This window comes from Labrus mixtus, chromosome 21 (genome assembly GCF_963584025.1).
Source record: "Labrus mixtus chromosome 21, fLabMix1.1, whole genome shotgun sequence".
NCBI classification, from domain to species: Eukaryota; Metazoa; Chordata; class Actinopteri; order Labriformes; family Labridae; genus Labrus; species Labrus mixtus.
In genome coordinates, this window is record NC_083632.1 from 12376355 (window position 1) to 12481804 (window position 105450).

The following is a 105450-nucleotide window of genomic DNA, read 5'->3' on the forward strand; positions in this document are numbered from 1 at the left end:
GAATGGTGAAATGTTCAATTCATCATAGACTTAGCTGTTATCTTTATGTTGTATCTATTTTTTTGTTTGTTTGTTTACAACATTTTATTTTAAATTGTAAAAGAAAGAGAAAATGTTTCTTACCATGTTTCTAAATGCTTGTCTATGTCTCAGCATGTCGTGTTTGTTCAACTAATGATCAAAAACTTCTAGATGATGAAATTACTACAAAGCAAGGGAAAGGTCATTAGGCAGATTTTGGCCGATATGGCTTTTTGAAATCACAATAACAGCAGGATTGATAGCCAGGGTCTTTGATCCAGACATAAATTGTTCAAAGAGGATTGGAGGAGTGTGACTTTTGTTAGATTTTGGCTTTTCAAGAGCCTCACCTGTTTGCAAATTTTTGATTGTAGGCCTTCCTTTTTTCTAGATTTATTTTTGGGCTTTTTGTTCCTTTATTGTATAGATAGGAGAGTGGAAAGAGTCGGATATCAGTGAGAGCGAGAGAGAGAGAGAGAGAGAGAGAGAGAGAGCGGGAGAGAGACAGAGAGTGGGAGAGAGAGACAGACAGACAGAGAGAGAGAGTGGGAGAGAGAGACAGACAGAGAAACAGACAGACAGAGAGAGAGAGAGAGAGAGAGAGAGTGGGGATTGGCAAAAAAAATATAGGCCTATTTATATTATTGAGATAATAACAAATTATTCATCCTCTAACAACAGTTTAGCTAACCTGAATCTTTAATACAACTTTATAATTTGTTATGAATTGGTGCTAAAGGCCTAAATAAAGATTGAATGATGGATTGAGTTGCCAATCCTAAGTGTTTTCATTCCTTCACTGTCAGTATTAAAAAAATACTAATATATGTTTTATATCATATTTACAGACTTCTCATTTTCACGGTTCTTGGTGATATTGCTGAATGTTTGTCTTTGACTTGGTTGAGGTTATCTGGAGCTTTAGCTGCTGATTATTCAGTGTGTATATATTCTTGGCTGAGTACAGTTCCTTGGCTTCTTACAGCGTATTGCTCTTCCTGCTGTCATCACTTCACTGCCCACCAACAGTGTGCGTTTCAAATCCCTGCAGCTTACACTCTATCACTGAACGAACAACTACAGTACGTTAATACTTTCCTGGGGTTTTTTTTTCCTTCTTCTTTTGGCTCTGCAAATCTCTCTACAGTTTTCCTAAAGCTCTCAGGATCACTTTCCCTTCTGACAATCATTCTCTCTCACGAAAAAAACCCAACTCTCTTTAATCTCCCCTGCTGCTCTTTGATCACTTTAAAACAACAATGAAAACAGTTTGCATGCATTGTGTCTTTATTATGAATGTGCTGCAGAAGTATAATATTCCAAGTGCCAGCCTATCTTTGTCATTTTCAATTTGTATCATTTTACATGAATAAAAAACCCACAACATGCCAATAACCACAAAGATTATAGAAGCCCCATGGTAATACAACGACTGTCTGGAGGACAGCTTGTGTGCCTATGTTAGATCCAAACTACTTGATGCTGACTCATACCAACTAGAGAGTTATCACAATAATAAGATCTATATCTGCAGAACACATCAAATGCTGATTACAATTAAATGTACATATTAAGTACTAACAGAGGGAGAGAAATGCCACATTCATCTTTACAAAATTGTCTGCAGGTGTGACAAGACTTTGAGGTTGTGGTGTTTCTGTACATGATTTAAAATCCAGTATAAAGCAGATAAATAGCATTTGATCCATTCTTGATGTTTCAGTTCACAGTGAGCATGACAGGTAGATAAAGATTAGAGGTTAGTTAAGGATACACAGGAAGTAGAACAATAGATAGAAACCAGATTGAAACCCATGAAAGCATTTTACCTTTAACCTGTGGTTTACAGATTCACCTTGTAGAGAAGGAATCCTCCTTTGGATGGCAACTAAACAGGCATATTTAGAGTGGTGGCTGCTTTATATTTAAGGGGTTGGTATGGGGGGGGGGGGGGGGGGGGGGGGGGGGGGGGGCACACTGTCTGCTTTGAAAGCTCAGGCCAGTGAGACTCTGAGGCTACAGCCACAACTCTGTTTGCAATCACAAAGCTATTAAATTTGTTAACCAAATATGATCTCCCTGTACATACAATACTTCCACCACCTGTCATCTGCAGGGCAGCCTTTCAAAAGCATCCTGTTTCATAACCCTCCTAGTTTCAAAATGTTTTACAAATATTATCAAAAGTTTATATATGACGTAGCATAACTAGCTTCTTTGTAAAAACAATGATGTTTTTTTTTTTTTGCTACAGAGGTTTTTTTTTTGGTGAACCTGTACCCTTCCCCCCGGCTCACAGTGGTCACATAGAAAGTAAAAGGTGCAGCAGAGCAAAAAAAAAACAGGTTTTGATGTTCCTCTCTGCAACAGCAATTCTGTGGTTAGAGTTGGGTCTTCTTTACAAAGCAAGAACATTTCCCTCTAAATGATTTTTTTTGGCACATGTTCTTCCTTACAGTGATGACTGTGACATGTGTGTGAGACTTTTCATAATCCCTTTCGTTTTAGCACTCACTGCTAGTCCTTGGTAAGCCTCTATTTCATGCTCTTTTACCAACCGTACGCCCGCTCTCAAACACAAGAAGACATGGGATTTAGAGAAGTGAGTCTCAAACAAAGTGATGCAGAGTGACTTTTTTTTTTTTTTCCCATGTGAGGGATGAATTTCTTGCTCTGTAATTCCAATGAGGCCCCAAATTTCCAGAGCCTCTCCACGTATCCGAGGAGATTTAACAGGAAGCTGACACTCTGATAGGTCCAGTCCAGGAGGATATTTGGTTGGTACTTCTATGCGGAGCTGAAGTTGGGAAGGCCATCCTGCCTTTTTGTACACTTTGTACCCCATCCGTTGGTCTTTTAGCTTTCTAGTCCACCTCTCTCTGAGTGCCTTCTGACTGATGAAAGAATTCTCAAAGAGTTTTTTTTTTTCTGTGTCTTTCTCGAGAATCGTTCTGAATGTGTTGACCAGAATACAAAGGGACTGATTAGACTGTCTTCTCCCTTCTCACCAGACAGACAACCCCCTTTCCCCACCCTTCCCCACCCCACCCCACCCGGCCAACTCAGAGCAGCAGCATTTGCATATTTTATTTTCCTCCATTAACAAAAGGGATTTATATAGATTACAGAGATATAAGTAAGCACTGTATATCGGGTGCATATTTGTCACACATCCAGGTAATGACTAGGCGGTAAAGACGGTGGTGCAGGTGCGGGCCGGATGGTCAGTTTTCAGCCTTATCCAGTTTCATCCTGGGATGAAACTCAGGTTTTCACATTTACTAAAAACAGAAAAGGAAGCGTATTAGATGAAGAGCTATACATTCTGCAACTTAATATGGATGTATAAACTTTCATAGACCACAGAGGACAGTTATATAACGAGAAAAAAACAAAACAAGGATTGTTAAGTCCCAGAGCCTCTAAACTCAACTTTAATGTGTGCACAAATGCTCTTCTAGTCATTAAGTGAATTAGTCCATCACTTGGCTTAATGAGACCCAACAGGCTGTCACTGTGTGCATTCAAGTCACAACAGCTTAAAGAATCATTTAACTGACTGACCCTTGATTCATGTGTTTGAATAAACTGTAAGAGTAATGCAAAACACACATACTATTCCCTTTCTTTAAAAGTTCTGTAATCAGAACCCTTTTATTTGCCAGGTACAATAAATCATTAGTGAGCAGATCAATAACTCACACGCTGACATACACTTTATGTAGGTATACATATCATACAGGGACAACAATTACTTTTTTTTTTCTTTTCTTTTTTTTTACAAGCAAACAGAGCAAGGCATACAACAGACACGGACTACACATATTTCACTCTACAGTTACACAAACAGCGGTCTGAGGCATGCATTCAGTTACAGCTGGAGGCCACCCTGTGGGAACGGAGAAACATGTCAGAAAATGTAGATTTGACCGGTGCAAATGTGATTAATGTGTTCTGATCTTTGTGCAGCGTTAGTTCCTGAAGGCTAAAGTGCTGCAGTGTAAAAAAGACTCGTGCAGTGCTTGGGAACTGGTGGAAAAATTGTGCAAACAGTGACGTTAATAATATCATTGGTTACAGTCAGACTGTGCTAACACAGCTACATGTCATGTTGTGATGATATAAACAGTGACAGTAGTAGGTTGGAGCAGCTGGATCAGGATTGAGGACACAAAAAAAAAAAAAAAAAAAAGGAGAGTTCAAGAGGACGTTTGAGCTGTGCAACAACTACACAGAAGGTAAAAGAGTTGAGGTTACGGTTTAAAGGTCAGATTTGGGACACTCACTGGCCAGGTTGACAATGCAGGCGATGATAATGACCGTCCCTCCTACTAGTGACACCATGGAGAGCATCTTAGCCACTCGTCCGAGGCGCACGGCTCCATCCAGGTTCCCCTGCTCCAGACTGTTCTTGGACTGAAGTAGAGGATTCAACCGTTAGCATGATTACAGTGTTTTGGTTTTCTCAAAGTCATTTACCAAAACTCAAGAGCACAGCACGACTGATACACTACACAGTAGACATTATTGGGCCAATGTGACAGATGTATCATAAAACACCATTAATAACAGTTAGAAAACAATGCTATGGAGTAATTATGGAGCTTGTCAAACCAATTAGGTCCCAACTTTATGGTTTACAATACTCTAAGCATGTGCTGCACTGGTCTGCACTGCAATGTATTATAATGTTACATATTTCATACTTTTTTTATATGTCATATTAATGCAAAATCCCCATACAAGCTGTATAGGACTCCATATAGGATTTAATATGAGTGTTGATTGATTTAACAACAAAAACAAAAACATGGACGGTCAGTCTCCCTGGACAGCAGGCTGAAGGTCCTGTTCTTACCATGATGGAGTAGACAAATCCCACGATGTTGATGGGCCATACGGGGCAGAAGCAGGCCAGCACAGACAGAAGGAGGTAGTCTTTGACTTTGGTGCGGTCCAGAGGTGGGTTGGTGGCGATGCTGGAGTGTCGGGAGAGTGACGGCCTGGGTGAGAAGGCGGTGTAGCCGATCGAACTCGCCCTGCTCCCCTTCCTAGTCTTGCCATGATGGGGGTAGGAGATGGAGTGCTGTCTTCTGGGAGGGGAGGAGATGACTGGAGAGGAGCTCTCAGTAGGTGTTTGGTGGATCCCATTACCTACACATGAGGGACGAAAAAAAGGACGGGGGACTGTTTGAAACGCTGCAGGAGCTTAATGTGCATTTGCTATCCCAGGAGCGTTTTCATGCAGTGCAGTTTGACTTGCCCGCTGTGAGCTGACTAAGCAGATGTACGACCCCCCACCAACCCAGTATCTTATTATAAGGTCAAACTCAGTCACTTACTGTTCTTCAGCTTCTCGTTGATCACTATCACTAGCTCTCCTTTGGATTTGCTGCGTGGGGGTCTTGTGCTGGCTGGGCTGCTGTGGATGAGCTGGTCACCGCTGACTGGTTGGCCCTGCAACGAGGCGGGGGCTTGGCTCGACAGAGAGCCCTCCTGGTCCAGCAGAGATGGCTGTTCTTCCCCTGGCCATATGTCAGGGCCTGGCATCATGTTTACAGCCATGCTGAGAGCAAAATCAAGCCTCTGTTTGTGGTCTGGTCCTGTGTGTGCTGCCTGTAGTTACACCTGGGGGACCAGAAGTGGGTTTAGCCATTTTAAACACAAGCTCTTCCCTCCAAGCTGCTTAGAGACTTCATTTAAATGAGTGAGGTGGGAATAGGAATGTGAAAAGAAGTAAATAGTGACTTATTTATCATTTATAAAAGGGTCATGTTTTTCTCATTGCAAAGTTAGATAACATTTCTCTGAAGAAAAAAAACAACTTCAAAATTTTAAAACATTATTTTTGTATGCAAAACGTATCATAAGGAGTGTATTTTCAATATATTGTGTCTACATCAGGGGCTATTTGTCCTAATTCAAATCAGGTTGAGGCTACTGTGACATTATCTACATTTTGAGGAGCGGCCCAGACTTTGCAAATACAAAATGAGATCACCGTTAATTACAAAGAGCTGAATGTTTTTTCACTCGCCTCATGTAGTTCTTGTTAACACTCGGGTTTAAAATCGCTTTGACGGTTTCAATATATTGTTTTGTTAATTCTCGCCCCATTCCTGTTGATTGATTTGGCTGCTGTGTAAAAGATATATTATTATTAAGGGCACAATGTGTCATTTCAGCAACGAGGTCTCCCAAACAAAAAACAACAAAAGACGCAGTTTGGCGACTTTGGAAGTGCTGGATCAAGGACATTGTTGTCATTGTCAACGACCATTATTGCTAATAAATCTATGTGATATTACTTTGTGCAGTCTTATGTTGAGTATAGTCATCTATATCCAGGTTTTTTTCATTAATTCTAAACAATAGATGCAAGTTTTGACAATAACTTAAAAAGTATGATAACTAACGCCCTCATCTGTTTCCCGGGAAACTAAATGAACGTGCCGTTACCTCAGATTAACAGATATATAAGATAGGAACATTCTTGGAAGGATTTCAGATTTCAAAGTCTCTTGGGGAGCCGTTTAACTCATTTAAAAACATTGTAGAGAGCCTCTAGAGTGAACTGTGACAAATGTAAATTAGAAAACACAGCCACTACTATCAGCAGAATCTCTAGTGATTGTGTTGCATCGTGGGTAATTTAGGTGCCAGGTATTGATTATAAGATTAAATGGAATAAATAAGGCATACGTCTTGCTTACATTTGGGCAAAAGCAGGAATTCTGGAAATGATTTCATAATGTCAGTATAGTATCATAGTGGCATGTATATTTTATTGAGGCATGGGGAGGAGGGGGAGGGTTGCATTTGTTATTCTAAGACAATGTGAGGTCCAAGGAAAATGGAGGGCCACACTTGATGTGAACCTTTCAGCACACTACTCTCACAATGATAAACCTGAAAGTAGTCTTCTTAAACCCTGTTCAGGCTCAATGTCACGATAATCCTCTTTTATAATCCACTTCCATTATTTGTTAAATAACTCCTTACGTCATGTTTATCAGTAAATAAAGTGACTGAGGGTAAACAGATGGAGTCCACACATGTTCTAGTGTAAACCAGTCCTCCATTGTGCTCACAGCAGATATTAAAACAGCAAACGAGCAAGAGAAAGGTCAGAACAAAAAGCGGGTCACAATGACTCGAGGAGTACAAAGGCATGGCAGATGGAGGCAGGGTCCTTTGAAGCGATGCTCTCCGTGCAGGTGTGTACATACCATTATTTCATCGTGTGGACACAGGCTCATTATGGCATATGGAGGCCGTGATGGGCCCAGAACAAAAGGTAAAAGGGGACGGACAAGAAGGGTGATTACAAAGGGGAGCTTGTCAGATAGACGGGTGAAGGAAGAGGACGGAGAGGAGCATTAATTAGCTGCTGGGGGTTTGAATTCAGTGTCTGTGGGCTGCCACCAAAAAAAAAAACAACAACATGCTTTTAAATGAAAACAAAACCACACAATAGGAGTACACATACGCGATGGTTAGTTGTGTATTTAAGGGCATCAAATAAAGGTAAAGAAAAAGAGATCATAAAGATAAATCACACTGACCTTTTTTTTAATTCCGTGCCTGTTTCAATTCAGCCGGAGCGTCCCTGGTTTTTGCATCGTGGTAACGTTATTCTCAAAACCCCCCAGAATCAGGCAGCATCTCTAAAGCCACGATGTATTTGCAAACAATGTCTAAAAATAAAAAATAAAAAAAAATCCGTGAAAATCCCGTTGCTTTGTCGTAATGGAGCCGGAGAGTGAGTGTTTGTGGCGCCGTGTTGCAGCGCAAAGTGCTGAGAAGGAGAGATGGATGGTGGGGGGAGGCTCCTGGGTGTCAGGGTGGATCAGAGAGGAGGGGGTGTGTGAAATGGAAAGTGAAATCCACAAGACTACGTGATGTGGGAGGAGGAGGAGGGAAGGAAGGAGACAGTGGATTGAAGCATCCTCCTTCCTTCACCCCGAAACATGCATGCTCCAATGTTCTTATTTCTGTCCTCTGATGCTGCCGGGGATTAAAAGGACATCCCCTTCTCCTCCATGGAGAAGGACACGAGTTCATAAATGAACATAATTAGGGTTTCAACACAGAAATGGGCTGTTACCTCTCTGACTGAGCGTTTATGGTTAAGGGTAACTGTTATGAAGGGCCATAAGACGTGATATTGACCATATGTATGCATGACCATGAAATAAACAGTCAAATATGCAATGTCATTTGAAAAATTTATTAAAAGCAATGGTACGCCACCAGCTGGAGCAGTGTGGTAACTACAAAAACAAAATAAAACCAAGCATAAAATAACAAATAATAGTCTTTGAGTAAGAATTTATATACATAACACAGGGTATAGCTGAAGTAAAACAATATCATTTCCCCATGGCACTCAGGATGTTTGTCTGGAAAAGAAAAGAAACTAACATTAGAACCAAGTGAACACAAGACTAATCCAAACGCTTCATAATATGGTTTTACATCCAGCCAGGACACAGGGAAGCTTTGAGCTAATGCTAACATTTGCTAATAAACATAAAAGTCTTAATTATTGGAAATAACAATGTCAATTGATTCCCCGTCATGTTTTCTCTTTGAAGAAGACGACATCATGTTTTTGTCAATATAGAGCTCCAGAAAATGTGTTGGAGACCGCTTCAAAAATATGTTTTTCTCTGGTTCCACTTGTTATAGGTTTATGTTTACAATATTTAACCCTACTCCCAGACCGCCAAGTAAAATATTTTCATATTAAGTAGGTATTGTATTGGAGCAGGTTAAGAAAAAAAAAAGATATAGTATTTTCAGCCAATACTGCAACAAAGTTCCTATTAAATTTTAAGAACAAAAAAGTATTTTTTTTAAAAGAAGTGAGACTTCAGAAATCATATTTGGTGTAATAACCCTGATTATAAACTTAAATTTTATCTTTTATTTTAGCATGCTTACTGTTATGCAACAACTCCAGCAGCGAGGCTTCGTTCAATGGCTTGTCAGTTGAATCAGTACCTTTTGAAGTAGAATGAGATGTGCCTCCATTTGATTTGATCAACATTAGTAGTAGTCTCTTCATTTATTATGAAAGCACCTCCCAGAATAAATCTAAATAAGTTGGTCTGAACTCTTCCCGGGTAATAACATTATTATTCTTTTGTTTTAAAAACAAACAAAATCAAAAGAAAAATGTTTTGGATTCATTGTTTGCAAAATGAAAAATACTGCTGTTTCACAGCTGGGAAAATATTTTGTCTGGAAGCTGGGAAAATGTTGCATATAGTAAGACATGAAATGCTCACTTTATTTAAAATAAACCTTTAAAAAGTTTTTCAGGAGCTATAGCTTGATAGATGGCTGGCTACAGTAGCTAACAGCACTAAATGTCACAACTTTCAAACTGCTAATTTCTAGGCACTAGGCATCATGGGGAGGGTCATGGACGATGAGTCAGCAACATTTTTATAACAAGGAAAAACGGTAAAATTGCTGAAGGAATAAATATCCAAATGACTTTGTTTGACCACTAACTGACTATTTTTGGTGCAAAAAACAGGTGAAAAAAGAAAAAGGTAAACATTTATTCCATGGGAACCTATACAATAGCTGAGTTTATTGCATTCACGCGCAATTATTAAAACTAATACATTATTATTATTCCAAATCAAGTCTCACTTAGCGCTCCCCTGAAGCCTATTGCACCTTGGTGTGATAACTGGAGAGGATGTTTTTTTTCTGTTGCTTACCTTCATGAAGGAGGAATATCGCTTTTCTGTCATACCCTCAACTTTTCCCAGATCTTCCAACTGCAAAATACATCATTTATAGAGTCAGCATGAGTTACTTAAAATCTACACATATCACATTTTTAAGATTGAGAAGTCCCTTAAGAAAAAGGGATTGTTCTGATTACACAATAAAACAAGATCTATACTCATGCATTTCTCAACCAACCTTTGTGAAGTGACCGTGGATCTCCCTCCAGCCCAGTATGAGCTTTGCCTTCTTGTCACCGATCTGCTGCAGACCCTTCAGGTCTTTGAGGGAGCCGGTGTTAAGAACCTGCAGGATCTTCTGTCTTGACTGCTCCAGCACCGATGTGTCGAGCTGAGACTCCCAGCCGTGCTCCATGATGTTTTCTTTACCATCCGGGCCCTGAGAAAGGTGAAGAAACAAATCAAACGTTATGAAAACTAGATTTAATTTACACACTATCCAGACACATTTACTAATGATTTGAATATATAAACACTCTTTTAGACATTTGTACGAAATGTTAAGTATCGGTACATGAATATCTAGTTTATGTGTCAACTTGTTTTTGTCCACATTGGTCGAGAAAAGAGGTTAATTTTGTCACAACAAATTGAGATCCTGCAGCTCCTGTCTAGTCCAACAACAAATTAAATGTAATGCACCACGTCAGCTTGTTTGTGATGCCTGCAACTCTGCAGATGTGTCAAGCTAAGCACAGCCGAGGCTCGGATGCTGACCTCAACCTGGTCTGAAAGCTTCCTCTCTTTCTTCTTGACGCAGACGGACTGTTTTTTGACGACTGCAAGCTGCTGAAGAGGCTGGAGCTGAGACACTGGTGGAAGAAAAAACACAATAGATTATTAGATGTATTTATGTTCTCAGAAGTGGAATTAAAAATGACAATATTGTGATGAAGAGCAGTCAAAAGTTCTATTTTAGTTTTGGGTGTTCTGTTTTGGCTCACAGCCAAATGCATAAGACATTCACCCAGTCAGTGATCTCGCTTACTCTCCAAGCAGCTTATGGTTGTAAAAATAACTCCTCCTCATCGTCATTTGATATATTCCCCACCTGCAGTATCACAATGCAGCTCATCAATAGCTTCTCTTATTCAACATGACTGATCTGGCCAGTGACAACTTTTTGTTAAGTCTGAGCTGCAGAGATTTCTACCTTAGGAAAAAAACATTCTGGTCATTTAACTTCATGCCGCAAAAGGTATTATTATCTAATGTCATACGTTTTCATATGACGGTTCTTTGCATTGTTTTGCCGTTGAACATTGGAGTCAGTGTTCAAACACTTAACTCATCTCTACAGACATCCATTTATATATATATATATATTTTTTTATTTAGTTTGATAGTCAGAGGTAACTAAAGGGAACATATATGCAAGGAAATCTTTGACTGAATGACCAGTTTTTTTTAGTCTCTTGAATTTGGCACTGAAGGCTTTCAGAACATTTTAAGATACACGTATATATATATATATATATATTGCAGTGTTTCCCCTACCATTATATTAGGGGGGAAGCCCGCCCCACCCGCCCCCCCTTGAAGGTCAAGGGTAAACCTAGGGGAAACACTGTATTGCTTACATTGTGTTAGCTCAGACTACAGTTAGACTCTTTTAGCACCACACTGTTACTGTTGATCATACGTCATCATCAATCTTACTGCTATCATTAGGAGTTCTACTTTGCTGCTCTTGAACAGCAGCAGTCTCTGGCAGGCAGTATTCATCCATGGTAAGGACTAGATTTGAAGACTGTCGTAGGGGGATTATAAATAATGGAATCAAATTAGTTTATAGGCTTTTACTCATACTGCAAATAAGGCAGTATGAAACTTTGTTGTACTTTCCTACAACTTGAATAGATCAAGATAATAATTTCACTTTTATAAAATTAGTGAAGTTAGTCTCAGCTGTCAAACGGACCTTTAAGGGGTTGAACCACAGCCTTCTGCTTATTGGCTGTGGTTGCAGTTGACGGTTTTCTCTGCAGAGGAGCTGTGTTGTTCTTGAAGATGGACTCCTTGGTGGCACCAGACTTTTCTCCTGCCAGGCGACTGAACAGCAAGGCCTTGGTCTCCAACTCCTTCTGCTTCTCTTTGAGCACCTGCCAAAACAAAAACAGCAGTGTGGTTGGATATCAAATATCCATGAATGAGTTGATAGAGATCATGCAGCATCAGCATCTGGTACATTTCACACAGACAGAAGGGACTGAGGTTGAGCCAGGAGTTCCTATCAAACTCCCAGGAGGATAAACTTGACTTTTGTGTGTGTCATCACCTGGATCTCCTTGCGAGACTGGGCTACATCTTTAAGCTGCTTGTCTTTGTCCTGGCAGCTCATCATCAGCTTCTCCAGAGCGAGTAGTCTGTCCATCACCGACGGACTGAAAGAGAAAAACACACAAATAATAAATTGTGAAAGTGTAGTCAGACAACAAGGGGGGCGGCTGCATAATCAGGCGCTTTGAAATGTACTCAAAAGTAAGTATGTCGACCACGTTGAAGTTGATCAGATTGAAGGCCCAGACACACTTTTACACCTGGTAACAGATGGCATGAAATCAGTGCCTGAATGTTTTTCCAAAAGGGATCCCAGTGGGCACAGCAGCTGCAGCCAATCAGAGCACAGCATACAGTTGCTTTGAGGCTATGGCCTGTTTGAGGTGCAGCTGTACAGCCTGGATTTGATGCAGTAGCTTGGGGCAGATGTGGTCTCTAGACAGTTAAACATCAGAGTTGCCAAGTCTGATAAAACAGCCAAACAGTTAGCCTCAGTTGATGTGAGTGAGAGAGTGTGTGTGTGCTGATGTTAACCTGTGAATTTGTGCAGAGGGGGAGGAACCATCTTGTTCTGTTTTCCGCTCCTCTTTCAGTCTCTTCTTCTGTGGCTCGGTTACAGACCCCCGTACCCCGTGGTCCTCTCTGGTCCGCTTCACTGGAGATGAAGGCAAAGGGGAAATGAACAGTTTAGTATTCAGTGCAGTCATGCAACGTCGTTGTGGGGGGTTCTCTAGAGTGTAAAACGACTCAGATAAGGATGATACCGTATCAGTCGAAGCTGGCACGCAATGCCTCGATTAAAACAACAGAGGAACTGTGTCTGGGATGTTTTTAAGGCAATTTTTTTAGGTTAAGAAGTGGATTGAAAAAGCTAATTTTAGAGGTGTTAAAAGTATATAAACGATGTCAATCACATCCAGGCTGGCTGGATGATTACACTTTAAGGCCTCTTTAATATGACACTGGCACCCTCTATTGGTCTTGCATCGAACTGTCAGAACGTCTTGTCTGCCTGTTTAATTTCATTAATACAAAATGAATGAATTAATAAAAGTTCTCAACATAAAAATGTAGTTTCACTCACCTGACAGCACAGGCGCGGCCACTGTTTCACGTGTGAAGGGCTTGTTCACAATGAGCTTGGATTTGGCTGCAAAGTTCAGTGCATTGAAGGTATCAAAATAGTATTCGTACTCGGGTGAAATGTTGGTGATCATGACCGAGTGCGCCGAGCCGCCCAGAGAGTCTTGTAGCAGCCGTGTCAGTTTACTGTCTCTGTACGGCACACGGACGGCGGTGCCCGAGTTAAGAGAGTCTACCACTTTGCTGAGTGTGAAGAGAGACAGGTTGATGGCACCGCTCTCCTTCAGACGGATGCCCTGGTTGCCGGTGCGGCGGTTGTCCTCTGAGCCGGCCAGATCGACCAGGTAAAGCTTTCCTGTCTGTTGTCTGTGGGGCAGGTCACGCTGAGTCCGCACGACCTGGATCATTGAAAAGATAACGGTTTAGCCGTGACACAGAGGTGAGAAATGATGGAAGCAGAGAGAAGAGAGGTAAGTGTAGACAGCAAAAGAGACTGGCATTTTATGATATTTATAACATAATAAATACATTGCATTAGCATTTTGCTATAAACACTAAAAGCAGTGTGTCAGGTTTTTAATGCATGGTTAAATGTTAAAGCACCAATGTTACTGTATGTCCATGTTAGATAAACATTAGGGGAAGTAAAATATTAGTAAAAAAGGATTGAATGACACCAGTTTGTTTCTCTCCCAGTAAAGTCCCAGAAAGAAACCAGTAGCTAGCAGGAGTGTTGCGTGAGAGAATTGATGTTAGCACCAGCTACCAAATCCTGGCCTACTGCTCAGAGGCCACGACCTGTTTAAGATGCATTTGACAGAGGCTTTAAAAGATTATAGATCAATAATAATCTCTTCTTCAGACCTTGAGGAGGAGGACAGCATGGCTGCGGCTGGATCGCTGGTTCAGTTTTGTAGAAGCTGTGGTGCGGTTGAGGCTGGCAGGGATAAAGTGTTTGTCAAAATCAGAGAAGGAGGAGATTGTTGTGAGGGTGAGGCCGGGGATAAGGATGTTTTTGTCTTTGTCCTCTCTGATTGGTAAATCCTGGGAACCTGGTGATAGCAGATCGAGTACCTGAGAAAAAAAAATAAAGGAAGCATTGATGGGTTGTGCAAACATATCTACAAATTATGCTTCAAACTGCAAACAAAGGATGCATATTATTTGGTCAATCAATAATCACACTATCAAAGGGCTGGATCCAAACAAAAAAATATATTTATGTTATAAATAAAAAGTTTAATTTATAGAGGGGAGAGGTTATGATAATCGTATGATTTTATTAAAATGTGGGGACTGGATATATATTTTAGAAGAGAATTAGGTGTTCTTAAGACATGAGGAGTTGAGTTAAGAAACAGTGTACAGACGATTTTTAATGGATTATATTACTAGTTTGAAACTTAATGTGGAAATTGGTTTCCATTATTTTCTAATTTAAAGGATTAGGGACAATAGAACAGAACATGGCCATTTTTTGGTGTGTACACATAAGTGACATTTGGCAACCTTTCTTACCTTCTCGTTGTAAATTTCTAAATAAGACATGCCAATGCTATAGTCCCATCCTCCATCCTCTTCTTTGGCTTTGACCAAATTGAAGACCTCACGCACGGCGCGGGGAATCACGCCAGGCTGCTCTTGACTGCCCAACATGGTGTGGGTCTTACCTGTGAAATAGGATGGAGACATTTAGACACACACATGAAAGTTACGCAGGTCTAATACCAAACTGTTGATTTGAAAAACAATAAAAGACAAAAGTATTAAAGACAAGTCAGTCATGAAATAGGGGTGGGTTCACCATGAATACCCTCTCTATTACATCAAGTTAACATCAGTGTATCATACCAGCTCCTGTTGGTCCATATGCAAAGACACTGGCATTTTGTCCGGTCAGTATATGTTGGAGGATGGGCTTCACTGATGAGCGGAAAACCTCTTGCTGTGTTGTTTGCTCCGCATGGAAAACATCAAACCTGTAAAACATCCACAGGAGTCTCAGCATTTACTCTTCAAAGGTGATTACAAGAAATAAAAAAAGGAGCTTAGCTGTGGACACTGACTGGTATTTGACTGTTTCTGTGGCGTTCCTCCAGTTGACTATCTCCAGGTTCTGGGAGTCCAGGCCTCTTACACATGGTCCTTCGTCCTTCTCATCTGAATTCCCCACACAGGGTCTCAGACGAACAGCTACACGAACTCTTGATGTCTTCTTGTTTCCTCCTTCTGCCAACGCCACGCGCTGAGCCATGTTTGAGCTCTTAAAAACAAAAAGTCACAGATAAATGTTTAAACAGTAGAGATATGTTTCACTTCTGCTAGATTTAAAGCAATGAGAACGAGAATAGTGGAGATTACCCCCCAAACAAAACATCGAAAATGCGCAACGTTTGGATTAACGGCCTTTAAACAGCTAATGCTAACAACAAGCTAAGAAAAGTTTGGCCACGTAAGCTTTAAAATGTCATCCGTTCACAACAATGTTTCGGTCAGAAATACAACTATCGACTGAAATTCATACAATTCTTACCGGTATTATGTGCAGACTCCGTATTCGAAACTTTTGCTTACTCTCCCAGTTTTACTTTAAGCAACATAACGAACTCCGACTGTCAACAAAAGCGACGGAGGTAGAGCCTTCGCTGCTAACCGAACATTTTCAAATGTAGAGCGCTTAAACCGGAAACGACCATTAACCAATCAGAGGCACTGGCGCCTGTTTGACGTCTGCGGTGCTTATTTATAATCAAAATGTATCGAATATACAAATATATGTTGCGATATATAAACATATATCTACCCCTTTAAATAAGCTATTATCTAAATGGCAAAGCAAAATAGGTTTATCAGGAACAACTTAAAGGCATTTAGACCTTTATGCGCTTGCGCACTGAGCAGGAGGCCATATCACTAGATCTCTATAACATTAAGCGAAACTGATGTCGCTGAGTCGTGGTGTCGATCAACTATCCACATGATTTTTAATCAGTTGGAGTGCGCAGGCTAGCAAAACCAGGCAGTCACACCGTTCTTGGAGCCAAAATGGCGCTATGTTTACGTCTCTACACAAACGTTTATTATCCTTAGCAAGTCCCGTGGAGAGCTATGGTGTTTTTTCTCATTGGAAAAGATAGCTTAACAATTAGCAAAAGCCCAAGGGATCCAGGATCAGCCGGACATTAGGTAATTGTGATTTTAAGTCTTGTATGTGGTCTAATTGTATTTTACTGTTTATAAATACTGGACGGTCAGGCCTGACGTTAGCTAGCTAGTTAAGAATGAGCACACTGTTACAATAAAGTTGTGTGTTTGTTTGTCCGAAATCAAAGCTAAGAGCTATCGAGAGGGTTTTATGAATGAATCTTCTGGCTTTCTAAAAAATAAAACCTGTTCTCACGGGTCTCTAGATGTGTATTAAGTTTAACAGTACTCTTTTAAAATCATCTTTCTTTACATTTTTTTTTTTTGTACAGATTTGCAGCAATAAAGTTAAGCAGCAGCTGGGAAGGCTACAGGCTGAAAGGATGCAGGCAGAGGCCAAAGACTCTTCGTTGACAGAGGGCGTAGAGGCTCTGGGTGTGAAGGACACAGAAAAACCTGCAGCAAGAAAAGAAGAAGAAGAAGAAGAGGGCAACACAGAGACACAGGACGCGGAGATGACTACCGCAACAGAAGATGGCACAACTACAAAGGAAGAAACGGGCAAGTCCAATAATAAAAACAAGATAAGATATACTGTATTCATCCCAGCAGGGAAATGTAGGTGTTCCAGCAGCTAGCATACATACAAACACACAACACAACACATATATATCCCACCTATACAAAAAACATGAGCCCACAATACATAGCCAGGATAAAAAAAAGTGGTATGGATGGTCCATGTGCATAAGTAGCTGTTACTCATAGATACAAAAATACTAGCTCTGCCAGTGCATAGTATGATAGATTAATAAAGAATTATGATTAAAAAAAAGCAGTCAAGTGCGCAAAATACAGTTTGATATATGCAGCTCAGGCTAAAGTTTAAAGTTTAAATGTCTTCTGTCCTTACTTAAAGGGGAGTCGTTATAAAGTGCAATTGCAGTAGGTAAAAAAGTATTTTTAAATCTGTCCTTTTTGCAGCTTAGCCTCGATAGCGTCCCACTAAAAACACTCTTTTGTTCACACACGAGATTGTGTAAGGGATGCATGTTATTGTCCATAATGTTAAACAGTTTCTGTATCATCCTTCTCCCCATCACCACCTCCAGGGGCTCCACAGCGAGTCCCCAGTACAGAGCCAGCCCTCCTAATCAGCTTGTGAAGCTTTTTAGAGTCACAAGCCCCGATGCTGCTGCCCCAACAGACGGCTGCGAAGAAAATGGCACTTGTCACAACAGTCTGATAAAACATGGATAACATTTTGCTACACACATTAAAAGACCTAAGCTTCCTCAAGAAGTAGAGTCTGCTGTGACCCTTCTTGTAGACAGACTCTGTGTGATGCTTCCAGTCCAGTTTTAGTTTATAAAATATAAAATAATAATAATGAGAGAGGGGAATCTAGTATGTGCAGCTTAACATTGCAAAAACAAGGGATAATTTTAATGAAAATGACTGCACTGATTCTGCTGAAGTTATTAATTGTACTGATTAATTGCACATCTGACAAAAATGCTTTTAATTGTAAGGGATTAAAGGTACCGGGTAAATAGAAATTAAGTAAAATAATAAAAGTTCCTGAAAACCCTCAAGACTGCAAAACAGTCGTTCTGTAGAAAGCAACTGTACTCTCCCAATTTAAAAAGGACCAGTAAGTCTGTTGAGTAAGTCTAATTTATCCACCTATATGTATACATATGGATTTGATGTATAACACAAGGTTGTACAGCAGCTTTAGCTAAAGTGGCTTTCTGTGTATTTATCTTTCTTCTCAGATGGAGACATGGATGTGTCGGAAGGAGAGGAGCACAAAGATGACGCTCAGTCAGATGCTGGATTGGAAGGTGACAAGGGAAAGCAGGCTGCAGTAACAAATGGCGAATGGGAAATTGCATACAGCGACGAAGAAATGGAGGACCCCAAAAACTGGATGCCACCCCCCGCTGAGATTAAAAGACTCTATGAGCTCCTTGCTAAAGGGGAGATGCTGGAACTGAACTTTGTGCCCCTTCCCAGAAGGCCACCTACACCTGAACGCACCCCGTCACCGGAGAGAGATGATGAAGACGAGGCAGCGAAGGAAAGGGAGAGGGAGGAGAGAGACCACAAGTCAGTATTTTATTTTTCAAGGTATGTTTGATTGTGTACAGGTCAGGTGTATGTGAAGCCTCATGACCTTCTCTCTTTCAGGCCTGTAACTCCGACTGAGTTTGACTTTGACGAGAAAGAGATGCAAGCAACTCCCAAAAACTCCTTCATCAACAGACGCAGAACACCAGGTTAGTCAGTCAAGAACTCATGATTTACAGCAAAGTGTTGGGTTGGTTATTTTATGGATATCCCGTTGATTTCTTTTTCATCTCCCAGGATCTTCAGCACGCTCCTCAGTGAAAAGGGAAGCTCGGTTGGACAAGGTTCTTTCAGACATGCAACGCCACCGCAAAATCGAGGAGCACATCATGCGTACGGGTCGGGACCTCTTCAAGACTGAGAAGAAGCGGGAGGAGGCTCTGTCACCAAACAGCCAGAAGGAGCGAGAGAAAGAGAGGGAGCGAGACAGCAACCCCAACACCATTTTCTCCCCGAGACAGAGAAGATACTGAAGTATTAAGAGATGATCGAGGACTTGCTGAGGACTTCTCAAAACTTGAATTTTTTTAATGTAATGAATTTTCTATGTTTTCTATGTGTGTTTTGTATATTGGCAATAAACATTTTAAACCTAGACGATGTTAACTGATCTATTGAGAGTGTCATCTTGCATGACTGTAAACTTACTCTGGAGCCTCCTAGTGGCTACATATAGTGGAGCAGAGCATTTCAATAGATAAACATATTTCAACAGAGCAGAAAAAAGACAACACTGGAGGCAGACTCAGGACAGAGAAGTATATTTTAGCTAAGTTTGAGTAACAATACAGCCTTCACATACGGCTCAGAAGCATATAGTAGAATATGTATGCATAAATATGCATTCAAAACCACAAACCAAATAAATAAATAAATAAATACTTACAAATAAATAACAAGCATTTTGTGGAATATACAGTACATCAGTTGAAATGTTCTAGTAATGTCAAGAAGCAGTACATTGAGTTCATGAAACAGGGGAATGCATACTCTGTGTTCAACATGCCCACAGATGGTTTTTTGGCACACGCTGCGCCCTGTCTTTATGGTTTTTGGACTCTATTTGTATAGACCCATTAGGATAGTGAATCTGCTTAAAAGAAAACATCAAATGATTAAAAACTCAGCAGTTTGTTCATAATAGTCCATAGAACCAGAGGCTTAAATGAAAACAGCTGGATGACTGAAGCAAACTATATAATGTAAAAGGCTTTAACAAGTCAAACATAACTCAAGAAAAGTTTAAAAAAAAATTAAAACTAAATCAGAAATTATAATGGACATGCTGCATGTCAGTCACAAGGGAATGCTTCCCTAGATTACGTTTGTTTCCCTTCAAATTGCATCATCAGGAGGCCCCTAACAAAGCTAAAACATACTCCAATCTCATGGATCCCTTTGTGAAACCAATAACAGAATATTTGGAGATTTACAACAGCTAAAACAAAAAAGACAAGTCAATTTAAAAAAAAAAAAAAAAAATGAGTGGATGTGCATCACTTCCATGAAAGCAAAATGCAAAACACACTTTGTGATAGCAGTAAATGGAATGAAGTCGTATCTACACTGAAACAAGAAGCACAGCCAGAAGGTTTGGGGAAGAGTTTGTGTTCACAGAGTTTTAAAACTGAAATGTTTGTTTTTATGCTGAAATGTCATTGTTGAAAAAATTGCGCAAAAAAAAGAAAAAAACAAATCAACATCGACCTAATACTGACGTGGAAATGAGGACAATTTTACATCAGCTATGTACACATGTCACATTAGTCTGTCCAAGGGAGCCTATTTCTTCTCTGAGAATCAAAGTAAAGTAAAATGTAAAGAACGTGTGAAGAATGGGAGGAAAGGGATAAGGCAGCAGAATACAGTCTTAGAAGATTAACTCCCTTCTATAAAGGGTGAGTCAGTCTGCAGGTTGGTTACATTTTGTTAGAGTGACAGTGACTACATAGAGGATACAGATAATAAACACTAACAAGTCAAAATACTGCTTAGCCGGGATTTTTTTCTTTTTTGAAGGTCTTCTTCATTACTAAGCTGAATCAGGCCTTCCGTCTACAGCAAATGTACTAACATACAATATAATACATTCCTATTTTCCTACTCTTCCTGTACGGTGAGGCAGAGAGGACTGAATTTGATCTACATGAGGGAAATAGCCACCTATGCTTGCTATTCATCCAGGCAAATTCCTCTCAGGTCAGTGCATGTTCCTATCTATCACAGTGCCTGATGACATCTTTAAATACTGAGTGCACTAACACTTCACTTGTTTCCTACAAACTGAGAAGCTGAAGTCCTTGAAGGCCAGCAAGCAAACATTTGGCGTTTACAGTTTGACTGCTGGCCGCAAAGACTTTGGCGCAGTTTGAGGCCATAGTCTGTAGCTTTCTTCATATTGCTACTTGTTTCAAGTCTCCCTCGTAGCTTTCCTTTCTTTACATACTCATTGGTACATTCGCCTTCGTTCCCTCCCCCCCTCCACCCTTCTCAGTGAGCGGCCAGCTCAGGCTCTGTGGAGCACGCACTGTAGCCGTTTGAGGGCTGTGACTGTGCGTTGCTATCCGTCTGCTGCTCCTTGGATGTAGCTATGCTGGAGCGCGGTCTCTGAGAGCGGGAAGAGCCCGTGAAGAGTCGCAGGGCGCCCCTGCAAATTAAGGAGAACCAATAGAGCTGGGGGGCCATAAGCAGAGCAGCGCCAAGGTTACAGTGCCACGGCACAGACAGGGGAACCATGTAGAAGGGAATGGACGCGTACCTGGATCCAAACGCAGGGAGACACTCAGGATTAGAAAACACACGTTTTATGTCTCATTTCCAGAATCCATTCAGTAAGAGATCATGTGTAAGTTGCTGACCAAAGCTCAGCGAGACAGCAGAGCATGAGAAAAAACGGAAACGGAAAGACAGACATACCTTCCATAGACGTAGTAGAGGTAAGGGAAGAGGAGGACTCGACAGATGAAAAAAGTGATCAGCATAAGAGCCCCATTCACTTTGTGCAGGAGAGTGTGTTGCTGTTTGTACTGAGAGCGGAAAAAAAACAGAGGGAGAGGTCGAGAGTGAGGGAGGAAGAAAAGCAAGCAGTACAGTTTGGTGAGAGCTGATGGAGGTTAACTTATTTGCCATTTTTATACTGTTAATTACAACATTGTTATATTTATCAATAATATCCTCATTGACTAAGGAAGTGGTGATGGCATAGGTTGTATGAAAACAGGACAACCCTCCCAGGGGGGACACCAAAACACCTGAGCTCACCCTACTAATTGGCTGCACTAAAGGTCATAAGCTCCACCTCTTTCATGTGAACAGATGGGACAAGAGTCAAACTATAAAATCAATATACACTCAATAACATTTTCCTCAATGTTTTTTTCTGTCCTTATCTTTACTTTAAATCATGTTGATTTGTGTCCAGTTGCTAATTTTTCTGAGAAGTGGGGTTTAAATTATTTATTTGATGCTATAAAAAGGATTCAACAGCATGACTGACAGAGCTGTTGACAAATGTGGCTCCTGTGGGACTGTGTGCACCAGGTAAGGAAAACAGTGGAGGAACGGTGAGAGAAAACGTGATGAACACCGACACAAGAGTCACCGACCTTTCCTCAATCGTGAGAGTCTTCATTCAAACTCACACAAGAATCTGTTTCGCTCCGACCATCGACCATCAGAGGGATTTTTTGCCGTTTTATCAGTCAATTAAATTTGTGTTTTGGTTACCAAAAGGTGCAGGACATCAGAAACACGGCAGAGTCCTGGCACAACTTTGCATCCAAATGGCATCACCAGTGTCAAGGCCCGTCATGGGCGGTTACTTATATGTTGTAGAACCCCCTAACACAGGGCGACGAGACATTGGCTGCGTTTACATGGACACAAATAATCGGAAAATAAAAGCCTGAGTAAAAATGTTTCATGTAAACATGTCAATCAGAACAGACTGATCTGATCAGACTCATTCGGAAAGAAATTTCATTCCGATTGAGAGGGGTGGTTTATGCCGATCGTTGTTCAGATCAGGATCCATGTACATGCTCGATCTGATCGTGTCTGCCTGACTGGGGTAAAATGATCCTTACTGCGCATGTCTGCCCCACATAAAGTGACGTGTTTCCCTTTTTGTCATACCAGAATTGAAAAACAAACATGGCGAGAGCAAAACGAAAGTGGTTGGTAGCCGAAACCACTGTTTTGCTTGAAACTTTAAAGGAACTGAGGATTATAGAAAGGCTCGAACGGTCCAAAGGCCAGAAATAATGAAGTATTGGTTAGATTGTTTTCAAACACAGGCGGAAATGTCAGCTTCTTCTTCTGATGTTTCCAGCAGATAAGACAGGTGGGACCAGTCTGTGCATGTCTGAATGGTTTTATTCTGATTAAATACCGATGCATGAACATGCACGGCATAATCCGATCTTTTTATTTAGCGTCCACGTAAACAGTGAAATCAGAATCCCCAATCGGAACGATTTCATTAAGAAATTGTGCACGTGTAAACGTAGCCACTGTCCATCTTTGAAGACAGTCAATGGGCGACGGAGGGCACACTATGTCAAGCAGCTGGCTGAGACCCTTGTGTTTAGCAGTTTTATGTATTTACAGCAAATGACTAAACTTTTATTTCCTCCTGTCGACCTGCTTCAGTGAGATAACAATTCAGTGAGGTAAGCTTGTATGCATTGCTCTAAACAGGTTTTCCTTATTCCCATTCAATACCCTATAATGACATGTCATCTCGTCAATGATTACTATTGTTTTTGATATACATTCATTGTCTTCTATTCTACAGGTACAAGAGGCCACATCTATTAGCCCATTGTTTATCAAACGACCACATGCACTGTTGTCAGGGACAGGCGGGGCTGGGTGCTGAGTGATAAGTGATAGAGGGAGGGAGGGAGGGAGGGAGGACAAGCTGATACTGTATCTGCTGAATATCCCATCTAAATACTAGTGGCTATATTCAGAGACTAACAGCTGTGGGAGCCTCACACAGGGGACAAGCAGTTAGCAACGGAGGGACGGCCTTCATCCTGACACTCCGTATACACACCAACACATGCCTACAACAAACACTGGGGTGGGTGCAGCTTCTCTTTTTCAAGCATTCAGTGTTACCAATTTAATGATAGATGTTTTCTGACGGTGCTGCTCGCGTAGGAAACAGCCAATCGGCATGAACAAGCTGCATGCTGGGAATGACCAAGAACATATTTCCCATTGAATGAAAAGGTGAGGGGGGAAAAAAAGATGTGGAGAATGCAGAAGAACTTTAGTGTGACAGACGCACATGCAGCAACTCACTCCAATCTTCCCTGAGGACGAAGTGATGCACTCACCTGGATGAGTATTTTTCCTAAGCAGACAGATGGAGTGCTGAGCTCAGCCATGAACATTACACCCTGGAAATAATCTCCCCGTCCTTGCCGCCAAAACTAGGGAGAAGAAGGAGGTTGATTAATTGTCTAGAATGTAATTACAGCATTGTTCCTTTGTGGATATTATCAATAAATACTTTGATATGATTAAAAATCGAACCAAAGCCGACAAGAAGAACATTTGAAGTCTTAAATCCTACTTCCCCAAAGACCGATAATCTTGTACATGGCTTTTTTGTGACACACAAAGCAACTTTTCTCCAACACAGAGTGGTATACTGCTTTATTTTTAGGTATAATGAAGATTATATCAAAGTTTAATCCACAGCTATTGTTGCACTACCAAGATGGAAAAAATATCTATACAATTTTAAGACGCAACAATAAGTTGATGAACAGGAAACATGTAATCTACTAAGAGATATATTGATAAATCATTTCAATCATTTACTAAGCACTAAGAACTTAAAATTCACTGAATTTACTTTTTCTCAAATATGACATTCATTCTGCTATTTAGTTTCCCAACAGCAAAGGAAAGGGAATTCCTTGTCTGTTTTTTTCCTGACATGGTGTAGACAAAATGTGTAATAAAAGAGGAAAACTGGGAGAAGAGTTAGAAGAAATAATTAAAGCTGTCATGTTGAAAATGAGTTTTAAGAAATATTTCAAAGGAAACTGTAAATAATGGGCCAATATGCCAAAGTGTTCATTTTCCACAGAGTAGATGTTCAAATGCAGCACTTGGTATGAAGATTGAAACACGTGTGACAGTTACCACAGAGACGGGGAAGCAGACGGTGACCATGACAACGTGGTGCAGCACCATGAGGAATTCACGACGCAAGTAGCTCGTCATGGCTGAGCTCATGCGCTGGGGTGCTGCCGAAGCCTCCTCGTGACCTTTGACCCGTAGCTTGTACCAGTAGCACATGAACATTGCGTAGATGTCGTAGACGAAGTAGGGGACAGCAAACAAGATATAACTGCTAGTCAGCCAGTGCCTGGGTAGACAGGAAGAGAAGCAGACGATGACAAAGAAGGTAAGAAATAACTACCATTCAATCAACAGCATGGACTAAAAATTCTCAGAGATTTCTTATCATGTTACTTAAATGAAACCTTCATTCAGAAAAGTGCTGCTTCTACACTTTTACACTAAGAATTGCTTTTCTCCTTTGCATTCCAGTAAAACTATTAAACCAATGTTAAAACCCCAGTGATAGCTAAACTAAAAATGACCTATATACACCTCACATATACACCTCAAATTTGCAGTTACTTTTCAAGGGATGAAAATCCATTTACACTTTTGGCTTACATTTCATAGCTGATGTATGACCAGAGGTCCAAAATCCCTTCCTATTCCTGTTTGCTGGGCATCTTAAACCCTCAGAAATTACAAATCCTGACAGCTGACTCACAGGAAAAGCTGGGTCAATGATATAAAACCCATTCTTATGTGAATTTCTTGACTTACTGGTCCTCAATGATGTCCTTGCAGGAAGAAGAAATGATGTAGCCAGCTGAGGAGGCCATGACTGCCTGAACTGATGACACCAACCTGGGAGCATGGAATGGCAGGTGAATGACAAAAATGTATTTCTAGATAGCACATGTGGTTAAGAGTGTTTAAACATCTACTTCAAAAATGGCAATGAAGAATTGCCTTAGTGCTTTTGTGCAGGAACAATACAGCTAAAAGTACAGGGTAAAAAACACCTAACTGCAGCTGCAACAAGCTTCAATTCCTGAGTCATGCAAAAAACTGCATGTGAGCTTAAGTCCAAAACAACTTGGATGGTACTTGATTTTTTGGAGGCAAACTGTGATCGAAGAAGTACAAGTACCAAGAACCCTGACACATAATATGCCAACATGTCAGACCACACAGAAAAATCCCCACACAAGTTTTCAGAAGGCCTCACCTGGCAGATACGATGACTGCATCTCCTTCGCTCCACCTCAGCGCTGGGATCGCCTTCAGGCATTGTTTGGACAGTAGGAAAAGGCCCGGAAAGAACACAGACCCAGCAGCTAGGATGGTCAGCATGGTCCCTGGCAATTTGTCAGCGAGGCGAAAAGTTCAGTTGGCAATCTGGTCCTTGAGATCCGTCGCTCTTTTCCCCTCTCTAAAAAAAAAAAACCGCAAAGCAACTATCACTGAATAAGTTTGTATTGATCTCTTTGACTTGCGGCAACTCCATAATGTAAGCATTTGGCTGCATTAACTTATATATCAAACAGAGCTGACTATCACAGTCCAGTCTGTACTGCTTATTGGAGGTCTTACCAGATTCCCAATAAGATAAACATGATGGTGATAATGGGAGGAGGAGGGGGGGGGGGGGGGGGGGGGGGGGGGGGGCATGTTTGTAATAAAAAGGGTTTTTGCAGGGGACCTCTAAAGCCGAGTACAGTGACAGAACATCACACAGAAGACCCCTTTGTGCAGCATGCTGCAATGTTCATCTGATGACATTGAATGCGTTATTCACATTGATTCCCGGGGGCTACCATGTGCTAGGTCCATGTGGTTTAGCAGTTTGATAGACTAGCTGACTCATTAAAAAGTTCAGGTCCATTAGTAAAATACGCATTGCGCCTTTTTTTTTTTTTTTTTTTGAAATCCTGAACTATTGATATAAACATGAACTGCTGAAATAAACCTGAACTAATGTTACCTGTATTGACAAGATGAACCAAATATTCACAAGTAGACCGGCTGTGGGTTGACAAACAAGTTTACACTATTGGATATCAAATCTTGTATTGATAAACTGTGATTAATGTTTTCCATGTCGACTGAGTCCAATGTCTCACATGTTAATGAACTAAAGCTAACGATGCTTTTAACGATGTTACAAGTGCTAGTTAAGATATATTTAACTCCAATCACCTAGCTTTACATGTTTGGTTGTAAATGCATAAGTAACTAGGTCACCCAGTGTGAAGACAATGTTGCTACAGCTCGTCTTGGGGAGCATGACCGACCGTCTGCAGCGTTAACACACCGGCTAACAATGACGCTAACGTTAGCATCTCTCCGCTAGCTTTAGATAACGGTGTCGCTGAGACCTAATTTAGATAACGACCATTACCAAGATGGTGACCCCTTACACAAACAAGTACCTGCACACACAATTGCCCACGCTTTGCCTGTCATTCGCGGTCACATTACGTGCAAGTCGAACTGTTTTGTTAGCTTGTTATTTGTTTGTAGCCGCTGAGCAGGGCTAGCCGACATCGTGAACGCTAGCCAAAAATGCTAACCCGACTGGACTGGGAGTTTACACACACATGTGTTGGAATAAATTGATATTTTTAAGCAGCATTTACACAAGTCTTTGCAGATTCCGGTCAGCGGCCACTCGAATCTCGTGTCCTACAGGAAGAGTTTAAGGTGAGAGATGTCCCGGGGGTCTGCGCCTCGATGACCCGCATGTTTATGTGGCCACTTCAATGTCTGAAGGGTAGTAGCATCGAGCTAACGCTTAGCTTGCAGCAGGTTAGATCTACATGTATGAGAGGCAGCTCAGCGAGAGCGTTGGGGACCACCCAGCGAAACAAAACACGGCGAACTAGCGGGGTAAAAAAATCACATCCGGGTGTCTACACAGCGTTAGTTGTCATCTCTTATGTCTCCCCACAGCAGTGATGCCTCAGCTTCACAGATGCATCCTCCGTTGACTCAACACTGTGGTCTGCTGCGCCAGCTGGTTCCTACAGGTCCAGGCGGCACCTCATGACATGACGAGAAATTTGCACCAGTCACTGCACTGCATTTTGTAACCTGGATTTTTTTTTTTTTTTTTTTTTTTTTTTTCCATTTGTCGTCAATGCAGGGGGGAAACGTTGAATGGATACCTTCGTACGGAGCATTCACAATTATTTGCAGTATCCAGTCTGCCAGATATTTAACAACAAAGGAGCTTTGCTTTAATGTAGTTTAAATCTGCTTGAATAATTAAGGAAGCAAGCAAATTGTGTCTAATATAGATTCTCATTTGACCTTTGAATGAACCAACATGTGCATCACCTGATCAATCATCAATCCTTTGCAGAATGTAATCAGAGATGATTGTTTGAAAGCTCTTACCACTGTAACTTTTGCTGCTTTGCTGCTTTGCTAAAGTGCTCATGATGGATAGGCCGGGTCTTTGTAATATAGCAATAAGTAAGGTCTTTTACCTGCTTTTTGTAACATAACAATGAGTAAGGTCTTTTACCTGCTTTTTGTAACATAACAATAAGTAAGGTCTTTTACCTGCTTTTTGTAACATAACAATGAGTAAGGTCTTTTACCTGCTTTTTGTAACATAACAATGAGTAAGGTATTTTACCTGCTTTTTGTAACATAACAACGAGTAAGGTATTTTACCTGCTTTTTGTAAAGTGTCTCGAGATAACACTTGTTATGAGTTGACGCTATACAAATAAAAATTGATTGATTGATTGAATTGAAAGTCCTTACATTTCACAGCCCTGCAAACCTTGAGACGTGGAGATTACACACCAGTAAGTCCATCACCAGTTCAGCTTGCTTTGAGTGACAAACCAGCTCTTTGCAGCACTTTTGGTAAAGTTGATTAAAATGTGTTTAAATAAAGGGGACTGGATTGTCATTTAAGGTTAGGGCATGAAAAAACTGTAAGGCTTCACATGTTCCTACAACAGGTAGTACAGGAAGTAGTTTTGGGAGACATTTAATTATTTATTTTTTAGCAAAGAAGTGGAACATCGGCCAGAATGTTGTGAATATCTTTTGTTTTACTCCAAGCTTGGGCTTGGGAGTAGTATAATGGTAGTCCCTACATCCAGACAGAAGTACACACTGTATATGTATACAGAACATACTTAAAGAAACGTGAATACATTGATACATGAAAATCATTTTGGATTAAAGTTCGTTCAAACTTGAGTGAATATGTGAGAGTTCATGCTATTAAGATATAGAGAACTTAAAGAGAGACAGATAGAATATGTTGTACTCTGTAGCATATAGAAGTGCAGTAAAGGTGAAGACACTCTGTACTGTACTTCAACCACTTCCATAATTGGACTGACTGGCAGGCCCATTAAAGAAGACTCTTTGAAGTATAATGTGAACATTTGTTCAGAACAAACAGCTCTGAGGTTGAAACAGGAACAGTCTTGGTGTTTCCATATTGAATGGGACACCTGGCACAGTTAACATTAATTGCAGACGATCACAGCTTTTCTTTTACAATTAAAAACGTTTTTTTTTTCTCTAGAAGACCTAATAATGGAAAACTCTAAGGAGTAACAACATAGCTTTTTTGTTTAATCTTTTTCTCTTTTTTCCTCATCAGTGTTAGAATTGTGACTTTAATTGTGTCTGCAAAAGTTGCTTTGGTTGGTACTTTAACCAATGTTTACGATTCCTTTTTGCTTCACCAAACACTTGAGAGAACATGTCTGATGTGTCTTTTTGTTTACATTTACAGCCATGGTGCCGGTAATAAAAGAGTAAGAGAGAAATAACAAGATTGTCAAGTATAGAAAAACTCATATCATTACATGTTTTACTTCTGTTTTCATTTGCAATCTGCTGTCATCAGAGGATTACTTCCTATGCACAACTTTTAAACACTGGATTTATATGTTACATCGCACAAGTATCACAAAGGACAAGCGATTTTTCACATTTGTTTTCTTGTTGCTAGTCCACAAAAAAAACGTCCCTGCACACTGACAAGAGAAAATGCATTGACTTGCTTGTTTTTTTTTTAGCCTTTGTGAAGCCTTTCTTCTCTCAAACTATTGAGTATAATAATGGTGAGTGCTGACAGTGTGCAGATCCTGATCTTTGATAAAAGGTAAAAATTGATTATTTTATGTTTGCTGGGAAGTACTGTTGCTGTGCAAGACTTATATTTATGTGAAGTCATATTGGTCAAATATCCATGGAGGAAAACATTTACTGACATTATTATTTCTACAGGGTTAGGGTTTCTTTTAAATCACATTTACTAGGTCATGTTAACATCTGAAGAATAATTTGGTGAAGCTGCTTCATGTTTTAAACATAATATGTTCTGTATTACTTCAGCCAGGCTCAGCGAATGTATGGCTCCAAAATGTTCTCTTTCAAATGTAAATAGTAATTTGATGGTGTAAAAGATGACCTGTGAGTAAACACTGATTTAACCATGGATTTTTCCAATATGCTCATAATGATGACAGCTTTACTCTAGGGTGCATCTTGCATTATTTCATGCATCAAATCATCATGAGTCATGCATTAATTATGAATTACTCAAGCGTGTGATGTGTACTCTTGTTATAAAGTGTTATCACTGGAGATGACAAAATGGCTGAGCGAGATTTTGCACAATAGAACTCCCTCATATGTCCAGTGTCAAATCAACTATGTAGCGTAACAGGGAACAGATCATCACACAAACACCCGTTTACTCTTTTACTTTAAATTGTCCAAATTACAAAATAATAACATGATTTCTACTTCATCTACAAAATAACATGACTGTAGTAAGCATCATTGATTTGTTTTTTTTGCTCTAACAATCTTTTAGACATGCATACTGTTGAGAAATATAAAAATATAAATATAAATACATCCCATTATTATTCTTAATGAATCCATGACTAAGATCTGAAATATTTCATCATAAAATAATTAAAATGCAGTTGAGTACGATAAGGCATTAAGATGTATCAGAAGAGCTGTACAGAATCCTAGAGTAGAGGTATTAATTTTTTTAGTGTTATGAAGAAAAAACCTAAAATGAACTTTTTTAAGAGATCACTACTTTTCTCAACAGGAAGAACACATTTCCAAAGAGAGAAGAAAAGGAAGAAAGAAAGAAACTACTACAAATTTCAAGGTAACATATCAACACAAAACTGAAAAAGCACTCCAGTACAAAACCAGGTTTGTTTACAGCATACCAAGTGGTGTTGTCAGACTCCAAATGTACGTAATTTTCCTGACTAATGACTTAATAAGCCCTTTCTCGACACCACATCACACAATATAACTCAGAGCAATTAAAGATATCCAACAGACGTGTGACATGATTAGAACGATAATGACTTGCACTTCGAACATGATGTGCTATACAGAGTTAAATGACTAAGTCTAATGCATAAGTCTCACTCATTGGACAGGTACAGAGAGAAAATTAAAAAAAAAGGACTATGGCAATGACAGTTACAATCAAATTAATTTACCAGTTACAGTACACATAGCTGCCATTTTCCTCTGACATCACAAACAGGATAGGAAGCTCAAATGCTGCGTTACTGTCGCACTGCTGAGTTACAGGTAGTAAATCCCATAAGTGTAACACAACTAAAAAAGAAATCATCATATCATCATCATATCACATGGCCTCAATTAATCAGCAACTAAAAAACTATAAAAAGGGAAAATCTAGATGGACATTTGGCAATATTTGGAGGTACGATAAATTTGATGACCCATTAGCAACCATTAAACAACAGCTAATGTTAGCATTCAATAACTTCAAAAGCATCACTACCTTCTGCTAGGTCTATACCTTTCTTATTGTACCATCTAACACCATGCAAAGTGTGACGTTAGTGTTTAGACACAAGCAAGAGAGTGGCAGAATTTTAATGTTAGCTGTTGCCTAACTTTGGCTAACAGCTTGTTTAGCCTTTAGAAAATGGTCTTGGTCCCTATAACATTTCACTATTCATTGTCTTTTTCACTTGCTGATCTTAAGGAAGTTGTGATATGAGAAGAACTTGTCAGATATCAAATTTTAGGGATAGCCCATACAGCACACAGCTGTCAGACGGCTAACACATTAGCATCGATTCAGAGGAAAATGGCTGCCATGTGAATATAGTGGCTGACTATGTCTTGTTAAAAATCAACACTTTTTATAAATATAATTGTTTACAGCCAACGTATTAGAACTGCTTAGTGTTTCTTTTGTCATGACAGCTCCCTAACAATAAGCATGACTGAGCTAGCTTACTTTCATGCAAAAAGGTAGTTTTCAGGCGCAGGAGTTGCCATGTCAGAAGCCAGAAGAAGAGTTGAATTGCAGTTAGGTCTTTCTTTCTTCTTTTTTTTTTTTCTTTCTAAGATGGCCGGACCCAGAGAGGAAGACTCAGAGGAAGAAAAATCCTAGAAATCTTAAACCCATTTTGATCACCACTGAATCAAACAACGACTATTTAAGGTGCTTGACACTCCTGAATATATCTCTATTCTTTTCTCTGTACCTTTAAGAAACAAATAAACAAATACATCCCACAAATCCATACTGCCCACAACACGAATGGCGTCCTGTCCTGGTCTGTAAACTTACAGCTTTGAAAATCAAACATTGATTTTAGCGTTATGATGCTAACATGCTAACACACATCTTCCCTCCCCCTAATGTGTTCCTTTGTATTCTATTCGAACTAGTCTCTTTCTATTTCTTCTTAACCCAAGCCATTTGGATTTTTTTTGTGAGAGAGCTACAATATGGAGGTAAGATCAGAGCTGGTGTGAGATATACAGTACTTGGTGCACTTGCAGAGAGCAGCTGATGCCAGGGGTGAGGGGGGGCAGAGAGAGAGGGCAGAGAGGGAGAGTAATACACTAGATGCTCACAATATCACATTTTTCTTACACAAATATTTCGGCAACACATCCATGTTTATCATTGGTGTTGCTGTTCTGCATTTAATCCCCTTCTCCCTTCATCCTAACCTTGCCAATAATTGAAGACTTTACAAAAGTGAAACCAGATCAGCATCTATGTGTCACTTTGACCTTCTCTAACCTTGCCCTCTGTTAGGAAACCGAGGTTATTATTGCTGAGCTCCGTCCTGCTAACTGTGAGACTGTGGTGCTGCAATACTAGAGCAGTCCGTAACAAGCAGGTCCACCACTGTGTTACCCGTGACATACACTGTAGGTGCCGTCACCATGTTGCTAAGGGAGACAGAGCTGCTGGAAGCCACATTCGAGGTGATGGGGTTTGGGACGCCCTGGCTGTTGTTATGGGTGCCCATGTGCCCTTGGAGCTGGGTTGGGGTCTTGCAGTGGACACCACACAATTGGCAGACGAGGATGCCACCTGTGGTCGTGCCGCCGAAACCCCCAGGACTGTCCTTCCACTCCTGGCCATGGTGCTTCTGGGCATGGACACGAAGGTACGTCAGTGTTGTGAAGCCTAAAGGGAGAAAAGAGTGAATAGGGACACCGAAAAGAAGTGATCTCTAAAGCAAAATAGTGAAATGTGAAACATTATTTTTTATTACAACACGTAAAACATGCTTCTTTTACACAGCTTATACACAGATCCAGCAGGTATGGAGCAGCATTGGCCTTCTTAAGAGTTGGGTATTTGTTCTCCTGCTGAATTAAAGTCCAATATTAATTCCCCATTTTAGCTTTCTTTGATCTCCACCAATTTCAGCTCCAGACTCCTCCTTTCTGATTCTTTTGGCTGCTCAATGCTCCACTTTGTTCACCAGAGAGTACCTACGTCTGTGTCAACCTGTTGGATGCTGAGCAAGTAGTGTGCATTCAGTTTATCTTTTTTTTTTTAATTTAAAGGTCACATATTATCCTCCTTTTCAACAAGTTTAAATAAGTCTCACAGCTGCCCAAAACATGTCTGTGAAATCCACCCTTTTCCTGTATTTGATCATGCCTATGAACCCTTATATTTCAGCCCTGCTCAGAACAGGCTGTTTCTGTGTCTGTAGCTTTAAATGAACGTGAGCTGTGTTCAACCACGCCCCTCTGGAAGGTGATGTGGCTCGGGCTTTCTTGCACCATGACAAATTGTTTACGGTGAGGAGGCAGACTAAGAGGGCAGAACAAACACCTAGGGGAGGGGTTACTGCCCTTTGTGATGTCACAAAGGGAAAATGTTCAAACTGCCTGTTTAAGCACACATTTTCTGAAAAGTGGAGCAGGCAAGAGACGGAGAGGATGGCCTTTCTCATAATTGGGGGGTTTGTAGGCAGACTAGGGACACATAACAGTTAGGGTGTTTCCTAGAAAACCAAAACACTCAGCGTAAAAGATGCTACCTGGCTCCTTAGAGCTAAAGAAAACCAATGATATAAACACTTTCCAAGAGTAAAATAATGACAACGGTCGTGTAAATTTAACTATTAAATAATGGCATCTGTTCTTACTGCGGTTACAAAGATGGCAGGCGTGGTGCTGTGATTGGTTGTGCACCCTCATGTGGTCAGTGATGTAAGCAGCTGACAGGAGTTTGCCACAGATGTGACAGGGGACCTTTTCCTCGTGGCGAATCATGTGCGCACGCAACCGATCCTTTGTGGCAAAGCTGGACTCACATGTCTGGAAAAAAAGGGGGAAATCAATGACTGTAAGAGAAAATGAAGTAAAGTAATAGTCCTAAAGTGTGGGGCCCTTTAATTCAGAAAAAGTGTGCTGACAAAGCATTCCTTATTATTATAATCATTACTTTAACCCACTAACTCAATAGTACATAAGCATGCATACAATACACATACTCTATAAATTACCTACTATATTAATATATATTTAACTGATTCACATACGATGTACAGAACATGATAAAGCATTTTTGTCATGCTTATGTAAACATCAGGCTTTGTGCTGTTGCATCCAGGTAAACAAACTAACTGTGAGCAAAGTAGACAAAAAAAAGCATGACGCACTGGGCATTTAAAGGGACGCTCTGAGGAGTGCACCTGTCTGACGTGACTGTTGAGATGGTCCGGCCTTGGGAAGTAAAGAAAGGTAATGCATTAGTTCAGATAAAGCTTCACATGTAAGAGACAGTTAGAAATACTTGTGGTTCAAATAATAATCACAGCATCAGATTTGAACTCTTTCACCTGGAGAAAGCCTTGCCGCAGTGGGGGCAGACATACGGTTTTTCAACGCCGCCCTGGTGCGAGCGCACGTGGTGGCTCATGCGGTCCTTCCTCTTGAATCGCTGCTGGCAGATGGGACAGGAGAACGGCTTCTCGTCTGAGTGGGACAGGCGGTGCCGGTTGAGGTGGTAAACGTCCCGGAAAGCCTTCCCGCATGTTTCGCAGGCATGGTTCTTCCTCACCGGGTTGGGGTTGGGATTGGAAGGCCGCTGAGGCAAAAAAAGACAAGCAGATAAACAAACTCCAGAATTTAGACAGGAAGTGTTTTCTGCACAGTTGAAAACAAAGAACGAGTTACATTCAGAGGCAGCTATTCAGATAGTTTAAAATCTATTTTCTTGAAACCATGCAAATACACACAGATTGTTGTTACCTTACTTCCTGAAAGTTTTTTGCATGTTAGGTCAACTACTTACAGTTGGATTTAAGTCTTTTTGTGCGTTCACACTCTTTATGTTACAGAGAACATGCAGGGGAGCGTGGGGGGCTTCTAGCATGGTGTTTCTCAAACTGGGGACCAGTGCCAAAAACTGGGATGAACTTTACTGGTCCCTGAACAGATTTCTGTAGACATTCAGTCAAAGATACACAGGAGACCTCCAGTCAACCATCCCTGTGGCTGTGCAGCTAAAGAAACAACATGCTGGAAGGTTCGGGGTTGACGACAGCCATCTCCACAAGGCCCTGACCCACCTGTACTGTCGCCCCTGAGGCCATGACGACAGCAGCAGGAGGTGGAGCGTGGGGGTTAACACTAGCCATTACGTTTGGCATGGCGACCCTGTCACCATCCTGACTACCCAGGGGAGGCTGCTGGGCCCCCGCCAGCAAGCCGGGAGGGGCGAGAGTAGGAGGTGCGGAGAGATGCAGCAGGGAGAGGGGAACAGTTGGCCTCTCCGCCCTCCCTCCGGCCCCCACCGCCATCGCCAACGGGGCCGCCACCGCCACAGTCAACTGGCCGGCCGCTCCCTCCTTTGCCCCCTCCGCCTGCTCTCTGGCCCTGTCCTTCATGCGTACCCCAGTGTGGACCGACTGATGCCGCCGCAGGTTGTAGTTATTCTTGAACTGCTTGTTGCAGATGGCACAGATGTGGGGCACTCGGGCTGGACGAGACACGGGCTTCACTAGATCCATAGCGAAGGGGGAGGAAAGACAGGAAGATTGAAAAGTGCTAATGTCATTCATGCGTATCTTAAAAAAAACAATCATAAAAAATAAAATAATGGAATTGATCAGATATGATTTTTAGTGAATTTTAAGGACCCCCTTAGTGTACCTGGAATTCTTCCTATTACTATTGATCTTACACAGTTTAAATGTAGATTTTGAATAATGAATAAATCAAAATTAAAAGAGGAATTTTCAGCTAGATGCTTTTGAAATTAAAACAATTAAGTCGTATTTACATTTTTTTCGCTGCTGCATAAAAATATACTGTATGTTCATATGAGATTAAACTTCAATGTTACATGTAAAGCAGATTAATATGGCAATGATTGGTCTCTATCTGTCTCGTCCTTTCATTTGTGAATCACAGAAACAAAAATGTGTGCACCTATCTGAATGACTAATTTATGCAAATGAGGAGTGGTGTCGCCTTATCTGTGCTGCTGACAGCTCCACAGGTGTACAGTGTGGTGTGGTGTCCCTCACCAGGTAGGGGATCCTCACTGAGAGCAGCAGTGTCCACAGTTGAAGGAGGCTGAGCTATGTGCTCTGTGGGTGGGGTTTGGGGAGAACTCGTATGCACTGACATGAGCTCTGATTGGAGGCTCCCCTCCACTTGGTTTTGGGTGGGAGTATTCTGGAGAAGCAAGCAGGAGGCCATCACCAAATGTAAACACAAGTCTCAGCTTTATCTATAGGTGTAATACAACGTGTGGCGATGATAGGGCTGCCGGACACACACACGAACACACACACCAGCCGAGAGGCCATGTGTAAGTGAATGAGAACAGAAACAGAGGTCTGCTCACCAAGCTTACCTGGAAGAGGAAATTGCTCCAAGCAGCATCCATTTTGCGGCACAGCGATGGAGATTATAGTCAGCTCCTTATTGAGATCGAGGAAAGAAACATTTGCATTGTTTCGATCGGCTCGCCGATGATCGAGGCAAAGGACAGACGCCTGTCCTGCAGCAGAAACGACGGGCTCCCGGATTTGCTTAAAAAAACGTAATTAATGTCGTCTGCAAAAATATGTTTTTCTCATTGAGGTAGCCTAATGCTGTCCATTAAAATGCACGCACTCACGCAGGCTGCAGCACGCAGGCCAGCTCCAATAATGGCCGGTTTCTATTTCACTTGTGTTTCTAACTTTAATTCGTCACTGAATTCCCTAAAACGCAATAGCACACAACTTAATTGCTTCAAAAAAATAAAAACGCATATTTCAGTATCATATTTAAGCAATAAGCAAAACACTATACATGACTTAAAAATGCATTTGTAAGAAAGATACCAAATATGGGCTATAACACACGTATCTGATAGCACAGCAGGTCATGCTTTGTTTTTGATTTATGAATCAATTTTTTCCGATTTCTCCCGATAGGCCAATCGGGTGTTTGTCGAAGCCTCGCGTTGGATTCAAGCCCTGACCCCGGCGCGAGGCGCTCTCGCCGGGCCGCAGCCTCTCGCTCCACCTCGGCCGCTCAGCTGCGAGGATGTCATCTTTCTTTTTTTATCGCCCGCTCTCCCTCCTCCCTCCCTGTCTCTTTCTTCCTTTTCTTTTTTAATTCCTCTTTCTTCTCCCCCTCCTCTCCTTTTCTCGCACCGCTATGTCCCACTTGCTCTTAAAGGGATAGGGTTTCCTCTCATTTCCGTCTCCCTCCGGCGGAGCCCGTCCTCCCCCCTTCCTTCCTGGGTTTAGTCAGCCGACCCAAAATGCAATACCGTGTGTTTTTTTTCTCCTTCCCCCTCCTCCTTCTCCTCAGGCAGCTGGAGCAGATCTCGTCCTGCACCGCAGCAAACAGCCGGGGTGACTTTCCATTAACGGCGAGATGACAGACGCATCTTAAAGGGAAGTGCGCGTAGATCCTCCCAGTCGGCCAATAATAATGATGTCAGAGACAGATATAGTAAACAGGACGAATAACAGCTCAGCGTGCACACACACAATAGACGAGATTAATAGTCAGCATTGCATGAATACTGATACACTGTCTGCTTAAGGTAATCAATGTAAAACACATTTTATACATGATATATGATGTGTATGATTTGCCTTGGTTTTTTTTATCCAATTAAAGTGTTTAAATCAGTGAGAATATGATGTAATGGCTTCATAGTTTAAGTCAATTCTAGGTTTAAATTTACCAAATTTACTAGTTTCAGCTTTGCAAACTTTTAGAAAGGATGCTTTATAACGTTGTTAAACTTGGCATAATGCATGTTATTAATGTGCTTTTGACTAAAAGTGGGACAATGAAATATATTTTGTTATTTTGCGAATATTTTTTTTCAGAAATTTTTGACTTTCGTGCCAAATTATGTTTTGATAAACTGAGAAAACAAGATTGTGCAGTTTGTTTGAAAACTGTAATAGTCATGGCTGAAAATAAAAAAAACATTTTTTCAATTAGTATTTGAATTTTTTCCTTTTGTGATGCCGACCATAAAATCTTAGGGAAAAAAACCAGAAGCTATTCAGTTTAATGTAAGAGCAAATGTTCAAAATGAAGAACAGAGGGTGGTACTGGATGATCATTTTAGAATCCATTGAATCTATTCTTTGTTCTTATAGGTGAAGCAATAAACCAAGTAAAGTGAAACAGCACAAGTTAATGTGTTAATATCAATTTTATTATCTTTTTTTAAATTACTTTTTAAAGCACCCCACTTCTTTTCCAATACATGTGTTAAGACCCTTCACCCTTTTCCTCCTCAAGCTTTAAATTGCTTGATGTGAATATTTAATGATTTCAACCCCCACCCACATCCCCTTCCACGCCCACCCTCCCTCTGCCCCGAAAACTCTGCAAAACACAGCGTCTGTGTCGCTTCTTCGTCTTCATGTTAAACCGGGCAGTAGGTGAGACCACCCGCTCGGACACAGACAACAGCCCGTCTAAACGCACTATCACACTGACTTCCCCAACACAAAGGCCGTCCCCGATCCCGCCAGTCTTAGTTTATATAAGGAGTTTCATGCATGCACTGAGATTTCAACCAAGCATAAAATAGTAGGTTATACAGGGAATTGTCTTGAGCTGGTGTTTCTGAGTCATACAAACAGCAGGGTGATTATCTTCTTCTTTTCTTCAGGTAAAACAAAACAAAAAAGTCCAGTGATTTCTAATCCCCTTCAAGTAAATGACCCAAAAAGAGGGAGGAAAAAAAAGAGTCTTCAGGAGCCTCATGTGCACCAGGAAAACACTGATTGGTGTCTTTATGTGTGGGGACGGGTTACTGCGGTCACTGCTGCTGCAGGATCACAGCAGCTCAGTCAACACCCATCCTTTTTCTTCTCCTTCTTCATCACACACTTCCAGCTTGTTCGCATTGATCACATGCTCAGATTATCAACAACGATTGTGCAGATTCCTGTGAGATACTGCTTTGAAAGGTAAACCCCCATAAACTGAAAATAAATAAATGAAAAGGGAAAACCAGCATTTACATTCCAGTGCCCAATTATGAAATCATTGAGTCTCTATGAGAGTCCAAGAGAAGGAGGTCAGACTTTATGTGGGATGTCCTTTTAAAACTCCGTTGTTTTGTCTTTAAAAAAATGTGGCAATATAACCAGACGTCACTGCTCGACACATACATAAATAATTAACAATTATTAATAATCGTCTCTTATTAATAATCATTAATACCTTGAACACACCATACCTGACAATGCAACAGTTTTTTTATCAGCTTTTTTTGGAGTCAAAAGTGGGCCCTTTGTGAACATGATTACAACAACAATAACATCAGGATTAATTATGGTAATATTGACACCTATAGAAAATGCAGTTGGAGTTTTTCCACTTCTAACTCTTGAGTCCCGTACTCATTTGAATAATATCAAAATTACTATCATTATCTTTGTTACTCTATAAAACCAATGACTTGTTTTTGTTTTTCATTTTTACCATAAATATGTACAGTAAGAGATCAAAAAGTGTGGGACGAGTGATCTTAAATGCCAGTGAAACTTGGACAGGTACGGTACATTTCAAATGTGTTTGGTCATGTTTACAAATGTTTTTTTTGTTTGTTTTTTTTGTACATCTATCTCATGCATTGAAGTGACTCCCATAGACACCTAGGTTTGTTTAGATACTCAATATGTCATGGATGCTGGAAAGCTTGTTTTTGGTGTTTGTTTGTACATATCCACACAATGTTCCTCCTCATCCCAGCTGCATTTTTAGAACAGAGTCTCTCGCCTTTACAAACATTCGGTGTATTTTTTTAAATCATCTTGCAGTCATCAAATAAAAACTTTGATGGCAGGACATCCCCTTTAAGGACTCCTTAAAGGCATTGGTGACGTTCCAAGCAACTTGTTTTTGTGGGTTGTATACACTTCATATAAAAAAAATCAACAACAGTAAATCAATAAAAAGTGTCAGCAGGAGCTGGAGACTAAAGTCAGCCATGTTTTTTGATTCTCCCCTTTCCCTACCTGGAGCAGAACTTAAGAGTGCTTGCTAGATATATTCTGGACACTACCAACCACATACAAGAACAAACACAATGCAAAAAAAACAAGTTTTTTCTTCCCTTTTTCCCTCCACCCTGTCCTCCATCTTTCTCCATTCCAGCAAAGAACATCATAGAAGAAGACATGGCTGCCGTCTCTCTTTCTGCAGCTCGTGGAGGGAAAAAAAGGGCAGCTCCTTTCATACTTTTGTTTCATTTTATACAGGCGGTAACAAAGATAAAAACACTGAACACAAACCTTCTCTTTTTTTAATATCTGAGATCACCTAAATCTGGTGGTTTCACAGGTGGTTACATTCCTCCCTACTATGTTTACACCTGTGAGAATGGGAGAAAACCTCTCAAGCCACCCTGAGTCTGAAGAAGCAGGGTGCAGCTCAAAACTGTCAGTTCAACCTCTCGTTGACCCAGAATCCTTTACATTTCAGCTAATCTTACAGTCAAGGTCAGCCCCATTAAAAGGGCACAAGTTGAGGTGTGAAGCTGAGAGTGTTGAGATGCAGCCTGTGATAGCTACCTTCCTAAATCACCTCCCTCTGTGCTGCCCTCCTCCTCTCATCTACGAGTAGGAGATGTGGGAGCCGTTGGAGATGTGTGAAGTGACTGAGGTACTTCTGCTCAAGACGCCGTCGCTGCCCCCAGCTCCTCCGGGCCCACCGCCAGAAGCCGTCCTCCTCAGAGGCTGGGGGCTGTTCCTCAGGGCCATCAGGCTCGGGGCACCGCGTACACCGAGCCCAGCGCCGCTGTAGATCCCCCCCTGTGAGGAGGAGGAGGAAGAGGAGGAGGAGGACGGGCCGGAGATGGACGGAGGAGCAGGTGGCGGGGGAGGTAGCATGGCCAGGGACTGGGAGGAGGAGCGTGAGGGCAGGTGATGGGAGAAGGGCAGGGGGTGTGGGTGGGCCAGGTCGCCGCCGGAGCCTCGCACTCCAGCCCACTCCCGCTCCCTCTCCTTCTCCCGCTCCCTATCGCGGTCCCGATCCCTCTCGCGCTCCCGGTACAGCTGCGGCGTGCTCTGGTGGTGGTAGTGCTGGGGCAGGTGGTGGCGCTGGTGGTGGCTGGAAGAGGAGGAGGAGGAAGAAGAAGAGGAGGCGGAGGAGCGGGACGAGTGGTGCATCTCCCTGCTGTCTCGCCCCAGACCCAGAGCCAGTCCAAGAGCGTGGGAGGAGGATGAAGACTCACTGCGGCGATCGCTGGCTCCGCTACCACTGCTGATGCCGCTGCTGCTGCTGCTGTTGTGGCTGCGGCGGGAGTGTTGCTGGGGGGGAGCCATCTGCGGGTGCAGGCCATGGCTCCAGTGTCCGGCGGAGCGGGAGCCAGGGGGTGGGACGTTGGAGTACCCCTGCATGGGGTAGGCCTCGCTTGGGATGCCCGACAGAGCCATATTACTGAAGCCAAGACGCAAACTCTCGGAGTCGAAGGACTCGATCTCACTGGCCTGTCGCTCCAGGAGGGTGCGGATACGTTCAGAGCGCTCATTCTGCAGAGACAGCATCTCCTCCTCGATCTAGGAAGAAAGCAGATGACACTTAAAAAACAATGTTAATCATTTTTTCGTCAATCAGATATGAAATGAAATGAAATTTTTTCATCTGGCTATAAGATGAGTTCAGATATTTTCCACATCATTTATTTATGTTTAAGCAAAGTGAAACTCTAAATCACTCAAATTCTCAATTTACAAACTGTATTTGGGTTCATGGTCAGACACACAATCTTTTTAACAGTTGTAGTGTCCTTAATGTCATGGAAACATAAATACTCTTTTTTCATGTTCTGAAGAAAGGATATGATGGGATTTGAAAAGTCTGGGACATCAAGTGAGTGGACCGTGTAGAGGTATGCTTCTCTTGACATTTAAAAAAATTAACTTAAGCTAAGGTGGACCAAAAGTCGTTATAGAAGAAGTTGCGGTGTGACTGAAAGCTCCAGAACTGCTGTCAGGAGGACTTAGTGCTGGAACAGGTCACTGCAGAGGCTGCTGGTAGAAAACTTGTCAGATCATTGCAGAAAGCTGAAGGTAGAACAGCTTAGAGTTATATCTGAATATCAAAAGAGCTAACGATGCTAAAGCTAACAGGAGAAGTCCACTGTTAGCTTTTGATATTCAGGTTACAATCTTCTCCACTTCTCCTGGCTGGCTTCCTTAAACTCATGACAGGCTTTCACGTTTTGCATTCATAGAATGAATTGCTGAAGGCCTCTAACCCTCTGCTCCAGCAGCGCACGGCGGATGGACACCCTCTGCTCCAGGTCCTTGACCTCCCGCTCGTGCTGTGTGTCTGTGTGGATCTTGATCTTGCTCTGGTAGGCGTTGAGCAGCTCCAGCTCCTGCTGCAGCTGCATCCGGAGAACCTTGTACTCCGCCTCCTGAGTCTCATCCAATCGCAGCTAAGAGTCAGAAAAAAAAAAAAACAAGAGGGAGTGTGATGAAAACTGGATTTGGCACAATTGTTTAAACCAGAAACTGTGCTTCAGTGTTGAAGGGAGGAGAGGAGAGGAAGAGTTTGAGGAACATAAAAAAATATAAAGAGAGAAGAGGATCAGGAGAGTGAGAAACAGATTGTTTAGAGTTTTGTTTAATCTATGTTGTTTTTATTGAGGGGAGTTTGTTCAGTCTTGGCCTTATGCTGGCCGTATGCTGTCTTTAAAAGAAACTTTGAAACAAAAATAAATCTGTAAATGTCAGACTATCATAGCAAACATGGCAGAAATACTGTTGGTGGGATGAAACGTAATTGACTATTCAGATATAATTCCAAAAAGTTAATCTAGTAAAATGTTACAAAGTGTTTTGAACTGCTTTGACCTGTGTGTGTATGTGATGCCGTGCTCTAAGCCCAGCTCCAGGAAACAGATTAAAACTTCCTCTAAAAACACAAAAGATTTTCATCTAAAACCTGTTTTTGTTTTCTTTCTCTGACCTCGGGATGGAGTTTTAATCAGTGAGCTGGAAACCTTCCCAAAAGAGACTTAAACAACAGCAGGAGTGGATGTGCGGACAAACAAGGGCAGCGGGGATTTGGCTTACCGAGCTTACGTGGCTGGCTGCCATGGGAGGTAATTAAAAGTAGCACAGTGCGTTATATCACCGATAGGAAAAGATGGTTTATAACGACCCATCCGACCCCGACTATGTTTCAATCATTTAAAAGCCCGGGATTAGAGTGTGGAAGAGTCCGACTGTCAGAGAGCAGGGGGTGAGTGAGGAGTTTAGTCCTAACAGACTACTACTTACTTTAATAATACTTGTTAAATGTTTAGCTGTCACATTTCATAGTTTGGATTTTTGGACATTTTACCATAACCATGAACAAACTATCAACATGATCAACAAACAGCTTCTCTTTGGATATAACATGTTGAATGTAGTCGTTATAGCTTTTTTTTTTTTTTTTTAAGTTATCACAGTAGAAAGATCTGATCAAACTAAAGACCCTCCTCAAATCAGCACCATCAGGTAAAGTAAAACAAATATAAAACTCCTTGTGTTCCAGCCTCCACCCTTTACCATTATTTTACATCCAGTCCATAATGGAGACAGGAGTGAGTGAGGAGTATCTCAAGTCACTGTCATCTTCATAAATATGACCCCCATGTATTATATTGTAGGTCGTGTAATATGATATGAAAGCTTGAAGGGATAATCCAGGTCCTTGTTAAAGGGGAAAATCCACCTGAGAGAAGTATGACATTATGATTTCATCAGGGATTATGCAACGTTTGTTTGGGCCGAGAACCAGAGGTTTGATCGTTTAAAATATAAGCAAATCAAAAATGATCTCAGTGACCAAATCCAGACAATCCAGCTGCCTTGATAGTAACGTAGGCCCCATGTATTCATCTGTCATTTTGTCTTTACCAGAGCAATACCGTTTAATTTGGACATCTTTTTTAAGATGAACTGATTTTACTTAGTGTCACTGTGTGGTTCAATATCATGGCTTTTAGTCTTTAAGTTCTGTTTGAACTTTAAACACATTGTTCCTCTTTACTGGAGAGGACTTACACAGAACTTGGGCGGGCAACAGGATGGTGGACATCATTTGGTGTAAAACAGGTAAACGTGAGTTAAGTTGGAGATAAACATTGAGGGAGCAGGATGAGGCTCGTTGGCGGGCAGACAGGAAGGCAGGCAGGCAGGCGAGCAGCGGGCGGGCGGGCAGGACGGCTCCTGGGCCAGGCGCGGCAGTGGTGGTGTGGTGCGTGTGTGTAGTGAACGACGTCTCTTGCCTTACTCACAGCCTGTGTGGACAGCATGTCATTGATGGAGTGGTCATACTGCTCTGCCAGGATGGCCAGCTTACGGGTCTGCTCATCCTTCAGACGCTTCAGCACGGCCTTGTGGTCCGATTTGGGCGTGTTCTCCAGAAGGTGGTTCCTCAGAGCCTTGTACTGACGGGTCTGGATCTTACACGTGTCCTGGAACTGACGCTTTATCTGCAGCTCTTTGGACTGAAGGAGAGAGAAGAGAGATGCAGGCAGCTCGTCTAAAGAGTTCCCTATTTATAAATGAATATGTGATTTTAAAGAAATCAGGAAATAACCTGAATATTGACACATTGTGCTAAACAGAAAAACCATGTCTGCTGTTTAAAGTCTACAGGGTTATGATCATAGCCTGATGTATAAATCCTGTCATATCTTTACCATCCTAGTCAAACCGACTAGAATCTATCTTTTGGTATTTTTTTTTTTTGGCTTGTAATAAAAAAACAAACTATAATTCAATTCAGTTTTGGAAATCTAGGAATCATTTTTGAATGAAATACAAAACCTTAAGTGTCTGCTGATATCAATTTGTAATTTGTGTTTTTCTTTCCACTTATTGGAAGCGGTCCGTTCACAATTTACATAAAGCATGAATGTTTTAAAGTTGGAAACAGAATAACTATGAAAAGATACAAAGACTTTAAAGCAATGCAGACCATATATCAAAGAGTCGGAATTCCCAATTATGTTTGAGAATGTGTTGACATTAAAACCGACTCATACAAAGAATTTAAGGCTACATTTAACTACAGGCGACCCACCCGCCTGAAAAACACATTTTGTTTTGTCAGGTGAGAATTACTAGAAAGGGCTGTTCACATACGTAATGTAAACAAATGTCTGCAGCTTAATAAAACTAACCTTACAACTCTGAAAAGATATCAGTAACTTGAATTGACTTGAGTGGTTTCCTTCATCATTCGAGCCTTTCTGCTAGTTGTGACTGACATGAAGAATCCTTCTTTTACAAATCACTGCACTTTTTCTACACCCACAATGAACTTCAAACTAGTCATAAAACCTACATGTAAATTTAACAGCCTTCTTTTGAGGCCTCAGATGATTCAACTCATCACTTAACAACGTCAAAATATTATGTTGTAAAATAAGACTAAGAGATCCTGCTTTCATTATTTCTGGTAGGTTCAAGAGGAAGGGAAGGGCACAGTATATGACAACAGATATAAAATGTGTGATGATGGGGGGAGGGTGAACAAATAAATATGTAATAATATTGTTGGATAAAATCAGGGAAAAGGTCCACAAATGAGATGTAATGGAAATAATGGAAACAAAAATCATAAAAACAAACAAGACAATGATTTCCACACAAAATAGTTTATTTTTTGTGTAAAGAAAAAAAAAAACTGAAGGTATGACAAAATACGTTTCTATGCTTGTAAGCACAGTTAGCCATACGTACACAAACACTCATGCAGCGGAACTTAGGATCAAAGGAGAACGAATGGCTGCCGAACACAACAATGCAGTACTAGACATAAAAATACTGCATCAATTAAATATATAAAAAAACAAAACTCAAGGTGATAGAACTCTCAGACAAAACAAAATACCAACATGTAAACATACAGAGGAGCAAGGAAATAACTGGAACTCCAATGGAAATCAATGGCAAATAAGTTACATTCAAATAAAACAATGTTGGTGGTGGTGTTTTTTTGTTTTTTTTAAAGCTACGCTCTCAAAATTTAAATCAGCTGATTCACTTCCTGCTGGTCAAATACAGTTAACATTTCCTACTCTGTATTAAACCTGGTTTATAAATGTATAAATCTTAAATATCCTTCTTTTACATACATGGAACTTTGTGTCTTATTACATAATGAGCAGTTATAAGCATCAAGCAGCTTCCACGTCCGACTCTGATCCAGGTTTCATTCAAACATAGGCCGATTCAAAAGATTGAATCCTTATTCTCTCAGAGCGATGCTTGTTATGCTGCGTTTCATTGATCGTTTCACTTCATTTAAATCAAGAAGTCGTCAGAGCATTTCTTCTACTACTCCACAACATGAGATTATAAACAACAATATCAACTGTCAAGTTTCTTTTTGGTCTGAAGTCTTTCTGAAATGATTCATTGGTATGTCATCCATCATTTAATTCAGCCATTTTTAAAGCCAAAGTCATCATTAAACGCTGAATACTCTCTGGTTCAAGCTTCTCAAAACAGATCACTTCTTTTCTTTGTCCTGTGTTTTTAAATGAACTGGATGACTTTGGGGTTGAAGGACTTTTGGTTGAAGAAAACAAGAAATTAGAAGAAATCTCTAACGCTTGTGTTGTTTGTGAAGGGCAGTTCTTCACTTTTCCGTTTTTCTTTTTTTTTTTAATGGGCTAATCATAAACAAATAAAATGTTTGCTGCAGATGGACTGCAGAGATGTGTTCAGCCATATCGGGCATATTTCAGCATCTTTGGGGCAGTGCAAGGCTGGACAGATGTTTGCTATTCTTAGGTGATCTCTGCTTCACTTTCACATTCAGTAGTTGCATCAATCTTTGGACTCATTGTATGATTGCATGTCTCAAAAGATTGTCTATATGGCTTCATATAAATAAAGTTGCATTGACATTTTTAAAAAGGTTTTATTACGATTCTAAAGCTTTCTTCAGATATAAATTTAAAGTATTTTTGCTAACAGTTACAGCTAGGCACTCAACTTTGTTTCTTAAGTATTTCTTATAAAGGGACAGATATCAAAATGTTTACATGGTAAATAAAATAATATTGCATAATAAGTGCAATAAAATCACAATATCTAACTAAAATGTCAAAGCTAATGTTTTAATCTGATATGAATAATAAGTAATGAGTTGTATCATTGATATTATCATAAGGCTATAATAACATAAAATGAAGAACTTGTTGCTAACAGTTTAAGCTAAATGGCTCCAGGTTATGATTTTAAATCTACTTTCACCTCAAATCATGTTGCTTCAGAATGTTCTCGCCTGTGATTGTTCTGCTTTGCATTCATTGCACTTTAATCCAGAGTGTGAGCACTAGTGTTCAGGGTGATGTTAGTGAAATGATTTCACTTTCGCTTTCTTCACAGTATTCAGCTTTGGGGAGTGAAATGATAGCCATAACGCTAAGCAACACTGTATATATAATATTTGTTCAAAGCACTGAGGTAACAGTGCACTCGGTGAAATAAGACCAGAAAAACAAAACAAAGATTGCACAAAAGTGGTCTAAAAAAATAACCATTAAAAGATTTGTCTTACAAATTAAGAGCAAAATAATGAAATAAAAAAAAACAAACTTAAAGGAACTTTCACAAAAAGCAAAATAATGAAATGTTAAAATTTCACTGGGTTTGGTGTGTTTGTTTATGAAGAGCTCACTGACTCAACATAAAGTATGAATGTTTGGATCAGCTTTAAACAGCCAAAATCACTTTCAGCCAGCAGGAACTGTGCGGGGTTAAAATATGTCTCATATTTGACAAAAAAATTTAACAATCGAGACAAGTGGGCCCAAACAAAAAAGACACACAAACGATGGTTGAACAATGGAACATAAGGCATGATAACACACACACACACACACACACACACACACACAACCCCAGCACATGTGTTTCTGTCTCTCCTTTTGGCTGCGTGTTTATCTCCACGGCCGAATTTTCCCCCTGACAAACCTTCCAGATGAGGTCCTTCTTAACCCACACTCCCACCTCGCCTCCTCACGATAAAGCCTCTCCCTATCCTCCCTCCTCTGCCTCTCTCTCTCTCTCCTCCACTCCCTCATCTCTCTCACCTCCCTGGGCAGCAGATGGGGCAGCCTGCTCGTGGCCTCCTTCTTTAAGAGGCCTATGGTCTGGAGTTTCATCCGGACATTTAGCGGCAGCTTGCCAACGAGCTGTGCAGCTAGTTTTAGCACTATGGAGTTAGCAAAATCTGCCAGGACCCCTAGGGGCCGTCTGCAGAACCGCCTCACCCAGAGAAGACCCCTTGCGAAGGGAGAGGAGTGAGTGCAGCGAGCCTGAAACTCTAATGGCAGGCTCTTTAGGGGGACAGGGATTCTGGACTGGCGCACGCCCCAGTTGCGCCCTGCTTTTGGAAACATCTCATAGAGATTCCGCTCGGCCATACCGCCCAAAACAGACTGGCACATGGCAAACAGGGGGCGAGGAAGGCGGAAAAGGACACGCATACAAAGGCGGTTTACTTTACGAGGTGCGTGCTGGAAGAAGTCTCGGGCCGGCCGGACAACGAGCACCACCAGTAGGTAAAGAGAGAGGAAAAGGGAAGGGGAGCTGAGGAAGGAGGCGGAGATCAGAATCATGGGGATGTAGTAAATCCCCAGACTGAATGAGAGACCTAAACTGAAGAGGCAACTCCCCCAGAGGCTGAGCGACAGGTAGGTGGAGAGAGACAGGGAGCAGCAAGAGCGGAGGAAGAGGTACGAGAAGAAGAGCGCCAAGAAAGCAAGCTCGGCAGAGAGGAGCAGCGAGGCCACTGAGGGCAGAGGAGGCGAGCGGCGGAGCGAGAGGAGGAAGATGGAGAGGAGTAGAAAGGTGAAGTTGGAGGGCTGGGCGGCGGCCGACATGGAGAGGAGGAAGCAAATGGCATGAGAGAAGAAGGAAGGAAGGGAGGTCTGGGCGGGGGGAGGGGGAGGAGGAGGAGGGGCGACCTGAGCGGGCTCCAGCTCAGGAGCGTCAGGGAAATAAAACTCTGAGAGCTCATCGATGTCTCGCTCTCTAAGTCGTCTCTTCTCTGGGGTCAGGGACAAGAAGAGCTCTGATGGACATCCATCGGCCACACCCCTCGTCTCTTCTTCATCATCTGTGTCTACATGTGCTGTTTTACTGTGCTCATCCTCATACTCCCACAGTACCCCCTCTACTTCTCTCTCCTCCACCCCTTCCTCGCTTATTCTACACTCCTCATCCTCCCTCTTCGGTTTTTCATCTTGACCTTCCTCATGTTTCCTTTCCACCGTAGACTCTCTCACCCCCTCACCAGCTTCATCTCCGACCTCAAACACAAGCGCCTCCTGACCATCCAACATATCCTCAGCTAACACCCCCTTTTCTTTTTTCAACTTGTCTTCACCCTCCATTTCTAGCTCCCCCGCCTCACTCTGCCCCCCTGTCGCGGTGCTCCCCCCCTCTTCGGGGGACCCCTGGCTCTGGCTGCTCTCACTCACTTTGAGGCTCTTGGGCTGCTGGCGGACCTCCACGGCGTGTTTCTGACGCAGCTCCTGCTCGCGCCTCTTGTTGTACTCCATTTGGTTGGTGAGCTCCGTCTGGTGCTGCGTGCGGATCAGCTCGGCTCGTGTGTGCTGCACCAGACCCAACTGGCGGAACTCCAACTCCTGGGTGGACTCGTGGTGACGCAGCAGCATGGCGCACTCCAGGTCCTTCAGGGTCTGCTTCTTGTTCAGCTCCTGGAGGATTAAATGAGATGATGAAGAGGAGGAGGGGAGGAAGTTGTAATATATTGAGGACAGGACACACATTACAGAATCCACTTTTCTGTAAATATACAGTATGTGACATTTTCACACTGACTATGCTTGGATACTTTAAGACGGGTTGAAAAAAATGAAATAAATAGAGGAGATTAAGCTGCTTCAAATCAGTTTGAGGGAGGACTTGTTGATCCATTCCTGACATTGCCAAAAAGAAAGGTACCTCTCGGAGCAGGTCCTGCTCCAGGTTGTGGCGTGCCAGCAGCATCTTCCTCTTGTACTGGCGACACTGCAGCTCATAGTACTGCCTCTGCCTCCGCAGCAAGCCCGCCTCTTCCTCCGCCTGCAGCTGCTGCAGACACTCCTTCTGGTGCACCAACCACTCCTGTTTCTCCCGCTTTGGTGTCGACTGGTTCTCATTCAGTTCCTTAAGTGAAAATACATCACAACTAGTAAACAGGCAATCTTTATGTAAGCTGAATCAGATCAATGTCAAACTGAAAGAATAATGCTGTTTGTACGTTTATGGGTGTTACAGTTACCCAAACCAACTATTTAAATTGACCTTCTGTTAAAATGTATTTTTGAATGAATTTGAATCACTAAAGTTGATGCCAGAGAATTTATTTGCATCCACACTACAGAGTATTTTTGCCATTTTTTTTGTAACCAAATAGGATAATATTACAAATTCTATATCAGTCCTGATTATTTATTTTATTTCATGTTTGCCAAAAGTGGCCAGAGGGATGGTCTAATTCAGAGGTACCCAACAACCAGATGTATATTTCAGCATAATGTGAATCTTAAATGGGGGGGGGGGGCTCCTAACAATATTTCGGCTTAGAAACAAAATGGTTTGGCCCTTACAGGTGCAAGTAAAATGCAGGACTCGTTTTAAGTCGCAGGGTAAAAAATAAGTTACATGTAAAAAGGAATATATGATCAGAATGAGCCGAGTTCCGCACATAAATGTGTGTTAGCTCACTGATTGGCAAAAACAGCATGACTAAAAGTAGACGCACCTCTTTGAGCTGCTCCTTGCGTTGGCGATACTGTCGTTTCTGGGACTCTAGCAGACTGGTCAGCTCCTTCTTCTGCTGGGCCAGAATGTGCTGCTGGAACTTCTTCTCCTCAGTTAAGACCGCCTTTGTCTTAAAAAAAGGGAGAACAAAACAAACACCCACAGTCTCATTAACATAACGGCTCTGATCCTTCTCTCCGCCTCACCCTCACTCATTCCTCCTCCAGCAGCTCACCTCCTTCTCCAGGATGACCTGGTGCTTCTTGGACAGTTTTTCTCCCTCCATGGAGAAGCTGTTCCTCTGGTTCTCTAGCTCTTTGTCCAGTCTCAGCTGGTGCTCGTCCATCTCTCCCTTCAGCTTGTTCTCCAGGCCCATCAGCTGCTTCTGGTGCTGCCGCCGCATTCGCTTATACCTGAGAGGTGACCGGGCAGGAAGTTAGAGACTCTTCTGAGATAACCTGACTTTTATTTCAAACAAGGACTTCAATGAAGGGTTTCTTCGTTCCCTTTTTAATTGAGATGGGGGGTGTCTGTTTTATTTCTAGTTTTATAAAGAAATCCCTGTAAGGCCCTTTGAAACTGCTGAACCTCACCCAGACATCTGTTCTCTCAGAGCCGAGCCCTGCTCATGTTCCTGGATCTGACGAGTGACGAGTGAGGCTGTCCTGATGGTGGCAAAATGGTCTCTGCCTCGACGACGTCTCCTTTCTCCACCTCCTCCTCCTCCTCCTCCACCACCACCACCACCACCACCACCTCCAACTCCTCCTCCTCCTCCTCCTCCTCCACCTCCTCCTCCTCCTACACCTCCACCACCACCAGCAGATGAGGCCTCTCGATGTAACTCGACCTCTGGTTGATAGGGATCATCATAGATGTTGTCATGGCTCTGCATAGTGGGGACAAAAAATAGGAACTTTCAATTGACAAGTCTTTTAGCTTAATGTCATTTTAGCAGTACAAATTAAATATATAGATTGTTCAACTTTGTTTGGAGCTTTGGTAAATCGCTTCAAAACTTCAAAAATTTGTACTATCCCCACTCATTCTCTGTCACAGAATTAACTTTGTTTGAAGTTACACACATACAAATACAGGGCAAGCTTTGGGACAAACTCCCCTCACTCCCTTGGAATCAGGAACTTTTTGTTACCATTGTTTCATCTCACACAACGTTTGTACAGTAATAACACAGAACTTTCATTTATAGAGCATCTCCCAAGGTGAACTCCATTCAGTTGCACTTGTTCAATAAGGCAGCATTGGAGCAGACTAACCATTTTTGGATTTACCAACCCACTCCCTCTTCAAACACAGTGGTTTGGTTTGGCTCTCAATGTGGAGGGTGTTTCAAACAGAGAGAGAAGAGGGGCGGTTTGAGAACAGACGGTCTACAGTGATGCTGCTATTACCTGTCATCTCCTGTAGGTGGTGCAAATCTGCATGTTAAAAACTGGTGTGTGAACATCTTCCCTTTTGAACCAAATGCAGCCAATTTACATGTTCTTCTCAAAGAAATAAACAACTGCATTTTAAAAGGGACATTCCTAGTCTAGTTCCTGTATGGAATATATACTTGTTTAATCAGGGTACTTTTATCAAACATCTCAAATATTGAAGACAAAGTGTGAAAAGTGCTGCTATTCTCTCTTTTAAATACAAATAAATACATTTGTAAAACTGGATAGTCAATGTGTAACAAAGAGTTTTGAGAGGGAAGAAACCTCCTCCTCAGTTTATCTACCCAACAGACAGAGCAACACTCAGACTGACCAGGGGCTTGTGCAGGACAGAGCTGTTGGAGGTGACTGTGTGCTCGCCCTCCTGCATCATGGCCATCTCCCCGCTGTCGTCGGAGCCGTCTGCCAGGCTGTTGACGGAGCTGCTCTGGGAGCTGGCGCTGATGGACATGGAAGGCAGAGAGTGGGAGCTCTCCATGCTGTTGACTGTGCCGGTGCGCAGCATGTACTGCTCCACATCCTGCAGGCAAAGGAAACAAGATTAGTCCAAAGGCTTCAAAGGTTTTTGGGGAGCATAATGATGATTTAGGTTTCTTGCCGTTTCAGACATAGATTAAATATGAATTATACTGAAGTGAGAAACAGGCTAACACTGAAGAGAAACTGAGCTGAACATTCTCTGAATTCCTTTGTTTCCTTTTTGGGGAACAACCATCTGGAGTTTAAAGTTGCTGGAAACAAAGGGCTTTGTATCAGGAGGAAGGGGTCTGAGTTCACTACATACATGATGACATGTGCAAAACAAAAGCAGGACGGATTTAAACACCTCTTTTCCATTACAGAACCTGATACATGCTTCTCTCACAGAAATCACTTATCCAGAGGTTCATCTTTAACTTTTGTTTGACTGGACTCCTACAAATGTCGCAGTTACACCTGGAACTGGGTTTCAGAGTTTGAGCGGCAGTAGTGATTTCACATTCACAGGAACATGTGAAACACAGTTAAAGTTCCTTGTTTCATGTGTCTGGTTAGCAGGAAATGCAATACATGGCAGCACAATGCATGATTATGAGGAAATGCACACACTAGAAAAAAAATCAGACCATTAAAGGAATCCACAATCCAAAATGTACTGTGCACGTTGTGTCTACATCGAGGCTGGGTCATATGTACTAAAACTGAAATGTTGGATTCTTTCAGATCAGATGCACAAAAGATTTATGCAGGTTTTGCATATGATGCAAATGTAATCAGCTTCTTAGCCAGTGATGTCTTTGTCTTATAAAATCTGTGGACACTCTTGGCTGTGTGCCTGTTTGACTTGCTGAAATAAATTGAGTTGAGCTGATGCTTTAAGTTGCCAAAGAACTCGGACAAACGTTACACTGGACTGCAAGTCTGAATCACATTTTCAGACGAACGAGGAGCCTTTTAGGGTGCAAACCTCTTTTATTAACGCAGGCATCCCGCCATAATGACATTTTAGCTCTGAATGTAGGGAACTATCCCTTTACTATGACACATAGGACAATGACATGAAATGATATTAACTCTGCAGTTGTTAAAAGGACTCAGATTGGGATCAAAGCCAAACTCAACCAGGCAATCCCTAGTGTAAAGAAAATATAAACCTACTGTTCACAGTATTAAATTCATCAGTCACTGATCCTCCAACTTTTTTAAAACCTCATTTCCCTCTTCTATTCTCTTTGTTCCCCTTCTTACCTCTTCCTCTTCCCCTCCTTCTGGTGCTGGACCATTGTGTGCCTCGTGAAAGAGGATTTTCTTCATCTTCCGGTACTGCAGGTTGTCCAACTCGCGGACAGCATCCTTGGTGCGGGCGATCAGGTCCATCACAGCTGTCATGGGACGCTCTCTGCATAGGAAATGGTGCTGGGTGGACGGAAGAGTTGAGAGACAGAACGGACAGCGACATGATAATTATTCAACAGAAACATGACTCTGAGGTTCTGGGATCTGAATCCCTGGATGTTAGGATTCACTAATGTGAAGCCGTAATCACTGAGTAGTTGGTTGTTGTTGTACAATATCAGAAAATAGTTGGTCACCGTTTCCGCTGGTAACAAGATGATGTCATCAAATGTTTTTGGTTTTTTTTCACAACTCAAAGACGATAAGATTGATAATAAGACGTTTCATAGGAGTGAACAAACATATTTTAGAGAAAGAGAAGAATGTTGACATTTCTTTACAAATAAAATATAACTTTTTTTTTTTTTGAACTAAATATTGAATGGTGATCAAATATTTCATTAAATGAAAAATCCTAGCTGTTCTTTTCCTGATTATGGTTGTTCCTCACACTTTCACATTCTTTGATTACTGATCAGCTCTTTTGTTTCCCATCATCAACCAGCCAGCCTGTTTTTCATGGAAGTGTTCGAGCCAACAGAAACAACAAATGTAGACATCTATCCCTCAACAAACTGCTGTATGTTCATCACCAGACAGATCTTTTCGTTGTGTGTTGTACCTTGAGCAGCACGTCAGAGGTAGGTCTGTCCTGGGCGATCTTCTGCAAACAGGAGTCCACAAAATTGCGGAAATAATCGGACCTGAAAATGACAAAAAGTCAGTAGAAAAGCAATGTTGGCATAGGAATGACATTTGTGTTGGTCCAACTGAAACATCGATCCATCCATTCAAGTTTTATGTTTTTCATTTTTTCTAAAGACTTGCAGGATTATAAACTCATAAAAGTGGCCACTTGCAATACACAATAAATGGGTCCGGTTTTAAAAAGCTCATGTCTCAGCATTTCATACTAGTATATTTTTTGCATTGATATACGGGACGCAGACAACTTTAAAAAGGAAAAAAATATGTGCATCTTATAGACTGGACTTTACAGTTTCTTAGATTTCATTAATGATTTCAGACATTTTAATCTGCAGTTACCAAATAACAAAGGATCTATTCATTTCTGAGTAAACTTAGTAAAAAAAAAGTAAGGTGAAAATACTGACAGCCACATATCTGCAGTGGATTAATTTGATTCTGGCTAATTGAAGACTTCCTGGTTAAATGATAAAAAGAATAAATTCAATTGATCCTCCATCTTTGACAGTTTGTTATAAAGGCCTCAAAAAGTCTTTTATAGAAGCAACATTTATAAAATGATCATGGGCATCAGAACTCAAACTCACTATGTAACAAAGGTCTCGTCTCTAGGTCTCTAAAAGAACATTTCATCGACTCTCACCAGTGATTGGACTGCAGCACGGGGCTCTCATTCTGGGCGATGTGGTATAAGGCACTCATAGCATTCATGTTGAACAGAGGAGGCTTCCTTTCCGCTGCAGAGAGACAAAACATAGAAAAGTAAGACAAAGACAGAAAAAAAGGAGAGGAGAAAGTAGAATGTCTTCAGATTTGGGAACACAAACAATAAAAATGAATAAAACAACACACTTGTGCTGCTTTTTTTTTTGTTGCCTGTTTCTTACCCAGCTCTATGCAGGTAATGCCAAGTGACCACACATCCACCTTGCCATCGTACTGACCCTCATCCATAGCCAGGATCACCTCAGGGGCCATCCTACATGGAGGAGACAACAAAGCAAGTCAGCCATTTTCAGCTCTTCTCCTTTGATCCAGGACCAACAGAGAACAGCACCTCAGGGCGCACAGTCAGAGTCAATGTCTACAACAGCATAAATAAAGCACAGCCACGGAGGCGAGCAGTCGGATATTTAAAGTTAGGTGGGTTGCACATGAAACTGAAGCTTCTTTCTGTGACTGGGGTGAGGATCATCACAAATGATGTTGCATTTTCAGACGTCTATTCCCTTAACGCAAACAAGGTGTAACATAGAAATGAAACCTGCATGTTATTAAGCTTATGTATGAGATATTTTATAGTGGCATTAGTACTGAAGTTATTGTTTGGAATGTAACTATTTGTTAACTGTATGGAGTAGTTGCAGATTGTATTCATAAAAGATAGAAACATGAATTGACCCAGTTCTATATTAAAAGATAACGTACGGACAGGACAAAGCCATGGGATTTCTATTTATGAAAATTATCTTTACTATTCAATTCCCAAAAAGGATTGTGTTTGACAGTTTCAATCAGAAATGAATCTACGTTAGAATGAGATCAGTGACTAGCAGGCTTCAGAGTGATGTTTTGAAGAGTTTTGAGTAGTAGTGTGCATTGTAAGGTATGCAACATTTAACATGTGATGTTATTAAAAGAAATAACAAGCTCGAGGATAAATCAATCATGAAAGATCAGGAAAAGAAGCGGGTAAAGATAAGACGCCTCCTCTCATCATTTCATCCACTACGATCGGCAGTGTAGGCATGAAATGTTGTAAAGCCAATAGAAGAGAGAGAATTAGCCAACTCCTTCATAAAATGTGAGGACGGTCAACGATTCATTTTAGAATGCATCTATAAAACGAGACCCCAATCATCCAAAAAACATTTACTACCCTATGGGAACTCTGGGAACTGCAGTTTTAACCCCACAGGCTGTTTCTATGGAAACAACGATGGCACAAATTCAGTAAATCAACCAAAACTAGTTTTTGTAGCATTAATACTTAAAACAGCTGTAAGTGGATTATTATGAAACATAGACATACGGTACTTATTTTTCATTAGCATTTTCTTCAAAATGTATCAACCCTTTTGATACTCTTATAATCCTCTAAGAGGGACAAGGTGCATGCTCTGCTGGATCACAATTTGTAGTAATTCTTGTTAATCCTCTAGAGGTGTCTGTTCTAATCTAATGAGGAACATTATGCTGCAGTGAGTAACATGTCTGATGTCTTACCAGTAAGGTGTTCCCACAAAGGAATTGGCTGGAGCAACGATGGAGGCGGAGCCAAAATCTCCCAGTTTGACCTGACCTGGCTCTGTTAGCAAAATGTTTCCTGCCTTCACGTCCCTGAGAGAGAGAGAGAGAGAGAGAGAGAGAAATGATCAGAGAAAAGAAAATGCCTGGTCAGGACAAATTGTGAGAAAGACTAAAAGGATAAGAACGATATTTAATAGAGGCAGAGGTCCAAATTGTGTAGCTGTACAGTGTGTGGAGCACATCCACCATTGCATAAACGTATCCTGGGCAGCACATTTTGTGCCTTCTCCACTAGATTTGTTTTGTCTCTTTTCCGAAGTGTGGGCGAGGAGAGTGAGTGAACACAGATAGTGAGAAAAGGGACAGTGGTTACCTGTGAATCATGTTGTGAGAGTGAAGATACACCAATCCCTGCAGTGCACCATGGGTTATAGCCGCTATTTCCACTTCCTGCAGGGGTTTCTTGTGGACTGTGAGAAGAGAGATAATAGGGGAAATGCGGCGTTGTGTATGTGAACGAGTCATTTGTTTTTCTTTATCACAGACTTGTCTCCCACTTACCTTCTAAGAGGTCTGAAGCTGAGCCCAAGCAGTACTCCATCACCAGCTAGGAGACAGACAGGGAGTGTTAGAGCACAGGATATTTAAGGAGCTTTATGCAACAGGACACTTGATTTTAAAGACGAGTCAAACTTTTCCTGAATGGAGAAGTGTTTTCTTGTTTAAAAAGGAGGCAGTACTCCCTGAGAGTTCAATGAAGTGTGAGAGGTGATGTTGAAAAAGGGGCAGCCCAGAAAGGTGATTTAATGTCCTGCTAAAAAATAAAGATCTTTGCATATCCAAAAGTTTTACCAGATGTAACAGCATCGTCTACATTTAGTGGGCATTGATTACAAAAAATACAATTGGACAACTGGCAGATTTTTTTCCAGGAGTCTTTGGGATAAGAAGGGGAAAAAAACTTGATTTGTTTCATTCAGTCTTGTTTTTTTCCAGAGCAAAAAAAAAACATTAAACCCTCAGCAGATCCATTTACTGTGGAGGAAGACAATCTGGAGGTTTGACTTCTCTATTTCCCCCTTTTATCACATCTATCTCAAACATTACAGCCATGCAGCAATAAAACACAAAGATCACACACACACACACACACACACACACACACACACACACACACACACACACACACACACACACACACACACACACACACACACACACACACACACACACACACACACACACACACACACACACACACACACACACACACACACACACACACACACACACACACACACACCACCTCTCTCTCACACACACACACACACACACACACACACACACACACCACCTCTCACACACACACACACACACACACACCCCGTCACATACACACACACACACACCCCGTGTCACACACACACACACACACACACACACACACACACACACACACCCCCTCTCTCACTCACACACACACACACACACACACACACACACACACACACACACACACACACACACCACCTCTCACACACACCACCTCTCACACACACACACACCCCGTCACACACACACACACACACACACACACACACACACACACACACACACACACACACACACACACACACACACACACACACACACACACACACACACACACACACACACACACACACACACACACACACACACACACACACACACACACACACACACACACACACACACACACACACACACACACACACACACACACACACCACCTCTCTCTCACACACACACACACACACACACACACACACACACACACACACCACCTCTCACACACACACACACACACACACACCCCGTCACATACACACACACACACACCCCGTGTCACACACACACACACACACACACACACACACACACACACCCCCTCTCTCACTCACACACACACACACACACACCACCTCTCACACACACCACCTCTCACACACACACACACCCCGTCACACACACACACACACACACACACACACACACACACACACACACACACACACACACACACACACACACACACACACACACACACACACACACACACACACACACACACACACACACACACACACACACACACACACACACACACACACACACACACACACACACACACACACACACACACACACACACACACACACACACACACACACACACACACACACACACACACACACACACACACAACTCACCCATGCTGTGTGCTCTCTCAGGTAGCAGCCCCGGTACTCCACTGTGTTTGGGTGGCGCAGCTTCTGGAGGAACTTGACTTCCTTGATGATATCCTGCCATTTCTAGAGCATTAACAATCACAATCACATAAATGCTCTCACTTCTACATGTGGTGAAGGATAAAGATAGTTGTCATACCTCATTGGACTGTTTGCCGCCATAGGACATCTTCTTGATGGCCACCACCTCATTGGTGCGGATGTCATGAGCCTAATGTGGAAAGGTAAGGAAAAATGATGAACCAGAATAGTAATAATAAATAAAATATAATAATTATAGCCCCTTTCACACATGCACTGTACAACTGAAAATGTCCCATAATAAAGGCTGAACTATTCAGCCCCAATATTTTCCAGAATTTTTTCAGCTAGCCTCCTAGTCAGCAAGGCGTCAAGGGAAAGCCGATGTGTGAACGCAGAAGCTTACTGTCACCAGAAATTCACCATGAGCGGGGGTGAAGGCGTTTATATCATTGGATTGGTGTGAAACTCGTGGTATCTTCGTGCAAGAAACGGGGCTGCATCATCTTCTTTAATACTTGCAGGAATGTTCTTTTTCACTCTTTTGTCAAAACTGTAAATTCATCCAATTACATTTCGTATTGACTTAAGGCAAACACTGTCATCATAGAGCCGGACTCTGCCGCTTCGTTCACCATCTTGGATATGTTTTAAACATTAAACTGTGATTTCTGCAGCGTCCTTTTTACGTCATGTCCTGCCTCCTGAGACCCCTCCCCATACGACAGCGGAAACCTCCCGCTGTTAGGGACATGTGTGAAAGGGAAACTCAGGAAGAGATCAGGATCAGCAGGTTGGCCTAATTCCTTTTCACAGAAACTGTACAGAGTGCATGTGTGAAAGGGGCTACAGTCTTTTATAATGCAGAGATGCTCCCGTTTTGTATTTCTGGGTGCAAACACTGGAGAACTCAGGGATTTTTCAGACATTTTTACCTCAGGTCAACTGAAAAAAATCACTGATACATAAAACAAACATTTCTGCAGAGCCTCTTCTCTTCTTCTCTCTCTGTGGTTGATCCCTTCATCCATCACTAGCTCCTTTTCACCCTTCATTAAACAGGCCTTTTCTTCCAACACATCCACATTATTTGTCCTTGACTTCTGCCATGTTTATACTTTTTTTCCTTCTCTCTTTCTCTTGACACTTTTCATCCCTCAATGGGACCCCATGAGAATGTAATCTCTGACACAATCTTTCACTTTCATCGTCGTCTGTCAGCTATTCTCCTCCGTTGTTCTTGGTTACCTTCTTATAAACCATCAGCCACTCTAATACAGAGCCGAAACAACACAGTGACTTTATCTCAATAGAAGTAACACTACGATAAAGATGGAGATGGTACCAGTGATCATTTTGATTGTTTCATTATCATATTTTAATCTAATTAATGTTTTACGTTATACATGAATATCGAAAGACTTCCATGATTCATGAGTCAGCAGATCCCAAATTCCAAAGTAGGAAATAACAAGTTCAGTTGTATTTTGATCTAAAAAAAACATGATGAATAATCTAACACCTCACTAGCGAGCTTCACACCCCTGAGAAGAACACGATATGAACCAAAAATCAGCACCAGAAAAAAAATTGTACATTTCCAATGAGTAAAAGCAGAACAGAGCGAAAGAGAAGATCAACCTGCTAATAAAAACTTTCAATGTGAATGTATTTGTTGTACTTCTTTCGTATGTACTCAAGAATATAGGTGCAGATGTTCAACATTATTAATCATCATGTTGCAAATAATTAGACGTCCATTATCATATTTTAAAGTTTTGTTCAGCACCAAGTTTTACCTGCAAACTTCACCTATCTGATTTATTCTCTTCTCTCTTCTTGTAATAAATGATGTGTCGTAAAACCCTTCGGCCTCAAAGAACTAAAGTTAAATATAATCCTGCACCGTTAAAATGAATAAGAATTTAAATTAAAACACTTCTATCCATATAATTCAAAACAAACATTTAGGGCTACAGGAAGCTGTAGAACACTTTGCATACATACAGTGTGGTGCGTACATCCTTGATCTTTACAGACTGAAACACTAAAAAGTGAACTCACGAAGTAGACCGCTCCGAAGCTTCCATGTCCGATCTCCCTCAGGTCTGTGAAGAGCTTCTCAGGATCCTCCCTGAAGAACAGCTCAGCCACCTCCGGGTCCTTCAGGCTCCCGGCCCGCACACTCGATGGCATGGCCAGCGCCTGGTGAGGGCAAGGAGACACACCGAGTTGGAACAATCACACTGACATATATGCATTGGGAACTTGATTCACCTAGGTAACAGGGACGCTGCATTTGTATTATTTTGTATATTAACCATTCAATTTGTTGAACTAAACAAGGATCAACTGAAATGATTAACATGTCACATTTTACTGAAAAGGTTTAAATCTCTTGGGGAAACTATTAACATTGATGTAGGTATAGTATAGTATGTAGTAGTATTTTTTTTAATATCCAGTACAGTCCTGTTTGGAGTACTTTTTTTACATACAAAATGATAAAAATGCAAATGTGTGTTGGCTCACATCGATGAAAATATCAAAATACCCATCAGCTTCAAATGACCATCCACCCACCCACCCGTTCATTCATCCTTCATCATCCATCTGTTTTTCTACCAGGAATATAAAGCAAAAAACATATTTAAACATTTGGGTTTTTCAATGTTAACACAAAACACTTCACAACAAAACAATCCTCTCTACAAGTGATTTGTACATGTTATGTCCTAACTGCTGCTTCATTAGCCGACACACTCAGTGGTGGACAGCATGTATGAATTCATTGTGTGTGTGTGTGTGTGTGTGTGTGTGTGTGTGTGTGTGTGTGTGTGTGTGTGTGTGTGTGTGTGTGTGTGTGTGTGTGTGTGTGTGTGTGTGTGTGTGTGTGTGTGTGTGTGTGTGTGTGTGTGTGTCCCCGATATTGGCCCTGCTGACAGACGTCGGCACATCTGCAAATGCACATTTGCATTGTAGGTGTCTTGCACCAAAAGAATTCATGAAATAGGAATCGGCTAAATTGTTATTTCAAGCATCTGCCCTGATTCTCTAAAAAGAATGCTCATTAGCTCTAAATCTCAGTTTTTATCCTACTGGAAACTTGTCCCATCTATATCCAGAATAAATCCAAAAAGCTGTTGTTTTTTTAACACTTAATTGGTACCAATAGCTGAAGCTTCATCTGGCTGTATCATAGTGGTGTGAACTTAAAGCATTGCTGTTAACGCATGCTGAGTACGAACGCATTGTCAAATATTTTTTTCTTATTTATTTTCTCATTGCAATAAGTGTTTTAATGTGAGTATTCATATCATCATAATGATAACGTGATAAATTTCACAGCTCCCATGTAATTCTGTATCTGTTCTTACATTTCATTCTATGAATTGTAATGGGTTTTTCTGTCAAATTCATTATGAAAAAGCTTTGTACTTTGTTCCTGTCTTTCTCCCCTGCAAACTGGATTGGATTTTTTGTCTTTTTCTGAGATCAACAAAGACACAAAACAGAATCATTGACAGCATCAGGGAGGGGAAATGTCCCTGTCTGGTATACAAAGAAATGCCTCTTAAAAGCAGCAGACTATAACTTCCAAACTGAGATTACATTTCCTAGTTCCAGTTTGGCAGGCCCGTGGTTTGCTTATAATGTGTCAGGTGTTAACTTTGTTTTCAGTGCAATAAATCCTGTAACCAAAACAGAGTTTCAAATCTCTCTAAAAAGGTCATCAGAAGTTTTTTCTGACCAATTATGGAAATCCAACCAAAAGAGTGATGTTCATAACAGCGAAGCACTGAGGGCAGAATGTCTGTCATAAATGTGTGGCTGAAGGAAACTCAGATAAAGCAATATAAAGGCTAACAAGTTGTGTCTCTCAATTAGCTGCTTTCATATCTCTTATTAATTCATATTAGCTGACATGCAGAATTCTGTTTCTTGGGTTGTTGGGAAATTCCCTTTATTTTGCATTGGAAATGATAATCAATCACAGGATCGTAAAAATCTGGGATTATTACCTTACTGCAATGTGATAACATCATGTCGTCTTGTCTTTATGCTTACTACTTCAGAAGACATGAAACATTATTTAACTCGCCGTTTAAGCCTGATTAGACTGAGTTGGAGCGCCTGTGGTGCTTGTGTATGTATATAAGTCTCACCTTTTAAAAGTGAGACAAGGAGACTAAAAATATTCTAATAAAGTATTATTTGTGCATATTATCTGCCTGTAAGTAGTGGTGAAATGGATGGTGAAATGGATCACAGTTGAACCTGATCCATTTTGGATCACCCCCCTGGATCAGGCCACACGTGATCCTTGGCTCGATAGAATATGTATTAATATAGCATAAGATAAATGTACTTCTGCTAAATCACCGTGCAGAGTCTCTTTGAAAAGAAAGTGTTTAAGAAGTGTGTGTAGGTGCAATGGGGATCCACTGTACAAATAGGAAGAGAACTTTTAGTATTTTAAAATGTATATTTTTCACGCTTTTTTCACGCTTTTTTTCCATTTCATGTTACCGTGTCTGCATTTATCATGCAGATATCCGCTGGTGGCTGCTTACAGCATCAATCACAAACTTAACATTAGTAACGTTACTGCCTGCTGTGGTCTGTTGCTGGGAATTTAGCCAAAAATAAAATCTGTTACAGAGCCCTGTGTTAGCTCCAAAAACTGAATATATAGTCCTTAAACATACTCTTCCTGTTATGTGTGAATCACAAGCGCTGCATGAGCACACACACACAGACACACACACAAAATGAACGGTGTGTGTGTGTTACCTGTTCAATATTCTCCAAGCTCATATAAGAAAACAAAACGTGTTTTTGTAGATTACAGCAAACTTATTATTCTGTTTTGTTTGTAAAGTTGATGTTACACATTCTGTAATAATGAAGATGTTTCTGTTGATGAAGATGTTTAGATTTCTGAATAAACAGGGAGTTCAGGTTTATCTAACTGCTTACAATCTGAGGGGTTTATACATTTTTAAGAATCATGCAGATGCATTTTCATTTGTAGTGTTTTTTTTTTTTACAATGCACAATTTAAGTCAGGGGTAGCTGAGAAGTAGAACAGTTCTATTATAAATATATTTTTAAGGCAGATCCAAAATCCTATCCGATCCAGGACATATGATCTGATCCGAACTGTGAAATGTTGATCCATTGCACCACTACCTGTATGTGAAGCTGTAGTGCAGACAGTAACATCCTATGTATCTAGTTGCAGTCACCGTCAGGTTAACAGCCTGGCATGAGATATATTAGCTGATCTTTCCAATTCCAAACAATTATTTTGGACATGTTTCACATGTTGCATATTTTTTTCATACATTCTCAGTCACAAAACAATTTGGCCTTGGTGTCAGTGTTTCCAAACACTTCATAATAATCACCAGATCAGACTTTTTTTACGGACATTTTGTAACAGTCAAAGAGGAAGCATGCATCTCTGTTCTCTAAATCTTGCAACCAAGTCCAAAAGCAACCTCTCTCGTGTATTTTTTTATACCTCCTCATTAAGGCCGTCTTCAACAATGAGGCAGCAAATGCAAGTCATGTGGTTTTCATCCGAGATCAACCTCCACACAACATGCAATTTTTACAACCTAGAATCCATCTGGGAATCTAATGGGAAACACAATGTGAATTGCTCTTTCCTGCTGAAAAGGTGGAGTAAATGATGTAGATAGGAGGCAGCATCAGTATCATGTAGCTGCAGTGTGCATCTCCGATACATGGCGTTTTGCACTTGACTGGTCAATTAGGCTATCTTTGCTTTTGCTCTCCGAATAAAAGAATGACATATATACAAAAGTAGACAACAACAACAACAACTCCAGGCTGCCCGGGTGTTCAGGGTGCAGGGCCAACAACAAGCCTTCATGTCAATGTCAAAATGTAAAATGAAAATGTATGAGTAGCTGGAAACAGATGCAGGAGGCGCATACGGCTGCTTTAGCATGCTGAATGATTTATAACATGTCTTACCGTGGCTTTTGGGATCCACTGTAGCTAGCCCTGAAGCTAGCCGACTGGCCTGGCTGGAAATTATTGGTCTCACTCCCCTTTCCTCGACACTGGTGTCTATTCAACACGAACAAACCACATTCTGCCTGTCGATGCTTTTACTCAAATGGCTCTCCATCCTGATGCTCCCACTCAATTGGACAGCTAGTGTGTCTGCAAGACTTGACATGAGTGAAGTGCCAGTCGATTACAGTGACAGCAAGCTGACTGACGGCTGCCAGCTAAACGAGCCAGGCAGCTACTAAAGCAGAGAGCCAAAGAAAATCAGCGGCTAGCTCTGGCTGCTGTTAGCAACACCGCTAACTATATAACGTAACGCCAGGAGCTGCCCGGGACGTTTTCAATGGGAAACTGATGCATTAATTTACACAGGTCCGCTCCCTGCGCCGCTGTGTGCTGTCATTTCGTTAGTGTTGTCGGTGAATTTCATCTCCAGTCAGTGTTATATCCCCATTTTGCTTCACTCCCATCCGTTTTTTGTTCAGGACTTCATGATGGCGGAGCGGGGCGGGAGCCGAAAGGAAAACGGAAGTGCTCTTCTTCTTCGGTGGATTAAAAAAAAACAAACAGGCACCTTGGCCGCAACTGCGACTCCGTGTGTTGTGGTCGAGGAGTTTAATCTATGGACATGTTAAAATCTAAAATATGATTTCCTTTGTGAATGGATTCTATAAAACAGCTTTGACATTTCAATTAGTTATGATACAACCTGACATAATGATTAACTGGTAAGCTTTCAGCAGTTTCTTCTCTGTTTCAGGGGAACCTTTCACCTTTCACACTCACCTGTAAGTCATACTTCAAATGTCTTGTGTCCCGTTGTCCTGGGGTCAATCTGACCCAAAATTCAACCTTTTGCCGTCAAATATGTTTTTTATTCATCAAATGCGCTTCATGATTACAGTAAATTTGAGGTAATTTGATTGAATTATGTTTTTTTAAATTGAATTTACTAACGTCTGTTGTCCTCTGGGGTCAAAATGACCCCGCAGCACAAAGTGGTACATTAGAGCAAATGATCACACCATACTGCTTTAGAAAACATCTTTGATCTTGGTTGTTTGATGTTTGGGGTCAAGCAATAGTTATGACAACAACAACAAAAAGCTCAGTTTCCTGCACTAGTGAGGTCTTTGACTGCATTAGTTTACGAGTAGAGAGTTGAAAGATTTACTAGTAAACTAGTAGACAGCTAAAATTCTTCATGTTAACTAGTAAGGTGCAAAATATCTACAAGTTAACTAGTGAGGCTCTGTATGGCTAGCCCTTTTAACATTTAATGAGTCCGGCTGACAAGTGGCAATTTAGTTTTCACTATTGGAAATTACATTTCAACATGTCAAAATGTCATTTTGGTGAACATAATTTCGACTAGTAAGACTTTTAGATATCTAGAATTAATTTGTGATATCTGTAATGTAAGAACAATTGTAGATATCATAAATGAACTCGAAAGAATATAATTTTTGATATCAAGAATGAACATTTTTAGTGAGAATTGAGTTGAAAATGACATTGAGGATATGTCGGCTTGGAATTCTAACATGTCAAAAAGCAATTATTGATATCCAGAATTTCTAAATGATTTAATGTTAAAAGGGCTTGCCATAGACTCAGAAATGTTTACTAGTTAACTAGTAGTAGCTAAAATGTCAACTGGTCACACTAGTGGGAGCAGTTTTCACCTTACTACTTTACTAGTAAAGCCCCGTACAGTTTACTAGTAAAGGAATAAGTGCCTCGATGTCCACTAGTTAAAATAGTAGGTATCTTTTTGGCCTCTGCAGAAGCTCCCCCTTGCCCAGCAGCCCCTCCTGGCCCATCACCCAAAAAACAGGTGCAAATTCTGCCCTCGCCAGAGTGATCTCAAAACATCGGAAATGTGCCAAAAATGCAGTGCATATACAGATCGTGCCATTACTACCTGCCTCGCATGCAGGCATGTAAATGAGGTCTTATTGGCCTTAAATGGAATTTAAAAAAAAATTGTGCTAATGTGTTTGAATGAAGTTGTTACTAAAGGTGTAACACAGAATTGGGTAAATAATCCACTTTATATTCTTTAAATTACAGTCAAACTGGACGGGGTCAATTTGACCCCAGAGGGCAGCAGGTGTGATTATTTGCTGCCCTTCAAAAAATTCAAATGATTCAAACACAGCATCTTCACTAAACATATACTTAGACATAGACATATACCACTCTGTGATAAGTCAAAGAGTCAAAATGATATAAATTAAAAAAAAATATATATATTCTTTTTTTTTTTTAACTCAAAAACAGGGTATACTTTTATGTAAACAAGGTCTATTGGCCTTAAAGTAAAAAAAAAAAAGGAAAAGGAAAAATGTGTGGTAATGGGTTCGACTGAAGTCAGACTAAAGGTGTAACACAGAATTGATAGAATTAATTTATGTTATATGCCTCAAATTACAGTCAAACCAGACGGGGTCAAAATGACCCCAGAGGACAGCAGGTGTATAGCAATCGGGAGGACATTACGAGGCTTAAGCAAATATGTTTGTTCTTAAATCGAATTTAGTTTTTTTTTTAAACAAAAAGCAACAACTCCTCAACTGTTGGGGTTTATTTGCATACATGAAATGCTGTGGCTAGATGTGATGGACTTCTAATGATAAAATGTAGTAAATGATATAGCTCTTTTTCAACTTGAATGGCTTGAATGTTGCTCCCTAGGAAAGAAAAAAACACATATTGCCAAAATAATGAGAAAAAAAAGTTTTGAAGCTGGCCACTATTGCACAAAAATAATGCAGCTTAACACACGGAGGTCGGACTCTATATATGGAAAATAGGTCAACATAAAAAAAAATATACTTTGTGTTGGTTACTCATACATGTTAACTGGGACTGATGTTTGAGCAGATGACGGATTATTATATAATAGTTGCAGAGAAATAAATGCCTTTTAGATAACTGTTTCTGATGTGTTCGAAAGTATGAAAAACCTTGCTTGTGTTATGACTTTCAACTATTTTCTCCTTTAAATTTACTAAAACATGCAAATCCTGAATGTATATTATTTAAATGTACATTCTTTTATCACAATATTTCTTTTGTTTCTTCTTATGTGAATGTTGTTTTTTTCTTTGGTCAAGTTGGTTTGGTGACAGACAGCCCTTCACACACACACACACACACACACACACACACACACACACACACACACACACACACACATGTCATTACAATCACACATACAGCTTGTTTAGCCCTCCCTTTGCTTGATTAATCCGCTCAGATTAAACTCTGTTTTATGAACTTTTATTTTAAAAACCACACAAACATAAGAGACTATAATACCAGGCATGTTCTCTCAGACGCAGTTAAAAATCTGAAGGATTTGCTTCTTTGTGCTGCAATGGCATCTTTACATATTAAACTTTATTTTATTCACCCTCCAATTTCTAATCCTCTAAAACTTCTTCAGTACAAAAAATAAAATCTGTGCACGTCTAACCTGCCCTGCTTTTCCTCCCCTCACTTTTCACACACATCCATCCTGCCGTCCACTCAACAGACATTTTGCACAGCCATGGGTTTGATGGGTTTGGCCTTGCATAACTTGTCAGCTGGTGGGTAAAAAAAGATAATATAAATGTCTATTTCCCGCTGCATGGCCAAGCGGATTATGAATCTAATGCCGACAGATTTTATGATGAATTTACATAACAGTGAAGCGAGCAGAGGGGGGTTTAAGAGTCAGAGCAGAGGACAAACACAGTGAAGGAAGTGAAGATTGTCCCAGCGGCTTTAATCCCGGACGTTGTCATGATCAGGGTACTTCATGGAAATAGTAATCATTTTGTTTCCACGCAAATGTAACCGATACTCCTGCAGATTATCACACATTTGGATATTAGCTGTAATTGGCCTTTAATGCATACAGCCAGTTTTATGACAGAGGAACAAAGTTAACATTCTTTCTCTCATAGCAACATAAATAATACAGCTCACCACGTTCTAAAGATATACAAATGAATAAAAAAAAAAGAAAAACAATCATTTTTATGGTTGGGATAGAAAATAAAGAACATAAAAGGATCATGTGTCCTGATCCAGAGAAAGGATACAACAATTGATAGAAGAGTTGGCTTTGAAGAGATCACAATCTGTAATCTAAAATTGTGTCTGTTTTTTTTTTTTTTTTCAAAGAAGCTTTTCCTTGTGTCTCTAAAAATTGTTACAATATGAAAAATCAAATGGAACACTTAGGTGTTATCTAACCTTTCAGTTCTTTGGGAGTTTGTATCATTATTATATTTGTTATAGGTAAAATACTTTGTAAATTATTTCATTTAAACTATTTTTTCTGGTGCAATCTTATTCTCATATTGTTATCAAAATGTCTATTTAAAGAAACACACGTTGTTGTAAATGCTGCATTGACCTGGAAAGCCGACAAAAACAACCTGCAACTGGACCCGTGTGCACTGATAGTTTCTTGGGGTTGGCCTGGGGTTCAGATGACGATCTCATTTACAGCATGATGTCAACACAGCACTGACTCCACCCATCAGTCATACACCCCTGCATGCAGCCACACCTCCCTGACATTCAAACCCCCTGCAGCATCCCTGACAGGCCGGACAGAGCAGGTCGTGCTGAGGAGGGACACACAGACACTCACACAGAAAAGAAGATCAGTAGACAGACGTGTGGAGAGAGAGCGAGATAGAGAGCTGCAGAGGGCTCGTATATGAAGCAACTGGCTAATGACAAGAACTCACCAGAGGAAGGTAGGAGCACAGAAAAAAAGTCACTTTATTCTAAAAAAAAAAGATAAGCAACTTTTTTCTGTAATTCCCAGAAACAGTTGGACTCTTTGTAGTATCTTTAAGTGTTTTGTTGAAGTTGTGGTTTGAAAATGTAGCCTGAATGTATTGGAAATGTTTGATAGCATCAGAAAAAGAAGACACAAAATTTTAATCCTGACTTTCTGGCTTTGAAAATCGTTCCCAAAGCTCTTTATCGTGTGTCAGAAGCTGATTAAAAAATACATGTATTTTCAATGATTAAAGTCATATTTTGTGCTCTCTTTCTGCAGACATGAGTTTTGGGGCAGCATGCATTTTCCTACGAGGAGGCAAAAACATTGTAAGTGCAGACGTAATGGCCTTTACCTATTTTTGATGGGTTTGTGCTGATCTTGAAGCTGGAACTAATGCATGGCGATAAGTTTACTGAGACTTACCTGCAAATGTAGCTATACTTTAATCATTATTGTATCTTTTTGTGCCTAATAATATTCAACACTGGAATGCAAAAAAGAATGCATTATGTTCATTTTGTGGTTTTTGAGTTTCTTTTTTCTTGTTGTATGTTTTTACTGTTTATTAAGGATCCTTATCTAACGCACTGATTTTTTCTTTCAGACAAGGGAACTGGCTGATGATGAGATTGATGGTAAATAATCTTCATCTACATATTCTTGTGTTTTAATCACTACATTTGATTAAACTCATTGTTTTGAGCTTGATAACACGTTCATATATTTAATATATCTTATCGTTGACTTTCTAAATGTCTGATTGTCTCCTCTGCAGAGCTGCGTGATGCGTTCAATGAGTTTGATAAAGATAAGGATGGGCTGATCAGCTGTAAGGACCTGGGGAATCTGATGAGAACGATGGGATACATGCCCACAGAAATGGAGCTGATCGAGCTGAGTCAGAACATCAACATGAACCGTGAGTCCTCCACTGAACAAACCAACCCCAAAACATTGAAGTGACATTTTTCATACAAATATTTTTTTCTAAACAAAATAGCATGGACAAGATGACATAGTGCACGGCTGAATTTGTTTGTTGAAAATCAAATTATAACTTTTATTCTGGACTAAAGTAACCATTTTTTTAGTTGTTTATATACGATACCAAACACTTTATTGTCCTCTTTCTCCTGGACTCAAAGCGCTGCCAAACATTCAGCTGCTTCCACTAGAATCAATCAATGAAACACAATAGAGAGAGACACATCCACAAGAGAATAGAAAGACACACACCAATGCAAAACAACATACACAGCAAAAGATCTGCAAACACACAGCATCAAAGGTAAAAAAAATATAAAAACATGTAGGAACATTATGGCAAATCCCAGCATTCAAAAATAGACACAGAAGTGACGGAATCTTTTTTTTTTTCTATTTGATAAATATTAATACATTTTATTACTATACTGTAGTTATTTTTAGTTTTATTTGTGTACCTATGAAACATGGAGGGTGATGTTAGATGAGACTTGAAGTCTGAAGGGGCAAAATAAAAAATGTACGTTTTCTTCATATACAATGATTACAAAATAATGAACTGATGGAAGAGTGAGGGATTTTTCTTAATTCTTGCATTTTTCTTTTTACATTTTTTCTCCAGTGGGTGGTAAAGTCGACTTTGAGGACTTTGTAGAGCTGATGGCTCCAAAACTTCTGGCCGAGACGGCCGGGATGATCGGTGTGAAGGAGCTGAAGGATGCTTTTAAAGAAGTGAGCGTCACATTCTTATGCTTTAAAGAGACTTGGATCCTTTAAAAAAACAACAACCTCAACGCCAGATTTCCACCCAAAACTGATTTACTGCAAACATACTCATCTATCTTATTCCTTCTTCTTTTGTTTCATGTTTGACTCTTTTTTTAAATTTAGTTTGACATGGACGGAGACGGAGAGATCACGACAACAGAACTTCGCTCAGCCATGATTAAGCTGATGGGAGAGCACATGAGTAGGAGGGAGATAGACGCCATAGTAAAAGAAGCAGATGACAACGGAGATGGCACAGTAGACTTTGAAGGTAACACGGAACAATCAGTCTGTCACAAACAATGACAACAACACGAATTAACTCCACAAAACAATCCACTAATCCAATGAAACTTCTTCTTCTCTGCTTTAGAGTTTGTCAGAATGATGTCCCATCAATGACAGTCGAGGAGCGTCATCCAAGAAAGCACCTTTGCACCTCTCTGCATTAGTCCTGAAGCTGTCTGTGTATGAAGGATTCACTTGTATATATTAAGAACAAACACTAATGTTAAGTAATCAAGCAATATGAAGTCGACCTCAGACATAAGTTTATAGCTATGCAAAACCTGACCGTCATGTGCTGAGACATTTATAAGATTTAATATAATCTAAGAGGATGTGTGAATATATGGAATTGTTTGACAATTTTATTATTGTGTGTACAGGAAGTCTTTTTGGATTGATTTGCTGAACTGGATTGAATTTTGCTAATGGAATATACCATATTTATTCTGACAGTGTTTCATCATTTATCACTGCAACATTTAAGTTAAACTACTACACTTATACGTTTACAGTATTTATCATGGACTTGTTGTATTACCTACCTTAAATTCAACAAGTTAGACCCTGCTTGCAAGCATGTGCAGATATAAAATAAAACATGTTCACTTTGCACAAGAGTTTTGATTTGTATCAGTGCGATGTGATGGACGCTGGGTGTGTGTTATTTAGGAATAAATCTGCCTGAATTTGTCTTTGGTTTTGTCATACATGAAGAGTAAAGCTGATTTATTAGCTTGGCAAAATTCAAAGAAAAATACTTAACATTTTGTGCGTGACAGAAAATCTGTCATGGCACTATGTAATTTAATCCAAAATCCTTCATGACTTTCATAATGATTCAACTTGCATAATGATTCAAAACTCTCTGGTTGTATAATAAACCAAAGCAGTGATTTGTGGATTTCGTGTACCCAAAGAAGGGATTTGGAAACCGAAAACATCTGTGACGCTGCTGCACTGTGAGGTGGATATTTGGAGGATTGAGTAACTCATCTGCCCTGGCTTTTGGAGGACACGGGGATAAAGAGATTTTGTGACAAAAAACGAACAAACCCGGAGTGGCCACTGATTTGATAAGAGTATACATCAGTCTAAAATTGTGACATGACAGATTTCTTAGAATTAAGTGTTAAAAAAACGGGATTAGGAAGCACTCTGACCAGAATTCAGCTTTTTAAAGAGTGCATCCTGAGAATTCTAAGTAAAAATGATTAACTGTGTTGTGAATTTGAACATTGGGGTAAAATGAGGGGAAGAATGACAGAAAAACACTGTAAAGAGACACAGGAATGGCTAATGGCTAACACTTAGCATAGTTAGCATATCTCCACTGATAGTCACAGTTTTTTTTATTAACCTATCATTAGGTTTTTAAAGACTGCACCCTGAAAGTTCTACATACACGTTCATCATGTTTTTGTACATTTGGATGTGAAAGTAAAATGAGGGGAAGGATTTAATGAATTTAAAACTTTGCCTCTGTGATGTCTGTCAGCTCCTCTGTCTGAATGGACTTAAATCTGTTAGTTAGCACTAACTTCTGTTGTTTCCTCTTCTCTAGATCCTTATTGTGTTGTACTTACTCTCTGATATATGTCACTTTGGACATAAGCATCTGCTAAATGGATTGTAGAATTTAGGGGTAATAGTGTATATTTGTATGAAAACATGAGTCTGAATCAGAATCAGGTTTTATTGCAAAGTATATTTACACATACAAGGAATTCTTGACTTGGTGTTTTTATGTAAAACAATTACCAAAGAAATGAAGCAAAAAGAATAAGGGGCTAAGGGACATTAGCTTCAATAGAATAAAATACAACAAGCATTATAAATATATGATAGACGTATACACAACAAAATGTACAACAGATGCAATGGATGAGCTGCAACGTTGTGCAGGGACAGTGTGTGTGCAGTGTGAAGTCCAGTGTGTGACACATACAATCTGATTTAGCCTTCACATTACTTAAATGGTTTCTGACCGTGGGGCTGGATGAGAGTCTGTGTCATGTGGGGGGAGGGCAGGGGCATTATTGATGGCAGCAGAGGGGAAGAAACTTGTGGTGTGAGGTTCCGGTCCTGATGGGCAAATCAACTGCACCTGTCACTGAGACCAAAGGCACAGCTAGTTAAAATAGCTAGTTATGTATGTTATTGTGAATTTGGACATTGAGGTAAAATGATTAGAAGACATTCAGACATCAGATGTATTATGAACAAAAACATTATGAAAACACAGCAAATCACTGCTAACTAGCATAGTTAGCTGTTCTCCACTCACAAAAACATTAATTAGCTTTAGCTTCTTAAAGATGGGTCATGAGAACTTTGATCACTTTTAAATTACTTAGGTTGAGGTTTAAATAAGAAGAGTTTGGGGTCATAGATGTTTTTTCAATATTTAAATCATCGAGCGGAAGTTGTTAGGATAGTTAGCTAATCTCCACAAATATAATTTACAAGTTATCATCTTGATCTTGCTGAAGAATACAAATGACAAGCTGTACGTGCTTTTTAACTTTAAAAGTGAGGACATTTGAGTGGCAGAAATGAGGGGTATTAGGTGATCTATAAAAACATAAAGAGAGATAGCAAATCAATGCTAGTACGCGGTAATAATAATTAGCTGATCTCCAGAGACATAAAGTCATATAATGTGAATAGTTCTTTAAATAGCTGCCCTGAGAATTCTATAGGCCGCAAATTATTATTATATTATTTTGTTACGGGTAGGATCGTGGTTAGGTATGTGGACGGGAACACGGTGCATCCTGACTGTCTTGGTAACATTAGCCATACAGATGTTATAACGTAAAAGCTGGAGCAGACCTTTAACATATAGGCAGATGGAGCTCAACGTGAAGGCTTAGTCCCAATTAACACAAGTGAAGCTCACAAGTAAACATCTGTCTGTGCCACTCCACTGATTAGACACATGCAACATCTGTGTCAATAAGCTTAATGGACATCTTCCTGTTTTGTAAATAACATAACCCCTCCTTCATTTGTAAGAGCAGTCATAATAAAGACTGTTAAATATTGTAATACTGTATATTTTAAAGAGGGGGTCCCGTTTACACTGAGGGGTGCACAGAGAAGCTGCGCCGGTCAGAGGAAGAATCCAATGATGTAATGCTCTCTGCTTGGCCTTTGCCCTGATCCTCCGCTGATCCCTCTAACATCCAGCGTCGACCTTTATTGCATTAATCCACGGTAATCTCTCGCTCTCTCTGTCACTCTCTGATTCACTTCCAAGGTAGAAACTCTGTCCAGCTTCTTGCTGTCGAAATTCACTTAATGAGAAGCTGCAATCATCTTCCAAATACTGATAGGCCTAACCCTCCACTTTGGTGTTTGTTTTGTGTGCGGCCTTTATTTCTTTCTTCCCAAATTCCACATAATCCCACAGAGAAGTAGCAGATGCTGTGATAGTTGGTACAGCCTGTCAAAGGTCATCTTGTCTTTTTCTTGTAAACATTCATCCGTAACTTTGTTTTATAACGTAACAGCAATTATTATGTAATACCAACAGTTTTGTAAACTTTGTGTTTTATTAAATTATTTTTCACTAACGAGCTGATTGGAAAGTAGCTATGTGGGCTGTGAGAGAGACACTTTCCATTCAGATTTTATTTTAGCACTGAGTTATTAGAAGTCAGTTGTTATGTTTAAAATGACCAGACACATCCTTGGGAATAAAACCATGTTTTCTGATTGTGCATATCATACAATAATAATGTTCTTTCTCTCCTGATAGTTGTGAAAAGGTTTGGTTATTGTTGATCTGTGTGCAATTTGAATAAAGATCTGTGAGATTTACAATTTATTTTGTCTTAATGTCAAATAACTATTAATACATCCATCTGACATGCAGCATACATATAGCTCAGGGTGCCCTGTAATAAATACATGTTTATAACTTGATTGTGCTTGAACGGGTTGAGGATTTACATGTATTACTAACAAACTGACCAGGCGGACCAAAAGTAGCACACACCAAAAATGATAAGATTTACAAGGGTGAAGATATTCAACATCATTATGGATTGACAGAAGGGCAGATGTGGAGGAGAGGGGAGAGGAAGAGTTTGGGAGATTGTTCATATCTCGTCTGTATGGTTTATCAGCTCTTTACCACTCTCCTGAGGTTTGAGAAAAATTGTGTTAATTTTTTTATCAGTTGCTTTTGTTAATTTGAGTTTCTTGATTTGCTAGTAATTAACCGATGTGTAACATTTTGGATCCAAGTTTGAAAGCATCTTTTTTTTTTATTGTTCTACAACCTGTGAAGAAAAAATAAATCTATCTATCTATCTATCTATCTGTCTGTCTGTCTGTCTGTCTGTCTGTCTGTCTGTCTGTCTGTCTGTCTGTCTGTCTCTATGTCTGTCTGTCTGTCTGTCTGTCTGTCTATCAATCTATCAATCTATCTGTCTGTCTATCTATCAGTCTGTCTGTCTGTCTATCTGTCTATCAATCTATCTTTCTCTATGTCTGTCTGTCTGTCTGTCTGTCTGTCTGTCTGTCTATCTATCAATCTATCTGCCTGTCTGTCTGTCTGTCTATCTATCAGTCTATCTGCCTGTCTGTCTGTCTGTCTGTCTATCAATCTATCTTTCTCTATGTCTGTCTTTCTGTCTGTCTATCTATATATCTGTCTATCTATCTATCAATCTATCTGTCTGTCTGTCTGTCTGTCTATCTATCTATCTATCTATCAATCTATCTGTCTGTCTGTCTGTCTGCCTGTCTGTCTGTCTGTCTGTCTGTCTGTCTATCAATCTATCTGTCTGTCTGTCTGTCTGTCTGTCTGTCTGTCTATCTATCTATCAATCTATCTGTCTGTCTATCAATAAAGAAGTCTCATTTGGCTCATCATATATACATGTATATATATATATATATATATATATATATATACATATATATATATATATATACATGTATATATATATATATATATATACATGTATATATATATATACATGTATATCATACATACTCCGGTACAGTAGGTGGCGGTATGCAACTTTGTAACCTGTAGATAAAAAGAAGAACTGTGAGAGAAGCACTGAGACAGCTGCACCAGAGCGTTAGTTGTCTGACTGAAGAGAAAGGCAAGCCAAAGTATGATAAACACAATTATTCACATGCGTATATTTCAAAATGGTGTTTTATTTCTGACGGTGTCAATCCAAATACTCCAGAAGCTAACCAATGCTAGATAAATAGCTAACTCTGCTGTTAGCTGCATGCTTCCTCTGCACGACTTAGTGCATCTGTCACAACTTACAGGTCAGATAAAACACGAGGGTTTATTAACAGTATGTGTATACAAGAAACTACTTTTGTATAATATAGTGATTAAAACGAATGCTAGTTGTGTATCTTACTATTTTCGTTTTTTCATAAACATAAGAAAGTTGAAGTTTTGCACATTTGTTGCTCTCAGACTGGTGGAGTATCTCAATAGGAGCTTCCTTTTAGACAGACATGTGTTTTCCCTGTATGGGGATTAGTTTTCACTAAAGTGTGAAAAAAATCTTTTATATTCTTTTTTTGGATGTATTTAAAGTGAAATGTGAGGGAGCAGTGAAAAGGTGTAAATAATTTCTCAGATGAGTTTATAATATTTTTTCCCCTGAAGGTTTGCCATGTTGTTGTGATTTGCCTTGCTTGTCTTCAGCGTGTCTTCATTTCTAATGAAGTGTTCTTGAGGTACAACTTCATTCTTGTTTTTCCTCTTGCACACACAGGTGGTCACTGATGTTGACTCGATGTAGGCGGCTCTCTCTGACATTTTTTCCCCTCACCTATCAAAGACCTCGTACCACACGGACGTCACAGGCTGCGCTCTACTCCTCTACTTCAACTTTATCCATCCCTCCATCTTTCCCCACACCAAGCTGCCGTCACGGTATCCTGACGAACCCTCACTCATCTGTGTGCTCCTCCTCCATCCGCTGCCTCTCTCACGCTGTTCACAGTCCAGGCATGATGGAGCTCAAAGAAGTTCTGCAGGTGTTGGAGCAGCTAGCTCCGCTGTCTCTGGCTGAGTCGTGGGACAATGTTGGTCTGCTGGTCGAGCCCAGCAAACCTCGGCCCGTAAAGACTGTCCTGCTCACCAATGACCTCACGGAGGCTGTCATGGAGGAAGCAGAAGCCCTGAGCTGTGACCTCATTATTTCATATCACCCTCCGTTGTTTCGGCCAATCAAGCGTCTGGTCCAGAAAGATTGGAAGCAGCGATTGGCCATCAGGGCTGTGGAGGCAGGGATAGCCATCTTCTCCCCTCATACGTCATGGGACAGCGTTAAAGGAGGAGTGAACGACTGGCTGGTGGGGGGACTCGGTAAGACGTTCCACTGAGTGGAAAATGTGTCACACAGATCTACAGTACCTGCATATTTAAAGAAGGATAAGGCTAAAATGTTGTGACACATGAGACTGACCCACTGGTCAGCTATCTTTTCCCCTGACTGACCCCCCCCCCCCCCCCCTTTGTGTGTCTCAGGTAGCGGTCAGGTGTTGGTGCTGAGTCAGGCCCTCGGCAGCGCCTCCCACAGTCACAAAGTGGAATTCATGGTCAAAAACACAGAAGAAGTAAACAACATCATGGAGGAAATGAAGGCTTGTGACGGTGGAACGACACTACAACATGCAGTCAACAGGTGCTGTTGATTAAAGCTACAACTTCAGGAGCATTGTGTTGTTTTTGCACATGTTAGCATTTTAAATGTAATGCGAGTTGTGTCTGTTACAAAACAGTCTCAACTCAAACTACTGGATATAAACTAATGCAAAAAAAAAAAACTAAACAAGATTGACGATGTCTGTATAGTTATTTAAATGCCTGTCACTGCTGTCACTGTCTCCGTGGACTCTTGACAGCACGCAAAACAGTTTGACAGTAAAGGTTATATTCCTAAAATGAATCCAGGATCAGATCTCCAAAATCAACACCAAGAAAAAAATCCTCACGGTTTCTTTAAAATAACTGCAGATCGTTTCCAAAAAAATAAGAAGTTTAACAATAGTGTCCTTTTGAAGAGAGCATCTTTTGCAGTAATGTCTTTTTATTTCAGAGTGCAGGAATTTAACTTTAAGGTGAAATAGCGACAGAGGTGCCTCTGTTCCAGAATTTGTGAAAACTGTTTTGTAACATTTGAGCGCCATTATAACGGCAGTATCAGCTAAAGCTTCTTTACTCACAAAACACCGTTTTTTTTTTTTAGGTGAACTTTGGTTGTGGTTTTTAGGGTGTTTACTTTGACGCCTTTGATATCAAAGCCTTCATGACTCTACTTCAGCGTCACCACCACATGTTGCTACTGTAGCTTTGACTCTGATGGATTGCTGTTTTTACACAAATCAAGTCTGAACTGCGACTTTGAAACAATATTGTAAAGAATAGGAACTAATCATCTCTAATAATGAAACAGACATAAGTAATGTTAGGGGGACAGTATTTGTTGTATTGAATTAAAATGCATTTATTTATTTAATAGTGACGATGCAATTCAACATATTTTCAATACCTAACATATGTAGAGCCATCTGAAGTCCTATGCACGTGTGAATTATACTTTATTTACATTCATTACAGGCCAGATGGCAGTGGGATCCAGGTCAGCCTGACCTGCAGTGACTCAGCACTGACCCCTAGTGTCCAGACTCTGTTACGACACAACGCTCCCAGCCTGTCCCTCAGCATCCTCAAGTTAGAAAAGGTGAAGCAGAAAAATCAGTGTGACTTTAAGAATGTTAAGATATTCAGACAATGTTTTCATTTTGAGATCAGTTTCCATATTTTTTTCTGAAATGATATCTTGAAATGTTAATTAAAAAAACACAATAGTTTTTTTTTTGTCTATAAAATGGAAACAAAGCTCTGAAATGATTCTTCAGATTTCACTCACATCATTCGATGACAGTTCACTTTCTACCTTTCCCTCCCTGCAGCCCCCTCTTCCGGGTCACGGCCAGGGGCGACTGAGTGTTTTAGACCAGCCTGTTACCGTGGCGACAGCAATCCAGAAAATGAAATCCCACCTGGGTTTGAGTCACCTCCGTTTGGCTCTTGGATCCGGTCAGACGCTTGGTAATAAACTCTAATACAAGCAGCAGTTAACTGATGAAGTGTTATGAATGTGAAGGATGTGAACACTCAGCTGTTAGTCAGGCAGGTGTCATTATTGAGCCCCGATTCTATATCAAATCAGCTGGCAGTACAAAAAGGCACAAATTACAACGGGCTGATCTTCATAAAGAAAATATATATTAAGACATTCAACAAACAACTTAAATGTAAACCTTAAATATAACTTGTATCCGGTCAAAATGCTCCAGCAACACTTGTAGTAAGAAGATCAACTTTATTAACAATATAGACCGACGCGTTTCGGCACGTGGCCTTCATCAGGGTCATCGATCTGATCTAAAATTCACATATAACTTGTATCATTCAGGCAGAACACATTTGGAGAGTTAACATAATAAATCATGGAGGCGAATATCTCAAACCTTCAGTAGAGAAAGTCTAAATATGTGAAAAGTGTTTAAATCTCATTTACACTGTTCTGGGTGCCATAAAAGTGTAATATTATTATTTGGTCATAGGATGTAAATGTGGGTTCTTAAGACTGGGGCTGCGATTACTTGTTTAACCAATACATTTCCAACTGTCTTGAAAATGTATTCATGTTTCCATCATCTTTAAAGTACAAATGTGTCACACTTTGGGTTTCTAGCTTCTGAAATGTAAGGATTCTTTCCTTATCTTTCATATAAGCCGACGAAGAGAGTTTGAGTTTGGGATTTTTGAAGGACAAAGGAAGCTATTTGAAGGTGTCTGCTTGAGATCAGGGATATTGTAAAGAACCTTTTTTTGCATTTGTTCGACCCATTATCGACTATAATTGTAGATTAATTCATAACTAAAAGATGAACTAATCAAACAATAAAAGTCAGTCATTCTTCTTCTGTTTTTCAGAGTCGTCTGTTAGCACGGTGGCTGTGTGTGCGGGGTCAGGAGCCTCAGTGCTGAGCGGAGTCAAGGCTGACCTTTACATCACAGGTAGACATTTCATCTGTGATTATATTAACCTGAGTTTGCCACACCTGCAGATGTTCAAGTTGTGTCTTTTGTTCAGGTGAAATGTCCCACCATGAAGTGCTGGATGCTGCCGCGATGGGAACAAGCGTCATCCTCAGCGACCACAGCAACAGCGAGCGGGGATATCTGGCTGTGTTCAGGGAGAGGCTGGCTGTGCGTCTTCCTGAGGGGGTGACGGTGGTCGTGTCCAAGGTGGACCGAGACCCTCTGGAGGTGGTCTGACTGATGTGGAGCTACAGTTGAAGTGGTTTGTCTGTCGGGAAAAAACTTTCACAGGGTTTAGAGGGATGAAATTGACCACGTAATAAAAAGTAAACACTGATTTCTAAGCTACAAAATTTCCTTAAAAAAGCGGCTTTGTAAACCATAATTTCAAATTGAATGATGTAAATGTTCTCCTGGATCTTCTAGTACTATATGTTATGTATTTATGACATGGTTATTAAAATTGGTTCTGCTTGATGGATAAAATCCACCTCGTTGTGTTTGATCAGCCAAAATATCCCCACGCCAAACCAAAGATTACGCTTGTAATCTGCTTGCATATGTTCTGCATACAGAGGGTTAACTTAGGCTAAAATCTAAGTTTGTTTTTACTCTCATCATAGGTGACTTCTAGTACTTCCTTTCCATTTAGAAAAAAATCCAGAAATTTTCCCAAATAGGCAAAGAGTGTGAACAAAACAAAAAGTCCGATTGAAAGTCGGAACAATCCTTTTCTAATCCTTCCTGTTTGTCTCTAACAGTCAGATCTAAACTGAGCAGACCATGACGATGTAAAGAAATCCTTTTTTTTTTAAAATAAATTCTTTGTTCTTGAATACCCTGCCCTTTAGACCTCAGTGAGAAAACAGGTGAATATCAAACCACTTGGCACATGTATGTCAAAGAGCAGACCCATCTGATGGTAAACGCTCTGTAAACACAGCACACGACCCCGCCCCCACTCTGGTAATGTAAGGAAGAGAAAAAAAACACAACAAGTAACAATCCTCATCACAGGCTGTAATAGAGTCTGCTGCGACACACCTGTCTGCTCGTAAAAACATTAAGAGACGTCGAACACACCTCGCTGCCCCCATCAAGGTAATGACCTCTCTCTCAGCGGGGCGTTGACACCTACGTTTCCTCTCAGTCCACACTCACTTTTATCTCTCAACCAACACACACACACACACACAAATGGAGAAGGAAAACAACAACTAGAACAACATTTCTGCTTGTGAAGGGACTCCAGCTGTCTCTCTTTAAAGGCAGAAAGATCCTGAGCAGGTTGATCCAGTTGATCTTCTTATTTTCCAAAAATGTTTTGGATTTTCGCGTTAAATTCCCACATAGTGCGAGTTCTTTTATTTTAACCTCTGATGTAACAGTAATCTCCTGCTGGTTTAGCTCAGATTAAGCCCCCATTAGGATTAATTTTGAGGTCTTCACTTCAAGTTAAGTTAAGTTAAAGCAACAACAGTAGAGTAGGGAAGTAAACTGCCACAAAATAAAGTGTGACCAGTTTGCATCCAATAAAGCAGTGGTTCTCAACTGGTGGGATGGGACCCAAAAGTGGGTCGCGAAAATGTGACTGAAAAAACAGAAGTGTCTAAAAGTCTATGAAGCGCTGTAAAAACATGTTGGTTTTGTTCCTTCTTGTTCTGTTGCATGTTTCGTACCATCCGAGGTCCACACTGCACTCATTTTCATTCAATAAATATGATTGGTTGAAAAAAACATCAGAAATTTGGGTCACGGTTTTCATGAAGCAGTCGGTGGTAGGCTAGACCAGTTGAGAACCACTGCATTAAAGTGTATGTTCTTAAACCAGATCACATTTTGATCTTTAAAGACACCTTTTCACATCTAGTGTTTGAAGTTCATTCACGTCAGTACATTAAAAAACACATGTTCAATCTATAAGATACAATAAATGAGTATGTTTATTGGGGTAAATTAAATCAAAGCCAAAGTAACAAACACACATGAGCACACATGATCCCACCAGTGCACACTAACCAATCAGTAGGCCACAGTCCAATAAAAAATACATTAGTTTTCTGATGGTTGACCACAGCTCATACCGACTAACTGTCTGTATACCATCAAGGGTATTTGTCTGTGTGGTCCACATTCAGGGTTTTATTGTGTTTTCACGAGAAATCCTGTCTGCTCAGAACATTTCCTTCCCAACACAGCAAAATCTGCACCTACTCAGTAGATCCATCAGTCTTAATAAATAGTGCTACATATTAGAGAAGACGCTCGCCCACCATCAGCTGTCATATAGACATTTGAATCCAAACTTCTTATAGAAACCTTTAGACATTCATGTTTGTGTTGTGGCCATATTGCAGCCGTTGGCCAAACTGTCTTCCTCTTCCACCTTCATTGAAGGCTGACTCCCTGCAGAGAGGCTAAACAGGCCGACTGCTGAGAGGAAGAAACATGTCATCAAACTGTCAAACAGCCACAGGGGACCTGCCAGTAAACCGCTACGTATCTATGTGTGTGTGTGTGTGTGTGTGTGTGTGTGTGTGTGTGTGTGTGTGTGAGAGGGAGCAGAAATAAGAATGTAATCTTAGGAATCTGTAGGTAACACGTACAACAGAAGTTTTTAAAAAAAATTTATCAACCACGCACACCAACACTGTTACTAATGGCAGTTGCATGAGAGCTGTTTTTTTCCTGACATACTATGACCGAGGAATTATTCAGATTGTTAACTTCACTTCATCTATAAGTATTTATGTGTAGGCTTCATTTGAAGCTAAACTTTGGCACTGTTAGTTTAGGCTGAGGAACTTTGAACTACTGTGTGTAGGTTGTGTATGTTAACTGACAGCAACACATCATATTATTCAGCAGGCTTTTTATGAAGAATGCAAAGTTTAAAGTATTTTTAACCACAGCTGTTCAAAGATAGTAGTAGAGATGCTCCTGAGACAGAGTGGAAGATAATGCAGAAGCTAAGTCAAATGAAAATAGGAAAGAATGGTACAAATAAGATTCTGAATAAGGCCCCTATCCCAAGCTATACTGACATAAATCAACACAAACAACATACGTTTTCTTCTATTTGACCCTACATATTTCTTAAATCAACTGCGTTTTTTTGTGTTTGTCGAGCAGGGACAGAAGGGAAGATGGGGGCAGTGTGTGGGGACCCAGCAGCCATTTGGCCTTAGGTGTGAAGCTCCACACACACCTATTTAACAGAGCCAGTCACCGCTGTGTGCATTTGAAGCAAAGTACAGCACAGAGGTAGGAACAAAGTAAAGACCAGGAGCAGAACATTTTTAAAAAGGAAAGGTCTCCGGTAGAACAGAAGGATTGCTGATTTGTGAAAGGATACAGAGAAGGAGTCAGCAGGAGCTGAGGACTGAAATGTCAGTTTGAAGAGGACGAGTAGACAGACAAACACGGACAAGGAAAATGCTGAGCCTGGAGATGTACCCCAGTTTGAGTCTGGGACCGCAAAGGATTGGAGACTGCTTTTACAGAGGTGAGGGAGAATGTGCGGACGTGCATGCATGCAAGTTTGTGTGTTGACAGGGCGTCTATGGAAAAAAGTTGTTCAGCATTTTAAGACTTCATGTTTAAAAAGTTTTTTCAAGTGACCTCTGAAATGATCTCACAACACTTTCCAACACTTCAGAAAATGTTGTGTATTTTGAATCTGTAAGTTACACATATACAACAAACTACTATCTATATATCTATATATATATAGATATATATATATATAGATATATAGATATATAGATAGTAGTTTGTTGGCAGCTAAATCTATTTTGAAAGTTTTGAGCACTGATTGGCCCAGTTGTTTAAATGAATCCAGTTATAAAAACATGCTCTCCACATTGATTTGCCTATTTTTAACCATTCAACACTGAATTTGTTTGTTCTTCCAGAACGGCAGCCTCCAGCACACATGCCCTTGTTCCCCCAAGCCTGCGATGTGAACCCCAAAGCCCTGCCCCCTCGACTTCTGGCTCCTCCCCCTGGACCCAACGAGCCCGCCACAAACACCCCAAAAGAAGAGGTGAAGATGGAGCTGGAGAACGCCAATCTATGGAAACAGTTCAGCTCGGTGGGCACAGAGATGATCATCACAAAGAAGGGCAGGTGAGAGGATATTGTGACTTTGACCCCACCTCTAAGTTATTACCAATCAGATCAACAAGCTGCACTGATTCAAGGAATCATACTCAAAAGTGAATTCAACTTCTACTCTCCCTCCTTCTTTCAGACGGATGTTCCCCGGGTTAAGGTTAAAGCTCTCAGGCCTAAACCCCTCTCTCAGATACATCCTGCTCCTGGACATCATCCCTGCAGATAACTCCCGCTACCGTTTCCAAGGTGGCGGCTGGCAGGCTGTGGGTGGGGCCGAGGCGAGGCTACCAGACCGGGTTTTCATCCACCCTGACTCCCCTGCGACGGGTGCTCACTGGCAGGACCGCACCATCTCTTTTCACTACGCCAAGCTGACAAACAACACACTGGACACCCAGGGACATGTAAGGACTGACGGGGAATCACACAGTGGAAACTATTTCAAAACCGACACTGGTTTTTTTCTTTGTGGTGAATTTAGATTTAATTTCAATTCTTTTCCTTTCCAGATAATCCTGCACTCGCTGCATCGCTATCAGCCCAGAGTTCATGTCATCGAAGCCAGAGACGTGCTGAGGTGGGGCGGAGGGCAACACTCCTTTGTTTTCCCTGAGACCCAGTTTATCACAGTCACAGCGTACCAGAACAACAAGGTACCACCAAACAGCATTTACATATAAAGAAAGAAGTTCACATGTAAAGGGCCTTGCTATCGGTGCAGTTCATAACCCACCTGTTATATTGTGTTTTTTTTTTGTTTTTTTTTTCAGATCACAGACCTCAAGATCAACGCCAACCCGTTTGCTAAAGGCTTCAGAGAGGACGGCATGAACAGCAAAAAGTAATTCACAACTAATACCTGCGTTAAAAAAATATATATTAATATAATATAATATAATATAATATAAAAAACATATTACGGAGGATTTAAACTTTTTTTCTTTTGGCAGACAAAGAGACGCAAGACAGAAGCGCAAAATATCCGTCTCGTCAGAAACCTTGGATATTGGTGAGCATAATATTCAGATTAACTCTACTTTAAAAAACAACAAGCAAACAACAGACAGACCTCTTCTCCTCAAATTGCCTCATCCTAAACTATCTCCACATTTCTGTCTCTCTCAGTGAACTGTGATCCATGCGACTCCACTGAGCACCTGCCACAGTCTATAACCTCCACCTCCAGCGCCGCAGACCTGCAGGCCCTTGCTCTGGCCTCTCTCCCTCCCCTGCCTGACCCCTCCTGCGGGTTCAGACCAGGCGAAGCAGCGTATCAGGACACTCTGGTCCCTCAGCAGACACTAGACCTCGGCCAGGCGTTCATGGCTTCCCAGATATCAGACATCGGCCTCTCCATGGCCAATGGGATGCAGCACACGGCAGGAAGTGAGATGGCAAATAGTATGATTGAAAGGTAGGGGCGGAAAAAAAGAAATACTTATACTTAAATATATTGTATATTTTTTTCACTTTTCCAAAGTTTGACTTTACATAGAAACCTTTAGGAAGCTGAAACTAGTGAATATTTGTGTTGAATAAATTCAAGATCATTAAAGTTATTGTGCATACATTTTTTCATCTACAGCACTGATGTCTTATTTTTTTGATTTCCCCCCTCCACAGATCAGACACTCTGGGTGAACCAGCTTACACCTCCACGTTCCCGGCACCCGATGCCAACTCCTCCTCTTTCCCCTCAGCTCCTCTCCCCCCACCATCCTCCACCTTCTCCTCCCTCTCCGTTTCTGACATTTCTGATACATCTAATCCTCATCCTTCCATCCCTTCCATGGACTATCCCTCCATCCTCTCTTCATCCCCCATTCTCCCCTCCTCGTCCACCACCACTACTCCCTCACTTCAGCAGACCACTTTCACCTTCCCAACCCCGCCTCCTTCTAACTCCTCCTCTCCACAGCCACTCCTGTGCTCCTCATCCTCCTCCCCGGCTGCCAACACCTATCACGCCATCCCAGAGACAATCAGCCCACACACGCCCACGGACAACTCTTTTTCTGCTCCGTCTGGTCTGCAGGATCAAATATCAGCTCATCTAAATAACTCACCCAGCGATCACAGCTCAGCAGCTTTTATCTATCCTAATATCCTTCCTGCAAATCCTGATCCTGCTCCAGTTACTTTTCCGCCCTTCTTCAATCAAAACCACCATCCTCTTCCCACTCTGCCTTGCTCCTTTCCCCCTCACGGTGCCCCCACATCTTTCCCCCTACCCTCTGTCCCTTCACACATGCAAAATCTAGCATTTCCAAACATGCACCAAAACTCTGCCCACCCTGCCCTGCACCTCCAGAACCAAGCACCCTCCCTTGCTCCTGCCTTTACTCCCTCAACATTCACACACCAACCATCCTCCCTCCCTCACCCTCCTTTCCAACCCTCCTCCTGCTTTGCTGTCTCCTCCTCTTTCCAGCAGTCTGCTGCCTCTGCTCCCTCGGCACATCCTCAAAACCTGCACAACCCCCCTCCTTCCTCCTCCACCACCTCCTCCTACCCTCCACTTGAAAGAGGTGCCATCCCTCAGTTCAATCCTGTTGCACCTTACCGCCCAGATATGGTGCTGCACCACCCGTCTCTTCTCCCCCAGCTGGATCCATCGCATCCCTCCAGCATGCCCTCCTCTAACCCACCTCAGGCCCTCTACCATTCCTTTCCGTCCTACCCTCTCCGGCTCCGTCAGGACCCTCACTCGTCCCTCTCCATCCCGTTCAGGCATCTGTACAGACAGCACCAGCATGGCCACCCCCACCCCCAAGGGTCCTACCTTGATATGAGCACAAGAGCTGTGTTTTAAAAAGCCTAATGTGGACAGAATGATTTGGTTTAATAGCGCTTTGTAGCAATTTGTAGCATTAGTTCAAGTAGTCCAATGTACTGCCAGTGTGTGTGTTTGTGTGTGTTCCCAACAATTCAGGTGATGAACTGATTAATGAAATTGATTTAAATGTGTAAATAGCTGTATTTTCTTTTCAATTATCCATTCCAGTGTGAAAAATAAAAAAAATTTAATTTGTGATTCAAATCTTTTGAACTGTTTTTTTTGTTACACGGTGTTCTCTGGTTTCGCAGCCATCTTTTCAATCACTATCAAAGTGTTCTGTTTTACACAGTTTGGTATTTTAGGAAGTTGATTGATTTGCACGTATGTATCTTGCTAAGTGTTAAATAGATAGTTTGATACGACTCTCATGTTTTGATTCTAACTACAAAGCTAGTTCAACAGAACGGTTTAGACAGAACTTTACACAGATTCTGATACTAACAAAAATGCGGGTATGATTTTTTTTCATCAAAATTTCAGTCAGGTCGCAGGTCAACTTTGTTTCATCGAATTTGAGTCAGGCCAGGGGTCAACATTTTTTGCCCAAAATTTGCATCAGGTCAAGGATCCGCATTTTTTCTTAAAATCTGAGTCAGGACGGGGGTCATCATTTTTTCATTCAAATTTGATAAGGGATGCATGTCAATATTTTTTCATCAAAATCATATTTTTTGTTCCTTTAATTTCAGGACATTAGGGTAGTTCAAAATCAACTCCAATGGGAGACACCCAGATCAACAGTGGATCGCCTCCTGTCCTGAAATGAAAAGAACAACCCCCCTAAAAGAGCATGCTCTTATAGTACAGGCTTCATGGTGCAGATATTTCACATTTCTTAATCAAGCTACTATAAATTGATCTTAACATTAATTGTGACATATTTTAACAAAGTTTTATAATTGCCTTCAACCTTCCTTAATTGCTAAATGATAACTTGTATATCTTGGGCCCTGAAGTTTTTTATTGCTGAAAATGACAGCATCGGCTCTTCTTTGTAAAAAAAACTTCTGTGATTTTTTTTTCCATTCATGCCAGTGTCCTAAGGGTTTGAGTGTCCTTTAATGTCAGAGGGATGTCAGTTTGTTTGGTCAAAAATACACGACAAGGATGACAGCAGATGGCAGTTAATAATTTCCTCATCTTGTTACTTTGTTTGGTCTTTTTTAGAGAAAATATGTGTGGACTCAAGCTACTCAGTACCCTATTGACCTCTTCAAAGCTTTTTTTTTGATGAATCACTGTGTTGTCTTTTCTTGTTAAGAGTTTTTGTGGTCTATTTGTTCATTCAAAAGGGGCAACAAACAAATACCCAAAAATGTGAAATTAAGTCAAGAGGCTTTTTTATATTTGACAGGATTTAAGATTTAAATTACAAACGTATTGTTCTTAGCCTAAAAAAAAACAATTACAAAGAAAAAAGAATAATTTGGAAAACAACCCTGTAGACATTTTTTTCTGCATTTTTGGTACAGTTTTAAATATTTAACATAGATTCACATATTAGACAAACTTTATAGGGGAAATTAATGCTATACTTATAAATAGAGTTGAACACTGATACATGTCTTTGACCCACTTTGGGCTACCATCTCAAACCCCTGAGAAACATACAAAGTTAGTATTTGATGGGTGTCAGAACACTAGTGGGTTCATGCTAAGGGTCAACTTGATGTTTACTCAAATTTCCAAGTAGTCACTTATTAACAGGCGAGAGAGTCAAAAGAGGATGAATTGAACAGGTCCACACTTGAGATCTCACCTGCTTCGCTGTGTTTTATCATCTGAGCTTTTCCTGAATACATACTCTGAGAAGGCGGGTAAGTGTTTCGGCTGACTTTCGTAAGCATTCTTAGATTTAAGTTCAGGCTCGTTTGTTTCTGTAGGAGGACACTCACTCGCGTATTATTAAAAGTGTGATAACTTCATTGCTGTAAGAGCCGATCAGACCATTCAATTAGGAAAAGAAGCAACTTGTGTTCCTATACCTTACTGCAGAATCCACGATGTGTTCATTATATCTGTTTTTAGTTTTCTAGATCGATAAATGATACATTTGTGTTATATAAGCACTGTCAGAGGGAATTTATTTTGGGGAGTATACTGTAAGTAAAGAAGCATATCTAGTTGGATCTGCTTATGCTTTTTTATTTAAGAGATTTTTTGCATCTTTTTTTTCTTTCTTTTAGATTGACAGTAAGCACCATGCAGTTATAGGTCGTTTACTGCATTAACACCACTGACATCTTTAACGGCTGTGCTTCCAACAGAGTCTGACATGAGAGGGACTTCAATTACTGTAACATTCAGCGTCTTTTCCACAAACACTCCCACTCCTTAAGACTCCAGGAACAAGCCGAATCGGTGAGACAAAACCACACAGTTTGCAGGGACGATGCTTTACTCTCGTTTGCGTCCTTTACTCCCTCGCCTCATGCTGCTGAGGATGACCAGCACTGAGGCCTGCAGGACGATGGCGGTCAAACAGCTTAACCTCCTCGAAGAGACTCTGGCCTTTGAGGATCCCAAAGCTTTCAGGGTGAAGAGTTTTGGCGAGCTGCTGCGAGCTCTGGGCGTCTTTCACCTCTGTTCCTTCCCTGTACTGGTTAACAACTGTGGGAAGGTAAGATTAAGTTGAATGAAAATGAGAAAAATAAGAGTTAAGGTCAAATCAGAGAAAACCTTCATCGCTCTTCTGTCTGCTTCTCCTTCTTCCTCTCTTCTTAAAGCTCATGATGATATCTCGTACCATCCTGGGGAGGAGGGGGTTCTCCATGCTCCTAAGGCCCACTGTGTACGCCCAGTTTGTGGCTGGAGAGAATGAGAGCGAGATCTCTCAATCCATGGAGAAGATGAATCTGCTGGGACTGAGGCCCATGCTGGCAGTGCCCATCGAGGAGGATCTGGGAGAAAGCACAGGGTGAGACAAACTCAGCTCACATTGCTCTCTATTTGTTGATTTAAAAAAAAAAGAATTGGGCCAGAATTGGGTCCAAGGGTTATAAAAGAAAGGGCTTTCATGGGGAATGTTGCTGTCCTAAAGCGAGATGCTTTTTGCACATCAAAAGAAGAAATCAAATGAAGCTCACTTCTGCTTTGTGTCACCACTAGAGAGAAGAGATATGACGACAACATGGAGGCCATGTTGGAATGTGTGCGAATGTCTCACAGCAATGCCTGGAGTAAAGACCCCATGATGCAGCTGAAGATCACAGCCCTGCTCAGCCCGGAGCTGTGTGTAAGACCACCGTAGACTTCGTATAGGAAGCCACTGTAACATCACCCGTTAGTTTGATTATTACCGTTATGAAGCCCTTAAAGTAAAGGAACAGGATTTGGTGTAATTCCAAGAAATGAAAATAACATTGTTGTCTCCCAAAAAAATGAAAACTGTCTCCCTCTTTGTAATTGAACTTTTGAGCCAGACGGTATCTTAAATTAGCTCAAATTTGTGGGAAAAAAGATAAGAGCACACGTTTCAGGATTTGGTGTGCCAACAGGTGTTCCAGGTAGTTTTTAACCCCCCGCCCCACCTAATATATTATAGTGTCTACTCTTTATTTTTATTAAGTGTACACTTTGTTTCTAACTTCACACTGATAAGTATTTGCTGTTTACATCAAGGTGAAACTGACAACCATCATCACACAGCAACCATATGACTTGGATCTTGTTGTCAAGGCAATGGACGGAGAGGTGTGTCCAAAACACATGAAGATAACCTAGTTTGTTTGGATGTCTTTCATTTACCCACGTCAGTATACACACACTTGATGTGTCTGTTTGATGACTTCTGACCTTTGCATAAACTTTTAATCTTTCAGCCAATTGACTTCCCTGGTTTAGATGAACGTGAAGCTGCTCATTTTCTCTGTGGCCTGCGTCGACTCAACAAAATAGCTGAGGTATACAGATGTGAAAAATTACAGGAACATTAGCCTGAAGAGTCTGAAGTATCCAAAAACAAATGACTCATTATTAGAAAAATAAACATTATATTTTGTTTGTTTGTTTGTTTGTTAGGCAAGTGTAAACAAAGTGCGAGTCCTCGTAGATGCAGAATACACCTACATGAACCCCGCTCTCGCTCTTGTTACCATGGCGATGATGAAGAAGTTTAACAAAGATGGCGTCTGGATTTGGAACACATATCAGTGTTACCTGAAGGCAAATATAAAAACAATTACCTCTATTGACTGCATTTAATACCAGACTAAAATAGACTTTATGAAACTCTCTCCTCTCTGTGTCTGTGACTTTCAGGAGTCTCGGTCTCTCCTGGTAGGAGCTCTGCAAATCTCCAAGGAGGAGGGTTTCTGTCTGGGGGTCAAGCTGGTCCGGGGAGCCTACATGGACAAAGAGAGGAAGGTGGCAGAGAAAGAGGGTCAACTGGACCCCATCCACAACTGCTGGGAGGACACCAATGTCAGGTGCGTGACAGGCAGTGTTTTTTTAATTACACTCAAGTAAATGAATACCAATGATTGAAGAACATTAAACTATATTTTAGTGATTGTCTGGGTTACATTTTTATCAAAGAAACAGGGATCAATCTTGTATTTTTTTTACATGGCTTGAATCTACTAAAGTGCACTAATTCATTGGTGGATTAACCCTCATGAACATAGAACAAAACATTTGCTTGTGTTTGTGCAGCTATAACGGCTCACTTGACGTGATGCTGAAGGCCATATCCCAGAAGCCTGAGCGCTACAGGATCATAGTGGCCACTCACAACGAGGAGTCAGTGAGAAAGGCTGCCAAAAGGTTCGATTCAAACCCAAACTTTACTTGTTCGTGTTTTTGTTTTATCAGATGTAATAAAAAAATAAAAATAAAAATAAAAAAGGTTGGATTTTTAAATGTTCAATTCTCAGGGGCCTCTTTTGTTATTGGCCCAAGATTGGCATCTAGTCCCGTGTTTTGTTACTTCTTGTACATTATGTAGCTCTTTTTTGTCTATCATGGCCAGGATGGAAGAGTTGGGGATAGACAAAGATGGAGGCTCAGTGTGTTTTGGCCAGCTGCTGGGAATGTGTGATCATGTCTCCCTCACTCTGGGTGAGCTTTGCCTCAGTGGGCATTCTTTACATTTACAAATTATTTGCAAAACAAAAAAACCCAAACTGTACTACTACCTATAATTGCATTACAGTTGATTAATGGGGTCTTAGTTACATGTATTTGTGTTATTTCACTTTATGTACATTTACTCCTCTAACATGTTTTATTGTCTCTCCAGCTAAGGAGGGCTATGCTGTCTATAAGTCGGTGCCATACGGCTCAGTGGATGACACGCTGCCCTACCTGGTACGTCGGGCTCAGGAGAATCGCACAGTGCTGCAGGGAATCCGCAAAGAGAGAGACCTGCTGAGGAAAGAATTCTACAGGAGGATGAGTCTGAGGGGAGGGAAATAAAAGGCAGTCAAACAAGAGGGGAAAGTATGTTGTGAGTGAGTGTAAACTGCTGCTGGACCATTAAACCCCTTATATGCTGGCTACCAACAGAATAAGAACATGTATGGAAGCCCAGAACATCCATAAGGATATCTTCAAACAAGAAATATTGTTCTGTCATTACAGCTGATTAAATGTACATGCTATCCTGAACAAGCTAGAGAGGATTTCTTGAGCTAGATAATTTATCTCTAGATCACAGGAGAGCCTGATTATGGAGAACTCAAAACTCAGAAAATGAGTAATTCTCTAGATTACAGGGTTGGGTTCTCAAAATCACAGAATCAAAATTGAGTTGAAGTACCAGAAACTCTTGTCTCCTGAACACACCAGAACACAAAGAATAGCTTATATTGACTGATGTATTAAATCAAGCAGGAAACATGCATGGGTTAGGTACATCTATATTTCTGTGTAAGAGAAACTGAAGAGGAATTTGCTGACATTACATTGTACGATTGATTTCCCATTAGTTGTCATAAATTAAGTTCCCTATGAGCTGCTTTAAGAGAATCATGGCTGTTGCCTCATTGGTTTGATATCTTCGCACAAAGTATGCCCAACTGACACATGTAGCGTATTCATATTCAGCATTTTGATCTCTTCAAAGAACTTCCTCATACACTCTGCCTTCCTCTTACTACCATAAACACACCTGAAACTTTTTTCTTCATGTCTTGTACTACCTGAAGAGCCAGTGTAATCAAGGATCTATTTACAGCTCATACTTTTTTTTAAATGTGTTTGGGTTGTCTTTGTGTGTAACTCGACTCCAAAGAGCATTTCCCTGCATTGAACAGAATGCACTCACTCCTGTTGATTTCCTTGAATTAAAAGAAAGTTCTTTCAGTCTGGATTTTTAATGAAATGCAGGAGCTGTATTCATCCATAAACGTTTGCTCCTACCAGCAGCTTTTCATTTTCGATGCCAAGACAACAGAGTATTCTGAATATAAAACCAGTGTTTTTTTTTTATAGATTTTCTTTGTTGTTTTCTGCACACTTAGTGGTCCTCAGCAGTCCAAGACGCCATTCTTTCAGTGCTTTTATTAAGCTCCACAACTTTAAACACTTTCCTCTCTACTTTTAAAAGAAGAAATCTTTTCATTTTGGCTTCTGGCATTTAAATTCAATTTGTCCTGTTAACAAACAAAAGATAGTATACTATCACCCATGTGTTGTACTAAATGTGGAACTTCCTAAACAAAACAAAACTCCCTCATAAATGCTTGATCAAGAACAAGATTGATAGCTCACTTAACACTCCTGACGCCACACGACCTGACAAAGTTGATCATTCACTAGACCAGGGTTCTGTAAGAACGAGGAGGTGGGGGTTATGGTCTTCATTTTAATTTATATACAAACTAATAAAAGTGTTGAAAAGAAAACTCAGAACACACTGTTTATTATTGTTTATTGGATAAGTATAAGTCAACTATACTTCACATGTTTCTTGACTGTACTGCTGAAAGCCAGTCACACTGCAAAATTTTCTATTGTCAATAATAACCTTAAAACTCTTCACTTACTGAAACACCACACTTGCAGCTACAGTGATGATGGGCTTGCGCACACTGCCATAGCATTCAGCTGTTTCAGGATCAGCAGAAAGCAGTTTGGAGTCAAATAAGGAGAGCGGCCAATCGCAGAGCACAGGAACACAAGTTGTTACTTTTTGTCGTTGTTATGGAATGAAGACTAGTTTCAGGACACGGTAGAGAAATCTCCAGGTTCCTAGCTCAGTAGTTGCTTTGGTTTTGATTTCTGTAGCCGCCTCTCTGGTAGCCCCCTTGGTAGCCCCCTTGGTAGCCACCTTGGTAGCCTCCTTGGTGGCCCCCTTGGTAGCCTCCTTGGTGGCCCCCTTGGTATCCTCCTTGGTGGCCCCCTTGGTAGCCTCCTTGGTAGCCTCCTTGGTAGCCCCCCTTATTCTGCTGATAACCACCTTTTTGATCTGGGAACAAAAAGAAAAACATGATCATCAAAGAGTATCAACTTTGCAGCGTTTAATCGGACGAATCAAGCGGCCCCTGGTTTGGTTGAATAACACGACATATGAACTAGTTGTCTTTAGAATGGTATAAGCCTTATCCTTAACTGAACTTTAATACATTACAAGTCAGTCACTGATTATATGCAACCAAACTAAGTCAGCAACAAAGTTAACGCAGCAGTGAATGAACAGCAAACAGACTCTGCAGGAGGTCAGAGGGCTGCAGCTGTGGGAAGGTCACCATGTGCTCAGAATATTTTTGGTTCATTCAAAGTGCAGCCTGAGTGTTTTTGAACATACCTCTCTGGTAGGATTGCTTTTGTTGGTAGCCACCTTTCTGATCTGTAATGTGAGGAACAAACAGTCATCATTGTTTAAACTTTTGATACCAAGAGACATTCCAGGATTAGAAAAATGCAAACCTTAAGTGTATGCTGTCTAAACTCACCTCTGTTGAAGTAGCCTCCATAGACGCCCTGTTTGAGGTCAAAGACGCGTTCGTTGTTCTCCACCAAGCTGCCCAGTTTCTCAGCCAGCTGCAGGGCCATGTTCTGCAGGGAGGTGGGCTCTGTGCGGTGCATCACCACCGTCTGTGTGGGCTGGTCGAGTGATGCCTGGTGGAAGAAGAGGAGAGAAAACATTTAGAACAGTTTGGCTGGAATATACAATCAGGGGAGTAAATTCAATTAGCTGCAGTTGCATCTTCAAATTCACTCTAAGGGGAAAAGAAGAAGAAGCTGTCACACCAACCATTAACTCCTCATTGATGATCATCTTGCTGATAATGCTGTGAACTGTAGGTATCTCCAACTCAAACATCTCAGACAGGGTCTCCATCCTGGAGGAAACACACAAAAAATACAACATTGTACCATTGATTTCCAGGTAAAAACTCTTACGATACGATTGATGATCTTCTATGGCTTGCATATTTACTAGTAGGTGGAGCTACATCCTAGATTGGAGAAAAATCTGGTCTGAGTGTAAAATTGAGGATTCAACTGTAGACTAAAACGGTCACAAATCAGTGCTGAAGTACAAACTGCTGCCAGCAGGCTAGAAATTCTTGCATCTTGTGCTCACCTGATGGAGTCGTACACACTGCTGTACGTGAACAGGTAAGTCCTCAACGACTCCTCTTGGATCTTCCTATAAAAGCAAACAATGAGGAAAATATATGAACATTACATATTTGTAAAAAAAAAACAAAAAAACAAAAAAAACAAATTTAACAGACACCACAGAAAATGATCTTAATCTGAAATGATTGATCTACTTTATGCATCTTCAAATTATTCAAATCTACCACGTACAGTTCTTAATAAAACAGCTTCTACATAATCAAATCATTGAAGCTAATGTGTATGCTAACCTGACGAGCATCTCCCGTACTCGCTGCGTCTCAGGAAACAGGTCCCAGACTTTACTGTTCATCTTCTCATTGATGATGAACGAGTGGCAGGTACGCCAGTCTCCCATCTTCATGGCCTTGCTGGCTGCCACCACGTGCTCCCTCATGCTCTCTGGGGGTCCTGCAGGACGAACGGAGCGTTTAAGTTATCCTCTCTTGATCTCTTTGTACTAAACTGACCTGGCTGAAAAGAGTTAGGAGACTTGTTTCATACCTAGAAGTGGCTGTCTCTCTCCCACCCTGAGCTGGTGGTGGAACTGTTTGCTGATCATCCTGCGGCGGGCATCAAACTCGTGTGCGGCCATGTAGGGGATTTCCAGCAGCATGGCCGACACCAGATACACACACTCCAGCAGCTCCAGGTTGATGTGCATGTGGAAGGGCACCTGTGACAAGAGGTCAAAACAATGTTATGATAGTCATGTTTTAAGTTACTCTGTGTTTTGAAGACAATAGTCAACACCATCCTTTAGAATTTGCTTTCATTCAGCAAAGCTACACGACACCCAGCATTCTTCTATCTGACTCACTTGTCTCCTCTTCTCAATCTTCTCCTGCTCAGCGTTCCTCTCCTGCATGTTCCTCATGAGCAAACCCTGACCCAGCAGCTCCTTGGCACGGCCGGACGACTGGATGTCCAGCAAGGCATTGTGGGCGTCTTTGATCATGCCCTGCCTGAAGGCGCAAATGCCGAGTTGCACCATGGTTCTGTTGTACAGAATCTAGAGAAGATAGAGGAAATAGTCAGTTAGCACGCATTCAATGCTCTTTGCCTTTTGGGTTATTCTCCGTGCGTTTGCCCACCTGCACGGGCGGGTCGGCGTGCTGGATGTTGTCCTGCAGGTGACTCATCAGCATCAGGTCTCGCGCCTGGTACCAGCGGGAGTGCAGAGCGTGGTGGTAGATGTGGCAGAGGATGGCACAGGTGCGGATGCGGTCAGTGCGATCCTTGGCGTAGATGAACTTGCAGAGGCGGTCCATGATGACGGCGCTGTCCTCCCCCTCACTCTCCTCCTGGTCCTGCTCGGACTAAAGACAGCAGACACACACGATGCAGCACCATCAGAATCCCAGCACAGACAATTCAACTTACTCACTTCTAGATAGACTTCCACTTTAAACCACAGGATTTGCCTTTTTCAAACTAAAACGGTCTCTCTTTTTCTCTGATGCAGACTGCACCACTCCTCTTATCTTACCTTGGTCTCTCCCTGGAGCCCCAGGCTGCGCCGGTGGGCCTTGTAGTCAAACTTGTAGTAGGTGTGCATGATTCTGCGCAGGTAGATGCGGCATATCTCCTCTGTGCTGCCCTTGTTCTCCATGTAGTTGAGCAGCCGGTCGATGATGCCACAAACATGTCCCTCGTCTTTCAGATTGTCCACATATTCTGGAGGAGGAATAGCGAAAGGAAGTAATGAGGAAGACGTGTTTCAAGAAGAAAATAATCACACTGCAAATGACTTCCTGTGTAATAAGAGAACACATTTAAAGAGAGGTCTTCAGTGTGTCTTCTGATAGAGCTCACCTTGCGAGTGGGGATCGGTGTTCTGCATGATCTTGGTAAACTCTTCATCCATCCTTTCTACCAATGTTAAGATACATCCACGAACCCTGAATGGCTGACATGAAAAACAAGCAATACAGAAACTAATGTTTAGTGAAATGATCTCATCGTCTTTCCAGACACAGACACAAAAATGCAGTTTGTGCAGGATGTAACAAACAATTCTATAACATCTGAAGACGTACAAATAATGATGCATCCATATATGAATCATGAAAAAAAGGCCACAACACACAACACAGATGATACACATACAGACACACATACACACACACATTTGCAGGGATTCAGTTTGGTGATGGTCTGAATGTTGAACAAAGAACAGAGAGGAGAAACTGATTACCTGGTCGGAGATTGCCAGACTCTCACTGTCCTCTGCGATGTTTTCCCCGATGAAGATGTTGTTGTGTTCGAAGAGGATGTCGAGCAGCTCGTCGATGCAGTCCAGACACTTCTTCCACATGTCGGGCTAGAGGGAAACCGAACAAGAATGATAAGTCTGAAAACACCGGGCAAGATAGATTATGCCGCATTTCCCCGCTGAATATAATCACACGTAATAAATACTACAGGAATATAAATAACTTGATTGTACCATTGTGTATAATGGGTCTTTATTTTGTAATCTTTCCGCTACAAAATGTTATCACAACATCAATCACGGCATGAAGAAAACAAGATGCTCTTACCTTCATGAACGCCGCCAGGTTGGGGTTGTAGTCGTACAAGGAGGCGACGATGTTAAACTTGATCTTGACCATGATACCTTGACCGAGGTTATTCTCGAGGGCGATGGCTGCCAGAGCGTGGAGCAGCTCAATCTGAGCGGCTCTGGAAAAAGAGAGAAGTCAAAGGAGAGGAGATGAGAACAGAGAAAAACACAACAAACAGAAAAGACTTGATCATGGAATAAGACAAGCAATGCTTAAAAAAATAAAATAAAAAAAAAACAGATGAGGGAGCTGCTGAGGATTTATTCACTAATGACGACATAAGTATCGCTCAATTGCAAAGCCTTTTCTGTGTCATTTGTTTCAGTTTACAACTTACAAAAAATTATAAACATGAGAGGGAAAATGTTTTCTAATTAGTTGCTGCTTGCAAATAAATCTACACGATTTGTTCACCGGCCGTCATTTTTAATGACACACGTTACTAGGGTCAAGACGATCAAAGCATTTTCTTCCCCCATATACAAAATATATATACACGTGGTGTTACCTGTCTGTGCCCTTTTTGCCTCTTGCTTGCAGGATCTCGTTCAGCTTCTTCACTACAACAGGAATGTTGATCTCTGTGCCTTTTGCAAACATCTTAGGCTTTTCCTTGCGGAAAGACAATTCACCATTAAATAAATATTCCCAAATTTGTTGATTCATATCATGCAATCACACCAACATCTTTACAGGTTTCTCTTTACTATGAGAAACAGACTAATGAGGTTTTTTATGATGCTCATTACTTTGACTGAATAAGTCTGCTTGTACGGCACAAATATACATTATATGCTTTTCAGACACTGATGTACCGACTACCGCTTCCTTTTATTTCAACAATCATGACAGCAGTCAATCTAAAAAGGAACAATTATCTTTCCAACAGTTCTTTACCTTGACCATAGGAGCGCCTCCTTTCACCTTCTCCCAGCCTCCCTCCACCTCCTCTCCTCCCTCCTCCTCGCCCTCTTCCTCCAGCCGCTCTTTCTTCTTGGGCTTCTTTCTCTTCGCCAGCCTCTTCTCGCTCTTCTCAGAGTCCTGAGTCCTGACCACAGACAAAGAGTGTGCAGTGGTGAGTAGGAGGGAAAATCTTCTAATCAACCATTAAAGCTTGGGCTTGCTGTTATTTTATTCAGTTATTCTGTCCAGAATTAATGGGAAGTTGTTTTGTGAAACCTGTAAATTGTCAAAGTGTTAACAAGGGGCAAAAGCCGAGATGAATGTAAGAAGTTCTGTGACGTGTGCTGCTTTAACCAAGGCTAATGTCTTGAGTGATTTCATAATCTCAATGGTACAAGCTTCATGCTCATAACACATACTCAAATAATTAACCCGATCAATTCAAAGCATTCATTAAGTTTTGAGTACTTTTTGTTTGCACGTGTCAAATAAGGAAGTAACCGTCTGTCCTTAAACGACACACAGAAACTCTGGAGAAGGACACTCACTTCTTGAGGAAGACCAAGGCCAGGGAGGAGCTCTTCTCATCCCCGTCATCCGAGCTCTCGCTCCCGCTGTCGACAGTGTCTGAGCCCCAGTCTTCATTTTCGTCATCGTCACTAGAAGAGGACTCATCCTGTCAAGAGCGAGAAAAACATCAGCACATTGGCTCAGGTTTACCCTCGCACAGTAGTTAAAAATAAATGAATAAAGGTGTTACCCCGGATCCCTTTGCAGACTTGAGGAACTTGCTGGCATCTGGGGTAGGCTCAGGCTTTTTCTTTAAAAAGGCCTTGGCTGAGACTCCATCCTCTCCCTCTCCATCGCTGTCAGAGGAAGAGCCTGGTGAAAGAAAACAACCAGAATGTGTTTCAGAGATGATGCTAATACATCTTTTATGTTGAATTATTATGCTGTTAACACAAACAGTACTGTACTAAATTCACAGGCCACCACTAAGTATGTAAGGATATGTGCTGTAAGTCGACTAAATGAAACGTCATCCAGGGTTCCCACTCTTTTCCAGAGATCATTTTCCAGGACATTTTCAGCCATGTTCGAGCTGGTATGACAGTCCGTGATCGTGCCACACCAATATTAAGTGTAGTCTTTAATAAGGTTAATCACACCCACTGTGAGGTACCGCTTCAAAAGGTTAAACATTTAATATCATGTTATGGTCCATTTTGTACCCTTAACAATGCAGTTTTGCATTTGAAGAGACAATGCTAGCAAAGTAAAAGGTTAGGTTAGGTATTCTGCCCGTGTTTGGTTCACACACTTGAGTACCTATTCATTGTGAAAATTAACCTTTTTTTTTTTTTTTTTTCACGTGACAAAGTTATCTTTCCCAATCTGCAGTTTATAAACATTGCCAATTGGCAATTATCAAACGTATGAAATAGTTGTATTTCACTCTCACTTTTGTCAGGCACAAAGTCATAGCAGAACACAGCCCTAAGAAAGACCGACTAGAGAGAGAGATTAAGTTCAAGCTAGCACGCCATCAATAACGTTAACTAACTACGGTTAATGTGCTGACCTCAAACTGAGGAGAAAACCCAAGTGTACCTGATAGTTTTTGCCACAATTCACTCATGGTGTTTTTTTCTCTTTTCGTGAAGGATCTTTTCTCTCCATCCTCTCAACTAAACTGTAAATAAATATCGTCTTTTGGCACGAAGGGGAGGCGGAGTGAATGGAAGTCTCCATTATCTGTAGACTTCCATTCAATCTGCGTTGTGGATTATGTAACAAATAGATACTTTTATAAACGTGTGCCGGTGAAAATGTCCAACTCTGGAGGAGAGTGTTGGAATAATTTTCCAGGACAACCCGTGATTTTCCAGGACATTTGACTTTTTCTGTAATTTTCCAGGTGTTTTCCAGTGCTGGAAAATTAGTAAACTGTTTTCCAGGACGAGTGGGAACCATGGTCTTCATCAGAATAACTAGTCAGTTCAACGCAGTACTTATATTTGTTTATATGTTGGCCTCAATCCTGGTCGAATATCACATCCAACTTTCAAATTTCACTACCAAATCTACATAGTGCCCCTTTAAATGTAAACAACAGAGTTCTAGAGAACATGGAAAAAGTGGGGGACAAAACTTTATATGTGACTTATTGAGTTGATAAAACTGAATGATTACACTCACTTTGTAATGGTTCTCAAATGTTCTGCCCCTGTTGGCAACCATATATGATACTTATTCAAAGTATTTGCCTAACTAATACTTCTTAGAATAGAAATAACTTTTATTTAATAATGTTTGTGATTTTTGCCAGGACATGTACACGGTGCACAGCCCTGAAAGGCTTCCATCCTGTTCTGTAGGGATTCTTTTTTTTAAAGCTTTTATTCTGTTCTTGTACATTTTAAATAGTTCTTGTGATTCAACATGTTGATCTGCATTAAGAGCGTGCTTACCAGAATCCCCAGCCTCCTTCTCCTCCTCCTCATCTGCAGACTCCTGTGGGTTCTAGTAGAGAAAACAAGAGAAAGCGTTGAGATTCTACCTTCTGCTTTCTTTCTTGAAAGCTGCCCAGTGTGGCTTTGGAGCACATCCACTTGCATGTTCAAAAAGTTATTTCATTTTTCTTAACCAGCATTTATTTGGCGTACAACTAAAGCAGAGGACTATGGAGATTAAGGAATCTTGTTTACCTCTTTGTATGAAGCTATTTCAGTTTCGTAGTCTCTGTTGTACTTGCGGATCTTCTGACGCAGTGTACTAAGGGCTTTGGCGTTGTTTTTGTTCATCTTCTTCTTGCCCTCTTTATCCTCCCATAGCTGCAGAGAAAGTCATTTTAATTACATCTTTTGCAGTTAAAAGAGTGGGAGATTGGACATTATACAAGCTAATAAACTTAATAGAAAGCAAAAGACGTAGTGTTAAGTCTTTACTGACCTGGTTCAGATAGTCTTCCAAGTCGGCCAGAAGACGAATATAGAAAGGGGGAACCCCCTCTTTGTCCACTATAGTCTTGCTTTTGAGGAACGCTCGACATAACTGCTCAAATTCTTCCAGACATTTTGCCATATCACGAATCTTCATTGCATTGCGGATAGTCTTGATAAGGTTGGTCAACTCCTCAAACCTAAGATTTAAGAATAAATATATCAGAAACTCAAACTAAAGAAAACCAAAATGTGCTGCTGAAAGAAGATACTGCACAAACCTTTTGTCTTTGGCGCTGCGCACAATTCTCTTCGTGTCCTCCTCATCGTCACTAATAAGCAGCGACCTGTGGAAACAAAAGATGTGTGTGAGATTTCTAGAAAAAAATTAAAAAGAGAGTTGTTGTGCCATTTATTTTAAGTTGCACTGACTGCTTGAAAGTCGTCCCGGGTGCTTTAGGGGTGATCTCATCGGCAGACGAGGACTCCTCTGACTCGCTGTCAGACCCGGTGGCAAAGAAACGAGACATTGCTGAAGGAAGCTGTCAATCTGTAAGGATGGAGGGAGGAAAGGAGAGACAAGCATTTGTGCTAAATTCAATTTAGTATCAAAACAGATGTTCTTCCAGGATGTGCATGACGACTTCTATAAAATAAATTATACTAATTTTACTATGTATATTCCTTCAAACTCATTTAATTTGCTGCTTACAGATAAAGCTATGAAGGAGCCAACTCAGAACTAGACAAACGAAGTCTCTCAGATTGTAGTGGACTAATAATCACACCACATTACTGGTGATGTGAAACACAGAAGATTAGTGTCTCCTGTCAGCAGCATACATATAGAGATAGGAATCTTGTGCTTATTTTGTCTTTATTTGAACCTGGTAATTCAAAGGTTAAAGCCTTTCATTGCTGTCCGTATCATTGTATGAAATAATGATATTAATCGCATAACATTGGGCATTGTATTGAAGAGTTTGTGTAACCGACAGAGGGAGTTCATGTTGTATGTGCTCCGCCAGCCTCACGGAGCTAATGTTATCTAGCTTTGACAGACAGAAATGTAACAATAGTATAGCTGTTAATATGTATCACACAGTTTGATTACAAAAAAAAATCACAACAACATAGAGCCATAGCACTCAGATTGTTCGTAAACAAGTTAACGCCATTTCCTTTTTGATAACATAACGTGGTAGAGTTGTTGCTAAGCTAAAAGTAGCATTTCTGGGCCTTCCCGCATGTGAAGCCGGTTCATACCCTTCACTCAGCGAATAATCATTTTAACTCAATACAAATCGAGAGGGACTCACCTACGCCCTTGTGAAATGTATACTACGGTGTGTCTGTCTACTTTGACTCGTTATAAAATCCAGTTTTGCTGTAGAACGGCCACAAATAAAAGGCGTGCAGCAGCCTTGCCGGGCACTTGCGTCAGGAAAGGAAGTGAGCCGTAGATCGACAAATACATGGATGGTCCACAGCAGAGCTACAAGTGAGGACGAGAGAATCCTGGGTTATGTTGCCCCCTAGTGGACGTAAAGTGTAACATAATTATAAAAATAAAAAAAACGACATTGGATGTGCTAATATCTTTAAAAAGACACGAATATTTTGAACAGTAGAAATAAATAAATCAAAATTAATTCAGATCAGATACATATATAAATCTAAGTATTTTTCTATTTAAATATTTTAGACAGATACAAACTCAAAAGACCAAAAACAAGCACATCAGAGTAAGTTAAGCTTCATGACTTTATTTATTTTGTCACATGTATATTAGATATTGTCAAGATGTAATACTGCATATTTGAGGCTTAAAAC

At 40.9% G+C, this 105450-nt stretch overlaps 11 protein-coding genes and 1 long non-coding RNA gene across 17 annotated transcripts; 6 read left to right on the top strand and 6 right to left on the bottom strand.

The window, feature by feature from the left end:
* Positions 1–777: 777 nt before the first annotated feature.
* prrt2 (proline-rich transmembrane protein 2) lies at positions 778–7898 on the bottom strand. The gene is made up of 5 exons (XM_061028376.1): positions 7591–7898; positions 5364–5638; positions 4880–5175; positions 4308–4437; positions 778–3302 (listed from the first exon to the last, which is right to left on the bottom strand). Exons 2-5 carry the CDS (start codon positions 5584–5586, stop codon positions 3286–3288), a joined length of 666 nt encoding a protein of 221 aa, XP_060884359.1. The 5' UTR covers positions 5587–5638; positions 7591–7898; the 3' UTR covers positions 778–3285.
* Positions 7899–8235: 337 nt separating this feature from the next.
* On the bottom strand, positions 8236–15969 carry kif22 (kinesin family member 22). The gene is made up of 13 exons (XM_061029146.1): positions 15685–15969; positions 15218–15414; positions 15003–15130; positions 14670–14821; positions 14016–14225; positions 13153–13549; positions 12603–12723; positions 12067–12172; positions 11710–11890; positions 10506–10600; positions 9967–10167; positions 9759–9818; positions 8236–8423 (listed from the first exon to the last, which is right to left on the bottom strand). The coding sequence occupies exons 2-13, from the start codon at positions 15403–15405 to the stop codon at positions 8394–8396; spliced, it is 1869 nt and encodes a 622-aa protein (XP_060885129.1). The 5' UTR covers positions 15406–15414; positions 15685–15969; the 3' UTR covers positions 8236–8393.
* Positions 15970–16142: 173 nt separating this feature from the next.
* pagr1 (PAXIP1 associated glutamate-rich protein 1) lies at positions 16143–19023 on the top strand. The gene is made up of 5 exons (XM_061029148.1): positions 16143–16337; positions 16628–16856; positions 18074–18407; positions 18489–18577; positions 18666–19023. The coding sequence occupies exons 2-5, from the start codon at positions 16679–16681 to the stop codon at positions 18899–18901; spliced, it is 837 nt and encodes a 278-aa protein (XP_060885131.1). The 5' UTR covers positions 16143–16337; positions 16628–16678; the 3' UTR covers positions 18902–19023.
* A 150-nt stretch (positions 19024–19173) lies between these two features.
* Positions 19174–25944, bottom strand: tlcd3bb (TLC domain containing 3Bb). Its single transcript, XM_061029147.1, has 6 exons — positions 25741–25944; positions 25293–25376; positions 24591–24816; positions 23774–23869; positions 21345–21454; positions 19174–21186 (listed from the first exon to the last, which is right to left on the bottom strand). The coding sequence occupies exons 1-6, from the start codon at positions 25863–25865 to the stop codon at positions 20919–20921; spliced, it is 909 nt and encodes a 302-aa protein (XP_060885130.1). The 5' UTR covers positions 25866–25944; the 3' UTR covers positions 19174–20918.
* A 4297-nt stretch (positions 25945–30241) lies between these two features.
* On the bottom strand, positions 30242–37731 carry mazb (MYC-associated zinc finger protein b (purine-binding transcription factor)). 2 transcript variants are annotated; one of them, XM_061027991.1, is made up of 7 exons: positions 36691–37731; positions 36359–36509; positions 35399–35829; positions 34667–34914; positions 34520–34550; positions 33971–34142; positions 30242–32994 (listed from the first exon to the last, which is right to left on the bottom strand). In XM_061027991.1, the coding sequence occupies exons 1-7, from the start codon at positions 36721–36723 to the stop codon at positions 32651–32653; spliced, it is 1410 nt and encodes a 469-aa protein (XP_060883974.1). In that variant the 5' UTR covers positions 36724–37731; the 3' UTR covers positions 30242–32650. The 2 variants fall into 2 exon arrangements, with proteins under 2 accessions (XP_060883974.1, XP_060883973.1); XM_061027990.1 differs by having other exon boundaries at positions 34487–34550; positions 36691–37729.
* LOC132955228 (uncharacterized) lies at positions 35829–36185 on the top strand. Its single transcript, XR_009665913.1, has 2 exons — positions 35829–36023; positions 36060–36185. It is a non-coding gene; the product is annotated as an uncharacterized LOC132955228 (long non-coding RNA).
* Positions 37732–38675: 944 nt separating the features above from the next.
* On the bottom strand, positions 38676–66263 carry taok2b (TAO kinase 2b). Of its 3 annotated transcripts, XM_061027989.1 has the most exons (20): positions 65709–66263; positions 61767–61907; positions 59821–59892; positions 59643–59744; positions 57952–57997; positions 57764–57860; positions 57367–57480; positions 56028–56119; positions 55784–55877; positions 55055–55136; positions 54286–54453; positions 52871–53077; positions 51691–51986; positions 51333–51510; positions 51099–51227; positions 50297–50500; positions 49810–50049; positions 44602–44814; positions 42568–42750; positions 38676–41866 (listed from the first exon to the last, which is right to left on the bottom strand). In XM_061027989.1, the coding sequence occupies exons 2-20, from the start codon at positions 61896–61898 to the stop codon at positions 40922–40924; spliced, it is 3594 nt and encodes a 1197-aa protein (XP_060883972.1). In that variant the 5' UTR covers positions 61899–61907; positions 65709–66263; the 3' UTR covers positions 38676–40921. The 3 variants fall into 3 exon arrangements, with proteins under 3 accessions (XP_060883972.1, XP_060883971.1, XP_060883970.1); XM_061027988.1 differs by lacking the exons at positions 38676–41866; positions 42568–42750; positions 44602–44814 and having other exon boundaries at positions 46992–50049; positions 51099–51221; positions 65709–66261; XM_061027987.1 differs by lacking the exons at positions 38676–41866; positions 42568–42750; positions 44602–44814 and having other exon boundaries at positions 46992–50049; positions 65709–66260.
* A 4057-nt stretch (positions 66264–70320) lies between these two features.
* On the top strand, positions 70321–73194 carry cabp5a (calcium binding protein 5a). Its single transcript, XM_061027992.1, has 7 exons — positions 70321–70507; positions 70816–70865; positions 71144–71174; positions 71315–71458; positions 72146–72255; positions 72415–72562; positions 72665–73194. The coding sequence occupies exons 1-7, from the start codon at positions 70468–70470 to the stop codon at positions 72691–72693; spliced, it is 552 nt and encodes a 183-aa protein (XP_060883975.1). The 5' UTR covers positions 70321–70467; the 3' UTR covers positions 72694–73194.
* Positions 73195–77607: 4413 nt separating this feature from the next.
* nif3l1 (NIF3 NGG1 interacting factor 3-like 1 (S. cerevisiae)) lies at positions 77608–82168 on the top strand. 2 transcript variants are annotated; one of them, XM_061028377.1, is made up of 7 exons: positions 77608–77709; positions 78339–78934; positions 79097–79253; positions 80189–80312; positions 80545–80683; positions 81575–81658; positions 81735–82168. In XM_061028377.1, exons 2-7 carry the CDS (start codon positions 78349–78351, stop codon positions 81917–81919), a joined length of 1275 nt encoding a protein of 424 aa, XP_060884360.1. In that variant the 5' UTR covers positions 77608–77709; positions 78339–78348; the 3' UTR covers positions 81920–82168. The 2 variants fall into 2 exon arrangements, with proteins under 2 accessions (XP_060884360.1, XP_060884361.1); XM_061028378.1 differs by having other exon boundaries at positions 77636–77699.
* A 1976-nt stretch (positions 82169–84144) lies between these two features.
* On the top strand, positions 84145–88838 carry tbx6 (T-box transcription factor 6). Its single transcript, XM_061028917.1, has 8 exons — positions 84145–85187; positions 85597–85810; positions 85935–86202; positions 86308–86451; positions 86569–86639; positions 86749–86807; positions 86924–87212; positions 87422–88838. Exons 1-8 carry the CDS (start codon positions 85118–85120, stop codon positions 88608–88610), a joined length of 2304 nt encoding a protein of 767 aa, XP_060884900.1. The 5' UTR covers positions 84145–85117; the 3' UTR covers positions 88611–88838.
* A 1524-nt stretch (positions 88839–90362) lies between these two features.
* Positions 90363–94069, top strand: prodh2 (proline dehydrogenase 2). The gene is made up of 11 exons (XM_061028444.1): positions 90363–90454; positions 90824–91257; positions 91364–91554; positions 91746–91872; positions 92259–92330; positions 92459–92539; positions 92658–92801; positions 92898–93064; positions 93291–93401; positions 93607–93695; positions 93877–94069. Exons 2-11 carry the CDS (start codon positions 91030–91032, stop codon positions 94050–94052), a joined length of 1386 nt encoding a protein of 461 aa, XP_060884427.1. The 5' UTR covers positions 90363–90454; positions 90824–91029; the 3' UTR covers positions 94053–94069.
* Positions 94070–95491: 1422 nt separating this feature from the next.
* eif3c (eukaryotic translation initiation factor 3, subunit C) lies at positions 95492–105095 on the bottom strand. Of its 2 annotated transcripts, none has more exons than XM_061027675.1 (23): positions 104937–105095; positions 104050–104167; positions 103899–103964; positions 103628–103817; positions 103384–103509; positions 103147–103198; positions 101436–101557; positions 101224–101351; positions 100670–100820; positions 100281–100378; positions 99749–99890; positions 99403–99528; positions 99021–99114; positions 98695–98882; positions 98300–98524; positions 98026–98217; positions 97710–97881; positions 97457–97616; positions 97168–97233; positions 96835–96922; positions 96533–96698; positions 96385–96426; positions 95492–96045 (listed from the first exon to the last, which is right to left on the bottom strand). In XM_061027675.1, exons 2-23 carry the CDS (start codon positions 104145–104147, stop codon positions 95834–95836), a joined length of 2904 nt encoding a protein of 967 aa, XP_060883658.1. In that variant the 5' UTR covers positions 104148–104167; positions 104937–105095; the 3' UTR covers positions 95492–95833. The 2 variants fall into 2 exon arrangements, with proteins under 2 accessions (XP_060883658.1, XP_060883657.1); XM_061027674.1 differs by having other exon boundaries at positions 100281–100384.
* Between the last annotated feature and the right edge of the window lie 355 nt (positions 105096–105450).

What these genes read in the sequence shown, in the direction of transcription:
- prrt2 (XM_061028376.1), bottom strand. Translation starts at nt 5,586, where the DNA reads ATGGCTGTAAACATGATGCCAGGCCCTGACATATGGCCAGGGGAAGAA. An exon ending in CAACGAGAAGCTGAAGAACA is followed by an intron (nt 5,176 to 5,363) that starts GTAAGTGACTGA and finishes CCTCATGTGTAG; the next exon opens with GTAATGGGATCCACCAAACA. An exon ending in GATTTGTCTACTCCATCATG is followed by an intron (nt 4,438 to 4,879) that starts GTAAGAACAGGA and finishes CCTCTACTTCAG; the next exon opens with TCCAAGAACAGTCTGGAGCA.
- kif22 (XM_061029146.1), bottom strand. Translation starts at nt 15,405, where the DNA reads ATGGCTCAGCGCGTGGCGTTGGCAGAAGGAGGAAACAAGAAGACATCA. An exon ending in CCCTCTGCACAAATTCACAG is followed by an intron (nt 12,173 to 12,602) that starts GTTAACATCAGC and finishes TTTCTCTTTCAG; the next exon opens with TCCGTCGGTGATGGACAGAC. An exon ending in GATATTCCTCCTTCATGAAG is followed by an intron (nt 8,424 to 9,758) that starts GTAAGCAACAGA and finishes TTTCTTTTCCAG; the next exon opens with ACAAACATCCTGAGTGCCAT.
- pagr1 (XM_061029148.1), top strand. Translation starts at nt 16,679, where the DNA reads ATGCAGGCAGAGGCCAAAGACTCTTCGTTGACAGAGGGCGTAGAGGCT. An exon ending in AACTACAAAGGAAGAAACGG is followed by an intron (nt 16,857 to 18,073) that starts GCAAGTCCAATA and finishes CTTTCTTCTCAG; the next exon opens with ATGGAGACATGGATGTGTCG. An exon ending in AGGGAGGAGAGAGACCACAA is followed by an intron (nt 18,408 to 18,488) that starts GTCAGTATTTTA and finishes TCTCTCTTTCAG; the next exon opens with GCCTGTAACTCCGACTGAGT.
- tlcd3bb (XM_061029147.1), bottom strand. Translation starts at nt 25,865, where the DNA reads ATGCTGACCATCCTAGCTGCTGGGTCTGTGTTCTTTCCGGGCCTTTTC. An exon ending in GCAGTCATCGTATCTGCCAG is followed by an intron (nt 25,377 to 25,740) that starts GTGAGGCCTTCT and finishes CCATGCTCCCAG; the next exon opens with GTTGGTGTCATCAGTTCAGG. An exon ending in TCTGCTTCCCCGTCTCTGTG is followed by an intron (nt 23,870 to 24,590) that starts GTAACTGTCACA and finishes TCTTCTCCCTAG; the next exon opens with TTTTGGCGGCAAGGACGGGG.
- mazb (XM_061027990.1), bottom strand. Translation starts at nt 36,723, where the DNA reads ATGGATGCTGCTTGGAGCAATTTCCTCTTCCAG. An exon ending in GGAGCAATTTCCTCTTCCAG is followed by an intron (nt 36,510 to 36,690) that starts GTAAGCTTGGTG and finishes TTGCTTCTCCAG; the next exon opens with AATACTCCCACCCAAAACCA. An exon ending in CCTCAGGGGCGACAGTACAG is followed by an intron (nt 34,915 to 35,398) that starts GTGGGTCAGGGC and finishes TTTTTGCCTCAG; the next exon opens with CGGCCTTCCAATCCCAACCC.
- taok2b (XM_061027987.1), bottom strand. Translation starts at nt 61,898, where the DNA reads ATGCCATCGAGTGTGCGGGCCGGGAGCCTGAAGGACCCGGAGGTGGCT. An exon ending in CCTCTGACGTGCTGCTCAAG is followed by an intron (nt 54,454 to 55,054) that starts GTACAACACACA and finishes CCGTCCACCCAG; the next exon opens with CACCATTTCCTATGCAGAGA. An exon ending in AAGGAGGGGAAGAGGAAGAG is followed by an intron (nt 53,078 to 54,285) that starts GTAAGAAGGGGA and finishes CTTTGCCTGCAG; the next exon opens with GATGTGGAGCAGTACATGCT.
- cabp5a (XM_061027992.1), top strand. Translation starts at nt 70,468, where the DNA reads ATGAAGCAACTGGCTAATGACAAGAACTCACCAGAGGAAG. An exon ending in TCAGAACATCAACATGAACC is followed by an intron (nt 71,459 to 72,145) that starts GTGAGTCCTCCA and finishes TTTTTTCTCCAG; the next exon opens with TGGGTGGTAAAGTCGACTTT. An exon ending in TGAAGGATGCTTTTAAAGAA is followed by an intron (nt 72,256 to 72,414) that starts GTGAGCGTCACA and finishes TTTTAAATTTAG; the next exon opens with TTTGACATGGACGGAGACGG.
- nif3l1 (XM_061028377.1), top strand. Translation starts at nt 78,349, where the DNA reads ATGTTGACTCGATGTAGGCGGCTCTCTCTGACATTTTTTCCCCTCACC. An exon ending in CTACAACATGCAGTCAACAG is followed by an intron (nt 79,254 to 80,188) that starts GTGCTGTTGATT and finishes CATTCATTACAG; the next exon opens with GCCAGATGGCAGTGGGATCC. An exon ending in TGGATCCGGTCAGACGCTTG is followed by an intron (nt 80,684 to 81,574) that starts GTAATAAACTCT and finishes TCTGTTTTTCAG; the next exon opens with AGTCGTCTGTTAGCACGGTG.
- tbx6 (XM_061028917.1), top strand. Translation starts at nt 85,118, where the DNA reads ATGCTGAGCCTGGAGATGTACCCCAGTTTGAGTCTGGGACCGCAAAGG. An exon ending in TGGAGACTGCTTTTACAGAG is followed by an intron (nt 85,188 to 85,596) that starts GTGAGGGAGAAT and finishes TTGTTCTTCCAG; the next exon opens with AACGGCAGCCTCCAGCACAC. An exon ending in CACTGGACACCCAGGGACAT is followed by an intron (nt 86,203 to 86,307) that starts GTAAGGACTGAC and finishes TTTCCTTTCCAG; the next exon opens with ATAATCCTGCACTCGCTGCA.
- prodh2 (XM_061028444.1), top strand. Translation starts at nt 91,030, where the DNA reads ATGCTTTACTCTCGTTTGCGTCCTTTACTCCCTCGCCTCATGCTGCTG. An exon ending in TGGTTAACAACTGTGGGAAG is followed by an intron (nt 91,258 to 91,363) that starts GTAAGATTAAGT and finishes CTCTTCTTAAAG; the next exon opens with CTCATGATGATATCTCGTAC. An exon ending in GTGAGAAAGGCTGCCAAAAG is followed by an intron (nt 93,402 to 93,606) that starts GTTCGATTCAAA and finishes TATCATGGCCAG; the next exon opens with GATGGAAGAGTTGGGGATAG.
- eif3c (XM_061027674.1), bottom strand. Translation starts at nt 104,147, where the DNA reads ATGTCTCGTTTCTTTGCCACCGGGTCTGACAGCGAGTCAGAGGAGTCC. An exon ending in GCCTTGGTCTTCCTCAAGAA is followed by an intron (nt 100,821 to 101,223) that starts GTGAGTGTCCTT and finishes GTCTGTGGTCAG; the next exon opens with GACTCAGGACTCTGAGAAGA. An exon ending in GTACGGGAGATGCTCGTCAG is followed by an intron (nt 97,234 to 97,456) that starts GTTAGCATACAC and finishes TTGCTTTTATAG; the next exon opens with GAAGATCCAAGAGGAGTCGT.